This window comes from Salmo salar, chromosome ssa09 (genome assembly GCF_905237065.1).
Source record: "Salmo salar chromosome ssa09, Ssal_v3.1, whole genome shotgun sequence".
Taxonomy (NCBI): domain Eukaryota; kingdom Metazoa; phylum Chordata; class Actinopteri; order Salmoniformes; family Salmonidae; genus Salmo; species Salmo salar.
The window spans coordinates 129368081-129492937 of record NC_059450.1 but is presented as its reverse complement, the minus strand read 5'-3'; the positions used below and the strand labels follow the sequence as shown (position 1 = coordinate 129492937).

At 41.1% G+C, this 124857-nt stretch overlaps 7 protein-coding genes, 2 long non-coding RNA genes, 3 other non-coding genes and 1 pseudogene across 14 annotated transcripts; 4 read left to right on the top strand and 9 right to left on the bottom strand.

The window, feature by feature from the left end:
* Positions 1 to 6570: 6570 nt before the first annotated feature.
* Positions 6571 to 24851, bottom strand: LOC106612826 (BICD family-like cargo adapter 1). 2 transcript variants are annotated; one of them, XM_014214351.2, is made up of 9 exons: positions 24429 to 24851; positions 21162 to 21377; positions 16307 to 16426; positions 15822 to 15968; positions 14878 to 15060; positions 12565 to 12735; positions 9169 to 9272; positions 8764 to 8884; positions 6571 to 8130 (listed from the first exon to the last, which is right to left on the bottom strand). In XM_014214351.2, exons 1-9 carry the CDS (start codon positions 24678 to 24680, stop codon positions 7888 to 7890), a joined length of 1557 nt encoding a protein of 518 aa, XP_014069826.1. In that variant the 5' UTR covers positions 24681 to 24851; the 3' UTR covers positions 6571 to 7887. The 2 variants fall into 2 exon arrangements, with proteins under 2 accessions (XP_014069826.1, XP_014069827.2); XM_014214352.2 differs by lacking the exons at positions 21162 to 21377; positions 24429 to 24851 and adding an exon at positions 18908 to 19414.
* Positions 24852 to 28590: 3739 nt separating this feature from the next.
* On the top strand, positions 28591 to 32980 carry LOC106612830 (coiled-coil-helix-coiled-coil-helix domain-containing protein 2). Its single transcript, XM_014214357.2, has 4 exons — positions 28591 to 28828; positions 29354 to 29612; positions 29821 to 30046; positions 32188 to 32980. Exons 1-4 carry the CDS (start codon positions 28779 to 28781, stop codon positions 32196 to 32198), a joined length of 546 nt encoding a protein of 181 aa, XP_014069832.1. The 5' UTR covers positions 28591 to 28778; the 3' UTR covers positions 32199 to 32980.
* Positions 32981 to 33080: 100 nt separating this feature from the next.
* LOC106612828 (phosphorylase b kinase gamma catalytic chain, skeletal muscle/heart isoform) lies at positions 33081 to 47095 on the top strand. 2 transcript variants are annotated; one of them, XM_045724596.1, is made up of 10 exons: positions 33081 to 33282; positions 34686 to 34828; positions 38281 to 38459; positions 40778 to 40832; positions 41056 to 41121; positions 41386 to 41549; positions 42329 to 42419; positions 43408 to 43561; positions 44028 to 44153; positions 44441 to 47095. In XM_045724596.1, the coding sequence occupies exons 2-10, from the start codon at positions 34746 to 34748 to the stop codon at positions 44705 to 44707; spliced, it is 1185 nt and encodes a 394-aa protein (XP_045580552.1). In that variant the 5' UTR covers positions 33081 to 33282; positions 34686 to 34745; the 3' UTR covers positions 44708 to 47095. The 2 variants fall into 2 exon arrangements, with proteins under 2 accessions (XP_045580552.1, XP_014069830.1); XM_014214355.2 differs by having other exon boundaries at positions 33275 to 33550.
* Positions 47096 to 47142: 47 nt separating this feature from the next.
* Positions 47143 to 61232, bottom strand: LOC106612827 (T-complex protein 1 subunit zeta). The gene is made up of 14 exons (XM_014214354.2): positions 60964 to 61232; positions 55824 to 55887; positions 55441 to 55575; positions 55011 to 55184; positions 51345 to 51448; positions 51134 to 51244; positions 50562 to 50721; positions 50162 to 50244; positions 49774 to 49870; positions 49316 to 49463; positions 48396 to 48529; positions 47878 to 47980; positions 47654 to 47726; positions 47143 to 47533 (listed from the first exon to the last, which is right to left on the bottom strand). The coding sequence occupies exons 1-14, from the start codon at positions 61098 to 61100 to the stop codon at positions 47461 to 47463; spliced, it is 1596 nt and encodes a 531-aa protein (XP_014069829.1). The 5' UTR covers positions 61101 to 61232; the 3' UTR covers positions 47143 to 47460.
* LOC123724180 (small nucleolar RNA SNORA15) lies at positions 48998 to 49129 on the bottom strand. Its single transcript, XR_006756858.1, has one exon. It is a non-coding gene; the product is annotated as a small nucleolar RNA SNORA15 (small nucleolar RNA).
* On the bottom strand, positions 50945 to 51075 carry LOC123724181 (small nucleolar RNA SNORA15). The gene has a single exon (XR_006756859.1). It is a non-coding gene; the product is annotated as a small nucleolar RNA SNORA15 (small nucleolar RNA).
* On the bottom strand, positions 55659 to 55797 carry LOC123724183 (small nucleolar RNA SNORA22). The gene has a single exon (XR_006756861.1). It is a non-coding gene; the product is annotated as a small nucleolar RNA SNORA22 (small nucleolar RNA).
* A 409-nt stretch (positions 61233 to 61641) lies between the features above and the next one.
* LOC106612829 (phosphoserine phosphatase) lies at positions 61642 to 75150 on the top strand. Its single transcript, XM_014214356.2, has 6 exons — positions 61642 to 61900; positions 69149 to 69292; positions 69475 to 69609; positions 69837 to 69982; positions 73882 to 74030; positions 74526 to 75150. Exons 2-6 carry the CDS (start codon positions 69153 to 69155, stop codon positions 74634 to 74636), a joined length of 681 nt encoding a protein of 226 aa, XP_014069831.1. The 5' UTR covers positions 61642 to 61900; positions 69149 to 69152; the 3' UTR covers positions 74637 to 75150.
* LOC123744737 (uncharacterized) lies at positions 74164 to 86337 on the bottom strand. Its single transcript, XR_006771166.1, has 2 exons — positions 86290 to 86337; positions 74164 to 74660 (listed from the first exon to the last, which is right to left on the bottom strand). It is a non-coding gene; the product is annotated as an uncharacterized lncRNA (long non-coding RNA).
* On the bottom strand, positions 76638 to 84313 carry LOC123744735 (protein NipSnap homolog 2). The gene is made up of 10 exons (XM_045724597.1): positions 84032 to 84313; positions 81836 to 81975; positions 81573 to 81618; positions 80410 to 80504; positions 78984 to 79054; positions 78551 to 78691; positions 78212 to 78243; positions 77154 to 77248; positions 76889 to 76972; positions 76638 to 76778 (listed from the first exon to the last, which is right to left on the bottom strand). The coding sequence occupies exons 1-10, from the start codon at positions 84151 to 84153 to the stop codon at positions 76714 to 76716; spliced, it is 891 nt and encodes a 296-aa protein (XP_045580553.1). The 5' UTR covers positions 84154 to 84313; the 3' UTR covers positions 76638 to 76713.
* A 3408-nt stretch (positions 86338 to 89745) lies between the features above and the next one.
* Positions 89746 to 104769, bottom strand: LOC123724093 (protein NipSnap homolog 2-like; annotated as a pseudogene).
* A 992-nt stretch (positions 104770 to 105761) lies between these two features.
* On the top strand, positions 105762 to 107129 carry LOC123744736 (uncharacterized). Its single transcript, XR_006771165.1, has 2 exons — positions 105762 to 106002; positions 106498 to 107129. It is a non-coding gene; the product is annotated as an uncharacterized lncRNA (long non-coding RNA).
* A 1510-nt stretch (positions 107130 to 108639) lies between these two features.
* nips2 (NipSnap homolog 2) lies at positions 108640 to 116121 on the bottom strand. The gene is made up of 10 exons (NM_001140797.1): positions 116017 to 116121; positions 113821 to 113960; positions 113557 to 113602; positions 112391 to 112485; positions 110964 to 111034; positions 110531 to 110671; positions 110192 to 110223; positions 109134 to 109228; positions 108869 to 108952; positions 108640 to 108757 (listed from the first exon to the last, which is right to left on the bottom strand). Exons 1-10 carry the CDS (start codon positions 116106 to 116108, stop codon positions 108693 to 108695), a joined length of 861 nt encoding a protein of 286 aa, NP_001134269.1. The 5' UTR covers positions 116109 to 116121; the 3' UTR covers positions 108640 to 108692.
* Positions 116122 to 124857: the final 8736 nt, after the last annotated feature.

Sequence of the window (124857 nt, the reverse complement as noted above, 5' to 3'; positions counted from 1 at the left end):
GGTGCGGCTTATATTCAGGTGTGCTCAATAGTCCGGAAATTATGGTAATTGGGATCCAAATAAAATACTAAATACTACTAACATACAGAGTACTGTATCTATCTGTACTGAATGCTGTCACCTGAACTCCAGACAGATGACAGATGTATTAAACAGAGTGTGGATAGCAGTGCACAGAGGGAATGGGGAACAGGTTGGGAGCAGACAAACTGAAGGCCTCAGTGTTTTGGGGCAATGAGGAGTAACGGGGGCATTGTGCACCTGTGTCCAGCCAGAACAGTGCTAATGTGTGTGTTAGTCCTGCAGTGTTAACTGCACATCACCTGCTTTTTAATAAAGATAGTTGTTGTTTTATAAAGGTTTGCATCTCTACTGATTTAATTCAGAAAGCAATAATCAATTTTGTATATTTTCCTCTTGAATTACCATCTGCACACAGAGGTTCACACTATCAACAATATATTTGTTGGACTTCAGCAGTTTTGTAATGCCTTTTTTTAACCTAGTGAGAAGGTGAAGGATGCTGGGCTAAGGATCAGTACATGAGCCAGTGTAATGGTAGCCTGATATGCAATCCAAGAGGCCATGTTACCGGCCACTAATCAGCAACTTCATCACAACAGCTCTAAACAATTACCAACAAGTGATCACCTCATAGGTGCAGGTGACAAATGTTATGTCAGCAGAGAAGGACAAAGAAGACTGAAAGAAATAATGAAAAGGTAGAATTATAATCAGTAGCAGCAGGCCTAGAGTATATGTCATCTTCAATTAAGGAAATAGAAATACACAGGAATCAAATTTGCAATTGTTTCTATAAGTAATTTCAAGTCTGTTTCCTGCATGCTGTCTGTGACTTTAAGACTTCCAGTCTCATGTTTAAAACAAGGTACTAAATGAAAGTTAGGATAATGGGATATAATTTATATTTCTAAGAGGGTTGGATATCTTGGAAGTGTGATGTCCAAAAGCTTCAGTTTCAACACATGTAGAGCTGGCGAGAGACTATTATTAGACTGACCACGTTCAGTGGTACCTGCTACATATGAAGTTCAGATGGCTTTTCCTACATAAGACGGGCAGTATAGTGTGTTTGAAGGGTGTTAATCATTAGTATATTTGGTTTGGGGGTTATACAGCAGTCAGTGCAACATGTTAAATTGAAAGGACTAAGGAAAGTAATGTTGATATAGTAAACAAAGCATTCTATGACATGAGTCATAAAATTGGAGTTCAGAGGTGGCGAGAGACTATTATTAGACTGATCACATTTAGTGGTACCTACTGTGTTACATATGCAGTTTAGATGTCTCTTTCTCTCGCTCTGCTGGCTCTGGACAGCGAAACCGTGGCTGATCACATGACCGATACTGAGCTATGTGAAGGACGGAACAGAGCGAGAAGTTGCTAGTCTGCTGGAGTTGCCAGGGAAAAGGCCTTCCTTTATTCATCCACCATGAAAGGAACAACACAGCCCCTCTGAGTGGGTCCTGTCCGGTCTACTCTGTCAGAACAAAAACTTAGATACTACCGTTGACTCACATGCTCCCACAATAAAAAATATGCTAAGACCTACAGTATGGTTCCAGTGGCATGTTGCTTTGCAGATGAGGCACAATATTTTTGGTGCAATAAACCAAGTGTGGCTAACAAAGTGACTGATCTGCGGAAGCTACTTCCAGCAATTTCTTAATATGTTGCTTTGTCTTCTTCCTCTATCTTCATCAATAAATTGAAGATAAACAAACAACTAACAGCTAACAGCCAACAGATAATGATATCATGAAGCAGGTGAGCATAATGATATCATGAAGCAGGTGAGCATAATGATATCATGAAGCCGGTGAGCATAACAGCTTTATCTAGGTCCGTCCACACACAGCCAATCATTGTAGATCTATTTTGTGGCGGTTTCACAACTGTCTTAAAGGTCCAATCAGCAATTGAAACAATACTAAAGAGTACTCCCTGCCATTGTTTCGGTAAAAAGCTGAGGGATGGTCCACTCTCAAATTCATAGACAGAGCTATGGATGCAAGGACTGACCATCCATGATATGAAAATGATAGTTTTAACCATATTTTGAGGCCATAAAGTGTTTGTTAATATTTACTTTGTTTACAAACATTGGAGTAAAACAAGCTTATATTTTGGGTTCTGATGGGGTACGACAGTTAAGCTCATGAGGCATTTATAAGTTATATTCTTCAAGAATCAATGGGTACATATATTTAAATAATATGTCCAAAAATAGATGTAGAAACTGCTGATTGCCCCTTTATTAAGTCTACTCCTGGGGGGTTAATATCCAAGCAGACCCTCTGCCAACAGCCTCACCTAAGGACGGTCAGAGACAGAGAGCACGGCCTGTACCTGACACCCATCTTTAATAAACAACAGTTGCCTGATATCAGTGTTTTTCTTGTTGCTATTAACCTCCCTACATTCCTGTGATCCGTCTTCCAACTGACTTAATCTATGAAAATAGCAAACAAGGCCTGAGATTGAAGCCCAACCACACAGGCCATATATGCTTTCATTCTTTTATCCCACTCCAAAACACAGCCAGAAGTTTACTGCCTATCATGTTCCTGTCTAAACACCTCGTTATTGTGAGAGAGATGCCCCATTAGCTGCATACCGGAACATTGAAGCTACACTCTAAAAATAAAAAGTTCCTGGAGTATCCTTTAAGGGTTCTTCATATTGAAATTGTGAGGGAACCCCTATATTGTCACGTCATGACCATTGTGTGCTCTTATTTTCTATAGTAGAGTTGGTCAGGGCGTGACTGGGTTTTTGTTGTCTAGTTTAATTTTTCTATGTTGTGTTCTAGTTTCTTTTTTCCATGTTGGGGTTTTCGTATGATTCCCAATTCGAGGCAGCTGGTCATCGTTGTCTCTAATTGGGGATCATATTTAAGTAGTTGTTTTTCCCACTTGTGTTTGTGGGAGATTATTTTGAGTTAGTGCATGTTGCACCGCTGTCATCACGGTTTGTTGTTTGTTTGGCTAAGTTTCACTTTCTAATAAAAGATGTGGAACGATATTCACACTGTGCCTTGGTCCGTTCCTACACATATGTGTGACATATAAGTTATTTGTAGAACCCTTTAAAAGGGTTCTTCAAATAACCCCTTTTAATGGATCCTTGAATAACCTTTTGAAGAACCTTTTGGGGTTTATTTTTGAACTACGCCCACTCCACTATTATTATAAACGTTTTAGTTGTCAGTGTTTATTATGATTTTAGTGACAAAGCAGAATAAAAAATCTAAATATGAGTTAAGCTCCCAGCAGAGCCCCAAGTCCAATGGGTATATCCTCTGGCGTGTTGATGTTAATGTGTTGATGTTCTCTGTATCCATAGCCAGAATGATTTAGCAGAGCATGGTGATCGAACAGGTTTCCTGTTATATTCATCAGAGGTGTAGGGAGGGGGAAGTCTGTGAATCTAAAAAAAATAGTAGTTATACAGATGATTAACAAAACATACACGCGACAGTATTCATACCTTGTTTTCTGTGGTGAATGTGAATGAAAAAAACTATTTTGACACATACCTTGTCCATAATGTAGAGGCCTATGGGATATTCATTGACGAGGTAAGGGAGGAGGATGGTGAATGTGATCTGCATAACATCTGCATAAATGGAACTGCATTTGTATGCCTCCTCATCTGTACACCTGCAGACACAGACACAAAAGGGAGCAGTTCAGTCATCTGCACCCAATACAGCTACCCTTCAACATATTCTTATAGCCTACAGTACATATTCTTAACTCTTTGTTGATTGATACCCATTGAATTTTGTTCATTTTCTGTTTTAGAAAGATTTGCACAAATATGAAAAGATAGATCGTATCATCATAAAACACTATCAATTTAGATCATACAAGGGACAACCCTTACCTTAAATTGAGACCTTTACATTTGTCAGTTAAGTGCCTGCACCTGCTGTCCTTTCAAATTCAAATCCCAATGTTTCAGTTGGTTAGTTAGGTTCTGCAAGAACCCCCACCAACTAAGGAGGTTCCTCGAATAACATTTTGAGGGCAATTTTCAGTGCCTAGAACCTTAAGGTTCTTCGAAGAACTTTGAGGATCTTAGCAGAACCCTTGTTGAATCCCACATTTTTTTAATGTACAGTGGGGGGAAAAAGTATTTGATCCCCTGCTGATTTTGTACGTTTGCCCACTGATAAAGAAAGGATCAGTCTATAATTTTAATGGTAGGTTTATTTGAACAGTGAGAGACAGAATAACAACAAAAATATCCAGAAAAACACGTCAAAAATGTTATAAATTGATTTGCATTTTAATGAGGGAAATAAGTATTTGACCCCCTCTCAATCAGAAAGATTTCTGGCTCCCAGGTGTTTTTTATACAGGTAACGAGCTGAGATTAGGAGCACACTCTTAACGGGAGTAATCAATCAGATTCCAAACTCTCCACCATGGCCAAGACCAAAGAGCTCTCCAAGGATGTCAGGGACAAGATTGTAGACCTACACAAGACTGGAATGGGCTACAAGACCATCGCCAAGCAGCTTGATGAGAAGGTGACAACATTTGGTGCGATTATTTGCAAATGGAAGAAACACAAAATAACTGTCAATATCCCTCGGCCTGGGGCTCCATGCAAGATCTCACCTCGTGGGGTTGCAATGATCATGAGAACGGTGAGGAATCAGCCCAGAACTACACGGGAGGATCTTGTCAATGATCTCAAGGCAGCTGGGACCATAGTCACCAAGAAAACAATTGGTAACACACTACGCAGTGAAGGACTGAAATCCTGCAGCGCCCGCAAGGTCCCCCTGCTCAAGAATACATATACATGCCCGTCTAAAGTTTGCCAATGAACATCTGAATGATTCAGAGGACAACTGGTGAAAGTGTTGTGGTCAGATGAGACCAAAAGGGAGCTCTTTGGCATCAACTCAACTCGCCGTGTTTGGAGGAGAAGGAATGCTGCCTATGACCCCAAGAACACCATCTCCACCGTCAAACATGGAGGTGGAAACATTATGCTTTGGGGGTGTTTTTCTGCTAAGGGGACAGGACAACTTCACCGCATCATTTGACGGGGTCATGTACTGTCATATCTTGGGTGAGAACCTCCTTCCCTCAGCCAGGGCATTGAAAATGGGTCGTGGATGGGTATTCCAGCATGACAATGACCCAAAACACACGGCCAAGGCAACAAAGGAGTGGCTCAAGAAGAAGCACATTAAGGTCCTGGAGTGGCCTAGCCAGTCTCCAGACCTTAATCCCATAGAAAATCTGTTGGGTGAGCTGAAGGTTTGAGTTGCCAAACGTCAGCCTCAAAACCTTAATGACTTGGAGAAGATCTGCAAAGAGGAGTGGGACAAAATCCCTCCTGAGATGTGTGCAAACCTGGTGGCCAACTCCAAGAAACATCTGACCTCTGTGATTGCCAACAAGGGTTTTGCCACCAAGTACTAAGTCATGTTTTGCAGAGGGGTCAAATACTTATTTCCCTCATTAAAATGCTAATCAATTTATAACATTTTTGACATGTGTTTTTCTGGATTTTTTTGTTGTTATTCTGTCTCTCACTGTTCAAATAAACCTACCATTAAAATTATAGACTGATAATTTCTTTGTAAGTGGGCAAACGTACAAAATCAGCAGGGGATCAAATACTTTTTTCCCCCACTGTATAGTCTGCGATTCGAAAAACAACCCAACAACATCCCCGCCACATGTTTTGGTTTACAGCTGAGGGATGGTGCTGGGGAAATGTTTAACGCCTCTCAAATTCTTTAGGTTGTGATAAAGACAGGTGTGCTAAGCTCATAAGGCATTCCTAAATTATTTTCTTCAAGAATCAATAGGTAAATATCAAGAATTGAAATGACCATTGAACAGATTCCCAGATCCCAGACTATTTCAGGTGAAACTGTGAACAATATGAAATCTGTTTTAAGGATCATTGGTGGTGTCAGAACCGAATAGAACAAGACGTATAGATCCAGGTTGTTTGGCACTGCCAGATGGACGTAAACCAAGCGTAATACACACCCTTATTATGAGCCTGGCCAGGCCAGAGGGGTATACTTCCAAGCAGGATCAAGAATAAGCCAGCCAACTTTTATAAGCAACCACAAATAACTATTGATTTTCTGGGTCATTAAGAAAGTTCAACTTATATATATGTTTTTGGTTGTTGAGTCAATTAGACCATGCTCACTTCAAGTTTATCTTTCCAAAAAAGTACTAAGTTATTTCAGAATATTTAGCCTTACTGGTATGCAGTGCTGATGAAATAAATACTTACAAATCTGAATACTTCTACAGTACATTTCTTACATATAGCAGATATAGTTTTGAGAACATGAATTTGTTACAATATTATGTTTTAAAATGTATTCTTGACCTTTCAAGTTTGATCTGAAATTATTTAATGGTTTTTCAAGGTGAAGATGCTTCTATATGGAGTTAATGTGGATAACCAGCTGTATCTTGTAGGCCTATGTGATGTATGCAACAAAGTATTTTATGCAGTCCATGCAAACTATCAATCAAAGGCAATAGCATATTTAAGTACTGTATGAAAAATGACTTTATTTTCAGTGTAAAGGACATTGTGTTCACTAATACATATTTTTTTTTAGTATAGATTTTTTATTTATTTAACTAGGCAAGTCACTTACTATTTACATAAACACCATCTACATACAGAATACATAAGCTACATACATCATGATACACAACAACATGCATGCACTTTGATAACATTCATATATTACAACAATAAGTAATATGAATCTAGATTTTTGCTATATTTCTTCTGTAATAACAGGTATTAGACGTTTTCAGTCATTCAATCAACATTGTCCTGTGTTTTTCACTAAATCAAATAATCTGAGGACATTCTGATTTTGTCAAAAACCGAAATGAATATAAACAACTAGCAAATGTTGATGAACAACAGGACAACCTTACATCATGTATTGACAACATATTGCATGCATTCGGTCCATTCGATTATTCTGGTACTTTGATCAAAATACCTTATATGACCTTATATGACCATCCTAGTTAGAGTTGATCTATATTGGACCCTTCCCCCAAAATGTCCCCTTCAGTAGTGTGGCAAAAAAAACGAAGGCACATAAGGTAAGAATACAATGCATGAAATGCATTTTGGACATATTTCATAATGTATCTAGTTCCCACAACATTTCACATGAGAACTCATGACATTCTGTAGATGATTGGTTTATTTATGAGCACCAATTTTGTATTTGGTTATGTTCTACTAAGGCCTGTTTTCTGTGAATACATAATGGAAAATATTTTGCTTCGACAGCAGGCAACATTTAATCTTATTTCATCTTTTGAAAAGACTGTAGCGAGTGGAATACCACTTAGATCTGGATCCTCTGTGTTTCTATAAACCTAAATATTTACAACATTCATTATGTGTTATGATTGGAGTCCAGTCACTCTATCAACGTCATGTCCCTTCAGTCTGTCTGCACATGACCTAAATAAAGGTTGGATGAAATAATTAGTCTGAGCAAATAATCTTCTCAGTGACAGTGGGGAAACTACTGTCTACTTATTGATAACTCTTTGTCCATTAGGGTTCTTATCTGGTCCTTGTTTCCAACACACCATGGTCTTGAATTCTAATACTCTACTGAAGTCTACTATATAACATTACTGAGTGTTCGGCCTGTCCTGTTCTGCTTGGTACTCTATCTACCAAGACTGATAGTTCTACTCAGTAGTGTTAGTTCCACCAGCTTGTTCTTGCCTTGATGACTCGACTCGCCTTCTTCAATGGCCAGCTGGTCAAGACATCTCTGTGCTATGTGCCAGTCCTCCGAGGTGAAGCAACAGACATTCCAGCTTACTATTTGCCTGGCTGTGTCACCTTGCCCCGTCGAAGCCAGTCTCTCCAGGGGGACTGGGGCTTCTCTTGCCCAGCTTCTGAGGTCCAGGAAGCGGGGGAGGAGGAGGGCCGGCGGGGCCTGGTGGAGGAAGCTGTGCTGGGTCTCCTCCAGAAGGACATGGGGTTAGAGGCAGGCTTCTTCTCGACCTGCTCCAACTGCTGCTGTGTCCTCAGCTGCTGGTTGATGATAATCTGGATATCGTCCTGTAGAAAATAAGTAAGAACATTACACCTCTGTTGATAATGAGCCTGATTACACTTTAGAGATTAAATACGCTTCTAATAGCATGAGGTTGAAATTGTGGGAAAGTTTCAATCGTCTCTAATGAACTGGCCAGTTACAGTGAATGTGTTGCCATGTCTTCATATGACCACTAGAGGGAAGTAGTCACCAAGCAGATGGCCTGGCACTAGCACCATGACTCAGCAGTAGACTAGCCTAGTAGTGAGACTCTTCTAGTCTTGGCCACCAGTTGTTCAGATCCCTTCAGTCCAAACTTAGAGGGCTGTTTAAAGGTTGATGTGTCCCTAACACCAGTGAGGATACTACAGTTAAAGAGCAGTCTCTATGGAACACTAGAGTTCTGACTCTGACCAGCGATTAGATTACATTTTGACTATAGGAGGTGCCCTAAAGATAATAGGCTTAATAATATTTTCACAGAGCTTATGAAAGTGCCCTAATATGTCACGAGAGTGCAAGAGAGGAGCAGGGGAAGGGAGAGGCAGAGATAGATAAAGAGAGATCCAGAGGTGGAGAGAGAGCGACAGAGAGACAGAGAGAGAGTGAGGAGGGTGACAGAAACAGAGACAGACAGAGAGACTGTGGAAACCCACCTGCCAGGCCTCTAGCTCCTGAGACAGCTCCAGCTTGCGTTGGATAGCCTCCAGCAGCTGGTTGTTCAGACACATCATGTCGTTCTTACTCCTCACCAGCTCAGCTTCCATCAGGTTCTTCCTGCCATGATGTAACAGCGGGACAAACACATGTTAGGTCACAGTGACATCATCATAGATTCATAGCAAACAAATCTGGCAATTTTCCAACGACAACCCAGCACAGGGAGGGACATATCTTACACTTACACATAAAATGGCATGAACTACGTATAAATGCAACATGTCATTTTAAGATTGATAAATGCTGTGTGAAAATTACATTGACGGAAATTACAAAGAGTGAAAATAATTCAACGATAAAGACAGAAAATAACTAAACGATAAAGGCAAAACCACACCTACTTAGCTATGGCTTCATCTCTGTCTCTGATGGCCTGTTGGGCCACCTCTTCTTCATCCTGTCTGTTTCTGAGCCTCAGCCTCAGCTCAGCATTCTCCTCCTGAAGCTGGGAAATTTTAAAGGAGGGGAGAGGACAAGAGAGAATATAGTGAACTGAAACCAGAGTCCAATATAAGCAACTCCAATGTCTTGGTTTCAACTCCTGCTGTATCAAGAACTCATAACCAAAATGACCACAAGGTGGTGCACAAACCACACACACTGAGATGAGCCAATGTAACAACGACTAAAGCAGAGTATTCAGTGTCTGTGGTACTTAGTTATGTACAAATTAGGTTAGAATTACATTAGAGGGCATAGTTTCTAGCCTGGGGTGTTCTATTGACCTGCCACTCTATGAGTGAACACACAGGACAGGTGGGTGTTGTGTTATAAAACAGTAGCTCATGGTATTTACTGGACATTCAGAGCTGTAAACTGACTGTCATTGTACCGAAAAACCCCTCTCGCTCTCTCTCCAGCCCAGTCCCCAGCCCCTAGAGCCCCACACAAACAGGCCAGCAACACAGAAACTCATTTTATTCAGTGGTGGAAAAAGTTCCTAATTGTCATACTTAAGTGAAGATACCTTAATAGAAAATGATTCAAGTAAAAGTGAGCCACCCAGTAAAATACTACTTGAGTAAAAGTCTAAAAGTATTTGGTTTAAAATATACTTAAGTATCAAAAGTAAATGTAATTGCTGAAATATACTTAAGTATCAAAAGTAAACGTAAAAGTCTAAATTAATAAATTCCTTATATTAAGCAAAACAGACAGCCCAATTTCTTGTTTTTTTTATTTATCGATAGCCAGCGGGACACTCCAACACTCAGACATCATTTAAAAACAAGCATTTGTGTTTAGTGAGTCCGCCAGATCAGAGGTAGTAGGGATGACCAGGGATGTTCTCTTGATAAGTGCGTGAATTGGACCATATTCCTGTCCTGCTAAGAAGCATTCAAAATGTAACGAGTACTTTTGGGTGTCAGGGAAAATGTATGGAGTAAAAATTACATTATTTTCTTTAGGAATGTAGTGAAGTAAAAGTAAAAGTTGTCAAAAATATAAATAAAGTACAGTATAGATACCACAAAAAAATACTTAAGTAGTCCTTTCAAGTATTTTTAATTAAGTACTTTACACCACTGATTTTATTGTGTCTAAATCTAAATCTTCATGGATCGCAGGCTTGACTGACACCTGATCTCTGTGTTAATGTCTCTGTCTCCTAGGGGATGAATCAGGGCTTTGTTGTCAGGGCCGGCAATCCATGTGAGAACCCGGGCACTGTACTGAGGACTCTGAACAATGAGCCCTCGTGTGCTGGGCTGAGCCGACTGTAAGAGGTGGAGGTGATTTAGTATTATCTATGTATCAGTGTTGACCTTGTTGCTGTACCTGTTGTCCATCTCATATTCAGGTCGGTTCTCCTGTAGACTATGTTCATTTTCATCTTCTGTTAGTGCTTCTCGTTTCATCCTTTGGTTATTTTCATTTTTTGTCTGATAACATCATGATTTCACCAGTCTCGTTTCCCTTTCCCTCTCTATGACCACTGTAGGCACTAAAACTAGGGGAAACAACACTTGCATTGTTTTGACAGGCACTTTCCTGGGAAAGTGGGTTTCCCAGTGGGAATAATAAACCTTACCTGCTGTGATCTGTGAAGCATTCAACATTCCCAACCACTCCTCTCCCAGATCGCAGCCACAGGCTTCTAACAACAATGCCTCAACAGAGACGCAAACCAAAAACCACAGCACTGACATAACTCCAACGTCATCTGTCCTTATACCGGTACATGGTATTGTATGACACAAAAACAATAGCCCCTTACAGGTAAGGTAGACTGTGGTGTTAATTAAATTAATTAATTAAATGGGGGAATTGAATAAAGGCTTTGCATTTAGGTCAGAAAGTGTACTTCTTCGCCGTGCTTTTTGCAGTGCCTTGTTGCATACAGGATGCATGTTTTGGAATATTTGTATTCTGTTTATTTGTATTCTTCTTTTCACTCTGTTATTTAGGTCAATATTGCAAAGTCACTAAACTGAGGATGGATCAACAACATTGTTCTCCCATCACAGCCATTGGACTCTGTTTTAAAATCCCCAATGACATCATGTTGACATCACTGAGCAGTTTCCTTATTTTCCTGCAGCTCAGTTCAGAAAGATGACTAACGTTGATGTGTCTGGGTGGTTTAATACATTATTCAGAGCATAATTATTAACTTGACCATGCTTAAAGAGTTATTCAATGTCTGATTTGCTGTTGTTACCCATCTACCAATTACTGCCTTTCTTTATGAGGCATTTGAAAAGCTCCTTGGTCTTTGCAGTTGAATCTGTGCATAAAATGCTATACTTGACTGGGGGACCTTACAGATGTTGTATGTATGGGGGACAGAGGAAGGAGTAGTTATTCAAAAATAAAGTCAACCCCTATTATTTGCATGTAACTTATTATGCGATTTGTTAAACCAAATTTTACTCCTGAACAAATTTAAGCATGCCTAAACAAAAAGGAGGTATATTTAAGTGATTTAATTTGTATTCATTTGTAAAAATGTAACTTTTTTTTTGTAGATCAATAACAAGAAAATAGCACAATTAAATCTATTTCAATCCCACTTTGTAAGGCAGCAAAATGTGAAAAAATCCAAGAGGGGTGAATACTTATAATACCCACTGTAGCTAAATACTTATTTCCCTCATTAAAATGCAAATCAATTTATAACATTTTTGACATGCGTTTTTCTGGATTTTTTTGTTGTTATTCTGTCTCTCACTGTTTAAATAAACCTACCATTAAAATTATAGACTGATAATTTCTTTGTCAGTGGGCAAACGTACAAAATCAGCAGGGGATCAAATACTTTTTTCCCTCACTGTAAGACTACCCTGAAATGCTAACAATTTTTTCCCACCTAGTAAGGTCCTTCAAAATCTCACGGTTTTCCTTTACCTTAGCATTGTGCATGGTGACTTGCTGTTTTGCTGCTCATTTAACAGCAGATCGATCTGTGTGTCCTCCAATTAATTTAGGGTGATCTGATGTTGGATGTGTAATGCCAATTTTTCGTGTTTGCTTCTTGTATTAATGCTTCTTGTATTGCTTCTTGTATCCCCCCAAATGGATTTTAATGGATGGGACGGTAGGCACAGATCGACAAGAGCTTTTGATGCAGTTTTAGCACATTTGGGGATTTTAAGCATAAAAACCTTTAAACAACAGCTTTTTTTATTATATTAAAAAAATCTACCCTGCCTACCCTGGCTGCACATCACTGGCCTATTGTTAGAGTTAGTTAGCTTGCCCTGGTTAGTGGCTTGGTTTCAAGTACGACATCTCACCTGAGGGATGTGGGTGTGGTTGGCCAGTTTTTGAGCTAAACCCTTTAACTGTAGCAGCATGGCCTGCAGATCTCCTTCCTCCTGACCTATAAACTCTGACCTCTCTGGAGTCTTCACTACCCGGGTCAGGGGTCGCAGGAGCTCCAGGATGGACAGAACCTCCTGGGTCATCTATTGGAGAGAGAACAGAGAGAAAGAGAGAGAGCGAAAGAGAGAGATGAGATTCAAATTTAAACCAAATCAAATTGTATTGGATAGCGTTTATAACAAAAACATTTTAACCCAGGTAAACTGGCCTAAACCTGTTCGCCTATAACAAGCAGTAGCACCGTGGCAAGGAGAAAACTCATTGGAAAGATAATAAAACTAATGATGTGACTATGGTGTGTTAGGTCAATGAGTTCTGTGTTATTTTAACACTACAGTATGAATGTGTAGCTCAAGGCCGCATTATGTTCAGCCTAAATTATGACTAGTCTTCTTTCCTTTCAAAAGTGTCAAACTCATTACTGAGGAGAAAAGGTAAAAGAATAGTAAAAGTGGGTTAACAATATTAAAAAGTTGGTGATCCCATTTTCTTGAACTTGACAGTTCCTAGACCTAGATGACATCAGAGGAAGGAACATTGTGCAGGGCTGTGTTCATTATTTAAATACTTTCCGAAAGCACTGTACCTCACCTCACTACCTAATCGGTCTTTCCCTAGAGCTTTTATGAGTCAAAGATCACAGTTTCTTTCTTTGAGACTACTGAGTTCTATAGGAAAAAACCTTCCATTGGTATAACCACTAACACAAAACCTGACTGAATGTGTGAGCTCTCTGACAGTGAGCAGTGGAAAGATCCATCTAGTTTATGTGGTTCAACCAAACAGGAAATGTAGGCTAGCGAATGACTCATGGGATGCACTAAAACATTAGTTTCCTGGTATGGAACAAAACAAACTGAAATAATGACAGAATCAGACAGTCAAAATGTGGTATAATTTGTCTCTTTCTTTCTCACCTTTTATGCTTGGTTTCAAGCATTCATTATCACAATGTTTTCTACTAATTGTACCCTGTACTCAGGAGCTGTAATACATTCACACCTCAGTAGCTAGTGGCAAAGCTCTTGCAAATAATGTTCCCCTTGTAGTTTCTTTCTCTTTGAAGACAGGACACACAAGGTAAGACATGTTCCTTTACAGAGGTAGGTACTGTACCATCACACAGAGTCACCAAGAACATACCCAGAATGTTATGTTGCTATGTATCATTCTTCCATTACAGTGTAGTGGGAATATTTATGTGATCAACACAATGTTTAGCATATTTGGAGTTTCTGTAATACACATCATTTCCAGTGTTCAATTTGTGACACTCAAGGTTTAGACTGATGGTCACTAGACTTGACACTGAATGTTATGGATTATTCACATATCTGTTGATAGTGATTGATGCCAGACTGGAGGTACAAGGACAGAGGACACACTGATTATTCACTATTGTATTGATGACATTCTATGGGCACTGTGCGATTCTGTAGAAGCTGACAAAGTTACTGCCTTTTTGTTTTGACTTCCTACAATTAGGATATAAAGGGCCTGTGTCCAAGAGGCTGGTGTTTAAAGAACATTTGGTTCTGTCTGATTAGGATATAAAGGCCAGTTAGACATGTTCTCTGCTTCTGTGCTGGTTGGTGTCCTTCTGTTGCAACTTGTAATAAACCAGATAGATTTTTGAAAGACTGCTATCCTTTTTGTTCACCTGGAAATTCCTTTTACATACCGGGAGTGGATTTTGATTGCATATCTCTCTTTATCTTTCTAGCACCTCATACTGTATACACTTTTTAGAAAAAAGGGTTCTTTGGCTGTCCCCATAGGAGAACCCTTTTGGTTCCAGGTAGAACCCTTTTTGGCTCCAGGTAGAACCCTTTTTGGTTCCATGGAAAGGGTTCCACATGGAACCTAAAAGGGTTTAACCTGGAACCAAAAAGGGTTCTCCTATATGTACTAAGACTATGTATGTACCAAGAGTATTAACCCAGCATAAGTGTGCTAAATCTTGCCTTTATCCTCTGCACCCCATCTCTTATGTCCGAAGAACTCTTTTAGGTTCTAGATAGCACCTTTTTTTCTAAGAGTGTAAAGATAAATATCACAACAATCTAGGCATCTAACTCTGATATGTACTAAGACTATGTATGCACCAAAGGGTATTAACCCAGGATAAGTGTGCTAACCATTGCCTTTGTCTTATGTCTCTTATGTCCTATGCTCCCTGTCTCTAATGCCCCAGGTCCCATGTCTCCTAGTTTCTATAGTGTTACCTGTTCTCTGTCATGGCCCAAGCCCATGGTGTCCAGACTGGTCTCCAGCTCAGACAGTAGGGATGTGTTTCCATGGCTACTCCTGTACTGCAGGGAGACCTCCTCCTGCAGCTCCTCCACCTGAATCTGAAGCTGCTGGGAACGCCCCCTCGCAGCCGCAGCCTCCTGCCATGCCTCCGTCAGCTACCCACACACAGAGAGGGGCACACACACATACACACAGAAAAACATTCAGAGGGAAACACACACAAAGAGAGATACATAAGGTCTGGTCAGTGTGATCTAAAATCAACCACATTATTCAAACACAATGAGATTCAGACCCAATCAGTCTGAGTATTGCAAAGCAGATCTAGCTCTAGAAACACACAAGTGTACATAACATGCAAATGTCATCCATAAATCACATATTAGACAACATGTGCACAATATCAACATACAGTGCTATTGTAAAGTTATGTCAAAAATGTAAACTGACATGCCAGAGTCCAGCCTGGTGCAGAAACTCCACTACGGCACGTGTGGAATCCAGCATTGCAAGTTGAAATGACACGTGACAATGGGAGGGATGAGTCTATTGTAAAGCAAAGTTTTCCATAGATCAGGGGTTCCCAAACTTTTTATCCCCGGCCCCCCTTGCGCGCACCACGTCTATTTCTATGGGCACAAGCTCTGTTCATGACACAAACTGTTCACACCCCTTTTGTTGGCAAAGAGAACATTTTGGAGGTTTAAAGTGTATTTCCTGCAATTCTACACATTTTGTCAGGGGGTGCAAAGAAAATGTTAGCGTTTTAAAGCAAATATTCTTGCAATTTTACACATCATTCAATTACCAACAGTGTATCCCAGGGTCACAGTCACTTAGACAAGTGTGCACTATTGACGTGATATTAGTGAGTAAACAAGGAGAAAGATACCAAAACTAAATTGTGTGTGTTTACCTGTTGGCTCTGCTGCTGGTTGTGTTGGTCCTGTAGAGCTGAGTGTGTGTGTAGGGAGGCCAGTCTGTCCCGTAGGTCTGCGTTCTCCTGACACATACTCTCCAGCCGCTCCTCCAGAGCCTGCTCCCTCTGGGACAGACGCACCACCTGGACACACACAGGGAGCGAGATAAAGTGTGTGTGTGTGTGTTTTTGTTTAACAATCCTTGTGGAGACCAGAAGTCTTCACAAGGACAGTAAAACTAGGAACATTTGTTCAAGTGTTGCCATTTTGCCCGTCCCCACGAGGAAAAATGCTATTTTAGGCTTAGGGGTTAGGTTTAGGGTTACAAGTAGAGTTAGGGTTAGAATTAAGGTTAGGCTTATGGTTAGATTTAGGGGTTAGAGAAAATAGGATTTTGGATGGGAATCAATTATTTGGTCCCCACAAGGATAGCAATGCAAAACTGTGTGTGTACGTGCGTGCGTGCGTGTGCGTAGCCTACCTGCTCACTCATGGCACTGAGCAGCTCCTCATCCTGTGGTCTGTTATGGTGGCCTCTCTGACGGAGCTCCAGTTTCAGGGTCTGCAGTTGACTGGTCATTGCCCTCTCCACCTCCATCGCCTAGACCGCAGCACAGACAGACACCAGAGACAGGTAATAGATATACATAGAGAAACAGGGGATGCAAGAGAAAGAGGCACCCGGTTCAGGAGACATGAGGTACCTGAGACTAAAATAGTAGAGACATTTAAGTCACTAGATATTAGATCCAGAGATAAATATCTAAAATATAGACATAATACGAGGGAGTGTAATATTAAATAAGTGAATCTGTATTATTGGTTGCTGTTAGCTACGCTGCAAATGGAAAACTAAGATCACATAATACAGTCAAAGGAATGGTTCTTGCCTCCAGCACATGTGCTTATGTTTTCGTCATAACAAAATAACTAGAAACATCTCTCTGTGGGACCATTGTTCCATTAACTGCCAGATGGCATAGTAAGAAATTATTGACATATGCCTACACAAAAGGTGCTATCTAGAACCTAAAAGTGTTCTTTGTTTGTCCCCATAGGGGAACCCTTTGAAGAACCATTTTTTGTTTCAGGTAGAACCCTTTTGAGTTCCATGCAGAACCCTTAACACAGATGGTTCAAAATGGAACCCAAAATAGTTCTACCTGGAACCAAAAAGGGTTCTCCTATGGGAACAGCCGAAGAACCCTTTTGGAACCCTTTTTTCTAAGTGTGTACCAAGAGTTGAGGAAAGTAAAAGTTTTCTCCCTTACTAAAAAGGTTATATGCCATAGGTTCCAATGTAGAACTCATTTTGTGTAGCTGAATGAGCACTGACGAACAGAAACAAAAACAGGGGGCATGTAGACACACACTGTAGGAGGAGTGGCAAGGATGCAGGTTCGTGTCAGTCAGCCCCAGAGTCCCGTCCACGGCTGATCTTGGAACGAATACGGACAATGGAGCAAGCGGCCCACTAGGAATCCACAGAGGGACGCTCCATTTGTTAGGGACACAAAATCAAATACAATACCCCCCTACTGAGCTACAAGACTTGGCCTTCAGTTGTCTAAACTATGATGCACATAGAAGCTGATTCCTATCGCAGTAGTAGACCCCCAAGGGCCCTCTCAGAGTGGTGGGACAAAGCATTCCCCTGGGATGGGAGGACTCATAGATAACATTAGCACACGCATCATGGGAGGTAACCCCTCAATGGAAAGAATGATAGATGTATATCTTCTCCAATGATAGATCTTCCTAGCGCTTCCCTCTCTAAACGGCGTGACGCTGTCTGAGTCAAAAGTCAAAATTGCGTGTCTAATTCTACATAAACGTAAATCAAGAGTGAGGGATATAACAGGTGCCATCACTATGGAAATCAAAAGTATATCCTGTTGGCCAAATCCCAAAGAAAAGTGTGGGTGTTTCAGGTTACAGAGTAATTTTATTGGTGTCTAAATCTAAAGTTGAAAACCTTAGCTAAACCATTTTAGGTTGAATGTTTTTTTCACCTGTAGAATGGCATGATTCATCACACCAGTAATCAAAAGCAATCTTATTCACTTCCTTGTTTGAGACATGTGCACTGGTTTCTTTCCTTGTGTTGGAAAAATAAATGATTTCCTTGAAGGCCTTTTCCTGTAAGTTAGATTGGACAATAACGTCATTTCTGAAAAGGTACTAACAAACAGAGAGATGTTTAATCAACCAATAGTTGTTCTCATTTCCAGCTTATCAAACTGCAACCGTACTCCCTTCAGAGTAACATGTTCCTTCGCCAAAAGTATGTGTACATCATGTTATTTCAATGCAAGTGTTTGACTTGAGCTTCCACAGAACATCTGTATGAAGTACACTAGAACCAACAGAAGTGAATGCTAGACTCTGAGTGAAGCATTGTTCACAGAGGAATACGGATGAGGTATTCTGTGGAACAGTGAGGCCAAGATCCATCAATTCTATTGTATCATCTCCATGTTCACATTCAAAACTGCTGACAGGATAGAGAATGTAAAAAAAACAATGACACTGCCAGGCAGTCACAGATGTCAAAATACTAATTTCCTCTCACACTCAAATGTTTGAATAACCTTCATAGATGCAGCAAAACCTGATAACGAACCAGTTTCTGACTGGCAAAGATCAACATAGTTTTCACACTTCCTTTACAACTGAGGTGAACAGCAACAGTAAGCATATCTAGTGGTCTCTAGAGATATTTATTAGCTGAAAGGGATTTCTGTTTTCCTGGTAGTGTGACCATAGGTTTTTTTGTGGATGTTAGTTTAATACCTGGTAGTCAAGGTGATATATCGAAGCTCTATGAGTGGTAACCTCCCTCCCCCTGATTCCTGTCATGCTCTGTCTAATTCCTCACACTACAGTTAGGCCCATCAGACCCTGGTAATATAGAACCACTTCAACCACACATACAATCCCATTAAGACACTGTTGTACACATACCCTATTGAAATCTCTCTTTAGGTACACTGATTATACAAACCACCATTCAGATATTAAACACATCGATGCCTCCCCCCCTCTCTCTCTCTCTCTCTCTCTCACACACACACACACTCACCGTGCCAGGCAGTGCTGCACACCTGGAGAGAGGGGTACCACCATCACCGTTCACTACCACGTCCGGTAAGAAGACGTCAGCGGCCGGACCGAGAGAAACACTCTTCAAACCTTTCCTCTCCACAACAACAGCTTCTGAAGTACTACTCTCTAGCTGTTCTTTTACTTTAAAATTTCCAGAGAACTCAGAGTCATCCATGGTGGAAGCCAGTCAGCAGAATGAACCCACTTCTCTCCACTTCCTCCTCCAGAACTCAGATAGAGAGCTCCTGTAGATATAACGTTTTCTGCCCCTTTTGGAATTCTGGGAGACTGTGAGTGATAAATAGAAAATATTTCCTCTACATCTTCTGACCACAGGGTGGTGACGATCATGGTTCCTCTATCTGAACTGAAGAATACTGAGCAGTCAAAAGGAGGTTGTGCTTTTTTCCATTGACTTATGTCCGTGCACTGGAATGAAGTTAGATATTCAACTTCCACACTTAAGACAAGCACAGAGTCCAGGTGGTTAGTCATGTGTTTCACTAACTGTAAGTTTACGTCACAATCATAAAATTCAACAAAACAAAACCCATGTTGTTAGTTGGCAGAGAACTAGTCTAGTGGCCCACTCAAGGTTGCTCGCCTAGTACACAATGGCCTGTTATTTAGCCAATCAGTTCTTCTACTGTACCTACAAAACTGATAAGAGACTATAAAATACCTAATTGACTGCAACGGAAAGCTTCCAGTCTTAGGTATTATGGTTTTCACCTACACAGCATTTATAGGGATAACCCAGGACCTCACCTTTACAAAAAGGTGTTGTAGGGTTAGTATTAGGTATCATTGTGGATATAGTTATAATAAAGTAAACATGAGTCACGTTGAAGCATGAGTACACAGCCTGACAGCTGTGGTTTTCCAATCACGTGGTCTTCTACAGCTCAGGGCCACATGGCTCAGTATACAATTAATTCCAGTGATGACAGATACAATTTATAGACCAATTCCAGATATGAGTCTTTTCCCAAGGTCCACTGATGTCTCCCTGCTCTGAAGACCTAGACCACATTCAAATTGAGTTGATATTCTTCCAGTCCCACTCCCTACTCCTCTTTACAAAATGTTGGCATCCACTCCTATAGCCTCCCAGCTAGATGGGTTGCCTTTAGGCAATGTACCTTAATGACATCCATGTAATAAGATCCTGGCCTATCACCTGATCACAGGTTTGTGTTTTATCTACATTGTATTGCTTATACGTACTGTCTGTGTATTACTTAGCTACTATGTATTACCTAATATCTGTGGCCTTGCTTTATACAGCGGTAGTCTTAGTACAGCACATTTATTTTCAGTAGGTAGATTGGGTAACACCCCACCTTATCCGCTGTTGGCGCTAACCCCAGGCATAGAGCGGTTAGGTTTCACTAAGGTTAATGTGTTACTACAATGACCGGCTTTTATTTACTTCTGCCTTAATAGAGAAATCTTTTCACATGTCACTTTATATGACCAAAATAACAAAGGGTCTTATGTACAGCATTCTTTCTTTTATTTAACCTTTATTTAACTAGGCATGTCAGTTAAGAACAAATTCTTATTTACAATGACGGCCTACCAAAAGGCAAAAGGCCTCCTGCGGGACTGGGATCAAAAAATATACATATAGGACAAAACACACATCACATCAAGAGAGACAACTCTACATAAAGAGAGACCTAAACAACAACAAAGCATGGCAGCAACATAACATAACAACAACATGGTAGCAACACAACATAACAACAACATGGTAGCAACACAACATAACAACAACATGGTAGCAACACAACATAACAACAACATGGTAGCAACACAACATAACAACAACATGGTAGCAACACAACATAACAACAACATGGCAGCAACACAACATAACAACAACATGGTAGCAACACAACATAACAACAACATGGTAGCAACACAACATAACAACAACATGGTAGCAACACAAAATGGGAGCAGCACAAAACATGGTACAAACATTATTGGGCAAAGACAACAGCACATAGGGCAAGGTATAGATAGCAATACATCACACAAAGCAGCCACAACTGTCAGTAAGAGTGTCCATGATTGAGTCTTTGAATTAAGAGATTGAGATAAAAGGTTAGCCTTCCTTGCCGGGTTTATTGCTAGCGAATTAAATAAATGGAGTTTCAGTCTGTTTTCTTTCATTTGGTGCTTAATGAACATGACCCAGGTGTGGAGGGGTGGTAGGTACTCACAGTGCTGAGCTGTTCTCTGAGGCACTGGGTGTGTTCTGCGTCTTCCTCCTGGGCCCTGGTCTTGTCCCTCTCTGCGTCGGTCAGGGCCTGGGTCAGCCTGTCCACCTGGCCACTCAGATCCCTCATGTCTCTCTCCAGGTCCCCAACCTGGCTCACCCACCCAGACTGGCACCCCTCCAGCTTCACCCGCAGATCATGCCTGCCCTGCTCCAACTCCTGTGGGCAACACATACCAAACAGATGGGCACAGTGAATGCGTGCCTATGGGGGTCTCTTTGGTCTGTGATTAGGAGAATGATACCACTGCTATTTCATTCTAATCCATGATATTACTGAAAGAGAACATTAAGAGTATTTGTACAGTAGCTGTTGCTGTGTTATTACGGTGTACTTATTGAAGCTAGGTGATGCATAATTGGTATTTCAAAAGTCTGGTACACCTTTGTTATCTTTTTATTGTAACTATAAACTCTACAGAGCACACAGCATCGAAGACCAGACATGGTTAGACTATGACATAATGACAAGTGTGTAATGTACTTTCTGTAATAGAAACTATAATTATTTCATAATAGTAAACCAATAAATCAGTTTGGTGACTGGTCTATATAATATTCCATGTTTTTGCACCTGTGATGCCTAGACAACCATACATTAGATCTATCCATCCACACAGACAGCAGTAAAACTGTCTCTGAAACATCTCCTAATGTGGATTCATCCCCGGCTGTTAAAGACACTTATTGGATCTAGGAAAGCTACAGCCCTCTCTGGGAAGCTTATAAATTCCCATACAGCATAGCAGTAAGAGAAACATTGTAAATCTGAGAGACTGGGTGACAACCGTAACTACATTACTTCATGGGGCGGGGGGACAATCATTTTTCCCCCCACTCATACAGGAGCAATAAAGGCCTAGTTCACACATTTTGTGATTATTATTATTTATTTTATTTTGATTTAATACTCTCCAGAAACAGACAGGGCATCATATGCTTCCGGTGGTGTTTACTACATGGTCAGGCCTAATGGGAATGAGGGTGCAACAAACTGCAGATGGCTCTAACTAGATCCGTCAGGGACTCAACAAGTACAAAAGGCGCACAAACAACAGAATGTGCTTGTTTTGTTCCTGAAGCTAGACACACACTTGAGGAAGATGTAGACTGCAGGTGTAACACCCTTCCCTACCTGATATTGGATTAAAGTCTATTGCTTTTCCTCACATGGAGGGAGCAATTTATTGAATACATCTCTGTGCTGTTTTAATGAGATGTCCATATTAATTAGCAACCCAGGGAGGGGAAAGGGTGCGTGGAACTCAGGCTTATCACACAAACACAAAAGAGCTATTCAGAGAGCAGATCAAGAGTGCAGTGTTATAACATTGGTCTTTGTTTTACGGGGAAGCTCAGACTCAGTACATTCTTATGACATTTCCTTTGAAGAGGGAAGTGCTAGCCTCCTTAGATGATGGTCATATTGGCTGTAGACCCTTAAGAATACTCGATCCATCCATTCACCTATGACATGTCAGTGAATATTTTCAAAGGCCTACCTAAAAACCTTTCATTCTTTCTCAAGCCACAGGTGAACCTGAAGTTGAATAATTTGGGTTATATTGCGCTGCTTTATAATTGCCTATTTATACATTGTATTATAAAGACTTGCATGATGTAAAGACTGTGAGGGAAAATGTTACGTTTGTGCTTTTCTAATAACCAATTCGATTGGGTTCATGCAAGTGACTGATAGATCATGCCTGGGAGGAATCCTCACTATCAGTAAAAGTAATTTGGCAGTACGCCCAGAACATTGTTTTGAGAAATGAAAGGGGTATCTCAGTTTCAATGTCTCAGCTTGGAGAGAAGAAGCCTCGTGAGGTATTGGTCGGTCACAGACAGGAACCAACTATTTGTTAAGAGGTATTTTATTTGCTATGTGTTGACATATCATTCAAGGTAAACAACTTGTTGTTGTTTACCTTGAATGATATGTCAACACATAGCAAATAAAATACAATTTTATTGGTCGTGTACACTCAGAAAAAGGGGCTCCAAAACTGTTCTCCGGCTGTCCCCATAGGAGAACTCTTTTTGGTTCCAGGTAGAACCCTTTTGGGTTCCATGTAGAACCATCTGTGAGAAAGGGGTTCTAACTGGAACCAAAAAGGATTCTTCAAAAGGTTTTTTATTTTAATTTTTTATTTCACCTTTATTTAACCAGGTAGGCCAGTTGAGAACAAGTTCTCATTTACAACTGCGACCTGGCCAAGATAAAGCAAAGCAGTGCACAAAAACAAAGACACAGATTTAGGCATGGGATAAACAAATGTACAGTCAACAACACAATAGAAAAATCTGTATAGTGTGTGCAAATTAAGTAAGGGGGTAAGGCAATAAATAGGCCAATAGTGGCGAAGTAATTACAATTTACACTGGAGTGATATATGTGCAGATGAGGATGTGCAAGTAGAAATACTGGTGTGCAAAAGAGCAGAAAAACTAAAACAAATATGGGGATGAGGTAGGTAGTTGGTTGGTTAGATGGGCTATATACAGATGGACTGTGTACAGCTGCAGCGATCGGTAAGCTGCTCTGACAGCTGACGCTTAAAGTTAGTGAGGGAGATATAAGTCTCCAACTTCAGTGATTTTTTTAATTCGTTCCAGTCATTGGCAGCCGAGAGGAGAACCCTTTGAAACCCCTCTTCAAAAGGTTCTCCAGTGAGGACAGCCAAAGAACCCTTTTAGGTTCTAGATAGCGCCTTTTTTTCAAAGAATGTACACATATTTTGCAGATGTTGCAGGTTCAGCGAAATGCACATTCTATCAATGGCTGTTAACATAGTCAAAACATTGGTTGATACTATGACTTGCTCTGTCTGGAATGATTATCAACATGCCAGAGTAGTGAGGTAAGTAGAAACCAGTATCTTACTTAACTATTATGTTATATTTCTCTCAGTGGTTAATTACATTTGCTATCACATAGTCGGCAGAGAAATGTAAAGAAAATTAGGAAAAAACCTACCCTAAATGTTGTTTTTCATAAACCCTATCGAAATAAATCTTTAACAATAGTTTATAAATTGACTCATTGCATAGGCCTACTTCTCAAGATCTAAATTAGATGCGCTTGGGAATCATGTTTTCATTAAATTTAAGATAGGAACAAGCGCGCATATTACACATTCACTGGATCGACCACAACAACCTTCATCATCTCGTACAACACAAGGGGCTGCTTTTAACACTTCTCTCTTACCTCAAGTTTGTATGCATACTGTTCATTAAGTTTATCGCTCTGTTCTTTCAACTGACGATTTTCCAGAAGCAATGCATTTCCCAGCTGGGCCGCCAAAAGGACTTCTTCCTCCTTTTGTTTCAAAGCAGCTAAAAGTTGATTGGGATCTTGATAATCAGATATTTCTTCCGCATCATAATCAAAATAGAAACCATCCTCCAATTCCACTTTCATCTTCTTCGGTTTGAAACTCCATTCACCAAGTCGATCCATAGCTCCTGATTTAATGGAAATAGCCACATAATAATATATTACATTTAAAATAAAAAAATGGTGGCATATTTGTCAACTCAGTCATTCAGGTCCATTTCAATAACTATTTAGCAGTTGCCTATGCCCCATTGTGCAGCCTGTGCGCGAATGAACCTGTGGTTTGACAAGGCGGTCTCCAGTATGATGCGAGTGAAAGTAGGCTGGTCCCCAGAGAATCCATTGCATCTACTTAAACCTGCGCGTCTGATGCGTCGCTGTGCAACAGTTACCTCCCCGAAGTCGGTTTGTACCACCCTAAATATATACATTTGACAATTCAAATCAGTTACTGCCCCATGCAATAAAAGTGCGACAATTCAAATCAGTTACTGCCCCATGCAATAAAAGTGCGCTCAAAATTAGAAAAGTGTTTATTACTGTTCAATGACTGACTAAATCAAATTGCTGTTCAATTGGCCTAACTGTGGAAGAGTAGCCTATTAGATATAGAGTATTAGATATTTGTTGACCTTCCCTCTCCCACTTCTTCATGATGCCTCTGTCTCAGTCATGTTCTCTTTCATACCAGTGAGGCAGTCCTTAAACAAATGGCGCCCTGTGTGGACAGATCCAGAGTCCCAGTCTCGGCTGGGTTGCAGCCCTGCCTATGTCTGCATGTGGAATGCGTCCCGCTCCTTTGTATAGGCGCTACCCTGGGGTCACAGCTCAGCTACCACAAGGCTTCAGGGAGCAGGGGCCAGCAGCACCACAATAAAAGACACAGCATCCTGACGCATGGCACTGCCATTGTTCCAGGGCATCTGTACATATGGCAGGGCTCCTAAAGGGAGTGTGCTGAAAGCATGACAGGATGCCACACATGGGCCCTAAGCACTAAATACGGGCACTCAAGGACAAGGCTTTACAGAGAGGTATCACAATATGAGGTCAGCGAGGACACACTTATCCTTGCCTACTCAGAGTCAATGGTCTCTATAATAGGCAGCACAATCACATTGTTTTTTATCCATAACTTTAATGTTAATTTGAAAGCTAATGCATCTCTGTGGGGTCTCTGATATAGAAGGTTGTAAGTGATCAAATTGGTCCTATCAGTCTTCCTTGATTGCTGATTAGTCTAACAAGGTAGACTACACTAGCCTTCTGTATGAAAGATTATGACAAAAGGACTGATCAAATTCAATGGTAATTCAACTTATTTTTAGTCCAGATCAGGGATCGCCAACCCTGTTCCTGGAGAGCTACCCCTCTGTAGGTTTTCGCTCCAACCCCAGTTGTAACTAACCTGATGCAACCAGCTAATTATTAGAATCAGGGGAGCTAGATTAGGATTGGAGTGAAAACCATCAGGAAGGTAGCTCTCCAGGACAGGGTTGGAGAGCCCTGGTCTAGATCAATACATTATAGAAATGTAATTGTGGAACCAATTACTCACTTCCTACCAATAGCCTACCTGATAACCTCAGTTAAACATAAGCATAAAAAACATCTGTAAACATTCCCATTTCAAATGTTAAACTAATTACACAGTCAACTCCAGCCTGGTCTAATACACTAGATGTGACATAGTAAATGGTTGTGTGTTCTAATCTCATCATGGACAACTTTCGTATTTTAGCAACTTTAACCTCCTAACATTAACCCCTAGCCTAGCTAAAGTTAGCGTTAGCCACCTAGCCACAACAAATTGAAATTCGTAACATATCATACGTTTCCCAAATTAGTAATACACTGCTCAAAAAAATAAAGGGAACACTTAAACAGCACATCCTAGATCTGAATGAAAGAAATAATCTTATTAAATACTTTCTTCTTTACATAGTTGAATGTGCTGACAACAAAATCACACAAAAATAATCAATGGAAATCCAATTTATCAACCCATGGAGGTCTGGATTTGGAGTCACACTCAAAATTAAAGTGGAAAACCACACTACAGGCTGATCCAACTTTGATGTAATGTCCTTAAAACAAGTCAAAATGAGGCTCAGTAGTGTGTGTGGCCTCCACGTGCCTGTATGACCTCCCTACAACGCCTGGGCATGCTCCTGATGAGGTGGCAGATGGTCTCCTGAGGGATCTCCTCCCAGACCTGGACTAAAGCATCCGCCAACTCCTGGACAGTCTGTGGTGCAACGTGGCGTTGGTGGATGGAGCGAGACATGATGTCCCAGATGTGCTCAATTGGATTCAGGTCTGGGGAACGGGCGGCCAGTCCATAGCATCAATGCCTCCCTCTTGCAGGAACTGCTGACACACTCCAGCCACAATGAGGTCTAGCATTGTCTTGCATTAGGAGGAACCCAGGGCCAACCGCACCATCATATGGTCTCAGAAGGGGTCTGAGGATCTCATCTCGGTACCTAATGGCAGTCAGGCTACCTCTGGTGAGCACATGGAGGGCTGTGCGGCCCCCCAAAGAAATGCCACCCCACACCATGACTGACCCACCGCCAAACCGGTCATGCTGGAGGATGTTGCAGGCAGCAGAACGTTCTCCACGGCGTCTCCAGACTCTGTCACGTCTGTCACGTGCTCAGTGTGAACCTGCTTTCATCTGCGAAGAGCACAGGGCGCCAGTGGCGAATTTGCCAATCTTGGTGTTCTCTGGCAAATGCCAAACCTCCTGCACGGTGTTAGGCTGTAAGCACAACCCCCACCTGTGGACGTCGGGCCCTCATACCACCCTCATGGAGTCTGTTTCTGACCATTTGAGCAGACACATGCGCATTTGTGGCCTGCTGGAGGTCATTTTGCAGGGCTCTGGCAGTGCTCCTCCTTGCTCAAAGGCGGAGGTAGCGGTCCTGCTGCTGGGTTGTTGCCCTCCTACGGCCTCCTCCACGTCTCCTGATGTACTGGCCTGTCTCCTGGTAGCGCCTCCATGCTCTGGACACTACGCTGACAGACACAGCAAACCTTCTTGCCACAGCTCGCATTGATGTGCCATCCTGGATGAGCTGCACTACCTGAGCCACTTGTGTGGGTTGTAGACAACGTCTCATGCTACCACTAGAGTGAAAGCACCGCCAGCATTCAAAAGTGACCAAAACATCAGCCAGGAAGCATAGGAACTGAGAAGTGGTCTGTTGTCACCACCTGCTGAACCACTCCTTTATTGGGGGGTGTCTTGCTTATTGCCTATAATTTCCACCTGTTGTCTATTCCATTTGCACAACAGCATGTGAAATGTATTCTCAATCAGTGTTGCTTCCTAAGTGGACAGTTTGATTTCACAGAAGTGTGATTGACTTGGAGTTACATTGTGTTGTTTAAGTGTTCCCTTTATTTTTTTGAGCAGTGTATATTGTACCAATTGCAATTCTTAACATATCACACAAACTGGAATTCATAACATATCATACGAAATGGATGATGAACATCCACTAATTAATATACCATAAGAAACGTAACATATCATACTAGTTTGCGTAGCTCAGATTTACATTTTCTATGTTGTCTACACCTGAGTCCAGGTTGCTCCACCACCAACTCTTCCACCACCATTAGGACTTAAAAACAAATATTGGCCTATGTAGGCTAGAATAAATAAATGAATATGCTAATACTAATAATAATAATACTTCTTCCATTTCAAGTTTTTGACATTGAAAATACAAATGCGTTGTTAACTCCCCACCAAAAAGTTTCACACTTGCATAAACTGTCGTTAAAAGTCCAAGGGCAACATCTAGTGGAAAGATCGAAAAACTGCATTTCCAGAACTTCACTGGGCACTGGAGATTAGATTTTTTTCAGCACTCGAAAACGTAATATGCTAAAACCACAACATATATATCAGAGGATACCTAGCGTCATGTGCTATCTTTACATACCGTAACGTTTTTTTGACACAGAGTCATGATTATAAAAGGCTACATATTACAACAGATTACAAAAGATTCAAAACAAGTCGTCTTCTCACCGGAAGTTACACGACCAAATTTGACGTGACACGTAGAAACTTCCGGAACAGCAGTCCTTTTTATTCCTACGAAGGTCGATTAGACACAGACACATTAGCTACTGTACTGAGTTGCTTTCTTCAAATACGAAGGACTTTTCCTGTTATATTTGACTAGCTAGCTAGCTTCATCAAAAATGCCAAGAGGAAGCAGAAGCCGGACGTCAAGGATGGCCCCTCCAGCCCGGTATGAAAATTTACAAAGTCATGACATTAACAATACATTGCCAGCTAGCTAACTTGATGCTAAATTAACTAACGCTAGTTGCCTGATTTTACTTGCTCGCTAGGCTTGCATAGTTTCCCTAGTCTATATTTCATGTGGTGTCTGTATTTCAAAAGTGTTATGATAATCAGCTAACTTTAGCCAGATAACAAATATAGTAGCTAGTTAGCTATAAATATGGTATTTTGGGCTAGCTAGCGAGGCAGCTAGCACAACTACTAGCTAGCTTGCTAGACACTGCTGGTGACGTTAGGTGAAACTGATAATAATAAGATATCTAAAGTAACTAAATGTACTGAATAAATATCTGGTAGGCTAATGTTTACACTACCCTAATTGACTTTGATCTATGTTACTGAATTGGCCCAGAATAACTTACTGAGGTTGATGCTGTTCATGAACCTAATTCAAGTTCTTCAGTGACACATGATTGAGTGTTGTCACTTGATTGCTCATCTAATGACAGCACTCTCTCTTAAAAACCAGGATGGCTCCACCACCACCCCCCATGGCCAGGGCTGCACCCCCTCCATCCTACGCGCCTGCCCATGCCCCTCCGTCCGCCATGGCTGCCCCAGCCGCTGTCGCCCCCCGGCAGCCAGGCATGTTTGCGCAGATGGCCACCACAGCCGCTGGGGTAGCTGTTGGCTCAGCCGCAGGGCACATGATCGGCCACGCAATGACTGGAGGAATGGGTGGGGGCGGAGGAAGCCAAGAGGCTGCCAAGCCTGATGTCACCTACCAGGTAGGTGATCACTGTTTAGTCACAGTGAGTGACAGGGCCATGGGATTGAAGTGGCTTTGTGTCATGTAGCCTAGTTAGTAGTGATGAGTATGAGTGAGTCAGAGAGAGGATAAGCCATTTAGGATTATACCCAGTGCCAGGCCTTAAAGAGCATCTAAATAGTTAAGAATAACATCATCACTAACCTCAAATGCTTTATGTTTCTCAGGAGCAGCCCCAGCAGTACCAGCAGCAGTACCAACAGCCACCTCCCATGTACCAGCCAGCCCAGTATCAGCAGCAGCCCCAGTCCATGTTCCAGCAGGAGCCTGCACCACAGCAGGGATCCTGCTCATACGAGCTCAAGCAGTTTATTGAGTGTGCTCAGACCCAGAGCGACCTGAAACTCTGTGAGGGCTTCAGCGAGGTGCTCAAGCAGTGCAAGTTCTCAAATGGTGAGTCTAAAAGTGTGTGTTAATACAATCTTAGCTGTTACTGGACATATTTGTGAAAAAGAGGGTGCTTTTATGTATCCCTGAAAGTTTTAAATAGTGATGTTGTATCATGACTCTTATATGCATTCATTAGATTTGATCAGTTGACTTGTTGCCTATCCCTTGCATTACCTGGTGTCACTGTCACCTTTTGGAATAGGATTAATAAACTCAGCAAAAAAAGAAACGTCCCTTTTTCAGGACCCTGTCTTTCAAAGATAATTGGTAAAATTCCAAATAACTTCACAGATCTTCATTGTAAAGGGTTTAAACAATGTTTCCCATACTTGCTCAATGAACCATAAACAATTAATGAACATGCACCTGTGGAACAGCTTACAGACAGTAGGCAATTAAGGTCACAGTTATTAAAACCACTAAAGAGGCCTTTCTACGGACTCTGAAAAACACCAAAATAAAGATGCCCAGGGTCCCTGCTCATCTGCGTGAACGTGCCTTAGGCATGCTACAAGGAGGCATGAGGACTGCAGATGTGGCCAGGGCAATAAATTGAAATGTCTGTACTGTGAGACGCCTAAGACGGCAATACAGGGAGACAGGACGGACAGTTGATCGTCCTCGCAGTGGCAGACCACGTGTAACAACACCTGCACAGGATGGGTACATCACACCTGCGGGACAGGTACAGGATGGCAACAACAACTGCTCAAGTTACACCAGGAACGCACAATCCCTCCATCAGTGCTCAGACTGTCTGCAATAGGCTGAGAGAGGCTGGACTGAGGGCTTGTAGGCCTGTTGTAAGGCAGGTCCTCACCAGACATCACTGGCAACAATGTCGGCTATGGGCACAAACCCACCATCGCTGGACCAGACAGGACTTGCAAAAAGTGCTCTTCACTGACGAGTCGCGGTTTTGTCTCAGGGGTGATGGTCAGATTTGCGTTTATTGTCGAAGGAATGAGCGTTACACCGACGCCTGTACTCTGGAGTGGGATCGAGGTGGAGGGTCCGTCATGGTCTGGGGTGGTGTGTCACAGCATCATCGGACTGAGCTTGTTGTCATTGCAGGCAATCTCAATGCTGTGCGTTACAGGGAAAACATCCTCCTCCCTCATGCGGTACCCTTCCTGCAGGCTCATCCTGACATGACCCTCCAGCATGACAACGCCACCAGCCATACTGCTCGTTCTGTGCGTGATTTCCTGCAAGACAGGAATGTCAGTGTTCTGCCATGGCCAGCGAAGAGCCCGGATCTCAATCCCATTGAGCACGTCTGGGACCTGTTGGATCGGATGGTGAGGGCTAGGGCCATTCCCCCCAGAAATGTCAGGGAACTTGCAGGTGTCTTGGTGGAAGAGTGGGGTAACATCTCACAGCAAGAACTGGCAAATCTGGTGCAGTCCATGAGGAGGAGATGCGCTGCAGTACTTAATGTTACTTTTGATTTTGACCCCCCCACCCCCTTTGTTCAGGGACAAATTATAAAATTTCTGTTAGTCACATGTCTGTGGAACTTGTTCAGTTTGTCTGAATCTTATGTTCATACAAATATTTACACATGTTAAGTGTGCTGAAAATAAACGCAGTTGACAGTGAGGACGTTTATTTTTTTGCTGAGTTTATAAGGTTTTATGGCAGCAAATGTTCTTTAGTCTGGTTCCTCGATAGTGTTCTGTAGGTGTCAGGTATTCATTCAATTAAGACTGACTTGAGTCAAATGAGCTCATTTGTTGAACGCCACTCAAACTGTCGCTAGGCCCACTTTAATGTATGTCCTCATAATAGTTACAAGGTCCCACTTAATAATCTTGGCCCCCAAGATCTTTAACCACAAATGTATGCAATACACTGAGCGGCTATAGGGTGATGCAGAACTATGGGACGTTAAATCATGAAATGTGTAGGAGCTCTCATGCCAGGCTCTCACACATTTGATTTCACTGTGAGTAAGGACTGTCCTCCATTCCCCGTGAGGGAGTTGCTGGTTAAAAAAAGTTCACAAAATGTTTTCTCTAATGTTGATCTAAGGGTAGTGCTGCTGCAATGCATTGCCCCTGGAGTCCTCTATCTCCATCTATCAATAAAAATGACAAAATATGTACAATTTCCCTAATGTAATTTTTTTTTTCTCTCCACAGGGATGTCCTGAGAGACAAACAAACCCAGCAACGCTGAACGTACACACTCAACATACACACAATACTATTAAAGAAGTAATTTACAAACACTTGATAGACTTGGCTTTGTTTTGGCACTTGATCAAATAACTGTTAATCATCATATATGGACAATTAAAAACATTTTCCTCAGGTTGATGCTGTGAAGCTTGTAATAATAGTCATATTTCAAATGAAAACATGCAAAAAAAATGAACTACAGTTTGATTGTCTTTAATTCTTAAACATGGGGTGTATTCATTGCGTATTGCAACGGAAACGGTTTACCTTTTTAAGGACCAACCAGAGGAAACGGAATGTAACGGGGAGGGACCTACCTGAATTTATCCAATAGAAACGTGTTTTCGTTGCACAACGTTTTCCGTTGGGAGTAAACGCTTTTGGTTGCAAAACGTTTTGTAACCGACAATGTTTTGCTACAGAATCGGCGTAATGAATACACCCATGTTGTAAATTAACCTGGTCCCTAGTCTCAGCCGGCTGGGGACAAGATTAGTTGTAAATCTACCTGATGTATTTTAACAGTAATATTCCCTCATAGCCTGGTTAAATCCGACTGAAAGTAGTGTTTGAAATCCGTTCGAATGCCAGGCTAACTCCCTCATAGATCACAATGTAAACTTCATTGTTGGTAGATATTCCCTTGGTCCACCCATTTCCATCATATCTGGATTAGGGTAGTACAGTCGCAATTTGCTTGTAACAAGCATAGGATCTAATAAAGCTATTTACATTAAAGACTCTTCTGAATCACCTTCTCCTATCCCTGATGTCTCTCTTGCATGCCGTGATAATGTGACACAGATTACATAAATTGGATCATCATTGTGGAACATTTGTCTAAGTAACACTAGACTACAGCAAGAAGAACATGCAGTTATTTTTATGCCGTTTCTTTTATTGAAGGTTTACTACTACAGTACGTCCTATTTATGTGCCACCTGTTATGCCCAGTTTTATACGAGACTGATTATCTATTGCATGCAAATTGAAGGGGGGTATCCCTGGAGTGATCTAGCGGAGAGGAATCGTTTTGAAGTGGGGGTACTGTCACAGGTGAGAATGTTAAGCCGTGTGTTATTTCACGAATATGAAGAAGATATGTGTACACGCGTAGGTTGCTTGTGCTCTTCAACTAGCACGGATTTATTTTTGGCATCTGACATTAGCATTTGCCCTTTTCCTGTTAGCACAGTCCACCAAGACTGACCAGATGTGTTGATATCGTTAGTGAGCCGTTTGTTCGTTAAATTCTATCCCATTAAGTGTTTGGATGATGGATTTTAACGGATTTGTAAGGACTAAACACGCATTGATTGATACGGTAAGTGTTGATCGTAAGAATTTCGTGTTTGTTCAATTTGACAAGATTGCTATTTAAAAGGGACAAATATTGATAGGAGCGAAATGTACGACAGCAATTATGGCTGATAGATTTGTTTCTTCTCCAAAATGACTTGATATTCAATCGGTTAGCCTAATTTGTATCAACGTGTGACAAAAGCTGACAATGCTCACTTATAACGGAACAATAGTGTCTCGTCGTGTATCCCACAAAATGCAACGCTCGCTTGCATCATGATGATAACGGATGAATTATATCTAGTAATGGTTACATTTATTATTAGTCGATATAATCTATTAAAAATAATATTTCTAGAATATATTGGACACTGTTTTGTAATACTTTTAACTAAAATGTAATCATTATATAATGCCGATTTAATTCACGTGCTAGTCGGAACTAAGAAATTCAGAAATGTCCGACTTGCAAACTGGTTGAAGCGGCACGTGTATAACTACAACCAGTTAGCTAGTCGAACATTACCAGTATCCTAGTTCCGACAAGCACGTGAACGCGGCATAACGCTTAGACTAAATCAATGTTTATTTTTTATATTGTCGTGGGTTTATGAATTACCTAGTGTGAAATAGCATAGATATGTCTATTATAGTCTGTCACACGTTCTTTCCCTCTGGTCATGGCTACCTGCGGGCAGCTTCGAAATGTCATTACATAGACAGCATTTACACCAGTTCAACATGGAATCTGCATCTCTATCCCGTGTCTCCAACCTAGCTAATGTTTATTAGACATATATCCAGCCCCTACCATTAAAGGGTCCATTTGCCGTTTGCACATGCCTCCTGTGCCTATTGTGTGTTTTTATTTTATACAACCATTGTTTTCAAAACAATTGGGCTACTGTCACCAAAAACCTACATCAATTGTCTCTTAATGTGCTTACATATATTGCTGTTAGAGGAGTTTAGAATGGAATTATTTTTGGGGAATTTAATTTTTACTTAATGTTATACATTTCACTGTGATAAATTAAATCTATTACATGTTTCGTTAAAAGGGCAATCAACTTCACAAATGCAGCTCAGTTCAATGAGAAAGTGAGTTTGCCCTGTATATTACCTGCTGTGGGGTTTTTTTTCTTTCTCTTCTTCAGCTTGTGGGCAGCAGCATCAGTACAGTAGTCTAGTAGCCTTAGATAACCAGTCACGAAAACATGACCAAAGAGGATGAGATGCCGGATTGGGTGGGAGCTCAGGAGTTCTATGGCAAATATGACCCCAAGGAGATCCTGGGAAGGTATGGTATCATTTGTATGTCATATGGGATTATTGACATGAACTTCGCATGAGGTAAAAATAGCATGAACCCATTTTCTATTCATTCACTGCATAGAAATAGCCTGGCCAAAGATCGGTTTGTGTTGTATACCTGTAACAAACTTGCATGTCAACTCAACAATGTTTGGCAATGCATCACACTGACCATATTATCTGGGACCAGACTAGAACATAAATTATCTCCACAGAAATGAGACTCTAAACTAAAGAACCAATCCAACTCTAAACACACACACCAACCTCACCTCAGTCTAGACTGGTTATGGAAGGGAGTTTGGTTTCTGTGAACTCACTAGTAAACCCTGTCATCAGGGACATCCTTTGTGTCACTGTGTGCAGTTTGTTAGTCGAGCAGTATGCCATTACGTAACTAAACTATGCATTGTTGAGCCGGGCAGTGTTCATTTGAACGTGTTTTAGGACAAAAGGTTTGGCACTGAACACTACCAGTCATTGGTCAGCTAGTAGAGTCATTATGTCATCCCACTCGGATTCACACAACAATTCACAGAAATGTAACAATTCTTTGTCGTTTTTTGTACATAAAAAACAAAATGCAGTATGTGGGCCACATGGGAATAAGACCCACCACAACTCTGGTGTTGCCAACATCATACTCCAACTAACCGAGCCATTCTACACATGTCAGCACAAGCTAACCATTTGCCTTTAAGAACCTTGATGATAAACCTCAAATCAAGATCCCACCACAAGATAATGTATTATAGTATGTACAGTACAGTACTCCAACCTAGCTATTGTATGTGCACTCTATGTCCCTGGAGAGTGTTGTTTTGAAGTGGACACACCCCCTGACGCACTATACCACTGTTCCGATTGGGCCAATGGGCTCTGACATGTCACACAAACAGCGCACCGTATAGTATTGCATAACACACACATCCCCTGTATTATCGTGTCAGTTTCCTGCACACGTGGAGAGAGACAACACGCTTTTGGAGAGAACAACTGCATTTCAATGTACTGAGGAGCATGTACTTGCTTTTGTGGCCTGATGCAGCTTTATGTCATTATATGGAGTGTAGGCCCACATTCAGAGAGGGTTCTCAAAAAGAAAATGGTAAGGACGAACATGTTTTTGAGGCTGCCTTAATATACACTGCTCAAAAAAAGAAAGGTAACACTAAAATAACACATCCTAGATCTGAATGAATGAAATAATCTTATTAAAAACTTTTTTCTTTACATAGTTGAATGTGCTGACAACAAAATCACACAAAAATAATCAATGGAAATCCAATTTATCAACCCATGGAGGTCTGGATTTGGAGTCACACTCAAAATTAAAGTGGAAAACCACACTACAGGCTGATCCAACTTTGATGTAATGTCCTTAAAACAAGTCAAAATGAGGCTCAGTAGTGTGTGTGGCCTCCACGTGCCTGTATGACCTCCCTACAACGCCTGGGCATGCTCCTGATGAGGTGGCGGATGGTCTCCTGAGGGATCTCCTCCCAGACCTGGACTAAAGCATCCGCCAACTCCTGGACAGTCTGTGGTGCAACGTGGCGTTGGTGGATGGAGCGAGACATGATGTCCCAGATGTGCTCAACTGGATTCCGGTCTGGGGAACGGGCGGGCCAGTCCATAGCATCAATGCCTTCCTCTTGCAGGAACTGCTGACACTCCAGCCACATGAGGTCTAGCATTGTCTTGCAACCGCACCAGCATATGGTCTCACAAGGGGTCTGAGGATCTCATCTCGGTACCTAATGGCAGTCAGGCTACCTCTGGCGAGCACATGGAAGGCTGTGCGGCCCCCCAAAGAAATTCCACCCCACACCATGACTGACCCACCGCCAAACCGGTCATGCTAGAGGATGTTGCAGGCAGCAGAACGTTCTCCACGGCGTCTCCAGACTCTGTCACGTCTGTCACATGTGCTCAGTGTGAACCTGCTTTCATCTGTGAAGAGCACAGGGCGCTAGTGGCGAATTTGCCAATCTTGGTGTTCTCTGGCAAATGCCAAACGTCCTGCACGGTGTTGGGCTGTAAGCACAGCCCCCCCTGTGGACGTCGGGCCCTCATACCACCCTCATGGAGTCTTTTTCTGACCATTTGAGCAGACACATGCACATTTGTGGCCTGCTGGAGGTCATTTTGCAGGGCTCTGGCAGTGCTCCTCCTGCTCCTCCTTGCACAAAGGCGGAGGTAGCGGTCCTGCTGCTGGGTTGTTGCCCTCCTACGGCCTCCTCCACGTCTCCTGATGTACTGGCCTGTCTCCTGGTAGCGCCTCCATGCTCTGGACACTACGCTGACAGACACAGCAAACCTTCTTGCCACAGCTCGCATTGATGTGCCATCCTGGATGAGCTGCACTACCTGAGCCACTTGTGTGGGTTGTGGACTCCGTCTCATGCTACCACTAGAGTGAAAGCACCGCCAGCATTCAAAAGTGACCAAAACATCAGCCAGGAAGCATAAGAACTGAGAAGTGGTCTGTGGTCACCACCTGCAGAACCACTCCTTTATTGGGGGTGTCTTGCTAATTGCCTATAATTTCCACCTGTTGTCTATTCCATTTGCACAACAGCATGTGAAATTTAATGGAAATCAGTTTTGCTTCCTAAGTGGACAGTTTGATTTCACAGAAGTGTGATTGACTTGGAGTTACATTGTGTTTAAGTGTTCCCTTTATTTTTTTGAGCAGTGTATAAAGCTGTGCTTCACATATTTAAATATCTTTATCTGATAGGGATAGACAATCAGTCTCAGCCTTGTGAGATTTTCGCTTTAGTAAATGTTCTGCATTAGATACACATTGTGTCCTGTATTGGCTTACTTAGGTTTGTATTACGTCCTATATAATCTCTTGTGGACAGATTCACATAACAGAAATGGTAGTAGCATCTGTCGACAGACTGGAATTCGATGACTAATGAGAAACTTGGTTCCGGTACGCAGATTATTTGTCGCTTATCATTTGGAAAAATCATGATTTCGCATTATGGAAAATTGGGAAGGGGAGGGGACATTTTGCCCATAGACTGGCCTGAAACTGGCTGAGAGTTTCCATTTAGAGAGATGGAGACTTCGCTAGCTTCGTTAGTACATTTTCTAACACGTTTACCCTCTAATTATAGTACCTCCATGCTCCCCCAGAATTTAATCGTTACTATCTGACACAATTACACAAGATTTTAGTTCTGGGTGTCTAAGATTACATCCTATGAAGTGAATGGAGTGGTGATCAGAGGGTTGTCGGTTCAAATCCCTGGTGGGACACATTGCCATTGTTTCTTTGTTCTGGAACACATCTAATAAGAACATTTCCACTTAAGTATTCAGCTGTACAAATAAAATCAAAACGTGAAATATGTGTGATGTAACTTACTACTTTTAAATAAGATGCTGTTTGTTGACGTTTGTTTTTCTGTCTTTGTGCCTCAGGGGGGTGAGTAGCGTGGTGCGACGTTGTATTCATAAACAAACCCAACAGGACTATGCAGTCAAGATCATCGACGTCACTCCTTCTGACAAGATCTCGGCTGCAGAGATCGAGGAGATCAAAGAGGCCACAGTGAAGGAGATTGATATTCTCAAAAAAGTCTATGGAATGGACAACATCAGTAAGCAAAATAACACCATAATACATACATTATTGTCCCTTTAATGGACTTAAGATACAGTTGAAGTCGGAAGTTTATATACACTTAGGTTGGAGTCATTAAAACTCGCTTTTCAACCACTCCACAAATTTCTTGTTAACAAACTATAGTTTTGGCAAATCGGTTAGGACATCTACTTTGTGCATGACACAAGTAATTTTTCCAACAATTGTTTACAGACAGATTATTTCACTAATAATTCACTGTATCACAATTCCAGTGGGTCAGAAGTTTACATACACTAAGTTGACTGTGCCTTTAAACAGCTTGGAAAATTCCAGAAAATGATGTTATGGCTTTAGAAGCTTCTAATAGGCTAATTGACATCATTTGAGTCAATTAGAGGTGTACCTGTGGATGTATTTCAAGGCCTAACTTCAAACTCAGTGCCACTTTGCTTGACATCATGGGAAAATCTAAAGAAATCAGCCAAGACATCAGAATTTTTTTTGTAGACCTCCAAAAGTCTGATTCATCCTTGGGAGCAATTTCCAAACACCTGAAGGTACCATGTTCAACTGTACAAACAATAGTACGCAAGTACAAACACCATGGGACCACGCAGCCGTCATACCGCTCAGGAATGATATGCATTCTGTCTCCTAGAGATTAACGTACTTTGGTACGAAAAGTGCAAATCAATCCCAGAACAACAGCAAAGAACCTTGAGAAGATGCTGGAGGAAACCGGTACAAAAGTATCTATATCCACAGTAAAACGAGTCCTATATCGACAGCAAGGAAGCAGCTCAGCAAGGAAGAAGCCACTGCTCCAAAACCGCCATAAAAAAAGCCAGACTATGGTTTGCAACTGCACATGGGGACAAAGATCGTACTTTTTGGAGAAATGTCCTCTGGTCTGATGAAACAAAAATAGAACTGTTTGGCCATAATGACCATTGTTATGTTTGGAGGAAAAAGGGGGAGGCTTGCAAGCAGAAGAACATCCTGCCCAACCGTGAAGCACGGGGGTGGCAGCATCATGTTGTGGGGGTGCTTTGCCGCAGGAGGGACTCGTGCCCTTCACAAAATAGATGACATCATGAGGGAGGAAAATTATGTGGATATATTGAAGCAACATGTCAAGACATCAGTCAGGAAGTCAAAGCTTGGTCGCAAATGTGTCTTCCAAATGGACAGTGACCCCAAGCATACTTCCAAAGTTGTGGCAAAATGGCTTAAAGACAACAAAGTCAAGTTATTGGAGTGGCCATCACAAAGCCCTGAAAAAGCGTGTGTGAGCAAGGAGGCCTACAAACCTGACTCAGTTACACCATCTCTGTCAGGAGGAATGGGCCAAAATTCACCCAACTTATTGTGGGAAGCTTGTGGAAGGCTACCTGAAATGTTTGACCCAAGTTAAACAATTTAAAGGCAATGCTACCAAATACTAATTCAGTGTATATAAACTTCTGACCCACTGGGAATGTGCTGAAAGAAATAATTCTCTCTACTATTATTCTGACATTTCACATTCTTAAAATAAAGTGGTGATCCTAACTGACCTAAAACAGGGCATTTTTACTAGGATTAAATGTCAGAAATTGTGAAAAACTGAGTTTAAATGTATTTGGCTAAGGTGTACGTAAACTTCCGACTTCAACTGTATATAAGAAAACTACTTGAAAAAGCTTGAGGAAGAAACACATCCATCTAGTTTATTCCTGGAGTAGGCTTAATCTAGGTTTGGAAAATGGGCTCTATAAAAACATTCACACATCTTGTCTAATGTGGAGTACATTGACCTCTCAATTTCTGAAGTTATTTAACAATAACTTACATTTACATTTTAGTCATTTAGCAGACGCTCTTATCCAGAGCGACTTACAGTAGTGAATGCATACATTTCATTTCATGCATATTTTTGTTGTTGTTGTACTGGCCCCCCGTGGGAATCGAACCCACAACCCTGGCGTTGCACACACCATGCTGGCGTTGCAAACACCATGCTCTACCAACTGATTATGCATTATGCATCCTAGAGTGTTGGACAACTTTAGCCTTTGCTCTCTACTGCTCCATAACCATATTGACTGCACATCACTTGTTTTGTTAGAAAAGGTCAAATGTATAATAGAACATTTGTGTAACTCTATGGCTGTTTACACAGGCAGCCCAATTCTGATCATTTTACCCTCTAATTGGTCTTTTGACCAATCACCTTTTTCAGAGCTGATCTGACTGGTCAAAAGACCAATTAGTGAAACAAAGATCAGAATTGGGCTACCTGTTCTTCTGGTTGTAGACATGCCTCATAACAGGTCTATTATCTCTCCACAGTCCAGCTGAAGGACTGCTATGAGTCCAAAGCCTTCTTCTTCCTGGTGTTTGACCTGTAAGTATCCAGACAGACTCTCCATCATACAATCACGTAATCTGTCAATTTCTTAAAAATGAATCCTATAAATCTTTATTTAACATTTTAAAAACACTTTCCAATTAAGATACAAGGAAGAGTGATATTTTTAATGCAGTGATTATTTTTACAGTGATTATTCAGAGTACATTTACTGGCCCTCAGGATCTATGCATAACACTATAATCTGTGTCTCTCCCAGAATGAAGAGAGGAGAGCTGTTTGACTACCTTACAGAAAAAGTAACTCTGAGTGAGAAGGAAACCAGGTCAGAAACTCTTAACTCCCAAACATTCATTCATTGGTGTACATTTGGGTTTGATCCAAATCCTCTCCCCTCGAAAATGTATATCAGGACAAGACAGTTTGGGGTTGAGGGGTTCATTAAGACATTTGAGGGACATTGAGAGATTTGCTGTGTGTGCTTTAGATTTTGAGTGATTTGGGGCTAATTACAGAAAAGAGTCTTGCATGTTTATGGAGTGTGAGAGATTTAGATCAGAAGGGACAACATTTCCATATTTCCCTGTAGGAAGATCATGCGTGCCCTGCTGGAGGTGGTTAAGTTCCTCCACGACCAGAACATCATCCACAGAGACCTGAAGCCTGAAAATATCCTGCTGGATGACAACATGGACATCAAGCTCACTGACTTTGGCTTCTCCCTGCAGATTGAGCCCGGACAGACACTCAACGGTTAGTTAGTAGTTTCTATTGACAGATGTGGGGTCTACGACTAGCAAAGCAAATCTAGATAGTTACTGTAACCACACAAACTCATTTTGACTGAGTGAGCTGTGAAATCATTGTAGAAACTCAGCGGAATCTCCAATCTCAAATATGGCTGGCTCTGTTCCAATGTCCATACTGGCATACCACATAGAATGAAGCATTATAGCAGAAGGGAATGAGATCTACATACTGGAGGCTCAATCAGTGGAAGGAAGCCTCATGTTTTGAACATTGTGGCACTAAGTCTGAACACTAGCTGTCAGTGCTACGCAGAGGAACTCTTTCTAGCTAGTCAATGCCCCTAAGTCCTCTTCCACAACCCCCTCCCCTTCCTGTCCCTGTTGTTAGCTCAAGCAAAGGTTAAGATGCAACAGGACACTAGCTGAGCTATTTGCTGCTCCCCAATCATTAGGAACGTGTGTTGACCTTTCAAAGGGCGATGCTGCGACTTATCTGCATGCACAGAACTTCAGCACTAGGAACTGCAGTCATTATTTTGTGTAAAAATACAATTGCGCACTTATACGTTTGTCAACAAATACTATATAGGTTCAGGTTGAATAATATACGAGCAAAGAAAAGTAAATTACTGTAACAGACTAGGATGCGTTTCCTGTATCAGCTTGAGACTGATGCTACATTGAATGTGTTTTTACATACATTTATTGTACTCAGAATTATAGGAATATACATTATTACTAATATTCACCTAGCAATGCCCCCCATTCTGTTTTCTACACCAGAAGTGTGTGGGACCCCTGGATACCTGGCTCCTGAGATCATTGAGTGCTCCATGGACCCCAACCACAGGGGATATGGGACTGCAGTCGACATGTGAGTACTCAGATTACACACAACTACCCATTCACTTTTCCATCTACACACTGGATACCAGATCTTGGTTAAATACTGTACATAAAGCTTATCTGTCCTCCCACTGCTCCAGCCCTTAATTTATTTTAATACAAATGATATATAATTGGAATATTATCGCTAATCAGCTTTGAAGTGCAATATTTTTTTCTAAAAGTATCGATCTAGTTAAGCTTGTTCCATATTTATTTAGTTTAATAATACATGGTACCTAGTTTTTACATGGTACCTACAGGTGACTGCCAAAATAAAGGAAACACCAACATAAATTGTCTTAATAGGGTGTTGGGCCACCACGAGCCAGAACAGCTTCAATGCACCTTGGCATAGATTATACAAGTGTCTGGAACTCTATTGGAGGGATGCGACACCATTCTTCCACAAGAAATTTCATAATTTGATGTTTTGTTGATGGTGGTCGAAAACATTGTCTCAGGCACTGCTCCAGAATCTCCCATAAGTGTTGGATTGGGTTGAGATCTGGTGACCGAGACAGCCATGGCATATGGTTTACATCGTTTTATGCAAATCAAACCATCAAGTGACCACTCGTGCCCTGTGAATGGGGGCTTTGTCATCCGATGGGTAGCCAAAATGTCTTGCCCAGCATTATTATACATGGCCCTAGGCATGATGGGATGTTAATTGCTTAATTAACTCAGAAACCATTTACATTTTAGTCATTTAGCAGACGCTCTTATCCAGAGCGACTTACAGTAGTGAATGCATACATTTCATTAAAAAAAAATCCCGTACTGGTCCCCCGTGGGAATCGAACCCACAACCCTGGCGTTGCAAACACCATGCTCTACCACCTGCTTTCAATGTACTTTGTATCCCTCATTTACTAGTTTCCATTATTTTGGCAGTCACCTGTATATTATATGGTGAAAGAAAGTCATAGAAAAAAAAATGTCACTATAATCTTGATGATTTATTGTGATTCCAGATGGAGTTCAGGGGTGATCTTGTACACCCTGCTAGCTGGATCCCCTCCCTTCTGGCACAGAAAACAGATGATGATGCTTCGTATGATCCTAGCTGGGAACTACGACTTCACCTCTCCTGAATGGGACGACCGCTCCGACACTATCAAAGACCTAGTGAGTTTGGAATGAACACTGTAGCTTCAAAACATAGTTAAAACTATACTTCTGACCTCATGGATAGTCAATGAATACACTTTATTGGTCCATTTGCACAGATACACTTTCTTTTTTGCTGTCACAGTACCCAATCTGACACACATCACAGGCTGGAGCACAAGGGGTATTGCCTTGCTCAAGGGAAGAACGGCGGGAGGTTGTATACGGGATATTGCAGCCAGTAACCTTCGGCTGCCGGCTCACTCCCTGCAGATTTCCTCTCTGGCAGCTCGGGGGTTCCAATCCTCCGTTACCGGCCCGCCTCTCTAACCTCGCGGCTACCTCCTCCCCCTAATTTGAGAGTGCCAACATTTCTCCAGCCCCGTCCTTAAATTGTTTACCAAAACAAGTGTTGGAATTATTATTTTTTGGGGGGGTTCCTTGATTGCCCATTTAATGTTGCCTCATGTTTCCCTGTTTTCAGATCTCCAGGATGTTGGTGGTAAACCCAGATCAGCGTTACACAGCCCAAGACTGCCTGAACCACCCCTTCTTCCAGCAGTATGTGGTGGCTGAAGTACGACACTTCACCCCCAAGAGGAGGTTCAAGGTAAGAGCAGCAGCACTATACAAATATTCTAATTTGAGGACCATGTGATGTCACCACGGTTGGGGATTTATGTTCATGAATTCAGAAATCCTCATGGAAAATTAGTTTTTCTGAATCTCAATATCGGAACTGACTGGGATCGATGGCAGTAGATACCATAACTGACTGGGATCAGTGACTGAGCAATATATGACACCGTAGTAGCTGAGTCATAACGTAAAATAAATCATAACAGGCAGTCTACTGATGTACATTGAACCAACACATTCTCTTCGTCCTGTCACCAGGTCGTCTGTATGACAGTGCTGGCCGTGATGCGCATCTACTGTAATTACCGCCGCGCAAAGCCTATCACCAAGGAGGTGATCAAGAACGACCCGTACGCCATCAAGCCCATCCGCAAGCTGATCGACGCCTGTGCCTTCAAGATCTACGGCCACTGGGTCAAGAAGGGCCAGACCCAGAACAGAGCCGCCCTGTTTGAGAACACTCCCAAGGCCATCCTGCTGTCCATAGCAGCAGAGCCCGAGGACTCCTCCATGCACTCCTGGTAATCACGATGATGCTGCTGCTGTTTGTTTCTCAGCCCAGGTCCTGAGAGGAGGGAGGTGTGACTTTACATAAGCATTCAATCTGTCCCAATTCTCTATCGTTTTTAAATCAATGGTTTTAAATTTAAATATGTGGGAGGACTGTACAGCTGCACACATCAGGAGAAAGAACAAAATTGGGCTGGTATGTTGTTGGGGTCAGCTCAGGATTTAATTGGGCTGATTGAAGCATGGGCGTGACTCAATAACAAAAAAAACTTTGGGTGGGACACTTTAGAGATGAGATATATATTGTTCTTTGTATTGGGGGGGGGCTGAAAATCCATGCCAATGGATTGCAGCTATTTGTTGCTTGACTGGTATGTCTTTAAAACCAGTGGTTCTTAAACCTCTCCTCTGGGACTCTAAGGCGTTACATATATTTGATCAATTCCAGAGCTTGCACACCTGATTCAATTTGTCACTAATCGTCAATGCCTTATATAGGTGAATCAGGTGAGCTAGTTTAGAGCTACAACAAAATTGTTAAACGTCTGGGCGTCCCAGAGGAGGTTTGAGAACCACAGTTTTAAACGATGGATTGATTATAACGAAGACGTGGGAAATGTCCTATAACTATACCCTCCAAGACCTGCACTGAGGAATATTGGTTTAGTACAGAACGGAACAAATAGCTAGACGACATCCACAGTGAAATATCAATCACTTATCTAGAGCTTATACCATTAACTCAACTCTGGACCTCAAAGCCAGTGACACTGCATTGATAAAGAATGGTGTCCATTCTATTATATAGATTTCTGTGTTCTGAAATATTGCACCCTGAATTATTCCTAGATGTGAAGTATTACATTATGGTTAAAAGGTCATTTCAACTCAGCACAAAAATTCCATATGCATACAGTGTTATGTAAAAGACTATGCATTGCTCTGCTTGTGAAGCTTCTTAGTACTAAGTAGCTAGTGATTTTCTTCCCTTCGCTCAGTATGTGCAATGAACCCTGCATACGTGAATTGGCATGCACTAAGACTTTTTATTTTGACACCTAATCATTCAAGGGTTTCTATTTTTATTTTTTCTACATTGTCTTAACTATTGTTCTACATCAAAACTATGAAATAACACATGGAATCATGTAGTAACCAAAAAAAGTGTTAAATAGCTACCCTTTGTCAGCGTTGCATTCTCTCAACCAGCTTCATGAGGAATGCTTTTCCAACACTCTTAAAGTTCCCACAAATGCTGAGCACTTGTTGGCTGCTTTTCCTTCACACTGCGGTCCAACTCATCCCAAACCACCTCAATTGGGTTGAGGTTGGGTGATCTGATGCAGCACTCTCCTTGCTCAAATAGCACCAAACACAGCCTGGAGGTGTTGGGTCATTGTCCTGTTGAAAAACAAATGATAGTCCCACTAAGCGTAAACCAGATGGGATGGCAAAATGCTGGTTAAGTGTGCCTTGAATTCTAAATAAATCTGTGTAACCAGAAAAGCACCATCACAACACCTCCATGCTGGGAACCACACATGGAGATCATCCGTTCACCTACTGTCTCTCACAAAGACAGGGCGGTTGGAACCAAAAATCTCAAATTTGGACTCGACAGATTTCCACCGGTCGTGTTTCATGGCCCAAGTAAGTCTCTTCTTATTGGTGTCCTTTAGTGGGTTTTTCTGCAGCAATTCAACCATGAAGGCCTGATTCATGCAGTCTCCTCTAAACAGTTGTCTGTTACTTGAACTCTGAAGCATTTATTTGAGGTGCAGTTAACTAATAAATTTATCCTCTGGATCTTCCTTTCCTGTGGCGGTCCTCATGAGAGCCAGTTTCATCATAGCGCCTAATGGTTTTTGCAACTGCACTTGAAGAAATTTCAGATTGACTGACCATGTCTTAAAGTAATGATGGAATGTTGCTTATTTGAGCTGTTCTTGACATATGGACTTTGCCCTATTTGGTAAAAGACCAACTTCTGTTTACCCCCCTACCTTGTCAGAACACAACTGATTGGCTCCAATGCATAAAGACATGTCATCAATTAACTTAACAAGGCACACCTGTTAATTGAATTACATTCCAGGTAACTACCTCATGAAGCTGGTTGAGAGTGTCAACGCTGTCAAGGCAAAGCGTGGCTACTTTGAAGAATCTCAAATGGAAAATATATTGATTTGTTTACGTTATTTCATAGTTTTGATGGGCTTCACTATTCTATAATGTAGAAAATAGTAAAAATAAAGAAACCCTTGAATAGGTAGGTGTGCAAACTTTTGACTGGTACTGTACATTGTGGGTTATACTGCGAACTGTTTTAAGGGAGAGTGTGAGAACACTTAAATTGTATGCTAATGTTTTGATTAATTTTATTTATTACAAATCTGAACCGGATTGATGTATCCTAAATGGTGCAAATGTATAACTCACAAGACTCAACATCACAGAGCCAAGCTACAGGTTTATTACATACTAAGAGTGAGGTTTATACATTCTTGGTATGATCCATAGCAAAAAACAAAACAAGAACACATTTGTGGGAGGGAAATTAACTCATTTGTGGGATGAAATGGAGTGTCCATGTATAATATGACAGAAGGGACATATCAACAAGCAGGGGAACAAGAGCATTCTCCATTCATCACCTGATGAGAACCTTCTAATACTGGTCCATTTATTCCCCTAGTTATTCTACGAGGCTGCTCTAATAACTAGAATCTTAAGCGGTAGTCATCCACAAGAGCTCATCGGTCCTGACCTTAGCCCTTCAGGGATGACATGCCTGCTCTCATGATCTCATCCACCAACAGGATGTTGCTGGCTATTACCGTGCTGTGTACAGAAAGAAAAAAAAGAGAAAAAAATCAGATGAACAGTTTAATCCAAAGGGTCATTGATTCGTAAATCTACAGGGTAATACTGATTTGAGATTTTAATAGGCTGTGTTCTTACCATGAGTGAAGGAGTTGTTTCTTAACACTGTAGTTATCCCAAACCCCAGCTTCCGAAGCAACCATTGGTTCACCTAAAGAAAGGTAATGAGTCAATTTAAAGGTCATTTTAATAGATTTTTTTATTTGACATAGGAAATGGGTATGATGTATCATGCAATTGGATGTGAAATAAATCCATATATACACCCAGTTTGAGCTTTTAGGGGAAAAAACATTCCATACCAGAGCTCAGGTCCACTCCAACCAGCTGACCACTCTCTTTGTACTCAGTCTGGAGTTTGACCAGGGTCTCCATTGGATCATACCCAGAGTTCTGGGCAAGGACCTGAAGAAAAAGAAAAAGTCAATTAGCAGTAGACAGCAAGACTTTTCTTAAAGGGTTACTTCAAGATTTTGTCAATGAGGCCCTTATGTACTTCCCCAGAGCCAGATGAACTCATTTTTGTGTCTCGGTGTCCAGTATGAAGGAAGTTAAGAGGTAGTTTCACAATCCAATGCTTGCTAACACTACTTAACAATTACGCTAGCTAGCAACTTTCTTCAAACTGCACACAGAGACATAAGTTCATCCAACTCTTGGGAAGCAGATAAAGGGTCTAATTGTCAAAATCCCAAAGTATCCCTTAATCTAAAAGCTAGATATCCTTCATTGTCAGAGTTTTATTAATAGAATGTCAAAGCATGGAAGGCATTGACAAAAATAAGAACTTAAAACCTTTCTTGTAAGACTCATTACTTACCTTAGGGATGATGAGGAGGGCATCAGCGAAAGCCTGTACACCCAGCTGAGCCCGGCCCTTCACTAACGGTTTGTGCTTTATCAGAGCATCATGCACAGCCACCTCAAAGGCACCGGCCCCTGGCACCACGCAGCCTGCAAAGTCAACACTGGGGTCAGTCTCTGAACAACAGCTGATAAGCAGTACTGAAGAGCTCAGTCAGGCACACATTGACAAACAAAATTAAGTGATTTGAGGCAAAGTGGAGTTTGAAGATGTGAATGGATGCTATCTGACCTGACTAATCAACATTCTATAGGGACTTGACAGTGGGATGTAACCTGAAATTTGTGTATGCACTAAAACTAACTACTTCGAGCGCTTAGGACTATAAGGTTCTATCTGCAAAAATATGATTCTGAGATAATTGGCTTTAAAGTTCCGAACCCTCATTGGTTTGAATGGTGTCAGCAATTCCTATCTTGTATTCTTTAGAACTTAACCACATGAATTGAGGTATTTAAAAGTATATACATAAGTAGAGAACATTGAACAGAACAAGGCTATGGCAATAAAATAAAATAAGACAAAAAAGCACATAGAACCTTGTAGTCCCAAGCTTGGCTTATATCCACTCCTCTATTGAGTAGGTGAGGCACAGGACAGCACTCACTCTTAGTAAAGAAGTGAAAGGATGCTTTTGCATGATGTCTGACTGCATCCACTACTGACAGTGACACAGAATTCATCCATGCCTACAAATCTATTTCAGCAATCAGCATTTACAGAATCAGCCACATCTTGATAAAATCAAAGACTCCCCCACTCAATCTATCATCTGACGGTAAAGCCTAACAGAGCAGGATTCAAATAGTTTCCGATTAATCCTGCCTGGAGTGCCAGATCAACAGGGTCTGAACTTCCATTGCAGCGTTACGTACCGTCCTCGATGGCGTTCTTGACGGCCCTGAGCCCATCCCTGACTGCGTCTTTGATCTGGGTCAGGGTGTGTTTGTTGGGTCCCTTCACCAGCAGGGTCACTGACCGGGGGTTCCCACACTTCTCTATGAATGTGTACTTCTCCTCACCCTGTATGGGGGAGAAACCACTACATTACATATTTCACCATCATGATATCTTATACACATTTTTCCCAAATCATAGATTTTCATAGTATTGGAAAGAAGGGACAAGGCAAGCTGATAGGCCCCTTTAGTATCCTTACTCAGTGTGGTGAATTTGGACAGTGATTACACACACACACACACACACACACACACACACACACACACACACAACAGGAGGAATTTTGTACTAACTGTTTGGGAAGCAGACTGGTATAGACCATTTATGACTGCTTGTTCTGGTCATGAGGTAAAGAACCAGTATGTTAACTCACCAGTGTGTGTTCATAGACCAGACCAGCCTGGCCCAGGCATTCTGGAGTGAGGTCTTCAAAAGAGTTCATGGCGATACCTCCACAGGCCAGGGTGAGTCTGGGGGGAGGGGAAGAGACCGGGGGCAGACAGGTCAACAAGACAAAGTAAATAATTCAAAAGTAGTAACACAGACACATTGTATTCACTCCTCCACTGAGTAGGTGAGGCACAGGACTGCACTCACATTTAGTAAAGTAGCAGTGAAAATATGCTTTTGCATTGCATCTGACTGATTTTTATCACTGACAAGAGTAACAATTGGTCCGAGCCTAAGAAGTGTACCTCAGCAAAATGCACTGTTCAAGCTTGTAAACAAACAAAGATTGAGGCAGGCTATATTTATTTTACCTTTCCATGTTCCTCCTCTTGGTCCTACGCAGAGCTACAATGCCCTCTTTGGCCAGAGCATCCAGGGAATATGGGTCAATTCCCTGTGAGGAGGAAAATACAGTTGGGTTCATTAAATATCAAAAATATAATTCCAATCAATACAACTTTATGGTGCAACACTGAATGTACTGGTCTGCTGAATACACGTGGAGGAGAATGCAGCTCCACCAATGCAGAGGTTACAGACCACACTACTGTAGCACAGAGTAAAATCCAGTGGAGCTACAAAGAAAGCACACAAGGGTGTTCCCTGTACCGTCATAGTATTGCATGAGTCTTCAAATCATTCCTTTGAAAGATTGAGATCACAGTCCACATTTCCAAAATAATTTCTTCACTGGCGAAAAAAGCAACATACCTTCTGGTTGAGGACCACAAAGCCTTTGTTGTTATCTGCACAGACTGCATTCTTGAGCTCGATGATCTTCTTCACACGCTCCTCAATGAACTTCCTCTCAGCAGCCACCAGCTTCTCCCTCTCGCCAGCACTCTTGTAGAAGAAGCCAGAGTTCACCTCGCTGAAAGTAAAGCAGCGGTTTATGCGAACGGACAGTTTATGAACCCATGCTCTTTTCACAAACTGCTGAGGACACTCCATTGGGAAAGTATACAGCATAGGCGGACACACCACAAGCCCCCTTACTGTAATAGTTACATCCTATAAATAGTGACTTTCCAATGACCAAAATTCATTGCTGCTTAAGAGCTTTGCCTCATCTCTTAAATTAACTCAACTGCTGTACTTGTATTAACTTCTCCATGAAGTAGGTGAGGGACAAGACAGCACTCACCTTAGTAAAGAAGTGAAAGGATGCTTTTGCATGTTGTCTGAATGCATCTACTACTGACAGTAACACAAAATTTGTCCATGCCTACAAATATATTCCAGATAGTTAAAGGCAAAGCTAGCTGTGCCAACATTATACTGACGTTTTCTCATATTCCAACGAGGCGTTGCAAGTGAGCACAAAGGCATCCTCCACCCGTTTCTTCATGTCAGGATGACGGGCACCGTGGTCCAACACCAGGCCTCGTATCAGCCTAGGGAGGGGACACAAAAGTCACAATGTTGGACACAATTTGAATGTACTCTGTGTCAGTGACTGTCAGGTGAGTGTGTATGAGAGAGATGTACACTCACTGTGTGTCGCTGTCAGTCTTATGCTTCATCTCCATTATCTCCACCATGAACAGGTCAATAGGCTCGTTGGGTCTGTTGATAGCCAGCACAGCATCCACCACAGCCTGCAAAATATCCACAAAGTGAAAGGGTGAAGTTATTAGATGTACTTATCATACAATCAGATGACAAGTACAGCAATTACAGTATTGCTTGATTGAGCTTGTCCACAGAGTGATTTTAAAAAATGTATTATAAAAAAGTGGCCTAGCGGCATGCTCGCCCCGGACACTTGTTCACGTTTTCTAAACGTTCTCCCAAAACCTGTCACTGAAATTCCCACTTCTACTCAGTACAACACACACATTGAATGGGAGGAAGGAATATACATCAGTAGAGGCTGCTGAAGGGAGGACGGCTCATAATGGCTGGAACAGCACAAATGGAAAGGCATCAAACACAGAAACTAAAGATGCACGATATATCAGTGAACATATCGAAATCGGACGATATTAGCTAAAAATGCCAACATCGGTATCGGCCCGATGTCTAGTTTAATGGCTATGTGCAAAACCGATGTCAAAGTTGATGTGCATACCTATATAATGTAGGTAAATTACGTAATGACGCCACGTAAAATTTTGTGCAACACAGCATTCCTAACCTAACCCACAATGTCTGCTGTGTGGATCGAGCAGTCATTTGAAAGAAAGAAAATTTCCACGAGACAACTCAAAAGGTGAAATCCATTAAACGCCAAGATAATGGAATTCATTACCCTTAACAAGCAACCGTTTTCTGTTGTGGGTGATGTTGGCTTTCGCGACTGGTCGAGCACTGGTACACACTAACGTTATCAAGTGCGCTATTTTTCAGATGTTGCCCTATCGGAGTACCAAAGTAATAGCATCACTGCTATTAGCTTCACAACATACTATGGAACGCCGTTTGGGTCTGCGTGTCAAAAATTACACCTGAAGACCCAAACGGCATTTTATAGAAATCCTGGTTGAGAATGAAACGACTGAACAAATTAACCTGTTATGGCTAGGGGGCAGTATTTTCACGGCCGGATAAAAAAACGTACCCGATTTAATCTGATTATTACTCCTGCCCAGAAACTAGAATATGCATATAATTATTAGCTTTGGATAGAAAACACTCCAAAGTTTCTAAAACTGTTTGAATGGTGTCTGTGAGTATAACAGAACTCATTTGGCAGGCCAAAACCTGAGAAGATTCTGTACAGGAAGTACCCTGTCTGACCATTTCTTGCCCTTCTTGATTATCTCTATCCAATACAGGGGATCTCTGCTGTTACGTGACACTTCCTACGGCTCCCATGGGCTCTCAGAAGGCGGCAAAAAGCTGAATCGTGGCTTTGCAGGCTCTGGCTGAAAAACATTAGCGCGTTTGGATAGTGGCTGGTCACAGTACTGTGAGACTCAGGCTCGTGCACGAGGGGATCCCATGCTTTTATTTTCTCTCTCTTTGTACGTATACACGCTTTCCTGGTCGGAATATTATCGCTTTTTTACGAGGAAAATGGCATAAAAATGGATTTTAAACAGCGGTTGACATGCTTCGAAGTACGGTAATGGAATATTTAGAAATTCTTTGTCACGAAATGCGTCGTGCTCGTGACCCTTATTTACACTTCGGATAGTGTCTTGAACGCACGAACAAAACGCCGCTATTTGGATATAACAATGGATTATTTTGAACTAAACCAACATTTGTTATTGAAGTAGCAGTCCTGGGAGTGCATTCTGACGAAGAACACCAAAGGTAATCAAACTTTTGTAATAGTAAATCGGAGTTTGGTCAGGGCTAAACTTGGTGGGTGTCTAAATAGCTAGCCGTGATGGCTGGGCTATCTACTCAGAATATTGCAAAATGTGCTTTCACCGAAAAGCTATTTTAAAATCGGACACCTCGATTGCACAAAGGAGTTCTGTATCTATAATTCTTAAAATAATTATGTTTTTTGTGAACGTTTATCGTGAGTAATTTAGTAAATTCACCGGAGGTATGCTAGTTCTGAACGTCACATGCTAATGTAAAAAGCTGTTTTTTGAGATAAATATGAACTTGATTGAACAAAACATGCATGTATTGTATAACATAATGTCCTAGGTGTGTCATCTGATGAAGATCATCAAAGGTTAGTGCTGCATTTAGCTGTGGTTTTGTTTTTTGTGACATTATATGCTAGCTTGAAAAATGGGTGTCTGATTATTTCTGGCTGGGTACTCTGCTGACATAATCTAATGTTTTGCTTTCGCTGTAAAGCCTTTTTGAAAATCGGACAGTGTGGTTAGATAAAGGAGAGTCTTGTCTTTAAAATGCTGTAAAATAGTCATATGTTTGAAAAATGGAAGTTTTCGTATTTTTGAGGAATTTGTAATTCGCGCCACGGACTATCATTGGATATTGGAGCAGGTGTTCCGCTAGCGGAACGTCTAGATATAAGAGGTTAATTAACAACGAAACAGCACAGCAAGTAAGTGAAAGAAATCGGTTTTGTTTATGTTTTACTGGGACATATGGGACATATGAAAATGCCAACAAAATTACTTTTGTGTCAGTGTGGTGTGTGTAACCTTTATTTAACTAGGCAAGTTAGTTAAGAACAAAATCTTATTTACAATGACGGCCTACCCCGGCCAAACCCGGACGACGCTGGGCCAATTGTGCGCCGCCCTATGGGACTCCCAATCACAGCCGGATGTGATACAGCCTGGATTCGAACCAGGAACTCTAGTGACGCCTCTTGCACTGAGTTGCAGTGCCTTAGACCGCTGCGTCCATGTGTGTGTGATAACTATTTAACTGTACTAGAATGCTTAAAAGGCTGCAATTTTTAAATATCGGTATCGTTTTGTTTTGGAAAGGAAAATATAGAATATTGTAATCGGCACATCACTAAATGAAACCATGTGTTTGACACCAATCCAAGACACCAATCTGGATGAGCTCAAATGTAAAAATCTAACAGAAGACTCATCAGGTTCTGCATCCCCGCTCGTCATCACGGCTAAATTATATACATTTTTAAAACTGACGGAGGAACAGACACGCGTGAAGAGCGAACGGAGAGAAGCAGGTGAGAAGGGTGGCTGGTAGGGGATGCGGCTGGCAGATTACAACTGCCACATGTGATATGCGCATAAAAGTGAAGTGGCTATTTTTGGACGTGCGCATTCAAGAGACTAGAGACTGTTGCTTAAATTCACCTATATTTATAAACAAAACTGACTTTATAAACATTTTATCAACAGGTGCCATCAGGTTCTTTAGAACGGTAGGGCTGAAAAAGTCAGTATCATATGAAACGTTACTACGGTATTCTAAAATGTTGGTATCATAAGTATCATAATGTTTTGTTACTGGTATAGAGTGCAACAGTACCTGACTCAAGTAACTCAGCTAAAATGAATAACATGATTAGAATGCAATAAGTTTAAAATCAGCTGTGTTTGCTTAAGATGGGGAAAAAGTGTGACATCACGACGTCCCACACGGACTGGAGTTACCCATCCCTGCTCTAAGTATTTGAAAGATGTCAAATCGTTTGAACACAGATCTGGACAAGTGCTTGCTTGAAGAGCAATAAAGTAATGTAAGCCAGATTCAAGAACTCTCCAACCCACCACTCACAACTAACAGTCAAACACACACTCCTACCTCTGTGAGGAGATCAGCCAGCTCAGCATGGACCTTGGTTCTGAGGGAGGTGCGGGCTACGTGGATGAGGGTCTCTCTGTCCATCTCTCTGGTCACCTTCATCTCCTCCAGCACCTCCAGAGCCTTATCCTTGGCTGCCTCAAAACCTTCTGCTATTATCCGTGGGTGGAGACCCTTTTTGGTGGGGGAAAATCACATAAAACCGGTTGGGGGAAAAAGCACAGGAATAGGGGGTTAACTAATGGTACTGGGATGCAGATTCTGAAACCTGCTTTAGTGGCACTGATTCTACATTTATCAATTAACTATCACACAACCTTGCTAAAAATGAAATTCTTGATCAAAATCCCTTCTTTCAACAAGGAAACTACCAGTGTTGGAAAGGGTATTTCAATGAATTGTTGGAGGCTTTCCCCAAGCCAAATCTCACCTCTGACACATACAGGTCTGCTTGTTTCAGGAGCTCCCCAATGATGAGCACATTGGATGTTGTACCGTCACCTGTGATGTCATCCTGTGCCGTAGCCACTTTGGCAATCAAGGATGCTGTCGGGTGCTGGATTTGCTGATTGAAGAAAATACATAAGTGTCAAAGCAAGAATATAAAGCAATCCATCTCACACTTAGAAAGGTTACAGCTGTTAGATGAAATGTACTGGTCTGTTGAATACATGTGGAGGAGAATGCAACTCCTCCAATACAGAGGTTACAGACCAAACTTTACTCTAGCACAGAGTCAAATCCAGGGGAGATACAAAATAAGCAGACATGGGTGTTCACTGTGCATCAAACTCATGGGAACATTTTTCTTACCATTTCGTGCAACAAGACATTACCATCTTTGGTCAGCTTTATGTCACCAGCCCCTGATACAAGCCTGCAAGCAAGCACACAAAAATGATTTGTTAGAGAGACATGTTTGCATATTTAATACATTACTAGATGCATTGTAGGCTTATGTCTCTAATCATGTGTATAGCTAGAAGGCAATAAGACTAGTTGTATATAAACTATGATACAGTCAGCTTTTAAGTTAGTGTCTAAAGGGCCTAGGTGTCTGCTGATTATCCTTTCTAACTAATACCATTGGTCAGATAATCCAGTGCCTATTGTAAAACCTCTCCCTGATATTCCAGCCAGCTAAATCAAAGCCCTTGATCATAACTCAGTTCCATTACACATAAGAGTCATTGGACAAAGGCATCTTCTGTATGGGTGAGTTTTGTTAGGAGTAGAGGTCAACCGATTAATCGGAATGGCCGATTAATTAGGGCCGATTTCAAGTTTTCATAACAATCGGTAATCGGTATTTTTGGACACCAATTTGCCGTTTTTTTTTTTACACCTTTATTTAACTAGGCAAGTCAGATTAAGAACACATTCTTATTTTCAATGACGGCCTAGGAACAGGGGTTAACTGCCTTGTTCAGGGGGGATTTGGGGATTCGTTTTTGCAACCTTCTGGTTACTAGTCCAACACTCTAACCACCTGCCTTACATTGCACTCCACGAGGAGCCTGCATGGCAGGCTGACTACCTGTTACGCGAGGGCAGCAAGAAGCCAAGGTAAGTTGCTAGCTAGCATTAAACGTATCTTATAAAAAACGATCAATCTTAACATAATCACTAGTTAACTACACATGGTTGATGATGTTACTAATTTATCTAACGTGTCCTGCGTTGCATATAATCGATGCGGTGCCTGTTAATTTCTCATCGAATCACAGCCTACTTCGACAAACGGGTGATGATTTAACAAGCGCATTTGCGATAAAAGCAGTCGTTGCACCAATGGACCTAACCATAAACATCAATGCCTTTCTTTAAAATCAATACACAAGTATATATTTTTAGACCTGCATATTTAGTTAATATTGCCTGCTAACATGAAATTGTGTCACTGCTCTTGCGTTCATTGCGAACTAATTTGCCAGAATTTTACGTAATTATGACATACCATTGAAGGTTGTGCAATGTAACAGGAATATTTAGACTTAGGGATGCCACCCGTTAGATAAAATACGGACCGGTTCCGTATTTCACTGAAAGAAAAAAACGTTTTGTTTTCGAGATGATAGTTTCCGGATTCGACCATATTAATGACCTAAGGCTCGTATGTGTGTTTATTATATTATAATTGAGTCTATGATTTCATAGAGCAGTCTGACTGAGCAGTGGTAGGCACCAGCTGGCTCGTAAGAATTCATTCAAACAGCACTTTCGTGCGTTTTGCCAGCAGCTCTTCGCAATGCGTTGCGCTGTTTATGACTTCAAGCCTGTCAACTCCCAAGATTAGGCTGGTATTACCGATGTGAAATGGCTAGCTAGTTAGCGGGTGCGCGCTAATAGCGTTTCAAACGTCACTCGCTCTGAGACTTGGAGTAGTTGTTCCCCTTGCTCTACATGAGTAACGCTGCTTCGAGGGTGGCTGTTGTCGATGTGTTCCTGGTTCGAGCCCAGGTAGGAGCGAGGAGAGGGACGGGAGCTATACTGTTACACTGGCAATACTAAAGTGCCTATAAGAACATCCAATAGTCAAAGGTATATGAAATACAAATCGTATAGATAGAAATAGTCCTATAATTCCTATAATAACTACAACCTAAAACTTCTTACCTGGGAATATTGAAGACTCATGTTTTACATTTACGTCATTTAGCAGACGCTCTTATCCAGAGCGATTTACAAATTGGTGCATTCACCTTAAGATATCCAGTGGAACAACCACTTTACAATAGTACATCTATATCTTTTTTTTTTGGGGGGGGGGGGGGGTAGAAGGATTACTATATCCTATCCCAGGTATTCCTTAAAGAGGTGGGGTTTCAGGTGTCTACGGAAAGTGGTGATTGACTCCGCTGTCCTGGCGTCGTGAGGGAGCTTGTTCCACCATTGGGGTGCCAGAGCAGCGAACAGTTTTGACTGGGCTGAGCGGGAACTGTGCTTCCGCAGAGGTAGGGGGGCCAGCAGGCCAGAGGTGGATGAACGCAGTGCCCTTGTTTGGGTGTAGGGCCTGATCAGAGCCTGAAGGTACGGAGGTGCCGTTCCCCTCACAGCTCCGTAGGCAAGCACCATGGTCTTGTAGCAGATGCGAGCTTCAACTGGAAGCCAGTGGAGTGTGCGGAGGAGCGGCGTGACGTGAGAGAACTTGGGAAGGTTGAACACCAGACGGGCTGCGGCGTTCTGGATGAGTTGTAGGGGTTTAATGGCACAGGCAGGGAGCCCCACCAACAGGGAGTTGCAGTAATCCAGACGGGAGATGACAAGTGCCTGGATTAGGACCTGCGCCGCTTCCTGTGTAAGGCAGGGTCGTATGCTTTCATATGTTCCCATGTTGAGCAAGGAACTTAAACGTTAGCTTTCTTACATGGCACATATTGCACTTTTACATTCTTCTCGAACACTTTGTTTTTGGATTATTTAAACCAAATTGAACATGGTTCATTATTTATTTGAGGCTAAATTGATTTTATTTATGTATTATATTAAGTTAAAATAAGTGTTCATTCAGTATTGTTGTAATTGTCATTATTACAAATAAATTAAAAAAAATGTAAAAGAGAGAAAAAAAAACCCCAAAAAAAGAGGAAAAAATAAAACAAAATAAAAATCGGCCGATTAATCGGTATCGGGGGGGTGTTTTTTTTGGGTCCTCCAATAATCGGTATAGGCGTTGAAAAATCATAATCGGTCGACCTCTAGTTAGGAGCCCAGTGTTCGTTCTGAACATTAACGTGCATTGCTGGCAATATGGTTTTGGAAACCTTATCTTTCATATCAGCGAGAAATAATTTTCAAAATACAAAAAAGTTACATTGATAAACACCTTTATTGGGTTAGTGGTCCCATATGGTCATATCTCCATGTTACAGCGCGTTTTTATGGAAGACAGAGGGACCACCTGCGCTAATTAGCCATCTAGCGTTAGCCATCTACCAAACACCTGTGTGTAACGGAAGGCCGCCAGAAACGTGTTGTCACTGAAAAATGCAGCTGGCTGCAACTGTGAAAGCCGGTTAAAAGTGTATATTTTACATTTGTGAAATTATTTTGATGTGATAAGAAAGTCAAGGGCTTCATGTTTCTAGAACCATAGCGCAATTGAGAGTCGATTCACGATTAGATGGAGCATTTGGCTGTTTTGGCTGCCAGAGCCAGTCTACCTCTAAAAAGAACATGTGATGTTCTTAGACCTTAAAGGGATACTTTTGGATTTTGTCAATTAGGCCCTTTATCTACTTCCCCATCCGGGTCTCAGAGAACTTTGTATGATTCTTTACATAATGCCGAGACCCACCATTTAGTATGTTACGATTCATATGGTATGTATTAATTTGTGGATGTCCATCACCCATGTAATATGATATGTTATGAATTACAATTTGTAAGATATGTTACGAATTTAAAACATTTACAATATGTTAAGAATTTGCTAAACATATGGTATGTTACAAATTCCAATTAGTTGTGGCTAATGTTAGCTTGCTGGATAACGTTACCTAGGCTAGGGGTAGGCTGAACAATAGAACGAGTCAAAATTCACCCAAGGCTGAAAATAGCAAAAGAACATTGGCTAAACTGGAACACTTGCGTGAGCCCATAGCAAATGAATGGAATGGAAGGTTCGCAGAGGCTGTTTTGACTGGAGTGATGCTTAGAATTCCATTTCGCCTAAATGGCACCAAAAAAATGTATCCCTTTTATTTGACCACTACAATCTGTTCTTAGGACAAAACTGAAAAATAACAACTTGTGTAGAAAGTTAACATCCGCACCTCAATGGTGCCAAGTGTGCTTATGTCTGCATAAAGAGGAACTGGGATTAGAACGTTCGGAACGCGAGTTGGTGCCACAGTGCTAAACAGAACTAATAGGAGCTGGCAGGGTGAAAAATTCCCTAAGGCCTGTTTATTCATGATTACTTCAAAACTATGGCAGGCAGCTGGGACATATGGTAATATTATGAAACTGGGCTCCACCGCGGATGCAATTAACTCGTTTTTATTAGAAAAAAAGCATTGCTAAAAATGTCATGTGTCCAGCATACTAGGGGTTAGATTATGGTTAAAGATAAGCTTCACCCATTTTTAATGTTATATTGTTTTTGTGCATCTGAGTGTTCTATCGATTCCCAGGGTCATTTCATGTTTTCATGTGTATCTGAGTTATTGGAGTTCAAGCAGGCAGAAATCCAGACAGTATGATTTAGCACTGTGATAGAGTTTGCAAAGCTGTCATGAAGGCAAAGGGTGGCTACTTTTAAGAACCTCAAAATATATTTTGATTTGTTTAACACTTTTTTGGTTACTACATGATTCCATGTGTCAGTTCATAATTTTGACGTCTTCACTCTTATTCTACAATGTAGACAATAATAAAAAAATAATAAAAACCCTGGAATGAGTAGGTGCCCAAACTTTTGACTGGTACCGTGTGTGAGATATATATATATATATATTTTTTTTTTTAAATACTTCCCACGGCTATGCTCAGACTTTTAGTGATTGTTCTAATGCTAGTGCATTGCTCAATTGTGCTAGCGCTAGTTAGCAACTTCATTCAAACTGCACGCAGAGACATACCACGAGTTTAACGTTACCCGACTCTGGAGAAGTAGATAAAGGCCCTCATTACCAAAATCCTGAAGTATCCCTTTAAGGAGTAATACTGTACTAGTAACGGTAGGTTCCTATGAGTATATATTCGGCTAGCTAAATCAAAGCTAACTAACAGTAACGTTAGTTAAAACAAGTATTTTGGAGGTGGCTAGCAAATCCACTATCTAGTAAGTTATGAGTTTCTTAGAAACTACTGTCTACAATGGATCTGACAAAAGAAAAATGTTTAATACCATAAATGGCCTACTGGCTGCCAGGCTACCACGATGCTAGCTACAGCTAGCAGCAGTAGTAGTAGTAGTAGCATGCTAGCTAGCATGACCAGTCGCACTCACATTTTCATTGTTCCTTTTGGTCCCAAATTACTTTTGAGCACATCCTGAAGACCACGCGCAGCACTGATATTTACTGCAAGAGCGGCTTGAGCACGGGCCACCTCAGCTTTTGGGTTTAATGCCTTTATTGCAGTCATGGTGTAAACATGAGCTATTCAGTTAATCCACGCTGTAGAATTTACAGTAACGACTAAACTAACAGAGGCCGGTTTCTGGAACTCTCTGGGCTTCACGTGCGGAAATTGACAGAGTGGTCCCGCCTTACTGTATTTCATTGGCCAGCTGTTAGACGGAAGTCCAAATTACCATGATTGGTGGAACAACAGTTCACTCAAAAATCGAAAGAAAGAGTCAACCTGTTTCTTCACGAGATTCAATTTGGCGCTGAACTGGACATAATACAAATCTGTTCAAACTGAGCTGTTTATAAATGTATGTGATTTACAAATCAATTAAAAAAGTGCACTGCGCCTTTCTAAGCTCTACCGTCATGAGCAACAACGTTGTATTGCACATGTGTAAAATGACATGTTATGAGTATGAACATAAAAAGCAAATGTAGATGTAAAAAGAGACTGTCATTGGTCACACTGTCAAAAAGACAATGCAATTGGTGGCGCTATACTGATCGTGGCATGAGGCCACCACTGCGTAGTGGGTAAACTAAGGTTACGTAAAAGGAAACAGTAGTGGGCGGTCTCACGTACCGGCTTTCATTTGATTCGCTCAGCTTTCTCTTCCTCAGCAGTGAACCTATTGGATGCATCTGGGAAATCGGACAATGCTGAAACCGGGGACAGTGCCATATCAACACTTTAGTAACCAAGAACATTTTGCACAAAATTGTTTTCTTATTGAATAAATTAGACTTAGCTTGCAGGTCCAGCACATGCCAAAAAATACATGAAGATCACCATTTAGCGCCATCGTTGTACAGGTAATACAGATTTATAAATTGTCCTTAAATTGATACATTATGTAACGCATTGCATGATTTCAAATTAACAATACAAATTAACAATACAAATGTATTGCAGTGAAAACGCAATCTGGCAATGGCATTCATTACCTTTTTCGCGCATGCAATTCATTTTTTCTCGAGGAGAGTGTTACGCAACAGTTCAATTGCGGGATAGTTTTCTCCAAGGCCAGGGTGCTGTTGTGCTCTTTGTTTCTACTGCCAGCTCCTAGAACTAAACGTTGCACCAACAGACTTGGTCATTTCGATGTAATTTTTAACAATAGAAAATGAAAGGTAAAGTTGTTAAATTCAGTGGTGGAAAAAGTACCCAATTGTCATACTTGAGTAAAAGTAAAGATACCTTATTAGAAAAGGACTCAAGTAAATGTCACACAGTAAAATCCTAGTTAAGTAAAAGTCTAAACGTATTTGGTTTTAAATATACTTAAGTATCAAAACTAAATCTAATTGCTAAAATATACTTAAGAATCAAAATTAAAAGTATAAATAATTAAAAATTCCTTATTAAGCAAACTAGACGGCAGCACTTTTTAATTTATTTTTAATTTACGGATAGCCAGGGGCACGCTTCAACGCTCATAATTTACAAACGAAGCATGTGTTTAAATCCAACAGATTAGAAGCAGTAGGGATGACCAGGGATGATCTCTTGATAAATGTGTGAATTAGACCATTTTCCTGTCCTGCTAAGCATTCAAAATGTAACGAGTACTTTTGGGTGTCAGGAAAAATGTAAGTAGTAAAAAGTACAAACTGTTCTTCAGAAATGTAGTGAAGTAAAAGTTGTAAAGTAATATACAGATACTCCCCCAAAAAACTACTTAAGTAATACTTTCAAGTATTTTTACATAAGTACTTTACACTACTGGTTAAATGCATGTTTGAGCTGATCATATTATCTTATTTTTCATGTTGTCGCCAAATGTTCAGCCTGGTCTCATGGTTAGACATAACATGGTAAATGTAAACTCTGGACACTGAAATCAGTATGATACAGTATGTTATGTTTGGTATGGTTACAAAAGACAGAAGGTTACTTAAGGCAAAAATGAAAGGAGGGTGATTGGTCGGGATGGGTGGGCATTTTAATGCGAATGTCTAGCAACTCAACAGTTGTGTGTTTGAATCTCATCACAGACAGTATTAGCTAATTAGCAACTTTGCAACTATACTGAACAAAAATATGAACGCGATGTGTTGGTCCCATGTTTTATTAGCTGAAATGAATCTACAGGTAGCTAAACACTAACCAATTAGGTTCAAAGTTAGCTAACATTAGGCTGTAACTAGCAATGCAAATGGCTCTGAGATACGAATACTATTACTACACAGATCATTCACGGATGCCATGGTTGCCCTTAGTTTGAAGATGTAATCCGGAGACCGGAGATGTTTTATACAACAACCTTCTGTGTTCTCTTTTCGACTCTCTCTCCGCATTTGCAATCAAACATCTGAATTTTCTCCATCTCCTTTGCTATAATACTCTGCTTCCACGGGGCATTGAGTCCTCCAAAAAGTGGAGAGCTATCTTTAAAAAAAATCTATGTTAGTAAAGTTTACTCATTGAGCAGCTCATTACAGACAGAAGCGTGATACATCGCAGACCAATCCAAACTCATCTCTCAGCATGTCCAGCCCATCCATTATCTCAGCCAATCATGGCTAGTGGAAAGGTTCCTGCTGTTTTCAGTGGCTAAACCAAGTAAGCTCATAATTTAACAATTGTATTCATATTTACAAATGGCATACACATTTGTTATTAAGGCACATGAAAGTTCGCATGTTCCAGAAGGCATTTTTGCCTAAAAACGCATTTTGATTAAAATAAATCCTCACCTGTGAAGTAGTGATGTGCAACATATGCCTAGTTTCCTGAAATAAGGCACAAATGTGGTGTTTTGTCACACAACACAATGCTACAGAGGACTCAAGTTTTGAGGGAGTGTACAATTGGCATGCTGACTGCAGGAATGTCCACCAGCGCTGTTGCCAGAGAATTGAATGTTAATTTCTCTACCATAAGTCGCCTCCAACGTTCTTTTAGAGAATTTGGCAGTACGTCCAACCGGCCTCACAACAGCAGGCTACGTGTAACCACGCCAGCCCAGGACCTCCACATCTGGCTTCTTCACCTGCGGGAGGCATCATCTGAGACCAGCCACCCGGACAGCTGATGAAACTGTGGGTTTGTACAACTGAACTATTTCTGCACAAACTGTCAGAAACCGCCTCAGGGAAGCTCATCTGCGTGCTCATCGTCAATACAGGGTCTTGACCTGACTGCAGTTTGGCGTTGTAACTGACTTCAGTGGGCAAATGCTCACCTTCGATGGCCACTGAAACGCTGGAGAAGTATTCTCTTAACGGATTAATCATGGTTTCAACTACTTGGCAGACAGCATCTTATGGTGTCATGTGGGCAAGTTGTTTGCTGATGTCAACATTGTGAACAGAATGCCCCATGATGGAGTTATGGTATGGGCAGGCATAAGCTACGGACAACAAACACAATTCAATTTAATCAATGGCAATTTGAATGCACAGAGATACCATGACGAGATCCTGAGGCCCATTGTCATGCCATTCATCCGCCACCATCACCTCATGTTTCATTATGATAATGCACTGTCCCATGTAGCAAGGATTTTTGCACAATTCCTGGAAGCTGAAAATGTCCCAGTTCTTCCATTGCCTGCATATTCACCAGACACATCACCCTTTGAGCATGTTTGGGATGTTCTGGATCGGTGACAGCGTGCTCCACTTCCAGCCAATATCCAGAAACGTCACACTGCCATTGAAGAGGAGTCGGACAACATTCCAAACGCCACAATCAACAGTCTGATCAACTCTATGTGAAGGAGATGTGTCGTGCTGCATGAGGTAAATGATGGTCACACAAGATACTGACTGGTTTTCTGATTCACGCCCCTACCTCTTTTAATGGGTATTTGTGACCAACTAATGCAAATGTGTATTCCCAGTCATGTGAAATCCATAGATTAGGGCCTAATGAATATATTATAATTGACTGATTTCCTTATGAACTGTAACTCAGTAAAATATTTGGAATTGTTGCATGTTGTGTTTATATTTTTGTTCAGTGTACATAGGGGAAGGGTTAGCTAACATGCTAATTTTAACTGAACTCCTAACCCTAACCACTAGCCTAGCTAATATTAGCTGCGTAGCTAACGTTAGCTGCGTAGCATTAGCCACCTAGCTAATGTTAGCCACAACAAATTGGGTGTTTTTTAACATATCATACGTGTTGCAAATTCTTAACATATTGCATGAATTGCAATTCATAACACATCATATGAATTGTAATTCGTAACATATACGAAATAGATGATGGACATCCACAAATTAATACATACCATACGAAACAACATATCATACGGAGGGATACAGATTTACATTTACTAAGTCCAGGTTGAAATGTTAGCTAAATGTCAAAGAAAGTGTAATTGATTTAGGCATTAAAAAATATATATTTTCAGTATCAACCAATGTTATTGCATGCATATTAGTATTAACGCGCAATGCATATAGCAGTTGCAGATATATTACCATATTCAATCAAAACTGTTATCTGGTTTTCGGGGTAATGATTCTCAGACGACATCAAATTTTATTTGTCACATGTGCCGAAATCTACAGGTGTAGACCTTACAGTGAAATGCTTACTTACAAGCCCTTAGCACACAATGCAGTTTTAAGAAAAATAAGTGTTAAAGAATTTACTAAAATAAACGGAAGTAAAGAAAGTGAAAATATAAAATTAAGAAAATAGAAAAATAACTAATTAATAAAGAGCAACAATAAAATAGCAGAGAGGCTATATACAGGGGGTACCGGTACAGAGTGAATGTGCAGGGGCTGAGGTTAGTCGGTGTAATTGAGGTAATATGTACAGTGGGGGGGCGAAAAGTATTTGATCCCCTGCTGATTTTGTACGTTTGCCCACTGACAAAGAAAGGATCAGTCTATAATTTTAATGGTAGGTTTATTTGAACAGTGAAAGACAGAATAACAACAAAAATATCCAGAAAAAGGCATGTCAAAAATGTTATTAATTGATTTGCATTTTAATGAGGGGAAATAAGTATTTGACCCCCTCTCAATCAGAAAGATTTCTGGCTCCCAGGTGTATTTTATATAGGTAACGAGCTGAGATTAGGAGCACACTCTTAAAGGGAGTGCTCCTAACCGCAGCTTGTTACCTGTAAAAAAAGACACCTATCCACAGAAGCAATCAATCAATCAGATTCCAAACTCTCCACCGTGGCCAAGACCAAAGAGCTCTCCAAGGATGTCAGGGACAAGATTGTAGACCTACACAAGGCTGGAATGGGCTACAAGACCATCGCCAAGCAGCTTGGTGAGAAGGTGACAACATTTGGTGCGAATATTCGCAAATGGAAGAAACACAAAAGAACTGTCAATCTCCCTCGGCCTGGGGCTCCATGCAAGATCTTACCTCGTGGAGTTGCAATGATCATGAGAACGGTGAGGAATCAGCCCAGAACTACACGGGAGGATCTTGTCAATGATCTCAAGGCAGCTGGGACCATAGTCACCAAGAAAACAATTGGTAAGACACTACGCCGTGAAGGACTGAAATCCTGCAGCGCCCGCAAGGTCCCCCTGCTCAAGAATACATATACATGCCCGTCTGAAGTTTGCCAATGAACATCTGAATGACTCAGAGGACAACTGGGTGAAAGTGTTGTGGTCAGATGAGACCAAAATGGAGCTCTTTGGCATCAACTCAACTCGCTGTGTTTGGAGGAGGAGGAATGCTGCCTATGACCCCAAGAACACCATCCCCACCATCAAACATGGAAGTGGAAACATTATGCTTTGGGGGTGTTTTTCTGCTAAGGGGACAGGACAACTTCACCGCATCAAAGGGACGATGGACGGGGCCATGTACCGTCAAATCTTTGAGATCCTCCTTCCCTCAGCCAGGGCATTGAAAATGGGTCGTGGATGGGTATTCCAGCATGACAATGACCCAAAACACACAGCCAAGGCAACAAAGGAGTGGCTCAAGAAGAAGCACATTAAGGTCCTGGAGTGACATAGCCAGTCTCCAGACCTTAATCCTATAGAAAATCTGTGGAGGGAGCTGAAGGTTCGAGTTGCCAAATGTCAGCCTTGAAACCTTAATGACTTAGAGAAGATCTTCAAAGAGGAGTGGGACAAAATCCCTCCTGAGATGTGTGCAAACCTGGTGGCCAACTACAAGAAACGTCTGACCTCTGTGATTGACAACAAGGGTTTTGCCACCAAGTACTAAGTCATGTTTTGCAGAGGGGTCAAATTCTTATTTCCCTCATTAGAATGCAAATCATTTTATAACATTTTTGACATGCGTTTTTGTGGATTTTTTGTTGTTGTTATTCTGTCTCTCACTGTTCAAATAAACCTACCATTAAAATTATAGACTGATCATTTCTTTGTAAGTGGGCAAACGTACAATATCAGCAGGGGATCAAATACTTTTCCCCCACACTGTACATGTAGGTAGAGAATAAACAGAGAGTAGCAGCAGTGTTAAAAAAGGGGCTGAGAGGGACAATGCAAACAGTCCGGGTAGCCATTTGATTAGCTGTTCAGGAATCTTATGGCTTGGGGGTAGAAGCTGTTAAGAAGCCTTTTGGACCTAGACTTGGTGCTCCGGTACCGCTTGCCATGCAGTAACAGAGAGAACAGTCTATGGCTAGGTTGGCTGGAGTCTTTGACAATTTTTAGAGCCTTCCTCTGACACCACCTGGTATCGAGGTCTTGGATGGCATGAAGCTTGGCCCCAGTAATGCACTGGGCCGTACGCACTACTCTCTGTAGTGACTTGCGGTCGGAGGCCGAGCAATTGCCATACCAGGCGGTGATGCAACCAGTCAGGATGCTCTCGATGGTGCAGCTGTAGAACTTTTTGAGGATCTGAGGACCCATGCCAAATCTTTTCAGTCTCCTGAGGGGGAATAGGCATTGTCGTGCCCTCTTCACAACGGTCTTGGTCTGTTTGGACCATGATAGTTTGTTGGTGATGTGGACACCAAGGAACTTGAAGCTCTCAACCTGCTCCTCTACAGCCCCATCGATGAGAATGGGGGCGTGCTCGGTCCTCTTTCTGTAGTCCACAATCATCTCCTTTGTCTTGATCATGTTGAGGGAGAGGTTGTTATCCTGGCCTCCTCCCTACAGGCTGTCTCATCGTTGACGGTGATCAGGCCTACCGCTGTTGTGACGTCTGCAAACTTAATGATGGTGTTGGAGTTGTGCTTTGCCATGCAGTCATGGGTCAACAGGGAGTACAGGAGGGGACTGAGCATGCACCCCTGAGGGGCCTCCGTGTTGAGGATCAGCGTGGCAGATGTGTTGTTACCTACCCTTACCATCTGGGGGGCGGCCTGTCAGGAAGTCCAGGATCCAGTTGCAGAGGGAGGTGTTTAGTCCCAGGGTCCTTAGCTTAGTGATGAGCTTTGAGGGCACTATGGTTTGAATGCTGAGCTGTGGTCAATGAATAGCATTCTCACGTAGGTGTTCCTTTTGTCCAGATGGGAAAGGGCAGTGTGGAGTGCAGTAGAGATTGCATCATCTGTGGTTCTGTTGGGGTGGTATGCAAATTGGAGTGGGTCTAGGGTTTCTGGGATAATGGTGTTGATGTGAGCCATGACCAGCCTTTCAAAACACTTCATGGCTACTGACGTGAGTGCTACGGGTCGGTAGTCATTTAAGCAGGTTACCTTGGTGTTCTTGGGCACAGGGACTATGGTGGTCTGCTTGAAACATGTTGGTATTACAGACTCGGTCAGGGACAGGTTGAAAATGTCAGTGAAGATACTTGCCAGTTGGTCAGCGCATGCTCTGAGTACAAGTCCTGGTAATCCGTCTGGCTTTGTGGCCTTGTGAATGTTGACCTGTTTAAAGGTCTTACTCACATCGGCTATGGAGAGCGTGATTACACAGTCGTCCGGAACAGCTGATGCTCTCATGCATGCTTCATGCATGCTCAAGTAGTTAAGGATTTGCTTTTCCCTTCTCATGACCCCTGTAACTGTCTACTATTGACAAATTGAATTACTTGTTATCTGATGCACTTTCAATGTACTGTCCTGTTCAAATAGAAATGACCACTGTCAGTTAAACAATCAATTATGTTTTTGTCTACCCTGCATGCTTTTGTTTCAGCATAATGACAACTTTATCACAGACAAAGGAAATCTTCCGGAGAGCAGACGCTGTGTGCTTTGATGTTGACAGCACTATTATCAGAGAAGAAGGCATTGATGAGCTTGCCAAATTCTGCGGGGTTGGAGATGCTGTCACAGAAATGTATGTTGTGTAGCAATTCGTAATGATTTTAAGATGAAAAGCATGTGCTTTCTTCTCTCCTTTATCTAGGCCCATCTACATTCCCCTGTACATTTCTCTGTGCCATCATTTTCTACATGTTATGTTTTAAATGTTTCATTCTCAACATATTTGTTGAGTACATTGAGTTTCTCTCATTTCAGGACTCGCAAGGCCATGGGGGGGTCAGTTACTTTTAAAACAGCTCTGACAGAGCGCCTGTCAATCATCCGATGCTCGAGGGAACAAGTGAACAAACTGATAACTGACCACCCTCCCCAGTTGACGACAGGTATTAAGTAAGTGGTTGCCGATTTCAATTGGTCAAAAAAAAATTCCACTCAACACTATTTCATTATTAGCAGAGGCTATTGTAATTGTATCATCATTCGCACATAAAATGGTTGAACTTCCAGTAGCCTCTTCAAGCTGGGTGTCTAACCTCAAGTTGCACAATTGCTTATGAAACCTGTACTAATTTCTGCATGTTGTAGAATAAATGGACACATTTCCATCCATTGTCCAGGGAGCTTGTTGATACTCTGCACCAGCGCAGCGTGAAGGTGTTCCTGGTCTCTGGCGGTTTCCGCTGTATCGTGGAGCATGTTGCCACTCAACTCAGCATTCCCCTCCATCACGTGTATGCCAACCGCCTCAAGTTCTACTTCAATGGTAAGAGCAGATCAGAGCACAATCACCTCACACTTTTGCAGGGATGAACTGCAGTTGATTACTGTATGATCATTAATGTTTGAATATTATGGGTTATTTTGGTTTGACGACTGGAAGCAAAAACGGGTGGCCATCTTCTCACTCCAGTATCGCTGCACATTGTACATTTGGTATTGGCACTGACCCTGCATATACAATTATTGTGTTTTCTTTATTATATACAGTACCAGTCAAAGGTTTGGACACACCTACTCATTCAAGGGTTTTTCTTTATTTTTATATTTTCTACATTGTAGAATAATAGTGAAGACATCAAAACTATGAAATTACACATATGGAATTATTACATTTTACATTTTAGTCATTTAGCAGACGCTCTTATCCAGAATTATGTAGTAACCAAAAAAGTATTTGAGATTCTTCAAAGTAGCCACCCTTTGCCTTGATGACAGTTTTGCACACTCTTGGCATTCTCTCAACCAGCTTCATGAAGTAGTCACTTGGAATGAATTTCAATTAACAGGTGTGCCTTGCTAAAAGTACATTTGTGGAATTTCTTTCCTTCTTAATGCGTTTGAGCCAATAAGTTGTGTTGTGACAAGGTAGGGGTGGTATACAGAAGGTAGCCCTATTTGGTAAAGACCAAGTCCATATTATGGCAAGAACAGCTCAAATAAGCAAAGCAAAACGACAGTCCATCATATATATTTTATATTTGAGATTCAACAAAGTAGCCACCCTTTGCCTTGATGAAAGCTTTGCACACGCTTGGCATTCTCTCAACCAGCTTCACCTGGAATGCTTTTCCAACAGTCTTAAAGGAGTTCCCACATATCCTGAGCACTTGTTGGCTGCTTTTCCTTCACTCTGCGGTCCAACTCATCCCAAACCATCTCAATTGGGTTGAGGTTGGGTGATTGTGGAGCCAGGTCATCTGATGCAGCACTCCATCACTCTCCGTCTTGGTTAAATAGCCCTTACACAGCCTGGAGGTGTCTTGTGTCATTGTCCTGTTGAAAAACAAATGATAGTCCCTCTAAGCGTAAACCAGATGGGATGGTGTATCGCTGCAGAATGCTGTGGTAGCCATGCTGGTTAAGTGTGTCTTGAAATCTAAATAAATCACAGACAGTGTCACCAGCAAAGCACCCCCACACTGTCACACCTCCTCCTCCATGCTTCACGGTGGGAACAACACATGCAGAGATCATCCGTTCACCTACTCTGCGTCTCACAAAGACACACGGTTGGAACCAAAAATCTCCAATTTGGACTCATCAGACCAAAGGACAGATTTCCACCAGTCTAATGTCCATTGCTTGTGGTTTTTGGCCGAAGCAAGTCTCTTTTTATTGGTGTCTATTAGTAGTGGTTTCTTTGAAATTTGACCATGAAGGCCTGATTCACACAGTCTCCTCTGAACAGTTGATGTTGAGATGTGTCTATTACTTGAACTCTGTGAAGAATTTATTTGGGCTGCAATTTCTGAGGCAGGTAACTCTAATGAACTTATTCTCTGCAGCAGAGGTAACTCTGGGTCTTCCTTTCCTGTGGCGGTCCTCGTGAGAGCCGGTTTCATCATAGTGCTTGATGTTTTTTGCAACTGCACTTGAAGAAACTTAACATTTTCCATATTGACTGACCTTCATGTCTTAAAGTAATTACAGTGAGGGAAAAAAGTATTTGATCCCCTGCTGATTTTGTTCGTTTGCCCACTGACAAAGAAATGATCCGTCTATAATTTTAATGGTAGGTTTATTTTAACAGTGAGAGACAGAATAACAACAAATAATCCAGAAAAGCGCATGTCAAACATTTTATAAATTGATTTGCATTTTAATGAGGGAAATAAGAATTTGACCCCTCTGCAAAACATGACTTAGTACTTGCTGGCAAAACCCTTGTTGTCAATCACAGAGGTCAGACATTTCTTGTAGTTGGCCACCAGGTTTGCATACATCTCAGGAGGGATTTTGTCCCACTCCTCTTTGCAGATCTTCTCCAAGTCATCAAGGTTTCGAGGCTGACGTTTGGCAACTCGAACCTTCAGCTCCCTCCACAGATTTTCTATGGGATTAAGGTCTGGAGACTGGCTAGGCCACTCCAGGACCTTAATGTGCTTCTTCTTGAGCCACTCCTTTGTTGCCTTGGCTGTGTGTTTTGGGTCATTGTCATGCTGGAATACCCATCCACGACCCATTTTCAATGCCCTGGCTGAGGGAAGGAGGTTCTCACCCAAGATTTGACGGTACATGGCCCCGTCCATCGTCCCTTTGATGCGGTGAAGTTGTCCTGACCCCTTAGCAGAAAAACACCCCCAAAGCATAATGTTTCCACTTCCATGTTTGATGGTGGGGATGGTGTTCTTGGGGTCATAGGCAGCATTCCTCCTCCTCCAAACACAGCGAGTTGAGTTGATGCCAAAGAGCTCCATTTTGGTCTCATCTGACCACAACACTTTCACCCAGTTGTCCTCTGAATCATTCAGATGTTGATTGGCAAACTTCAGACGGGCATGTATATGTGCTTTCTTGAGCAGGGGGACCTTGCGGGCACTGCAGGATTTCAGTCCTTCACGGCATAGTGTGTTACCAATTGTTTTCTTGGTGACTATGGTCCCAGCAGCCTTGAGATCATTGACAAGATCCTCCCGTGTAGTTCTGGGCTGATTCCTCACCGTTCTCATGATCATTGAGATCATTGAGGTGAGATCTTGCATGGAGCAACAGGACGAGGGAGATTGACAGTTCTTTTGTGTTTCTTCCATTTGCGAATAATCGCACCAACTGTTGTCACCTTCTCACCAAGCTGCTTGGCGATGGTCTTGTAGCCCATTCCAGCCTTGTAGGTCTACAATCTTATCCCTGACATCCTTGGAGAGCTCTTTGGTCTTGGCCATGTTGGAGAGTTTGGAATCTGATTTATTGGTTGCTTCTGTGGACAGGTGTCTTTTATATAGGTAACAAGCTGAGATTAGGAGCACTCACTTTAAGAGTGTGCTCCTAATCTCAGCTCGTTACCTGTATAAAAGACACCTGGGAGCCAGAAATCTTTCTGATTGAGGGGGTCAAATACTTATTTCCCTCATTAAAATGCATTTTATAACATTTTTGACATGCGCTTTTCCAGATTTTTTTCTTGTTATTCTGTCTCTCACTGTTCAAAACAACCTACCATTAAAAGTATAGACTGATCATTTCTTTGTCAGTGGGCAAACGTACAAAATCAGCAGGGGATCAAATACCTTTTTCCCTCACTCTATGGACTGTTGTTTCTCTTTGCTTATTTGAGCTGTTCTTGCCATAAAATGGACTTGGTCTTTTACCAAACAGGGCTACCGTCTGTATACCACCCATACCTTGTCACAACACAACTGATTGGCTCAAACACATTACGGAAATAAATTCCACAAATTAACTTTTAGCAAGGCACACCTGTTAATTGAAATTCATTCCAAGTGACTACCTCATGAAGCTGGTTGAGAGAATGCCAAGAGTGTGCAAAACTGTCATCAAGGCAAAGGCTGGCTACTTTGAATAATCTAAAATTCTAATATATATTTTCATGTTTAACACTTTTTGGGTTGTGTGTTGTTGTTTCAGTGTTGATGTCTTCACTATTATTCTACAATGTAGAAAATAGGAAAAATAAAGAAAAACCCTTGAATAAGTAGGTGTGCCAAATTTTAACTGGTACTGTATATTTTTTATTTGCATTAGTTATACTATTTTGATATTGATTACTGCACTGTTGGGTAGCACTTGCAAGTGAAACATTTTACTGTACTTAATAAAACTTGAACTGAACTTCAGAGGGCTGGTTTCAGCCAAGCAAGCAGTCGATTGGCCTCTACAGGGAGGAATTCTTTACTAATTCAAACCGTAATATTTTCCTCCTAGGTGAGTATGCTGGCTTTGACGAGACCCAGCCCACATCTGAGAGTAATGGGAAGGGGAAGGTGATCAGCATGCTCAAGGAGAAGCACGGCTTCAAGAACATGGTGATGATTGGCGATGGAGCCACAGACCTGGAGGCCTGTCCCCCTGCAGTAAGTGTTTTCTTGTCAATACACTTAAAGACAGGTGACAAGCTAGTATTTAAAGCTGTTATTTATGTAATCTCCGGCTTTCGGTCATAGAATACTTTATCCATCTTGTGAATGAAATTTGTATTTTTTTCTCTGCTCCCAACACTCATAGACACCACAGAAACACACACAACACATTTTAGGTGGAGCAGTGTTAACAGCAGAGCAGTGCCTGTGGAGGAGTTAATTATTAAGTGCCTTTTTCAAAGACACAATTACAGGGGTGTATTCACTAGGAACCAAACGGAACGAACCGGGGAGGAACCTAGCTGAATTTGTCCAATAGAAACTCAAGTGTACATTGCAAAACGTTTTGCTACGGTCTGCGACTAATGAATACAACCCAGTACCAGATTGTCAGGTGTTAAAAGCAGCTATAATGTAAAGTAACACTGGAATAATGGACACTGGTTGCCTTTTAAGCAATTTTCCTCAGCACATTGTTTTGTTTTTCAGAATGCATTCATTGGATTTGGTGGAAATGTGGTCAGGCAGCAAGTAAAGGAGAAAAGTTTGTGGTACGTCACAAGTTTTGGAGAGTTGCTAAAAGAACTGGAGAAGATTTAAAGAAATACCATACAAACCTGAAACCTCTTACAACTATTGTTACTAATGCTAACATCAGTGTTTTATTTTCACCTAATGGTGTGCCTTTTATGGTTTTATCCAGCGCACACTTTTTTTCTTCCTCCAGTCAATAGATTTAAAAAAAAAAAAAATGTATTAGAATGTTTCCACAACAATAGTGTCTTCTTGGGTTTGACCCTTGTTGATTTTTCTACTAGAGAATATAATTTTAAAAAAAATCAGGTTAACCAAATGTTATTCTTTTTGGAGGGATTTGAGCAGGGTTGGAGTCAATTCCATTTCAATTCAGTATTTGTTTAATTCCAGAATTTATTGAATTGACCCCAATCCTGGATGTTTTTAAACTGCACTTTTGTGGTTTTGTCCTCATTTCAATGCTTTAGTGGTCAGGATAATACAACTACTGCATTTTACAATATGTGCCATCAAATGTGCATTTATACATGTTTTAAATTTGCTATTGACACTAATAATAGTTAAAGTGTAAAATGCAGTTCTGAGTGTGCGTGTTCATTTAATTGTTTGTTTTCTTTGTCAGACTCATGGTACCATCCACTAAATAATGACAAACACATCCATATTGTACTGGCTAGCACATAGTCCGGCAACAAAGGGCAGCAATTTCCACAGTTACCACAGTTTCTCTTTGTATAACTTTGTGCTGACAATTCTTGCCACCATTCATAAATACCCTGTAAATCAGGGAATAAAAACTAGTATGAGGCATGCTACTATCAACCCTTAAACATCTTTTAAAATCATAATGAGTAGCAGCATGACTCCACAATTAGACTTTCATTTCAGTACATTGGTAGTTGTACCTGGGCACAGAAATGTTCCATGATAATATTAGCCTTGTGGTTTAACACTACAGAATAGATTATTCATTATGCCTAACTGAAAACATGTTAAATCTGATAAAACTGGACAAGATTTTCTCCACAAGTTTAAAACAAGTCATGTTCACTAAACCAGTTGAATAACAACACGTCAAGCTTATTGCAGATGGGAGAGAATGCCCATGATTGCAATCAATACATGTACTTAAAAATTCACAGAAGACATTTAGGGTTAATAGGCATGGGCTCTAGCTCTGTATTCATCATACCAGTTCTCAAATAAATCCAAGTTTATTTTTCGCGTACACAGATTAGCAATGTTAAAGTAGGTGCAGCGAAATGCTTGTGTTTCTAGCTCCAGCAGTGCAGTAAATGTCTAACAGTACAATACAGAAATTATCCCAAGAAGAAATAATCCCGCTCAGTGCCTTCACGTCATAAAAGTTACATAATTGACCATTAAGTAGATATTCTCTGACAAAATACAGCAACAATGCACTTTTGCCATTTGGACTGTCTTTCTAGCACTGTTTTAATCTGTAACAGCATTTCTTAGATCAGATTTCATCCAAAAGCGTAATTTTACAATGCAACAATGTGATTCATATATTTACATTAAATAAACGAAATAACCGCTAAATTACACATTGTGCATCTATAGTGATTTTTTTTTGTCAAGTCGTGCCCCAGTTGCCCATTTCTTATTCACTGCAAAAACAGAACACACTGCTAGGCTAGCCTTCTTTCCAAAGCAGCACTTTGGTTGGTTCTAAAAAAATATATACTAGATCAGCTGTGGCCAAGTGACCAGTGTTAATATGACCCAGTATGTTAGACATCAGTTCTCCACCCAACCACTATCAGGAGGTTTCAATATGCTGATTTTCCCCATCCTGTCTCCCAAGGACAAAAAACCAGTGTTGAGCTCTCGTGCCAGTGCCTTACAGTTCTTCCAATTATCAAGAGTATTTTAGCCAACAGTTTCAAGATGGGGTACGATGATACTTTAACCTCCTGTGTCTCAGTGATGTTTTTGAGTACCAAATATTGCTTGCTGGTGCAAAGTCAGAAATGGGTAAAGTAAAGGCAAACCAAATCAGAGGGGGTTGGTTGGCAACATTAACTAGAGGTTGAGACCAAGGCAGTGAGATTTTTTTACTTTTTGTTACATTTAAAACAGGTGAGGTTTGGCGTTCGGCCTTCTGTGTTCTCTCAGGTTACTGCAGCGGGGAAGCCTTCATTGGGATCATGATTCTGGAGTCCATGTGCTGAATGAGAGGAACTGAAACAGAGATACATGATCAGATGAGAGTTCAAAGTAATTCATATTGTTTTTCATTTAAAAAGTGTGCACACTATGTGAAAGTACACTTCATAACTGATTTTGCTGACCTGTATAATACACAACCTCATCCCAACCCTCATGTTGCCAAGCTGCATTCCTTGTGGCTTCTCTGGCCTCAAGGTCTTTGTAAGCTGAAATCAACAATGAAACACTATTATAAAATTGTTAAGTCTTCTTTTAGAAAAAGAATAACAGCTTTGTATATAAGATAGCCTTAAAGCCTAGTACGAGAGGCTACAAGAATGTTAGATCTGTGTGAATGAACGAGAGGAAAGGAGAGAGGAGCGATACAGCTGGTCTGCCTGGCCTCACCCCAGAGGTGGTGCACCATGTAGAGGTTTCCGATCTGGGAGAAGAACCCTCCGACAGCCTCACTATTGTGCTGGCGGTAGCCAATAGCTCTGGCCCTTGGGAAAACAACAAGGCCAATCACAGCATCAGTCACAACACTCCCCCACAACCAATGCTTCATCCTCACATTTACTCAATGCCACCCCATGCAGATTATAATTTGTATATCTATTTAACCTTACTTTATACAGGTATTCAATTAAGAACATATTCTTATTTGTCATGTTGACCTGTCAGAGGCGAGCACAGCAGCCATATACAATTATAATGGACTACTGTGCATGTGGTGTCTCAACCAATGTTGACTGTTTGGACACTCATTTGACTACTCATACGGTTTGATTGAACTTGCTTAAACTATCATTCCAGTTTGGCAGAACCGGTTGGCTATACAGACAGTTGGATTGGACGTACTCATGCATTGAGACTGCTAATTGTATGGCGTGGGGTTGGAGATGTTTCATTATTGGCTCTGAACCAGTCCCATTAGCCATCGAATCTACATCATGTACAGTAATTTTGATTAGCCAAATCATACTGACTTAATTCATGTTGTTTTAACAATGTGGCATGACTTAAAAAGAAAAAAAAGAAGACATTTTCCCCAATTAGAATGAATAATTCTGATCAATTACTGAATCAAATAAGAGAGTACGCACAATCACAAATTAAACTTATTTTGGCAGACAAGTTTGAAGAATTCAGAACAATTAATTAACATTGAAATATTGAATATTTGTCATAAACAAACGTTTGCAACATAAACCTGAGAATGGAGTCATCCAGGCTCATAGGCTCCTGTTGAAAGTAAACAACTAAATTCAATCTGAAAATAGCAAGGACAATAGTATAATCTCCCTTTAAATCCTGTGCACTCTGGGATCTAACAGAGTATCAAAATAGTGTCTCTCTGGAATAGCTTTTATTAAGGAGAAAGTGGGGAAGAAAGTGTTAACCGAAAAATAAACTATATGCATGAAGTAAAGATGAGTAATTCAAATGTCATCAGATTGCCTTACCAGTAATTACCCCACTCAATCATGGTGCCAGGCTGGAAAAAGGAAACATGAGAAAAAAGGTTTTGTATTTTACAGGAATATCAAAGTGTGTGACACAATTTCCTCCAAGATTCAAAATTAATCATAATGTCCCTTTCACATGGATTGCAATATAGGCCTACATTTATGAGCATAATGTTTCCATAGAGCATGCAAAAACTCTCCAATGTTTATGTCAACAATTGCCCACCTTTTGCATTATCTGATGGTGATTCATATTTGTTCAGCAATGTAGCACCCTCCTAAACTAAACCCCCTAGTAGTGCTATGGTTAATAAGGTTCAGTCATTCAGTACTCACTCTGAGCTGGTAGGACCTGAGCTCGTAGATGTTGGGTCCCTTCCTGGGGATGGGCTCATTCCAGAAGCTGAACTCCAGGAGCAGTTGGTTCCTACGAGACAACAGCATCTTCCCTCTCTCCTCCCGGTACTTCATGAACTCCTGTGGATGAACGTCAATCTGGGTGTCAACCTCACATCAAGAAGCACATATGATACCGCACTGTCTATCTAGAGAGGGGTTCATTAGCTGTAGATTATAAGCCAGGGGTTATAGTAGGGCTGGAGCAAAAGCCAGCACACCCAGTAGCTCTTCAGAAGGAAGGTTGGCCACCCAGTATATGAGTTAATGTGACAGGCAACCTCAGACAATACTAGCATATGAAGCTATATTCAAAGTGAAGGCTTCTAGATGCTGCTGGCGAGGAATTGACAGTCATGGAACAGTTTGTTACCTTGTTCTGCCTAAGTTTGCTCATGACCTCAGTCAGAGCTGGGTATCCTCCTCTATACCGCCACATATGGACTGGAAAAACACACAACAGCAATTATTTTGCAAAGCAATAATAAGCATATTCAGAGACATATACATAATCCTTCTGATAAGTGTAAGGGCATTATTTCAGTAACGAAAAACCAACAGCCAGGTAACTATGGACAACATGTGTAGACATGACATGGGTAGGCTGGGGTTAAGCAACACTGGTCCTAGAAAGGTAGATGTCTGCAGGTGCTGAGTAATTAGTGCTTTTTGAGGTCGCTTTGGTTTCAGTTCGACTATAAAAACTATAATCGCAGTTTTCGATTATTTAGGTTGATTGCTGTAACAACACAGAATAAAACAATTAATAGTCCCATGATGGTTGTGACTGCCCATTACTTCTTATTACTTAATAACCATTAAGTGATAAGCAGGTAGTGACTGCCCATTACTTCAGTTGTTGTGTATATTACATTTGTTTTATTTGATTACTTTATTTAATTCCAAGTCAACATCTCATCTCTATAGAGCTGCTGCCTATGCTTTCTGACAAAATCATTATTTTGTAGTTCTTCAAAGTAAATAAGGCATCCTTTTATGACTGCTGAATACCAACTATTAATCACTTATATCATGTATTTTGAGGTAACAGCTGCTCTCTATATCACCTCGCGATTGCGCATTATTCTCTCTTCTGTAGCAGGCGTAAAAGAAACAGACCGGCCAAGTATATGCACAATGGATTATGGTCATTTTAGTTAATAACCATGTTTTTGGCACTAAACTATGTAGAATATTGGCCTGTTGGAAACTACAACTCCCTACTACATAGCACAGTTCAGGCTGGGTCTGAATTAACTCTAGAGAACCTGTGCGATGTGCGCATTGAGCTCACAGAAAAAAAGCTAATGAAATGGTATTCAAAGAATTGAACTAACATTCGTCAATTAGTTGCACAGGAGGCTGCTGAGGGGATAATTGCTCATAATAATGGCTGCAAAGGAGCAAATGGAATGGCATTAAACACCTGTACATCATGTGTTTGATGTATTTGTTACCATTCCACATACTCTGCTCCAGTCAATAACACGAGCCTGTTCTCCCCAATTAAGGTGCCACCAACCTCCTGTGATTAGTTGTTTAAGAAACAAAAATAACCAACATTTCGGTTAATCGCTCAGCACTAATGTTCGCAGGCTTTGTTATTATTGCCAGGTGGGTGTAACGCCAACTTAATTGAGTCATCATATCACTTCGAAAATGTGCGAGACTGGTTCAATGAAGGCCATTTCTCCTGAACTAAGGTTGCATATCCCTACAGGTGTGCCAATTCCAGAGAATGTGCAGTTCAACTAGAATAGAAAGTGGAGGAGTGTGTACTCTGCTGCCAGCATTCTTACCGGCCTGGTCTTGCTCTCCATACCAGGTGTTCCAGGTACCCACCAGCTCACAGGGATAGTACTTATCATTATGGATAGATGGCAGGGTCTCCTCACTGTCAAGGGAAAACAATAACAAACACATTCTACCAGGGAGCCTAGCGGTTAAGAGCGTTGGGCCAGTAACCGAAAGGTCGGTGGTTCGAATCCCTGAGCCAGCAAGCTGGGAAAATCTGCCGTTCAGCTTTTGACCAAGGCAGTTAACCCCCAACAACCACTGCCCCCGGTGCTGATGATGTGTAAGTCGATTAAGGCAGCCCCCCGCACCTCTGATTCAGAGGGGTTGGGTTAAATGCCAAAGCCCGCACCTCTGATTCAGAGGGGTTGGGTTAAATGCCAAAGACACATTTTGGTTGAATGCCTTTAGTTGTGCAACTGACTAGGTACGCCCTTTCCCCTTATAATAATTGTTTGATATATAATACTAAAAATGTGACTTATTATGACTATAACAGATTAACTTATTATTGATGCCTGGATGCAATCATTTGATGTTAGCACAGACACCACTGTAGCTTTCTTGTCAGGTTTCTCTTAGGACTTCAACATACACTTCCCAGCTAAATATAAATGTTCTATAACAATCCCCATCCCAAATGTTTAAAATAGGCATTTTGGCTGTGTCTTCTGTGTCTAAACCAGTTGTGCAGATTATATGATAAGTAAAAGGTTATTATGACTGGGTCATCTTAAGTATGAGCATAGATAAATTATTCTACACACTGTTGCCATGTCAGTGTGTCAATTGCATCACAGGAATAGAAGACATTTTGGCTAAACTCTGCCCTTACGGAAAAATCACATGAATTTCACGTGATCTTATGTGACGTTAATTTGATAACGTGGCAACATGTGAGAACATGTGTTCCAAAGACACATTTTCACGTCATGTGATTTTCCACACATGAAAGCATGTGTTTTTTCTGTAATGGTGCACAACCCACTGGTGACACCAGCTGTGCAGTCATAATATCCCAGCTAATACTACTGTTTACCTTATATATCACACATACTCAACAACCAAATTAAACAACCATTTGGGACAGTACTACCCTCACTATGGCTATTACTTGAGCGGCTTCAGGTATAAAGGCCTAGACTGAAACAAGGTCCATTCTACTTACCAAAGCTGGTTGTAGGCATCCAGGCACTCTGGTTTCACGTTATGGACTGTAACAGAACAAGCTCTATTAGACATAGTGCCCTCTGTGTTGGAAGGGGTTAAATTGGTCACACTTTACATTACAGTCAAGGTCTGTAAGTACAGTGAAACAAGTATTGTAACTACACATTACTACACTATGCTTATTACACTGCACTCAAAACTCTGAAATATAAAAAGCCATTTGGAATTAAAGTGAACAAGTTACAGTAAAGCACAACTTACACTGGATTTTGTAGAGGTTGCTTTCCTCATTCTTGGTAAGCAAGTGGGAGTGGGCATCCTTTCTGGGATCAACTTTACGCACAAATAGCGACTTGAACCAGCTGTCTTCACGATTCCTATGGTTTGACGCTGACAACCCCCTGGAGAAAAAAAATAGATGGTAGTGTTAATACACATGTGAACGGAGACATCTTATGAAGTAAGTGACTCATCTATTCCTGCAGCAAAGGATTTCACTGCTGAGTAGTGAGTTGGAAGTCAGATCTGCACATGCATGTATCCCACATTTCTCTACAGGTGAATTATGACAGCAAGGTCTATCTAAGAATAATAACAGTAACACATGCACTGTATGATGTTGATGCCCAAGCTGCCTACACACAATGTTTGGGAAAATGCACACTAGTTTCCTACATGCAGGACCATTTCTTGCATGTCTCTGGCTGTTTCCAAAGTAAACAACAAGCATTGACAGTTACAGCTTGCCACAGACTACCACTGCTGCACATACAGTACACACGCGCAATCATGGTGCTTATGAAGAAAAAAATGATTCAAATAAAAACGATGTATCATTGACTACACATAGGTAAAGAAATGCTGATGTAGTAACATAGTAAATTAATGTCAAGCAAAATATAGTAAGCTACACTATATATACACACACAAATGTGGATACCCCTTCAAATTTGTGGATTCGGCTATTTCAGCCACACCAGTTGCTGACAGGTGTATAAAATCTAGCACACAGCCATAATCTCCATACACAAACATTGGCAGTAGAATGGCCTTACTGAAGAGCTCGGTGACTTTCAACCTGGCACCATCATACGATGCCACCTTTCCAACAAGTCAGTTAGTCAAATTTCTGTTCTGCTAGACCTGCCCCGGTCAACTGTAAGTGCTGTTATTGTTAAGTGGAAACTTCTAGAGCAACGCCGCCACACAAGCTCACAGAACGGGACTGCTGAGTGCTGAAGCGTGTAGCATGTAAAAATTGTCTGCGCTCAGTTGCAAATTTCCTCTGGAAGCAACTTCAGCACAAGAACTGTTCGTCGGGAGCTTCATGAAATGGGCTTCCATGGCCGAGCAGCCACACATAAGCCTAAGATCCCCATGCACAATGCCAAGCGTGTAAAGTTTTTGCCGCCACTGGACTCTGGAGCAGTGGAAACGCGTTCTCTGGAGTGATGAATCACGCTTCACCATCTGGCAGTCCAACGGACAAATCTGAGTTTGGCAGATGCCAGGAGAACGCTATCTGCCCCAATGCATAGAGCCAACTGTAAAGTTTGGTGGAGGAGGAATAATGGTCTGGAGCTGTTTTTCATGGTTCGGGCTAAGCCCCTTTGTTCCAGTGAAGCAAAATCTTAATGCTACAGCATACACTGACATTCTACACGATTCTGTGCTTCCAACTTTGTGGCAACAGTTTGAGGAAGGTCCTTTCCTGTTTCAGCATGACAATGCACCTGTGCACAAAGCGAGGTCCATACAGAAACTGTTTGTCAAGATCGGTGTGGAAGACCTTGACTGGCCTGCACAGAGCCCTGATATCAACCCCATCGAACCCCTATGGGATGAATTGGAACGCCGACTGCGAGCCAGGCCTAAATGGCCAAAATCAGTGCTCGACCTCACTAATGCTCTTGTGGCTGAATGAAAGCAAGTCCCAGCAACAATGTTCCAACATCTAGTGGAAAGCCTTCCCAGATGAGTGGAGGCTGTTATAGCTGCAAAGGGGGGACCAACTCCATATTAATGCCCATGACTTTGGAATGAGATCTTCGATGAGCAGGTGTCCACATACTTTTGGTCATGTTGTGTATATCCACAACAGTAGCCCTACCTTTATAATAATGACCTTGAGCAAGTGTAATAATTATTCACTATTAGACAGACACGTTCACTAGTAACTGGGTATGCCGTGCATTAACTTCAAGAATGCAACCATTTTAGAATAGCTCAAATTAGAAGGTGCACTAATATGTAGCTTATCAAATAGACTACAGGCCAATAGTTGACTGGCTAGCTATTTATGCTAGCTTGCTAGCAGTCATATGTTCAGGTTCACTCCTGCACACTTGCAGCATAGATGAGTCAGTGGGAGCCTCTATTCTCCAAAATCGACAATGGAACAAAAGTCAGAACCCAAACGCTTTAAATCCTAAACGTGCAAAGTAATAATAGTCACACCTGGATAAAACGACGGTCTGTCCTGTTGACTGGGCCGTGTTTTTTGCCTGATTCAGGCCATTGCCAAATCTCTGAAGGACTCGCGTCGCCATCTTCCATTGATCACGCTGGAGCGTGTTCATTACGCAGAATCGGTTGCAAAACGTTTCTTAAACGGAAGCAAACGGAACAAACGGGGCGGGACCTAGCTGAATTTGTTCAATAGAAGCTCTCGTTTTGTTATGTTTGCTTCCGTTTTTGGTTCTTAAACAATAAACGGTTTCCGTAATGAATACACCTCCGTCTTATGCAAAAACACTATTATTACTTTGTCTACAATGAAGCCACCAGGTGGTAGTAAAACACCAACAAATGAATGGTGTGACCAGGGGAGGTGTCCTCGGTACTATGTTACAGTTTTTACATTCAAACTTGAAAAGGAGACTGGTGTGTGTGTGTTCCTCTTCTTTGTAGACTTCACTTCTTTTTCTTTGCTTGACTGAATAGATCTACTGTATTTTCTATGATTGGGGATAAATGGAAGACTTTATTCATGCATTCTAAAATCTTAGATTACGTGCCTGTTCTAAATTCTCCTGCCTCCAGGACAGCCAACATCAGGTGACTGGAATGATATACTCTTTTTTTATGTACTCTTCCAGCCGACGCTTGACTGACCTTCATGTATTAAAGTAATGATGGACTGTCGTTTCTCTTTGCTTATTTGAGCTGTTCTTGCCATAATATGGACTTGGTCTTTACCAAATAGGGCTACCTTCTGTAAACCACCCCTACCTTGTCACAACACAACTTATTGGCTCAAACGCATTAAGAAGGAAAGAAATTCCACAAATGTACTTTTAGCAAGGCACACCTGTTAATTGAAATGCATTCCAGGTGACTACCTCATGAAGCTGGTTGAGAGAATGCCAAGAGTGTGCAAAGCTGTCATCAAGGCAAAGGGTGGCTAACTTTGAAGAATCTCAAATACTTTTTAGTTACTACACCGATTCCATATGTGTAATTTCATAGTTTTAATGTCTTCACTATTATTCTACAATGTAGAAAATAGCAAAAATAAAGAAAAACCCTTGAATGAGTAGGCGTGTCCAAACCTTTGACTGGTTCTGTATATTGTGTGCAAAACTGTCATCAAGGCAAAGGCATTATACTGAATAATCTAAAATTCTAATATATATTTTCATGTTTTAACACTTTTTGGGTTGTGTGTTGTTGTTTCAGTGTTGATGTCTTCACTATTATTCTACAATGTTAAAAATAGGAAAAATAAAAAAAAACCCTTGAATAAGTAGGTGTGCCAAATTTTAACTGGTACTGTATATTTTTATTTGCATTAGTTATACTATTTTGATATTGATTACTGCACTGTTGGGTAGCACTTGCAAATGCTAAACATTTTACTGTATATAAAACTTAACTAGAACTAGGGCTGGTTTCAATAAACAAGCAGTCGATTAGCCTCAAGGAGGAATTCTTTACTAATTCAAACCGTAATAATATTTTCCTCCTAGGTGAGTATGCTGGCTTTGACAGAACCAGCCCATTCTGAGAGTATTAGGAAGGGGAAGGTGATCAGCATGCTCCAAGGAGGAAGCACGGCTTCAAGAACATGGTGATGATTGCGATGGAGCCACAGACCTGGAGGCCTGTCCCCCTGCAGTAAGTGTTTTCTTGATCTATTTATGAGACTAATTGACAGCTGGTAGCTAAACATTGTTTATGTAATCTCCGGCTTTCGGTCATAGAATACTTTATCCATCTTGTGAATAAATTTTATTTTTTTCTCTGTCCCAACACTCATAGACACCACAGAAACACACACAACACATTTTAGGTGGAGCAGTGGCCAACCCAGCAGAGCAGTGCCTGTGGAGGAGTTAATTATTAAGTGCCTTTTCCAAAGACACAATTACAGGGAGTGTATTCACTAGGAACCAAGCGGAGCAGACAGGGGAGGAACCTAGCTGAATTTGTCAATACGAAGAAACTCAAGTGTACATTGCAAAACGTTTGCTACGGTCTGCGACTAATAATACAACTGGCTGAATTCGGTGTTAAGCACTATATTAACAAAAATAACACTGAATAATACACTGGTTCACTTTTAATCATTTCCTCAGCACATTGTTTTGTTTTTCAGATCACATTCATTGATTAGGGAAATGTGGTCAGGCAGCAAGTAAGGAAAGATTTGTGAGTCGTCACAAGTTTTGGAGAGTTACTAGTTGGAAAATTTGAAATACCATACAAACCTAAACCTCTTACAACTATTGTTACTAATGCTAACATCAGTGTTTTATTTTCACTAATATGATGTGCACTTTGTGGTTTTATCCAGCGCACACTTTTTCTTCCTCAGTCAATAGATTTAAAAAAAAAAATGTATTAGAATGTTTCCCCAACAATAACAGTGTCTTCTTGGGTTTGACCCTTGTTGATTTTCTACTAGAGAATATAATTTTTAAAAAATGGGTTAACCAAATGTATTCTTTTTGGAGGTTTGAGCAGGGTTGGAGTGTTCCCATTTCAATTCAGTAATGCTGTTCCAGAATTTGTTAGATTGACCCCAATCCTGGATGTTTTTAAACTGCACTTTTGTGGTTTTGTCCTCATTTCAATGCTTTAGTGGTCAGGATAATACAACTACTGCATTTTACAATATGTACTTATCAAATGTGCATTGCTACATGTTTTAAATTTGCTATTGACACTAATAATAGTTAAAGTATAAAATGCAGTTCCCAGGTGTGCGTGTTCATTTAATTGTTTTGTTTTCTTTGTCAAACTCATGTACCATCCACTAAATAATACAAACACATCCATATTGTACTAGCTGGCACATAGTCCACAACAAAGGATACAATTTCCACAGTTACCACAGTTTCTCTTTGTATAACTTTGTGCTGACAATTCTTGCATATTCATAAATACCCTGTAAATCAGGGAATAAAAACTAGTATGAGGCATGCTACTATCAACCCTTAAACATCTTTTAAAATCATAATGTAGCAGCATGACTCCACAATTAGACTTTCATTTCAGTACATTGGTAGTTGTACCTGGGCACCAGAAATGTTCCATATATATTAGCCTTGTGGTTTAACACTACAGAATAGATTATTCATTATCCTAACTAAAACATGTTAAATCTGATAAAACTGACAAGATTTTCCCACGATTTTAAAACAAGTCATATTCACTAAACCAGATTTGAATAACATGCATCAAGCTTATTGCAGATGGGAGCCCATGATTGCAATCAATACATTACTTAAAATTTCACAGAAGACATTTTAGGGTTATTAGGCATAGGCTCTAGCTCTGTATTCATCATACCAGTTCTCAAATAAATCAAGTTTATTTTCGCGTACACAGATTAGCAATGTTAAAGTAGGTGCAATGAAATGCTTCATGTTTCTAGCTCCAGCAGTACGTAAATGTCTAACAGTACAATACAGAAATTATCCAAGAAGAAATAATCGCTCAGACACATGCGTCATAAAAGTTACATAATTGACCATTAAGTAGATATTCTCTGACAAAATACAGCAACAATGCACTTTTGCCATTTGACTATCTTTCTACTTTTTGTTTTAATCTGTAACAGCATTTCTTAGATCAGATTTCATCACGCTAATTTACAATGCAACAATGTGATTCATATATTTACATTAAATAAACGAAATAACACATTAAAAATTACATTGTGCATCTATATATTTTTTGTCAAGTCGTACTGATTGCCCATTCTTATTCACTGCAAAAACAAACACACTGCTAAGTAACCTTACAACAGCTTCAGCACTTTGGTTGGTTCTAAAAAATATATACTATCTAGATCAGCTGTGGCTGACTACCAGTGTTAATATGACCCAGTATGTTAGACATCAATTCCTCCACCCAACCACTATCAGGAGGTTTCAATACTTGATTTTCCCCATCCTGTCTGGGTAAAAAACCAATATTGAGCTCTCACCTGCCGAGTGCCTTACAGTTCTTCCAATTATCATATTTCCAACATTTCAAATAATGCATATACTTTAACCTCCATGTCTCAGTATTTTAGTACCAATATTGCTTGCTGGTGCAAAAGTCAGAAATAGGTAAAGTAAAAAAACAAACCAAATCGAGGGGGTTGGTTGGCAACATTAACTAGAGAGTTAAGACCAGGCTGTGTGATTTTTTTTACTTTTGTTACATTTAAAACAGGTGAGGTTTGGCGTTCGGCCTTCTGGCAGTGTTCTCTCAGGTTACTGCAGCGGGAAGCCTTCATTGGGATCATGATTCTGAGTCCATGTGCTGAATGAGAGGAACTGAAACAGAAATTTTGTGATCAGATGAGAGTTCAAAGTAATTCATATTGTTTTTTCATTTTAAAAGTGTGCACTATGTGAAATACACTTCATAACTGATTACCTTTACCTGTATAATACACAACTGTTAACCCTCATGTTGCCAAGCTGCATTCCTTGTAAGCTCTGGCCTCAAGGTCTTTGTAAGCTGAAATCAACAATGAAACACTATTATAAAATTGTTAAGTCTTCTTTTAGAAAAAGAATAACAGCTTTGTATATAAGATAGCCCAAAGCCTAGTACGAGAGGCTACAAGAATGTTAGATCTGTGTGAATGAGCGAGAGGAAAGGAGAGAGGAAGCGATACAGCTGGTCTGCCTGGCCTCACCCCAGAGTGGTGCACCATGTAGAGGTTTCCGATCAGAAGACCCTCCACAGCCTCACTATTGTGGCGGTAGCCAATAGCAAGCTCTGGCCCTTGGGAAAACAACAAGGCCAATCACAGCATCAGTCCTTGCTCCCAGCCAATGCTTCATCCTCACATTTTACTCAATGCCACGTGCAGATTATAATTTGTATATCTATTTAACGCTACTTTATACAGGCCTGTTCAAATTAAAACCTTTCTTATTTGTCATGTTGACCTGTCAGGGAGCGAGCACAGCAGCCATATACAATTACTAATGACTACTGTGCATGTGGTGTCTCAACCAATGTTTATTGTTTGACACTCATTTACTACTCATACGGTTTGATTAACTTGGCAAACTATCATTCAGTTTTGGCAGAACGGTTGGCTATACACAGACAGTTGGATTACTACTCATCATTAATGCTAATTGTATGGCGTGGGGTTGGAGATGTTTTATTCGTGGCTCTGAACCAGTCCCATTAGCCATCGAATCTACATCATGTACAGTAATTTTGATTAGCCAAATCCTTTGTTTTAATTCATGTTGTTTTAACAATGTGGCATACTTAAAAAAAAAAAACATTTTCCCCAATTAGAATGATTAATTCTGATCAATTACTGAATCAAATAAGAGAGTACAATCACAAATTAAACTTATTTTGGCAGACAAGTTTGAAGAATTCAGAACAATTAATTAACATTGAAATATTGAATATTTGCTTCATAAACAAGCGTTTGCAACTTGCCCGACCTGAGAATGGAGTCATCCAGGCTCATGGGCTCCTGTTAGTAAACAACTAAATTCAATCTGAAAATAGCAAGGACAATAGTATAATCTCCCTTTAAATCCTGTGCACTCTGGGATCTAACAGAGTATCAAAATAGTGTCTCTCTGGAATAGCTTTTTTTATTCTGGGAGAAGTGGGAAGAAAGTGTTAACCGAAAAATAAACTATATGCATGAAGTAAAGATGAGTAATTCAAATGTCATCAGATTGCCTTACCAGTAATTACCACTCAATCATGGTGCCAGGCTGGAAAAACCATGAGAAAAAGGGTTTTATGTTATTTTAGGAAAATATCAAGTGTGTATTTAATTTCCTCAAGTTAAAATTAATCATAATGTCCCTTTCACATGGATTGCAATATGGGCCTACATTTATGAGCATAATGTTTCATAGAGCAATGCAAAAACTCTCCAATGTTTATGTCAACAATTGCCCACCTTTTGCATTATCTGATGTGATTCATATTTGTTCAGCAATGTAGCACCCTCTAAACTAAACCCCTAGTAGTGCTATGGTTAATAAGGTTCAGTCATTCAGTACTCACTCTGAGCTGGTAGGACCTGAAGCTCGTAGATGTTGGGTCCCTTCCTGGGGATGGGCTCATTCCGAAGCTGAACTCCAGGAGCAGTTGGTTCCTGCAGAGACAACAGCATCTTCCTCTCTCCTCCCGGTACTTCATAACTCCTGTGACAACGTCAATCTGGGTTCAACCTCACATCCAACACATATGATACAGCACTGTCTATCTAGAGAGGGGTTCATTGGCTGTAGATTATAGCCAGGGGTTATAGTAGAGGCTGGAGCCAAAAGCCAGCACCAGTAGCTCTTCAGAGGGAAGGTTGTGGCCACCCAGTATTGAGTTAATGTGACAGGCAACCTCAGACAATGCTAGCATATGAAGCTATGGCTCCAAAGTGAAGGCTTCTAGATGCTGCTGGCGAGGAATTGACAGTCATGGAACAGTTTGTTACCTTGTTCTGCCTAAGTTTATGGCCTCCAGTCAGAGCTGGGTATCCTCTCTATACGCCACATATGGACTGGAAACACACAACAGCAATTATTTGCAAAGCAATAATAAGCATATTCAGAGACATATACATAATCCCCTTCTGACAAGTGTAAGGCATTATTTCAATGTGAGAAAAGGCCAACGCCAGGTAACTACTATGACAACATGTGTAGACATACACTTGGTGACTGGGGTTAAGCAACACTGGTCCTAGAAGGGTAGATGTCTGCAGGTGCTTTGAGTAATTAGTGCTTTTTGAGGTCGCTTTGGTTTCAGTTAAACTATAAAAACTATAATCGCAGTTTCGATTATTTAGGTTGGTTGCTGTAACAACACAGAATAAAACAATTAATAGTCCCATGATGGCGTACTGCCCATTACTTCTTGTTACTTAATAACCATTAAAGTGATAAGCGAGTAGTAAACTGCCCATTACTTCAGTTGTTGTGTATATTACATTTGTTTTATTTGATTACTTTATTTAATTCCAGTCAAGCATCTCATCTCTATAGAGCTGCTGCCTGTCTTTCCCACAATAAATCATTATTTTGTAGTTCTTCAAAACAAATAAGGCATCCTTTATGACTGCTGGTTCAACTGTTAATCACTTATATGTTGTATTTTGAGGTGACAGCTGCTCTCTATATCACACCATGATTGCGCATTATTCTCTCTTCTGTAGCGAAGTATAAAAACAGACCAGCCAAGTATATATATACAATGGATTATGGTCATTTTAGTTAATAACCATGTTTTAGGCACTAAACTATAGAATATTGGCCTGTTGAAACTACAACTCCCTACTACATAGCACAGTTCAGGCTGGGTCTGAATTAACTCTAGAGAACCTGTGCGATGTGCGCAGCTGAGCTCACAGAAGAAAAATAATGAAGATATTAAAGAATTAACCATGTTCGTCAGTGGTTGCTGGAGGAGCTGTGGGGATAATTGCTCATAATAATGGCTGCAAGCCCAAATGGAATGGCATTAAACACCTGTACATCATGTGTTTGATGTATTTGTTACCATTCCACATACTCTGCTCCAGTCAATAACAGGCCTGTTCTCCCCAGGTGCAAGGTGCCACCAACCTCCTGTGATTAGTTGTTTAAGAAACAAAAAATAACCAACATTTCGGTTAATCGCTCCAGCACACAATGTTCGCAGGCTTTGTTTATTTATTGCCCGGAGTCGTTATAGCGCCAACTTAATTGAGTCATCATATCACTTGAGGAAATGTCATGGTTCAATGGCCATTTCTCCACAATTCAAGGTTGCATATCCCCACACAGTTGTGCCAATTCCAGAGAATGTGCAGTTCAACTAGAATTGAAAGTGGAGGAGTGTGTACTCTGCTGCCAGCATTCTTACCCGGCCTGGTCTTGCTCTCCATACCAGGTGTTCCAGGTACCCACCAGCTCACAGGGATAGTACTTATCATTGTGGATAGATGCTTGGGGTCTCCTCCTGTCAAGGAAAACCAATAACAAACACATTCTACCAGAGGAGCCTAGCGGTTAAGGCGTTGGGCCAGTAACCGAAGGTCGGTGGTTCGAATCCTGAGCCAGCAAGCTATGAGAAAATCTCCGTTCTATTTTGACCAAGGCAGATTAACCCCCAACACCCTCCCCGGGTGTGCTGATGATGTGTAAGTCGATTAGGCAGCCCCGCACCTCTGATTCAGAGGAGTTGGTTAAATGCCAAAGCCCGCACCTCTGATTCAGAGGGGTTGGGTCAAGCATCTAAAGACACATTTTGGTTGAATGCCTTTAGTTGTGCAACTACTAGAGTCGCCCTTTCCCCTTAATGGTGTTTGTTATATAATACTAAAAATGTGACTTATTATGACTATAACAGTTAACTTATTATTGATGCCTGATGCAATGTTTTGATGTTAGCACAGACACCACTGTAGCTTTCTTGTCAGGTTTCTCTTGGAGACTTCAACATACACTTCCCAGCTAAATATAAATGTTCTATAACAATCCCCATCCCAAATGTTTAAAATAGGCATTTTGGCTGTGTCTTCTGTGTCTAAACCAGTTGTGCAGATTATATGATAAAGTAAACGGTTATTATGACTGGGTCATCTTAAGTATGAGCATACGTCACGAAAATTATTCTACACACTGTTGCCATGTCAGTGTGTCAATTGCACATCACAGGAATAGAAACATTTTTGGCTAAACTCTCCCTTACGGAAAAAATCACGCAGATTTCACGTGATCTTATGCTTGGCGTTGAACGTTTATGCATGGCAGCATGTGAGAACATGTGTTCCAAAGACACATTTTTCACGTCGGCATGATTTTCCACACATGAAAGCATGTTTTTTCTGTAATGGTGCACAACCCACTGGTGACACCAGCTGTGCAGTCATAATATCCCAGCAGCTAATACTACTGTTTATATATCACACATACTCAACAACCAAATTAAACAACCATTGGGACAGTACTACCCTCACACTACTGGCTGTTACTTGGCGACTGAGTATAAAGGCCTAACTGAAACAAGGTCCATTCTGCTTACCAAAGCTGGTTGTAGGCATCCAGGCACTCTGGTTTCACGTTATGGACTGTGAACAGAACAAGCTCTATTAACATAGTGCCCTCTGTGTTGGAAGGGGTTAAATTGGTCACACTTTACATTACAGACAAAGTCTGTAAGTACAGTGAAACAGTATTGTAACTACACATTACTACACTATGCTTATTACACTGCCTCAAAACTCTGAAATATAAAAGCCATTTGGAATTAAAGTGAACAAGTTACAGTAAAGCACAACTTACACTGGATTTTGTAGAGGTTGCTTACTCATTCTTGGTAAGCAAGTGGGAGTGGGCATCCTTTCTGATCAACACTGCGCACAAATGGCGACTTGAACCAACTGTCTTCACGATTCCTATGGTTTGGCTGACAACCCCTGGAGAAAAAAATAGATGGTAGTGTTAATACACATGAGCGGAGACATCTTATGAGTAAGTGACTCATCTATTCCTCAGCAAAGGATTTCCACTGCTGAGTAGTGAAGTTCCCGGAGTCAGATCTGCATTGCATGTATCCCACATTTCTCTACAGGTGAATTATGACAGCAAGGTCTATCTAAGAATAATAACAGTAACACATGCACTGTATGATGTTGATACCCAAGCTGCCTACACAATGTTTGGAAAATTGCACACTAGTTTCCTACATGCAACCATTTCTTGCATGTCTGGCTTATTTCAAAGCGAAACAACAAGCATTACAGTTACAGCTTGCCACAGACTACCACTGCTGCATACGGTACACACGCATAATCATGGTGCTTATGAAAAAAATTGATTCAAATAAAAAGCGATGTATCATTGACTACACATAAGGTAAAGAAGTACTACGATGTAGTAACGCGAAATGCAAATTAATGTCAAGCAAGATATAGTAAGCTACACTATATATACACACACAAATGTGGATACCCCTTCAAATTGTGGACCATTTCGAAGCTTCAATACACACCAATTGCTGACAGGTGTATAAAATCCAGCACACAGCCATAATCTCCATACACAAACATTGGCAGTAGAATGGCCCTTACTGAAGGCTCGGTGACTTTCAGCCTGGCACCATCATGCGTTGCCACCTTTCCAACAAGTCAGTTGAGTCAGATTTCTGTTCTGCTAACCTGCCCGGTCACTGTAAGTGCTGTTATTGTTAAGTGGAAACTTCTAGAACCAGCGCCGCCACAAGCTCACAGAGCGGGACTGCTGGGTGCTGGGCGTGTAGCGTAAAAATTGTCTCTGCGGCTCAGTTTACCAGAATTTCCTGAAGCAACTTCAGCACAAAATGTTCGTCAGAGCTTCATGAAATGGGCTTCCATGCCAGCAGCCACACATAAACCTAAGATCATGCACAATGCCAAGCGTGTAAAGTTTTTGCCGCCACTGGACTCTGGAGCAGTGGAAACGGCGTTCTCTGGGTGATAATCACCTTCACCATCTGCGTCGGACAAATCTGAGATTTGGCAGATGCCGGAAAACTATCTGCCCCATACATAGAGCCAACTGAAAGTTTGGTGGAGGAGAATAATGGTCTGGGCTGTTTTTCGCGGATTTGGGCTAAGCCCTTTGTTCAGTGACAAAATCTTAATGCTACAGCATACACTGACATTCTACACGATTCTGTGCTTCCACTTTGTGGCAACAGTTTGAGGAAGGTCCTTTCCTGTTTCAGCATGACAATGCACCTGTGCACAGCTTAGGTCCATACAGAAACTGTTTGTCAAGATCGGTGTGGGGAAACCTTACTGCCTGCAAGCCCGATATCAACCCCATCAACCCCCTAACACGGGATGAATTGAACCCACTGCGGAGCCAGCCTAAATGGCCAAAATCAGTGCTCACCTCACTAATGCTCTTGTGTGGCTGAATGAAAGCAAATTCCAGCAACAATATTCCAACATATAGTGGAAGCCCTTTGAATGAGTGGAGGCTGTTGTTATAAGCTGCAAGGGGACCAACTCCATATTAATGTGTGACTTTGGAATGAGATCTTCGGTGTCAGATAAATGCCACTGGTCATGTTGTGTATATCCACAACAAGTAGCCTACCTTTATAATAATGACCTTGAGCAAGTGTAATAATTATTCACTATTAGACAGACACGTTCACTAGTAACTGGGTATGCCGTGCATTAACTTCAAGAATGCAACCATTTTAGAATAGCTCAAATTAGAAGGTGCACTAATATATAGCTTATCAAATAACTACAGGCCAATAGTTACTGTGGCTATTTATGCTAACCTAGCAGTCATATATTCTTTTCACCCTAATGGTGTGCCTTTTGTAGTTTTTATCCAAGCGCACACTTTTTCTTCCTCAGTCAATAGATTTAAAAAAAAAAAAATTGTATTAGAATGTTTCCCACAACAATAGTGTCTTCTTAGGTTTTTGACCCTTGTTGATTTTTCTACTAGAATATAATTTTTAAAATCAAGGTTAACCAAATGTTATTCTTTTGGAGGGATTTGGGCAGGGTTGAGTCAATTACCATTTCAATTCAGTATTTGTTTTAATTCGAATTTATTGAATTGACCCCAATGGATGTTTTTAAACTGCACTTTGTGGTTTTGTCTGTTTTCAATGCTTTAGTGGTCCAGGATAATACACTGCGTTTTACAATTGCAACGCCATCAAATGTGCATTTATACATGTTTTAAATTTATATTACACTAATAATAGTTAAATTAAAATGCAGTTCTGAGTGTAAGTGTTCATTTAATTGTTTGTTTTTCTTTGTCAGACTCAGTACCAATCCACTAAATATGACAAACACATCCATATTATACTGGCTAGCACATATCCAGCAACAAAGGGCAGCAATTTACAGTTACCACAGTTTCTCTTTGTATAACTTTTGTGCTGACAATTCTTGCCACATTCATAAATACCCTGTAAATCAGGGGAATAAAAACCCTAGTATGAGGCATGCTACTATCAACCCTTAAACATCTTTTAAAATCATAATGAGTAGCAGCATCAGCTCCACAATTAGACTTTCATTTCATTGCATTTAATTTGTCCTGGGGCACAGAAATGTTCCATGATAGTATTAGCCATTGTGGTTTTAACACTACAGAATAGATTATTCATTATGCCTAACTGAAAACATACAATCTGATAAAACTGGGACAAGATTTTCTCCACAAGTTTAAAAACAATAAGTCATGTTCACTAAACCAGTTGAATAACAACAGGTCAAGCTTGTTGCAGATGGGAGATGCCCATGATTGCAATCAATACATGTACTTAAAAATTCACAGAAGACATTTAGGGTTAATAGGCATGGGAATCTAGCTCCTTATTCATCATACCAGTTCTCAAATAAATCCAAGATTTTATTTTTCACAGTACACAGATTAGCAATTTACAAGTGAGGTGCTGCGAAATGCTTGTGTTTCTAGCTCCAAGTGCGGCAAATGTCTAACAGTACAATACGGTGGAAATTATCCCAAGAAGAAATAAATCCGCTCCGTGCCTTCACTCATCTAAAAAGTTAAGCATAATTGACCCTATTAAGTAGATATTCTCTGACAAAATACAGCAACAATGCTTTTTGCCATTTGGACTGTCTTTCTAGCACTGTTTTAATCTGTAACAGCATTTCTTAGATCAGATTTCATCCAAAAGCGTAATTTTACAAATGCAACAATGTGATTCATATATTTACATTAAATAAACGAAATAACCGAAATTACACATTGTGCATCTATAGTGATTTTTTTTGTCAATTCGTGCCCCAGTTGCCCATTTCTTAACTCTTCAAAAAGAACACACTGCTAGGCTAGCCTTCTTTCCAAGCAGCACTTTGGTTGGTACTAAAAAAATATATACTAGAGTCAAGCTGTTGGCCAAGTGACCAGTGTTAATGCAGACCCAGTATGTTAGACATCAGTTCTCCAACGAACCACTATCGGGAGGTTTCAAACATGCTAATTTCCCCATCCTGTCTCCCAAGGACAAAAACCAGTGTTGAGCTCTAAGTACCCAGTGCCCACAGTTCTTATTATCAAGAGTATTTTAGCCAACAGTTTCAAGATGGGGTACGATGCGATACTTTAACCTCCTGTCTCTCAGTGATGTTTTTGAGTACCAAATATTGCTTGCTGGGTGCAAAGTCAGAAATGGGTAAAGTAAAGGCAAACCAAATCAGAGGGGTTGGTTGGCAACATTAACTAGAGGTTGAGACCAAGGCAGTGAGATTTTTTACTTTTTGTTACATTTAAAACAGGTGAGGTTTGGCGTTCGCGTTCTGCTTGTTCTCTCAGGTTACTTGCTGCGGGGAAGCCTTCATTGGGATCATGATTCTGGAGTCCATGTGCTGAATGAGGGAACTGAAACAGAGATACATGATCAGATGAGAGTTCAAAGTAATTCATATTGTTTTTCATTTAAAATGTAAACACTATGTGAAAGTACACTTTCGCAACTGATTTACTCTGACCTGTATAATACACAACCTCATCCCAACCCCTCATGTTTGTAAGCTGCATTCCTTGTGGCTTCTCTGGCCTCAAGGTCTTTGTAGTAAGCTGAAATCAACAAATGGAAACACTATTATAAAATTGTTAAGTCTTCTTTTAAAAAGAATAACAGCACTTTACGTATATGCGATAGCCTTAAAGCCTAGTACGAGAGGCATTTACAAGAATGTTAGATCTGTGTGAATGAACGAGAGGAAAGGAGAGAGGAGCGATACAGCTGGTCTGCCTGGCCTCACCCCAGAGGTGGTGCACCATGGAGGTTTCCGATCTGGGAGAAGAAACCCTCCGACAGCCTCACTATTGGCACTGGCCCGGTAGCCAATACCAGCTCTGGCCCTTGGGAAAACAACAAAGGCCAATCACAGCATCAGTCACAACACTCCCCACAACCAATGCTTCATCCTACATTTACTCAATGCCACCCCATGCAGATTATAGTAATTTGTATATCTATTTTAACCTTTACTTTATACAGGTATTCGTAATTAAGAACATATTCTTATTTGTCATGTTGACCTGTCAGAGGCGTTAAACAGCAGCCATACAATTATAATGGACTACTGTGCATGTGGTAATCTCAACCCAATGTTGACTGTTTGGACACTCATTTGACTACTCACGGTTTGATTGAACTTGCTTAAACTATCATTCCAGTTTGGCAAGAACCGGTTGGCTATACAGACAGTTGGATGGATGTACTCATGCATTGGAGACTGCTAATTTATGGCGTGGGGTTGGAGATGTTTCATTATTGGCTCTGAACCAGTCCCATTAGCCATCGAATTCCACATCATGCAGTAATTTTGTTATTAGCCAATCATACTGACTTAATCTCATGTTTTTAACAATGTGGCATGACCAAAAAGAAAAAAAACTAATTTTCCCCAATTAGAATGAATAATTCAGAGTCAATTACTGAATTCAAATAAGAGAGTACGCATAATCACAAATTAAACTTACTTTTGGCAGATAAGTTTGAAGAATTCAGAACAATTAATTAACATTGAAATATTGAATATTTGTCGCCAAACAAACGTTTGCAACATAAAACCTGAGAATGGAGTCATCCAGGCTCATAGGCTCCTGTTGAAAGTAAACAACTAAATTCAATCTGAAAATAGCAAGGACAATAGTATAATCTCCCTTTAAATCCTGTGCACTCTGGGATCTAACAGAGTATCAAAACAGTGTCTCTCTGGAATAGCTTATTAGAGAAAGTGTAAAGAAAGTTTATTCTTGAAAAATAAACTATATGCATGAAGTAAAGATGAGTAATTACAAATGTCGTCGATTGCCTTACCAGAAATTACCCCACTCAATCATGGTGCCAGGCTGGAAAAAAACATGAGAAAAAAGGTTTTGTATTTTACAGGAATATCAAAGTGTGTATTTTGACAATTTCCTCCTAAGATTCAAAATTAATCATAATGTCCCTTTCTACATGGATTGCAATATAGGAGGCCTACATTTATGCGAGCATAATGTTTCCATAGGAGCATGCAAAAACTCTCCAATGTTTATGTCAACAATTGCCCACCTTTTGCATTATCTGATGGTGATTCATATTTGTTCAGCAATGTAGCACTCCCTCTAAACCTAAACCCCTAGTAGTGCGGTGGTTAATAAGGTTCAGTCATTCAGTACTCACTCTGAGCTGGGCCCAGGACCTTAGCTTGCGTAGATGTTGGGTCCCTTCCTGGGATGGGCTCATTCCAGAAGCTGAACTCCAGGAGCAGTTGGTTCCTACGACAACAGCATCTTCCCTCTCTCCTCCCGGTACTTCTTGAACTCCTGTGGATGAACGTCCAATCTGGGTGTCAACCTCACTCAAGAAGCACATATGATACCGCACTGTCTATCTAGAGAGGGTTCAACAGCTGTAGATTATAAGCCAGGGGTTATAGTAGGGCTGAGCAAAAGCCAGCACACCCAGTAGCTCTTCAGAAGGAAGGTTGGCCAACCCAGTATATCGAGTTATTGTGACAGGCAACCTCAGACAATACCCAACATGAAGCTATATTCAAAGTGAAGGCTTAGATGCTGCTGGCTGAGGTCACAGTCATGGAACAGTTTGTTACCTTGTTTCTGCCCTAAGTTTGCTCATGACCTCAGTCAGAGCTGGGGTATCCTCCTCTATACCGCCACATATGGACTGGAAAAACACACAACAGCAATTATTTTGCAAAGCAATAAAGCATATTCAGAAGACATATACATAATCCTTTGATAAGTGTAAGGGCATTGGCTTCAGTAACGAAAACAAACCGCTTGTGAGTACTATGGAAGGCATGTGCTGCAGACAGACATGATGCTGGGGTTAAGCAACACTCAAGGTCCCTAAGGTAGATGTCTGTGTGCTAATAATTAGTGCTTTTTGAGGTTCGCTTTGGTTTTCAGTTCGACTATAAAACTATAATCGCAGTTTTCGATTATTTAGGGTTGATTGCTGTAACAACACAGAATAAAACAATTAATAGTCCCATGATGGTGTGACTTGATTATTATTATAGCCTTAAAACTTAAGTTAGAGGTACGTACGCCCATTACTTCAGTTGTTTATGTATATACATTTGTTTTATTTGATTACTTTATTTAATTCCAAGTCAACATCTATCTCATAGAGCTGCTTGCTGCTTACTCTGACAAAATCCATTATTTTCTAGTTCTTCAAAGTAAATACACAAATTTTTACTGTTGCTGAATACCAACTATTAAATCACTTATATCATGTATTTTGAGGTAACAGTGTCTCTATATCACCTCCGATTGCGCATTATTCTCTCTTCTGTAGCAAGGCGTAAAAGAAAAAGACCGCCAAGTCTCTATTGCACAATGGATTATGGTCATTTGGTTAATAACCATGTTTTTGGCACTAAACTATGTAGAATATGGCCTGTTGGAAACTACAACTCCCCTACTACATAGCACAGTTCAGAGGCTGGGTCTGAATTAACTCCCTAAGAGAAGCCTGCGATGTGCGCATTGAGCTCCACAGAAAAAAAGCTAATGAAATGGTATTCAAAGAATTGAACTTAACATTCGTCAATTAGTTACAGGAGGCTGCTGAGATGGGATTATATAATAATGGCTGCAAAGGAGCAAATGATAGATGGCATTAAACACCTGTACATCATGTGTTTTGATGGTATTTGTTACCATTCCACATACCTGCAGTCAATAACCACGAGCCTGTTCTCTCCAATTAAAGTGCCACACCTCCTGTGGATTAGTTGTTTAAGAAACAAAAAATAAACCAACATTCCGGATTCAAACTTTCCAGCACACTAATGTTAAACGCAGTTATTATTGCCAGGTGGGTGACGCCAACTAATTGAGTCATCATATCACTTCCAATATGGCGAGACTGGTTCAATGAAGGCCATTTCTCCTGAACTAAGGTTGCATATCCCTACAGGTGTAAGCCTTATTCCGAAAGTGCACAGTTCTTCCAGAATAGAAAGTGGAGGAGTGTGTCACTCTGCTGCCAGCATTTCACCGGCCTGGTCTTGCTCTCCACATACCAGGTGTTCCAGGTACCCACCAAGCTCACAGGGATAGTACTTATCATTATTATAGATGGCAGGGTCTCTCCTGCTCAAGGGAAAACAATAACAAACACATTCTACCAGGGAGCCTAGCGGTTAAGAGCGTTGGGCCCGTAACCGAAAGGTGGGTGGTTCGAATCCCTGAGCCAAGCAAGCTGGGAAAATCTTGCCGTTCAGCTTTTGACCAAGGCAGTTAACCCCCAACAACCACCCCCCCCGGGTGCTGATGATGTCTGTCAAGCCGATTAGGCAGCCCCTCGCACCTCTGATTCAGAGGGAGTTGGGTTAAATGCCAAAGCCCGCACCTCTGATTCAGAGGGGTTGGCATCTAAAGACACATTTTGGTTGAATGCCTTTAGTTGTGCAACTGACTAAATTCCCTTTCCCCTTATATCAATTGTTTGATATATAATACTAAAAAATGTGACTTATTATGACTATAACAGATTAACCGTAACAATGATGCCTCGATGCAATCATTTGATGTTAGCTTTAGACACCACTGCCAGCTTTCTTGTCAAGGTTTCTCTCTAGGACTTCAACATACACTTCCCAGCTAAACCTAAATGTTCCTATAACAATCCCCATCCCAAATGTTTTAAATAGGCATTTTGGCTGTGTCTTCTGTGTCTAAACCAGTTGGCAGATTATATGATAAGTAAAAGGTTATTATGACTGGAGGTCATCTTAAGTATGTGAGCACTAGATAAATTATTCTACACACTGTTGCCATGTCGGTGTGTCAATTGCATCACAGGAGATAGAAGACATTTTGGCTAAACTCTGCCCTTACGGAGAAAAATCACATGAATTTCCACCGGTCTTATGTGGCTTTTAATTTGATAACGTGGGACATGTGTGAACATGTGTTCCAAAGACACATTTTCACGTCATGTGAATTTTTTACACATGAAAGCATGTGTTTTTTTTCTGTAAAGAGTAATTTTAACCCACTGGAGACACCAGCTGTTGCAGTCATGTCCCAGCTAATAGCTACTGTTTACCTTATATATCACACATACTCAACAACCAAATTAAACAACCATTTGGGACAGTACTACCCTCACTATGGCTATTACTTGGACTTCAGGTATAAATACCTAGACTCAGAAATTTCTCACTTTACCAAAGCTGGTTTGTAGGCATCCAGGCACTCCTTGGTTTCACGTTATGGACTGTAACAGAACAAGCTCTATTAGACATAGTGCCCCTCTGTGTTGGAAGGGGTTAAAGGTGGTCACTTTTTACACATTTGGTCAAGGTCTGTAAGTACAGATTAAACAAGTATTGTAACTACACATTACTACACCTATGCTTATTCCACTGCACTCAAAACTCCGAAATATAAAAACCCATTTGGAATTAAAGTGAACAAGTTACAGTAAAGCACAACTTACACTGATTTTTAGAGGTTGCTTTCCCTCATTCTTGGTAAGCAAGTGATTGGGCATCACTTTCTGGGATCAACTTTACGCTAGATAATAGCGACTTGAACTAGCTGTCTTCCATTTTCCTATGGTTTGACGCTGACAACCCCTGGAGAAAAAAAAAAATAGATGGTAGGTTAATACACATGTGAACGGAGACATCTTACGAAGTAAGTGACTCATCTATTCCTGCAGCAAAGGATTTCACTGCTGAGTAGTGAGTTGGAAGTCAGATCTGCACATGCATGTATCCCACATTTCTCTACAGGTGATATGACAGCAAGCTCTATCTACAAGAACTAATACAGTAACACATGCACTGTATGATGTTGATGCCCAAGCTGCCTACACACAATGTTTGGGAAAATGCACACTAGTTTCCTACATGCAGGACCATTTCTTGCATGTCTCTGGCTGTTTCAAAGTAAACAACAAGCATTGACAGTTACAGCTTACAGACTACCACTGCTGGCCATACAGTACCTGCACACAATCATGGTGCTTATGAAGAAAAAATGATTCAAATAAAAACGATGTATCATTGACTACACATAGGTAGCAAATGCTGATGTAGTAACATAGTAAATTAATGTCAAGCAAAATATAGTAAGCTACACTATATATACACACACAAATGTGGGATACCCCTTCAAATTTGTGGATTCGGCTATTTCAGCCAACCAGTTGCTGACAGGTGTAACAAAATCTAGCACACAGCCATGATCTCCATACACAAACATTGGCAGTGGGAATGGCCTTACTGAAGAGCTCGGGTGACTTTCAACCTGGCACCATCATACGATGCCACCTTTCCAACAAGTCAAAGTTAGTCAAATTTCTGTTTCTGCTAGACCTGCCCCGGTCAACCTGTAAGTGCTGTTATTGTTAAGTGGAAACTTCTAGAGCAACGCCGCCACACAAGCTCACAGAACCCGCAATGACTGCTGAGTGCTGAAGCGTGTAGCATGTTAAAATTGTCTGCGCTCAGTTGCAAATTTCCTCTGAAGCAACTTCAGCACAAGAGAACTGTTATTAAGGAACTAAAACGGAAATGGGCTTCCATGCCAGCAGCCACACATAAACCTAAAAGATCCCCATGCACAATACCGCGTGTAAAGTTTTTGCCGCCACTGGACTCTGGAGCAGTGACCGGCGTTCTCTGGAGTGATGAATCCACGCTTCCCACCCATCTGGCAGTCAGCCCGGACAAATCTGAGTTTGGCAATGCCGAAACTATCTGCCCCAATGCATAGAGCCAACTGTAGATTTGGTGGAGGAGGAATAATGGTCTGGAGCTGTTTTTCGGTTCGGGCTAAGCCCTTTGTTCCAGTGAAGCAAAATCTTAATACTTTACAGCATACACTGACATTCTACCGCGATTCTATGCTTCCAACTTTGTGGCAACAGTTTGAGGAAAGGTCTTTCCTGTTTCAAGCATGACAATGCACCTGTGCACAAGCGAGGTCCATACAGAAACTGTTTGTCAAGATCGGTGTGAAACTTACTGCTGCACACCTGATATCAACCCCATCAACCTATGGGATGGGTGGAGCATGGAGCTGCGCGAGCCAGGCTAAATGGCCAAAATCAGTGCTCACCTCACTAATGCTCTTGTGGCTGAATGAAAGCAAGTCCCAGCAGCAATGTTTCCAGCATCTAGGTAAGAAAGCCTTCCCAGATGAGGTGGAGGCTATTATAAGCTGCAAAGGGGGACCAGCACTCATATTAATGCCCATGACTTTGAAGTAAGGATCGCCGGTGACAGGAGTGTCTTACTTTTGGTCATGTTGTGTATATACAACAGTAGCCTACCCTTTATAATAATACCTTGAGCCAAGTGTAATAATTATTCACTATTAGACAACATTTCTACTAAAGTAACTGGGTATGCCGTGCATTAACTTCAAGAATGCAACCATTTTAGAATAGCTCAAATTAGAAGGTGCACTAATATGTGACTTATCAAATAGACTACACAAGCTATTGTCGTTACTGGCTAGCTATTTATGCTAGCTTTTTGTGATCATATGTTCAAGTTCACTCCTGCCTTTGCAGCATAGATGAGTCGGTGGGAGCCTCCTATTCTCCAAAATCACAATAACAAAGTCAAACCCAAACTGAAATCCTAAACGTGCAAAGTAATAATAGTCACACCTGGATAACACGGTCTGTCCTGTTACTGGCCTGTTTTTTGCCTGATTCAGGCCATTGCCAAATCTCTGAAGGACTCGCGTCGCCATCTTTGTTGATCACGCTGGAGCGTGTTCATTACGCGGAATCGGTTTGCAAAACGTTTCTTAAACGGGAAGCAAACGGAACAAGCAGGGCGGGACCTAAGCTGAATTTGTTCAATAGAAGCTCTCATTTTTGTTATGTTTACTTCGTTTTGGTTCTTAAACAATAAACGGTTTCCTAATGAATACACCTCCGTCTTGTATGCAAGAAACACTATTATTACTTTGTCTACAATGAAGCCGCAGGTGGTAGTAAAAACACCAACAAATGAATGGTGTGACCAGGGGAGGTGTCCACTCGTACTGTGTTTACAGTTTTTACATTCAAACTTAGAAAAGGAGACTGGTGTGTGTGTTTCTCTTAACATAACTTCACTTCTTTTCTTTGCTTGACTGAATAGATCCTGTATTTTCTATGATTAAAATTAAATGAACTTTCTTTTTCATTCTCATGGACTGTTGTTTCTCTTTGCTTATTTGAGCTGTTCTTGCCATAAAATGGACTTGGTCTTTTACCAAACAGGGCTACCGTCTGTATACCACCCATACCTTGTCACAACACAACTGATTGGCTCAAACACATTACGGAAATAAATTCCACAAATTAACTTTTAGCAAGGCACACCTGTTAATTGAAATTCATTCCAAGTGACTACCTCATGAAGCTGGTTGAGAGAATGCCAAGAGTGTGCAAAACTGTCATCAAGGCAAAGGCTGGCTACTTTGAATAATCTAAAATTCTAATATATATTTTCATGTTTAACACTTTTTGGGTTGTGTGTTGTTGTTTCAGTGTTGATGTCTTCACTATTATTCTACAATGTAGAAAATAGGAAAAATAAAGAAAAACCCTTGAATAAGTAGGTGTGCCAAATTTTAACTGGTACTGTATATTTTTTATTTGCATTAGTTATACTATTTTGATATTGATTACTGCACTGTTGGGTAGCACTTGCAAGTGAAACATTTTACTGTACTTAATAAAACTTGAACTGAACTTCAGAGGGCTGGTTTCAGCCAAGCAAGCAGTCGATTGGCCTCTACAGGGAGGAATTCTTTACTAATTCAAACCGTAATATTTTCCTCCTAGGTGAGTATGCTGGCTTTGACGAGACCCAGCCCACATCTGAGAGTAATGGGAAGGGGAAGGTGATCAGCATGCTCAAGGAGAAGCACGGCTTCAAGAACATGGTGATGATTGGCGATGGAGCCACAGACCTGGAGGCCTGTCCCCCTGCAGTAAGTGTTTTCTTGTCAATACACTTAAAGACAGGTGACAAGCTAGTATTTAAAGCTGTTATTTATGTAATCTCCGGCTTTCGGTCATAGAATACTTTATCCATCTTGTGAATGAAATTTGTATTTTTTTCTCTGCTCCCAACACTCATAGACACCACAGAAACACACACAACACATTTTAGGTGGAGCAGTGTTAACAGCAGAGCAGTGCCTGTGGAGGAGTTAATTATTAAGTGCCTTTTTCAAAGACACAATTACAGGGGTGTATTCACTAGGAACCAAACGGAACGAACCGGGGAGGAACCTAGCTGAATTTGTCCAATAGAAACTCAAGTGTACATTGCAAAACGTTTTGCTACGGTCTGCGACTAATGAATACAACCCAGTACCAGATTGTCAGGTGTTAAAAGCAGCTATAATGTAAAGTAACACTGGAATAATGGACACTGGTTGCCTTTTAAGCAATTTTCCTCAGCACATTGTTTTGTTTTTCAGAATGCATTCATTGGATTTGGTGGAAATGTGGTCAGGCAGCAAGTAAAGGAGAAAAGTTTGTGGTACGTCACAAGTTTTGGAGAGTTGCTAAAAGAACTGGAGAAGATTTAAAGAAATACCATACAAACCTGAAACCTCTTACAACTATTGTTACTAATGCTAACATCAGTGTTTTATTTTCACCTAATGGTGTGCCTTTTATGGTTTTATCCAGCGCACACTTTTTTTTCTTCCTCCAGTCAATAGATTTAAAAAAAAAAAAAAAAAATGTATTAGAATGTTTCCACAACAATAGTGTCTTCTTGGGTTTGACCCTTGTTGATTTTTCTACTAGAGAATATAATTTTTTAAAAAAAATCAGGTTAACCAAATGTTATTCTTTTTGGAGGGATTTGAGCAGGGTTGGAGTCAATTCCATTTCAATTCAGTATTTGTTTAATTCCAGAATTTATTGAATTGACCCCAATCCTGGATGTTTTTAAACTGCACTTTTGTGGTTTTGTCCTCATTTCAATGCTTTAGTGGTCAGGATAATACAACTACTGCATTTTACAATATGTGCCATCAAATGTGCATTTATACATGTTTTAAATTTGCTATTGACACTAATAATAGTTAAAGTGTAAAATGCAGTTCTGAGTGTGCGTGTTCATTTAATTGTTTGTTTTCTTTGTCAGACTCATGGTACCATCCACTAAATAATGACAAACACATCCATATTGTACTGGCTAGCACATAGTCCGGCAACAAAGGGCAGCAATTTCCACAGTTACCACAGTTTCTCTTTGTATAACTTTGTGCTGACAATTCTTGCCACCATTCATAAATACCCTGTAAATCAGGGAATAAAAACTAGTATGAGGCATGCTACTATCAACCCTTAAACATCTTTTAAAATCATAATGAGTAGCAGCATGACTCCACAATTAGACTTTCATTTCAGTACATTGGTAGTTGTACCTGGGCACAGAAATGTTCCATGATAATATTAGCCTTGTGGTTTAACACTACAGAATAGATTATTCATTATGCCTAACTGAAAACATGTTAAATCTGATAAAACTGGACAAGATTTTCTCCACAAGTTTAAAACAAGTCATGTTCACTAAACCAGTTGAATAACAACACGTCAAGCTTATTGCAGATGGGAGAGAATGCCCATGATTGCAATCAATACATGTACTTAAAAATTCACAGAAGACATTTAGGGTTAATAGGCATGGGCTCTAGCTCTGTATTCATCATACCAGTTCTCAAATAAATCCAAGTTTATTTTTCGCGTACACAGATTAGCAATGTTAAAGTAGGTGCAGCGAAATGCTTGTGTTTCTAGCTCCAGCAGTGCAGTAAATGTCTAACAGTACAATACAGAAATTATCCCAAGAAGAAATAATCCCGCTCAGTGCCTTCACGTCATAAAAGTTACATAATTGACCATTAAGTAGATATTCTCTGACAAAATACAGCAACAATGCACTTTTGCCATTTGGACTGTCTTTCTAGCACTGTTTTAATCTGTAACAGCATTTCTTAGATCAGATTTCATCCAAAAGCGTAATTTTACAATGCAACAATGTGATTCATATATTTACATTAAATAAACGAAATAACCGCTAAATTACACATTGTGCATCTATAGTGATTTTTTTTTGTCAAGTCGTGCCCCAGTTGCCCATTTCTTATTCACTGCAAAAACAGAACACACTGCTAGGCTAGCCTTCTTTCCAAAGCAGCACTTTGGTTGGTTCTAAAAAAATATATACTAGATCAGCTGTGGCCAAGTGACCAGTGTTAATATGACCCAGTATGTTAGACATCAGTTCTCCACCCAACCACTATCAGGAGGTTTCAATATGCTGATTTTCCCCATCCTGTCTCCCAAGGACAAAAAACCAGTGTTGAGCTCTCGTGCCAGTGCCTTACAGTTCTTCCAATTATCAAGAGTATTTTAGCCAACAGTTTCAAGATGGGGTACGATGATACTTTAACCTCCTGTGTCTCAGTGATGTTTTTGAGTACCAAATATTGCTTGCTGGTGCAAAGTCAGAAATGGGTAAAGTAAAGGCAAACCAAATCAGAGGGGGTTGGTTGGCAACATTAACTAGAGGTTGAGACCAAGGCAGTGAGATTTTTTTACTTTTTGTTACATTTAAAACAGGTGAGGTTTGGCGTTCGGCCTTCTGTGTTCTCTCAGGTTACTGCAGCGGGGAAGCCTTCATTGGGATCATGATTCTGGAGTCCATGTGCTGAATGAGAGGAACTGAAACAGAGATACATGATCAGATGAGAGTTCAAAGTAATTCATATTGTTTTTTCATTTAAAAAGTGTGCACACTATGTGAAAGTACACTTCATAACTGATTTTGCTGACCTGTATAATACACAACCTCATCCCAACCCTCATGTTGCCAAGCTGCATTCCTTGTGGCTTCTCTGGCCTCAAGGTCTTTGTAAGCTGAAATCAACAATGAAACACTATTATAAAATTGTTAAGTCTTCTTTTAGAAAAAGAATAACAGCTTTGTATATAAGATAGCCTTAAAGCCTAGTACGAGAGGCTACAAGAATGTTAGATCTGTGTGAATGAACGAGAGGAAAGGAGAGAGGAGCGATACAGCTGGTCTGCCTGGCCTCACCCCAGAGGTGGTGCACCATGTAGAGGTTTCCGATCTGGGAGAAGAACCCTCCGACAGCCTCACTATTGTGCTGGCGGTAGCCAATAGCTCTGGCCCTTGGGAAAACAACAAGGCCAATCACAGCATCAGTCACAACACTCCCCCACAACCAATGCTTCATCCTCACATTTACTCAATGCCACCCCATGCAGATTATAATTTGTATATCTATTTAACCTTACTTTATACAGGTATTCAATTAAGAACATATTCTTATTTGTCATGTTGACCTGTCAGAGGCGAGCACAGCAGCCATATACAATTATAATGGACTACTGTGCATGTGGTGTCTCAACCAATGTTGACTGTTTGGACACTCATTTGACTACTCATACGGTTTGATTGAACTTGCTTAAACTATCATTCCAGTTTGGCAGAACCGGTTGGCTATACAGACAGTTGGATTGGACGTACTCATGCATTGAGACTGCTAATTGTATGGCGTGGGGTTGGAGATGTTTCATTATTGGCTCTGAACCAGTCCCATTAGCCATCGAATCTACATCATGTACAGTAATTTTGATTAGCCAAATCATACTGACTTAATTCATGTTGTTTTAACAATGTGGCATGACTTAAAAAGAAAAAAAAGAAGACATTTTCCCCAATTAGAATGAATAATTCTGATCAATTACTGAATCAAATAAGAGAGTACGCACAATCACAAATTAAACTTATTTTGGCAGACAAGTTTGAAGAATTCAGAACAATTAATTAACATTGAAATATTGAATATTTGTCATAAACAAACGTTTGCAACATAAACCTGAGAATGGAGTCATCCAGGCTCATAGGCTCCTGTTGAAAGTAAACAACTAAATTCAATCTGAAAATAGCAAGGACAATAGTATAATCTCCCTTTAAATCCTGTGCACTCTGGGATCTAACAGAGTATCAAAATAGTGTCTCTCTGGAATAGCTTTTATTAAGGAGAAAGTGGGGAAGAAAGTGTTAACCGAAAAATAAACTATATGCATGAAGTAAAGATGAGTAATTCAAATGTCATCAGATTGCCTTACCAGTAATTACCCCACTCAATCATGGTGCCAGGCTGGAAAAAAGGAAACATGAGAAAAAAGGTTTTGTATTTTACAGGAATATCAAAGTGTGTGACACAATTTCCTCCAAGATTCAAAATTAATCATAATGTCCCTTTCACATGGATTGCAATATAGGCCTACATTTATGAGCATAATGTTTCCATAGAGCATGCAAAAACTCTCCAATGTTTATGTCAACAATTGCCCACCTTTTGCATTATCTGATGGTGATTCATATTTGTTCAGCAATGTAGCACCCTCCTAAACTAAACCCCTAGTAGTGCTATGGTTAATAAGGTTCAGTCATTCAGTACTCACTCTGAGCTGGTAGGACCTGAGCTCGTAGATGTTGGGTCCCTTCCTGGGGATGGGCTCATTCCAGAAGCTGAACTCCAGGAGCAGTTGGTTCCTACGAGACAACAGCATCTTCCCTCTCTCCTCCCGGTACTTCATGAACTCCTGTGGATGAACGTCAATCTGGGTGTCAACCTCACATCAAGAAGCACATATGATACCGCACTGTCTATCTAGAGAGGGGTTCATTAGCTGTAGATTATAAGCCAGGGGTTATAGTAGGGCTGGAGCAAAAGCCAGCACACCCAGTAGCTCTTCAGAAGGAAGGTTGGCCACCCAGTATATGAGTTAATGTGACAGGCAACCTCAGACAATACTAGCATATGAAGCTATATTCAAAGTGAAGGCTTCTAGATGCTGCTGGCGAGGAATTGACAGTCATGGAACAGTTTGTTACCTTGTTCTGCCTAAGTTTGCTCATGACCTCAGTCAGAGCTGGGTATCCTCCTCTATACCGCCACATATGGACTGGAAAAACACACAACAGCAATTATTTTGCAAAGCAATAATAAGCATATTCAGAGACATATACATAATCCTTCTGATAAGTGTAAGGGCATTATTTCAGTAACGAAAAACCAACAGCCAGGTAACTATGGACAACATGTGTAGACATGACATGGGTAGGCTGGGGTTAAGCAACACTGGTCCTAGAAAGGTAGATGTCTGCAGGTGCTGAGTAATTAGTGCTTTTTGAGGTCGCTTTGGTTTCAGTTCGACTATAAAAACTATAATCGCAGTTTTCGATTATTTAGGTTGATTGCTGTAACAACACAGAATAAAACAATTAATAGTCCCATGATGGTTGTGACTGCCCATTACTTCTTATTACTTAATAACCATTAAGTGATAAGCAGGTAGTGACTGCCCATTACTTCAGTTGTTGTGTATATTACATTTGTTTTATTTGATTACTTTATTTAATTCCAAGTCAACATCTCATCTCTATAGAGCTGCTGCCTATGCTTTCTGACAAAATCATTATTTTGTAGTTCTTCAAAGTAAATAAGGCATCCTTTTATGACTGCTGAATACCAACTATTAATCACTTATATCATGTATTTTGAGGTAACAGCTGCTCTCTATATCACCTCGCGATTGCGCATTATTCTCTCTTCTGTAGCAGGCGTAAAAGAAACAGACCGGCCAAGTATATGCACAATGGATTATGGTCATTTTAGTTAATAACCATGTTTTTGGCACTAAACTATGTAGAATATTGGCCTGTTGGAAACTACAACTCCCTACTACATAGCACAGTTCAGGCTGGGTCTGAATTAACTCTAGAGAACCTGTGCGATGTGCGCATTGAGCTCACAGAAAAAAAGCTAATGAAATGGTATTCAAAGAATTGAACTAACATTCGTCAATTAGTTGCACAGGAGGCTGCTGAGGGGATAATTGCTCATAATAATGGCTGCAAAGGAGCAAATGGAATGGCATTAAACACCTGTACATCATGTGTTTGATGTATTTGTTACCATTCCACATACTCTGCTCCAGTCAATAACACGAGCCTGTTCTCCCCAATTAAGGTGCCACCAACCTCCTGTGATTAGTTGTTTAAGAAACAAAAAATAACCAACATTTCGGTTAATCGCTCAGCACTAATGTTCGCAGGCTTTGTTATTATTGCCAGGTGGGTGTAACGCCAACTTAATTGAGTCATCATATCACTTCGAAAATGTGCGAGACTGGTTCAATGAAGGCCATTTCTCCTGAACTAAGGTTGCATATCCCTACAGGTGTGCCAATTCCAGAGAATGTGCAGTTCAACTAGAATAGAAAGTGGAGGAGTGTGTACTCTGCTGCCAGCATTCTTACCGGCCTGGTCTTGCTCTCCATACCAGGTGTTCCAGGTACCCACCAGCTCACAGGGATAGTACTTATCATTATGGATAGATGGCAGGGTCTCCTCACTGTCAAGGGAAAACAATAACAAACACATTCTACCAGGGAGCCTAGCGGTTAAGAGCGTTGGGCCAGTAACCGAAAGGTCGGTGGTTCGAATCCCTGAGCCAGCAAGCTGGGAAAATCTGCCGTTCAGCTTTTGACCAAGGCAGTTAACCCCCAACAACCACTGCCCCCCCGGGTGCTGATGATGTGTAAGTCGATTAAGGCAGCCCCCCGCACCTCTGATTCAGAGGGGTTGGGTTAAATGCCAAAGCCCGCACCTCTGATTCAGAGGGGTTGGGTTAAATGCCAAAGACACATTTTGGTTGAATGCCTTTAGTTGTGCAACTGACTAGGTACGCCCTTTCCCCTTATAATAATTGTTTGATATATAATACTAAAAATGTGACTTATTATGACTATAACAGATTAACTTATTATTGATGCCTGGATGCAATCATTTGATGTTAGCACAGACACCACTGTAGCTTTCTTGTCAGGTTTCTCTTAGGACTTCAACATACACTTCCCAGCTAAATATAAATGTTCTATAACAATCCCCATCCCAAATGTTTAAAATAGGCATTTTGGCTGTGTCTTCTGTGTCTAAACCAGTTGTGCAGATTATATGATAAGTAAAAGGTTATTATGACTGGGTCATCTTAAGTATGAGCATAGATAAATTATTCTACACACTGTTGCCATGTCAGTGTGTCAATTGCATCACAGGAATAGAAGACATTTTGGCTAAACTCTGCCCTTACGGAAAAATCACATGAATTTCACGTGATCTTATGTGACGTTAATTTGATAACGTGGCAACATGTGAGAACATGTGTTCCAAAGACACATTTTCACGTCATGTGATTTTCCACACATGAAAGCATGTGTTTTTTCTGTAATGGTGCACAACCCACTGGTGACACCAGCTGTGCAGTCATAATATCCCAGCTAATACTACTGTTTACCTTATATATCACACATACTCAACAACCAAATTAAACAACCATTTGGGACAGTACTACCCTCACTATGGCTATTACTTGAGCGGCTTCAGGTATAAAGGCCTAGACTGAAACAAGGTCCATTCTACTTACCAAAGCTGGTTGTAGGCATCCAGGCACTCTGGTTTCACGTTATGGACTGTAACAGAACAAGCTCTATTAGACATAGTGCCCTCTGTGTTGGAAGGGGTTAAATTGGTCACACTTTTACATTACAGTCAAGGTCTGTAAGTACAGTGAAACAAGTATTGTAACTACACATTACTACACTATGCTTATTACACTGCACTCAAAACTCTGAAATATAAAAAGCCATTTGGAATTAAAGTGAACAAGTTACAGTAAAGCACAACTTACACTGGATTTTGTAGAGGTTGCTTTCCTCATTCTTGGTAAGCAAGTGGGAGTGGGCATCCTTTCTGGGATCAACTTTACGCACAAATAGCGACTTGAACCAGCTGTCTTCACGATTCCTATGGTTTGACGCTGACAACCCCCTGGAGAAAAAAAATAGATGGTAGTGTTAATACACATGTGAACGGAGACATCTTATGAAGTAAGTGACTCATCTATTCCTGCAGCAAAGGATTTCACTGCTGAGTAGTGAGTTGGAAGTCAGATCTGCACATGCATGTATCCCACATTTCTCTACAGGTGAATTATGACAGCAAGGTCTATCTAAGAATAATAACAGTAACACATGCACTGTATGATGTTGATGCCCAAGCTGCCTACACACAATGTTTGGGAAAATGCACACTAGTTTCCTACATGCAGGACCATTTCTTGCATGTCTCTGGCTGTTTCCAAAGTAAACAACAAGCATTGACAGTTACAGCTTGCCACAGACTACCACTGCTGCACATACAGTACACACGCGCAATCATGGTGCTTATGAAGAAAAAATGATTCAAATAAAAACGATGTATCATTGACTACACATAGGTAAAGAAATGCTGATGTAGTAACATAGTAAATTAATGTCAAGCAAAATATAGTAAGCTACACTATATATACACACACAAATGTGGATACCCCTTCAAATTTGTGGATTCGGCTATTTCAGCCACACCAGTTGCTGACAGGTGTATAAAATCTAGCACACAGCCATAATCTCCATACACAAACATTGGCAGTAGAATGGCCTTACTGAAGAGCTCGGTGACTTTCAACCTGGCACCATCATACGATGCCACCTTTCCAACAAGTCAGTTAGTCAAATTTCTGTTCTGCTAGACCTGCCCCGGTCAACTGTAAGTGCTGTTATTGTTAAGTGGAAACTTCTAGGAGCAACGCCGCCACACAAGCTCACAGAACGGGACTGCTGAGTGCTGAAGCGTGTAGCATGTAAAAATTGTCTGCGCTCAGTTGCAAATTTCCTCTGGAAGCAACTTCAGCACAAGAACTGTTCGTCGGGAGCTTCATGAAATGGGCTTCCATGGCCGAGCAGCCACACATAAGCCTAAGATCCCCATGCACAATGCCAAGCGTGTAAAGTTTTTGCCGCCACTGGACTCTGGAGCAGTGGAAACGCGTTCTCTGGAGTGATGAATCACGCTTCACCATCTGGCAGTCCAACGGACAAATCTGAGTTTGGCAGATGCCAGGAGAACGCTATCTGCCCCAATGCATAGAGCCAACTGTAAAGTTTGGTGGAGGAGGAATAATGGTCTGGAGCTGTTTTTCATGGTTCGGGCTAAGCCCCTTTGTTCCAGTGAAGCAAAATCTTAATGCTACAGCATACACTGACATTCTACACGATTCTGTGCTTCCAACTTTGTGGCAACAGTTTGAGGAAGGTCCTTTCCTGTTTCAGCATGACAATGCACCTGTGCACAAAGCGAGGTCCATACAGAAACTGTTTGTCAAGATCGGTGTGGAAGACCTTGACTGGCCTGCACAGAGCCCTGATATCAACCCCATCGAACCCCTATGGGATGAATTGGAACGCCGACTGCGAGCCAGGCCTAAATGGCCAAAATCAGTGCTCGACCTCACTAATGCTCTTGTGGCTGAATGAAAGCAAGTCCCAGCAACAATGTTCCAACATCTAGTGGAAAGCCTTCCCAGATGAGTGGAGGCTGTTATAGCTGCAAAGGGGGGACCAACTCCATATTAATGCCCATGACTTTGGAATGAGATCTTCGATGAGCAGGTGTCCACATACTTTTGGTCATGTTGTGTATATCCACAACAGTAGCCCTACCTTTATAATAATGACCTTGAGCAAGTGTAATAATTATTCACTATTAGACAGACACGTTCACTAGTAACTGGGTATGCCGTGCATTAACTTCAAGAATGCAACCATTTTAGAATAGCTCAAATTAGAAGGTGCACTAATATGTAGCTTATCAAATAGACTACAGGCCAATAGTTGACTGGCTAGCTATTTATGCTAGCTTGCTAGCAGTCATATGTTCAGGTTCACTCCTGCACACTTGCAGCATAGATGAGTCAGTGGGAGCCTCTATTCTCCAAAATCGACAATGGAACAAAAGTCAGAACCCAAACGCTTTAAATCCTAAACGTGCAAAGTAATAATAGTCACACCTGGATAAAACGACGGTCTGTCCTGTTGACTGGGCCGTGTTTTTTGCCTGATTCAGGCCATTGCCAAATCTCTGAAGGACTCGCGTCGCCATCTTCCATTGATCACGCTGGAGCGTGTTCATTACGCAGAATCGGTTGCAAAACGTTTCTTAAACGGAAGCAAACGGAACAAACGGGGCGGGACCTAGCTGAATTTGTTCAATAGAAGCTCTCGTTTTGTTATGTTTGCTTCCGTTTTTGGTTCTTAAACAATAAACGGTTTCCGTAATGAATACACCTCCGTCTTATGCAAAAACACTATTATTACTTTGTCTACAATGAAGCCACCAGGTGGTAGTAAAACACCAACAAATGAATGGTGTGACCAGGGGAGGTGTCCTCGGTACTATGTTACAGTTTTTACATTCAAACTTGAAAAGGAGACTGGTGTGTGTGTGTTCCTCTTCTTTGTAGACTTCACTTCTTTTTCTTTGCTTGACTGAATAGATCTACTGTATTTTCTATGATTGGGGATAAATGGAAGACTTTATTCATGCATTCTAAAATCTTAGATTACGTGCCTGTTCTAAATTCTCCTGCCTCCAGGACAGCCAACATCAGGTGACTGGAATGATATACTCTTTTTTATGTACTCTTCCAGCCGACGCTTGACTGACCTTCATGTATTAAAGTAATGATGGACTGTCGTTTCTCTTTGCTTATTTGAGCTGTTCTTGCCATAATATGGACTTGGTCTTTACCAAATAGGGCTACCTTCTGTAAACCACCCCTACCTTGTCACAACACAACTTATTGGCTCAAACGCATTAAGAAGGAAAGAAATTCCACAAATGTACTTTTAGCAAGGCACACCTGTTAATTGAAATGCATTCCAGGTGACTACCTCATGAAGCTGGTTGAGAGAATGCCAAGAGTGTGCAAAGCTGTCATCAAGGCAAAGGGTGGCTAACTTTGAAGAATCTCAAATACTTTTTTAGTTACTACACGATTCCATATGTGTAATTTCATAGTTTTAATGTCTTCACTATTATTCTACAATGTAGAAAATAGCAAAAAATAAAGAAAAACCCTTGAATGAGTAGGCGTGTCCAAACCTTTGACTGGTTCTGTATATACACATTACATGACCAAATTGCCTGCTCATCAAACATCTAATTCCAAAATCACGGGCATTAATATCCAGAGTCCAATGGCGGCAAACTTCACACCATTCCAGCCGACGCTTGGCATTGCGCATAGGGATCTCAGGCTTGTGTGCGGCTGCTCGACCATGGAAACCCATTTCATGAACCTCCCGACGAACAGTTCTTGTGCTGCAGAGGTAGTTTAAAACTCGGTAGTGAGTGCTGCAACCGAGGACAGACGATTTTTACGCGCTATGCACTGTCCCGTTCTGTGAGATTGTGTGGGCTACCACTTGGCGGCTGAGCCATTGTTGATCCTAGACGTTTCCACTTAACAATGAGAGCACTTACAGTTGACCAGGGCAGCTCTAGCAGGGCAGAAATTTGATGAACTGACTTGTTGGAAAGGTGGCATTCTATGACAGTGCCACTCCATGACAGTGCCACGTCATAGGATCACTGAGCTCTTCAGTAAGGGTCATTCTACTGCAAATGTTTGTCTATGGAGATTGCATGACTGTGTGCTCTATTTTATACACCTGTCAGCAACGGGTGTGGCTGAAATAGCCACACCCGTAGTGGTGTCCACATACTTCTGGACATGTAATGTGTACAGTGCCTTCGGAAAGTATTCAGACCCCTTTACTTTTTCCACATTATGTTATGTTACAGCCTTTTCCTCATCAATAGTGGAGCAGGTTGAGAGCTTCAAGTTCCTTGGTGTCCACATCACCAACAAACTATCATGGTCCAAATACACCAAGACAGTCGTGAAGAGGGCACGACAAAGCCTATTCACCCTCGGGAAACTAAAAAGATTTGTCATGGGTCCTCAGATCCTCAAAAGGTTCTACAGCTGCAACATCGAGAGCATCCTGACTGGTTGCATCACCGCCTGGTACGGCAATTGCTCGGCCTCTGACCGCAAGGCACTACAGAGGGTAGTGCTTATGGCCCAGTACATCACTGGGGCTTAGCTGCCTGCCATCCAGGACCTCTACACCAGGCGGTGTCAGAGGAAGGCCCTAAGAATTGTCAAAGAACCCAGCCACACCAGTTATAGACTGTTCTCTCTGCTACTGCATGGCAAGCGGTACGGGAGTGCCAAGTCTAGGACAAAAAGGTTTCTCAACAGTTTTTACCCCCAAGCGATGACTCCTGAACAGGTAATCAAATGGCTACCCGGACTATTTGCATTGTGTGACCCCCCCCCCCCCAACCCCTCTTTTACACTGCTACTACTCTCTGTTTATCATATATGTATAGTCACTTTAACTATACATTCATGTATATACTGCCTCAATTGGCCCGAGCAACCTGTGCCCCAGCACATTGGCTAACCGGGCTATCTGCATTGTGTCCCGCCATCCACCACCCGCCAAACCCCTCTTTTACGCTACTGCTACTCTCTGTTCATCATATATGCATAGTCACTTTAACCATATCTATATGTACATACTACCTCAATTACCCCGACTAACCGGTGCCTGTATATAGCCTCGCTACTATTATTTTTCACTGTCTTTTTACTGTTGTTTTTATTTCTTTACTTACCTATTGTTCACCTAATACCTTTTTTGCACTGTTGGTTAGAGCCTGTAAGTAAGCATTTCACTGTATTATGTATTATGTATTATTCACTGTTGTAGTCGGCGCACGTGACAAATACACTTTGATTTGATTTGATTTGAATCTAGACACAATACCCCATAATGACAAAGCCAAAATAGGTTTTTAGAAATGTTTGCAAAAACAGTATTCAGACAATTTGCTATGAGACTCAAAATTGAGCTCAAGTGCATCCTGTTTCCATTGATCATCCTTGAGATATTTCTGCAACTTGACTGGAGTCCATCTGTAGTAAATTCAATTGATTGGACATGATTTGGAAAGGAACACACCTGTCTTTATAAGGTCCCACAGTTGACAGTGGATGTCAGAGCAAAATATTTCTGCAGCATTGAAGGTCCCCAAGAACATACTGACCTCTATCATTCTTAAATGGAAGAAGTTTGGAACCATCAACACTCTTCCTAGAGCTGGTTGCCCGGCCAAACTGAGCAATCGGGGGAGAAGGGCGGTGACCAAGATCCCGATGGTCACTCTGATTGAGCTCCAGAGTTCCTCTGTGGCGAAGGGAGAAACTTCCAGAAGGACAATCACCTCTGCAACACTCCACCAATCAGGCCATTATGGTAAAGTGGCCAGACAGAATCCACTCCTCAGTAAAAGGCACATGACAGCCCACTTGGACTTTGCCAAAAGGCACCTAAAGACTCTCAGACCATGAGAAATAAGATTCTCTGGTATGATGAAACCAAGATTGAACTCTTTGGCCTGAATGCCAAGCGTTTTGTCTGGAGGAAACTTGGCACCATCCCTACGGTGAAGCACGGTGGTCACAGCATCATGCTGTGAGAATGTTTTTCAGAGGCAGGGACTTGGAGACTAGTCAGGATCGAGGGAAAGATGAACAGAGCGAAGTACAGAGAGATCCTTGATGAAAACCTGCTCCAGAGTGCTCAGGACCTCAGTTTCGGGCGAAGGTTCAACTTCCAACAGGACAACGACCTTAAGCACACAGCCAAGATAACGCAGGAGTAGCCTTGGGACAAGTCTCTGAATGTCCTTGAGTGGCCCAGCCAGAGCCCAGAATTGAACCCGATCTAACATCTCTGGAGAGACCTGAAAATAGCTGTGCAGCAGCGCTCCCCATCCAACCTTACAGCGCTTGAGGGGATCTGCAGAGAAGAATGGGAAAAACTCTGCAAATACAGGTGTGCCAGGCTTGTAGCGTCATACCCAAGAAGACTCGAGGCTGTAATCGCTGCCAAAAGTGCTTCAACAAAGCACTGAGTAAAGGGTCTGAATACTTATGTAAATGTGATATTTCAGTTTTTTATTTGTAATACATTTGCAAATATTTTTTGTTATTGTGGGGTATTGTGTGTAGATTGTAGATTGATGTCGCCTATTGTCAAGTGTCAGTTGTGCAGAGGTGAGGACGGAGTCAGGCACAGGACACAGAACTGAGTAAAATAATGTACTTTACTCTGAAAAATAATCAGCCATTAAATCCACGCAGGCATAACAAACCCTAACACAAAAGACTAACACAAAAACCAGGAAACAATAAATGATCAAAAAAATGTGAAGACAGTGAAGTGCAAATAGGCACCAACACAAAAACAAGATCCCACAAAACACAGTGGGGAAATATAGAAATAAACAACATAGAACACCCCCAGTCACGCCCAGACCTACTATACCATAGATAACCAATGGCTCTCTATGGTCAGGGCATGACACCTATAGCTTAATCCACCACTGGATAAGGCTTTGGATGTATTTTCTGTGCGTCCATTTCCGCCTAGCCCTACCAACACTTTTACCTGTGCAGACGTGTGTGCTGGAGGCAACCTGTCTGCCTAGGGATACTAAGTTTGTCCCAGTCAAGTTTTTAGGAAACATGCCTTCACTTCTTCAACTGTGTAGTGAACAGTTTTGACTCCTGAGCATTAAAAAAATATATATAATAATTATTTATTTTGGTTATTCGAACGAGTCTCCACCTTTTTATGGTCAGTTGGTGTGTGGAATTAACTGAAGGAATGGGAGGTGTTCAAGTCCAGGCATTCTGGCGGTTGTAATTCTTGGCACAAAGTACCAACGGCCTCAATCATGGTCTCTCAACAAGCCTGGGAACAGCTAGGCCTAGGCTACCTCTTTCTCCGAGTGGAATATGTTTTCAGTATCCAGAGTGACACGCTCTCAATGCAATAAAAATAACACAAAAAAATAAAACAAAAATACAAAATATTTCAGTTTGTTGTATTTCTTCTTCCATTCATTTTATGGTGGATAGTAATGATCTAATATCACCTTTTTAAATATCTATTGTTTTGGGCGGCTGTGGGAGAAATGCAGAACAGACCCTGTGAACTCTATTAGGAAACTGAATCAGAAGATGGGTTCTTCTCCTACGTTGTGGTTACTTTGAGGAACTGCAGTGATGGGCTTTCAAGTTCACTCTAGCCTTGGTACTGGCAGTAAATCTTAGCTGATGGTTGTGTTTTCAAATCGAATGACTGTACGCCGCAAATGATGGAAAACTCTATCAGCATGATTCAGCTTTACAATGCCAAGACGAAATGAGTAATGGATTGTTAAGACTGTTTACAGAAAACGGAAAGTGAGATGGTGTCATGGTCATGTAAACATTCAGCACACATTTAAAAAACAAATTCTGAGTATTTTACCTTCCCAAAACACGAAACAGCTTTAAAATGGAGCTGTAGAGGGTGTTAGAAGCATTTCTGCTTATGGTTTTCTTTCTCTCTCAGAGATTTGATCTGGATTCTAGAATGCATGTCTGTTATTCTGGTTTTTGGAGTGTCTTGTGAGTAAGATCAGGGATATTGGCCTTCACTTCCTGGATAGGTAACAGTTTTTCCCCTTTGTCGCATGTCTTGTGTTCAAATGTTGACTTGTATATAATGGAGTAATGACTGTACACTGCACAAATCAAAAGGAGAAGGTGCTGAGACACTGGCCAAATTGATTTGATGATAGTGCATGATGCATTTATAGGGCATTTGTTATTTTTCAAAATGTGTGAGTGAAAGTAGTTCACTCCTTCTTTAGTTTTATGTTACATGTAGGCCTATGCTAATTAAAAAAATAAATAATTCTGCAGCAATTTTATCAATATGCCATTGTTTTGTTTTAGGACAGTTTTTTTTGTATTAATCTCATGATGTATAGACATATGTGATGAATTACAATAATCAGTACTGTACATAAAAAAAATACTGGTTTCTGTAAACTGCTGCCATCATCTTTCTGGATGTGCCTTGAAATAAACTGACCTAAATCCATGTTCTCTTGTTGATGGGGTCTTGTTGTAATACTTCATATGGATATCACCACAGGAGTCCATTGCAAAATTTAGACTAGGGAGGTGAATTAAAATGTTCCCAGACCCTATTGCTATATGTACGTTAGGCCTATCCCTATAGAGAATCCCAATGTTAGCATCTCAAGCTTATGGGCTTAAACTGAAACGCTGAAAGCCATTATGCTCTCTGAACAGCCAAACACTGCTTCATCTTAATGTAAACAGAATAAATAAGTACTGTAATTGTTCAAAGCAGCCCTTATCTCCAATTCGGGTCTGCATTTGAAAAACTGTGACAGAACATTATGGAAAATTGATCTGACAGTGCCCCTGACAGCAATATAGCCAATAATACTGGTTTGGAAGATGATCTTTATAAAAGCGTTAATGAAAGTCAACCCACTTTCTCCCTTATTCAAAATTGCTTTCACAAATTACATAGACTTATATCTTGGTTAGGCATCAGCATTCAGCAGCACACAAAACTAAGTCCAAAGCTGGCCATTCCACTGCATTATTGGATTATAACAGAACAAAAAGCCCAGGCCTGGCAGTAGATACACATTCCAGTTGAGTTTCCTTTCCTCTGTGAGGAGATGCAGAGAGAACCTTACACTGAGATGAGGTATATTCAGTCAGACATGCTGCATTTTTTCTGGGAAACCATATTTTTGTTTGTTTGGTATCAGCTGCTTCCATAGTACATCCTTTTCTGGAGGTGATGGTTGAAAAGCCTTGTTCCAATTAGTGTAGATAAGGGTAAGTAAAGGGGGAAAGATTGGAGTGGGCATGGCATGGGTGGTGGAAAAGTATGGACGGATGAACCAGATTAATTCATCATATGAAGAAAGACAGAAAAAAGGAGGGACCAGGAAGAAGAAGGAGAAGATTTAGTGTTCTCTGATTTAGAAGAATGCTTACCCCCCCTGGAATTCAGCATGACTCTTTAGAGGGATTAGTTTTTAATCCAGAGATATGCATTATAAGTGAATGCATCAAAGGCAGACTTTTTGTCCAGAGCTGCCTCAGTTGAGGTAAAATATTTAAATGTCTGGACGTAAACAGAAGATTGGGCCGCTTGGCTAACATATTACTAACATTTTCCTGGGACCTACGTTTAGGCGTTCTTTTAATCACTTGTGGTTGTTCATTTAGTTGTCAAACATTCGCAAACAGTAAATGTCTGTCGGATCAATAATTTACAATGTCACTGCGGTTGCCTGGTTCTGTATTTGAAGACACTACCCAGACAGAAATATGTGACCTTGCAGCAGCTTTTGTGTTACAAGGGCACCAGAGTGGTGTACTACAAATCTATATATAGGTCTACTCTGAGTTCAACTCGGGATAACCGGTGACACGAAAGTGGCCTTAACCTTTAGCTAGGTACATTTATATGGCAACGAATCCTTCAGAACTAACCTGCTCCGGTGCAGGCTAACTCAGGGTTAACTCCATTTATCTTGATTGAAGTGTCTGAGATGCGAGTTGAGGACCAATCAAACTAGATTCCCTCCCTCTCGCAAAGAGTGCGTCATCATCCCTTCATCCCCCAGACCATATTTGAGGAAGATGACTGATTTTTAAAAATATTTTATTAATAAAATGTTCTTGTGTGTTAAAAATAGTAATATTAAAATATACCGAACAAAAATATAAACGCAACATGGAACAGTTTCATGGATTTTACTGAGTAACAGTTCATATAAGGAAATCAGCCAATTTAAAATAAATTAATTAGGCCCTAATCTATGGTTTCACATGACTGGGAATACCTGCAGGACTCTGAGCTAAGCCAGGTGAGCACAGTAGTGCAGTCAGACCATAAAGTGATCTGCCCCAGGGGCACAGACAGCTCCTTACATTTTGCCCCAGTGAGAGCTGCACTCAGCTTGAGGCGTGGTATGGTGTGTGTGTGTGTGTGTGTGTGTGTGTGTGTGTGTGTGTGTGTGTGTGTGTGTGTGTGTGTGTGTGTGTGTGTGTGTGTGTGTGTGTGTGTGGCCCTGCTCATCCATGACACACAGGTAGGCCACAGAGCCGTAGGACCTCTCGAAGGCATCACAAAAAAGAAGATCAGCAGGGGTAATATCAAAGTCGACACTGAGGGGTGTGTAGCAGTGTGGCATGGTGATATCCATCAGGTGGGGTAGTAGCTCTTTGACCTGACCTCCGTGGGCATGTGGACCACTACCTTTGGAACATTGCTAGCCCACTGCCTGATCTCAAAGTCGCCTGTGGCCAGCAGGGCTCTCATTTTGTCCAGCAGCTACCGGGCCTGCTCTGGAAAGGAGAGGAACTGTAGACAGTTGTCCACATACAACGCCCGTTCCACTGAATCCAGCACGTCCTCGTTGCCCTGCTGTTGATTTCTGATGTGCTTCTTCAGGGAAAAAGTGGCACAACAAGGGCTGCAGGTAGCCCCAAAAGGCAGGACGGGCCACTCACAAACGTCTGGTGGGTCTCCTCTCCTCATGTCCCTCCACATGAAACGCAGGAGAGGCTGATCCTCAGGGAGGTGTCGCACTCAGTGGAACATCTCCACAGATAGCCACCCGGTGCTCCCGGAAATACAGCAGCACCCCCAAGAGGTTGGGTTCCAGCTTAGGCCACGGCAGCAGCTGGTCATTCAGGTTACCCCCTCTGCTGAGCAATTGAAAACCAGGCGGCTCTTACCGTTATGGTAAACAACTTGGTGGGGGATGTACCAGTTCTGCTTGGCACTTCTCATCTCCTCCGGTGACAGCTTCACCACGTAGCCAGCCTGTTCTAGCTTGCGTACATTCTGGCTATGCACATTAGCTGACGCAGGGTTCTTATCCA

Excerpts from the sequence above, each read along its gene's own strand:
- LOC106612826 (XM_014214351.2), bottom strand. The coding sequence starts at position 24,680 with ATGGATCGACTTGGTGAATGGAGTTTCAAACCGAAGAAGATGAAAGTG. Across the intron at positions 15,969-16,306 it reads TCAGTGCCATGAGTGAGCAG|GTGGTGCGTCTGTCCCAGAG; the intron begins GTAGGCTACGCA and ends GTGTGTGTCCAG. Across the intron at positions 8,885-9,168 it reads AGAGATGAAGCCATAGCTAA|GAAGAACCTGATGGAAGCTG; the intron begins GTAGGTGTGGTT and ends ACATCATGGCAG.
- LOC106612830 (XM_014214357.2), top strand. The coding sequence starts at position 28,779 with ATGCCAAGAGGAAGCAGAAGCCGGACGTCAAGGATGGCCCCTCCAGCC. Across the intron at positions 28,829-29,353 it reads AGGATGGCCCCTCCAGCCCG|GATGGCTCCACCACCACCCC; the intron begins GTATGAAAATTT and ends CTTAAAAACCAG. Across the intron at positions 29,613-29,820 it reads AGCCTGATGTCACCTACCAG|GAGCAGCCCCAGCAGTACCA; the intron begins GTAGGTGATCAC and ends TATGTTTCTCAG.
- LOC106612828 (XM_045724596.1), top strand. The coding sequence starts at position 34,746 with ATGACCAAAGAGGATGAGATGCCGGATTGGGTGGGAGCTCAGGAGTTC. Across the intron at positions 41,122-41,385 it reads CTGAGTGAGAAGGAAACCAG|GAAGATCATGCGTGCCCTGC; the intron begins GTCAGAAACTCT and ends ATTTCCCTGTAG. Across the intron at positions 42,420-43,407 it reads TATGGGACTGCAGTCGACAT|ATGGAGTTCAGGGGTGATCT; the intron begins GTGAGTACTCAG and ends TTGTGATTCCAG.
- LOC106612827 (XM_014214354.2), bottom strand. The coding sequence starts at position 61,100 with ATGACTGCAATAAAGGCATTAAACCCAAAAGCTGAGGTGGCCCGTGCT. Across the intron at positions 49,464-49,773 it reads TGGTCTATGAACACACACTG|GGTGAGGAGAAGTACACATT; the intron begins GTGAGTTAACAT and ends TCCCCCATACAG. Across the intron at positions 47,981-48,395 it reads CCCTCCTCATCATCCCTAAG|GTCCTTGCCCAGAACTCTGG; the intron begins GTAAGTAATGAG and ends CTTTTTCTTCAG.
- LOC106612829 (XM_014214356.2), top strand. The coding sequence starts at position 69,153 with ATGACAACTTTATCACAGACAAAGGAAATCTTCCGGAGAGCAGACGCT. Across the intron at positions 69,293-69,474 it reads GGAGATGCTGTCACAGAAAT|GACTCGCAAGGCCATGGGGG; the intron begins GTATGTTGTGTA and ends CTCTCATTTCAG. Across the intron at positions 74,031-74,525 it reads TGGAGGCCTGTCCCCCTGCA|AATGCATTCATTGGATTTGG; the intron begins GTAAGTGTTTTC and ends TTTGTTTTTCAG.
- LOC123744735 (XM_045724597.1), bottom strand. The coding sequence starts at position 84,153 with ATGAACACGCTCCAGCGTGATCAATGGAAGATGGCGACGCGAGTCCTT. Across the intron at positions 80,505-81,572 it reads GATGCCTACAACCAGCTTTG|TGAGGAGACCCTGCCATCTA; the intron begins GTAAGTAGAATG and ends TTCCCTTGACAG. Across the intron at positions 78,244-78,550 it reads TCAGGTCCTACCAGCTCAGA|CCTGGCACCATGATTGAGTG; the intron begins GTGAGTACTGAA and ends TCCTTTTTCCAG.
- nips2 (NM_001140797.1), bottom strand. The coding sequence starts at position 116,108 with ATGGCGACGCGAGTCCTTCAGAGATTTGGCAATGGCCTGAATCAGGCA. Across the intron at positions 113,961-116,016 it reads CAGACCGTCGTTTTATCCAG|GGGGTTGTCAGCGTCAAACC; the intron begins GTGTGACTATTA and ends TTTTTTCTCCAG. Across the intron at positions 112,486-113,556 it reads GATGCCTACAACCAGCTTTG|TGAGGAGACCCTGCCATCTA; the intron begins GTAAGTAGAATG and ends TTCCCTTGACAG.